The sequence below is a fragment of the Crinia signifera genome, chromosome 2, assembly GCF_055691185.1.
Source record: "Crinia signifera chromosome 2, ASM5569118v1, whole genome shotgun sequence".
NCBI classification, from domain to species: Eukaryota; Metazoa; Chordata; class Amphibia; order Anura; family Myobatrachidae; genus Crinia; species Crinia signifera.
The window spans coordinates 216,023,817-216,167,995 of NC_139218.1; the positions used below are offsets into that span (position 1 = coordinate 216,023,817).

Here is a 144,179-nt window from a genome sequence, read left to right on the forward strand (position 1 = left end):
GGCATCATGGCATGGGCACAGCACTTCAGGTCCCTCCCTGTGGCTGGTGATGGATGCAGGGCAGCGGGGTGGGATCCATTTGGGATCCGGGCAGTCCCTGGGGCTGATGGTAACCAGTAGTTCCCACTATGCGCATGTGTATTGAGCACCGTGCATATAAATGAGCCGCTCATTACAGCCCCAGGGACTGCCCGGATCCCAAATGGACCCCACCCCGCTGCCCTGCATCCATCACCAGCCACATGGAGGGACCTGAAGTGCTGTGTCCATGCCATGATGCCGGACCCCGCTGCCCGGATCCCCCACGTAGGTAAGTGTCAGGGGAGGGGGTGGGTGCAGTGCAGGTACCCTTCCAGGAAAGGTACCAGGGGAGGGGGAATTAGTGTGGGATTTTTAAATATCGTTTAAGAGGCATTCCCACTGCCTTAAAAACGGTATTTAAACGTGTAGGACTCTGCTTTTAAAACGGGTTGAAATACCGGTTAACTTTAACCGGTATTTCAACTCTGGCGCTTTCCCACTGCAGCCTTAAATGGTAAATTGTGGGGAAAAAACAGCAATATACCGTTTAAGAGCTGCAGTGGGAAAGGGGCATGAGTTATATGGCCTGTTTGCTCGGTGGTATCTGGTAGAAAGGGATCAAATGCACATGTTCCATTCCTGGGATTCAAAGCAGGTACAGGAGGTAAAGCCTGAGGCTACAACCCTTTGCTATCTGTGGTAATTACTGCTGCTTCTGATCACCCCCATTACATGACTGTAAAATCATCTATTGGCAGACACAAGAAAAAATAAAAACTACAGTATAATTATAAAAGAAAACATTGTTAAATAATATAGTACATACTATGCTAAAATAACAGGAACACACTTACCTATCTGCACTGAAGAAATGGAATTTCACAATGTAAAATAATATATATATTATTTGGGGGGGGGGGGGGGGGTAGGGGGTGCTTTTAATTGTTTCTCTAAAGCTAACGTAGATCCCTCCAACAGTATCTTGTAGGTAATTGTGTATCCTAACTTCTGCATAACACATTCACCTTTTGTTGGATGTTAATTAGCCCTATTGATTAGTGGCTATAACTACGTACATGACCAATAGACAATAAAGAACCATTTACACATTACAACATAGGTTCCCAAACACGGTCCTCGAGGCACCCCAACGGTCCAGGTATTAAGTATATCCATGCTTCGCCACAGGTGACTTAATTGTTAACTCAGTCAGTCTGATTTAACCATCTGTGCTGAGCCATGGATATACCTAAAACCTGGACCGTTGGGGTGCCTTGAGGACCGCGTTTGGGAACCTCTGCATTACAAGCTACATAAAAGGACTATGGACCGACCTGCCTTGTTGGGATGGTACTTGTGGGGCTCACCAAAAGTGGTTTTAAATCCAGCAGCTGCTATAGACAGGATAGTTAGTCCTGTATTAACAAGGAGTATCAAAAAAGAAGAACTAGCAGAACGAATTGGTATAAAAATACAACTAAACGACTGGATTGTCTTTACATGAAATACTGTTATTTTTAATAAATGGCTTTAAAAATGTAACAATAAAAGCATGTAAAAATAACAGGTAGCAAGTATATGGTATAATACCCATTGAGTGTAATTGCCTGAAGAGTCCGTTCCTATATAGGCCCAATAAATAATAAGTCGTTATAGTTACCAGCCCATTTTTACTGGCAGGCGTTCTGATTTCAACAATTTGCCACTAGTAACTTGAAATCATGGTATCCACTCCTTCTGGTTAAATATTTTTCAAGGACCACAAACGACTCAGGCACCACACCCATCCTACCGTGGCCCCAGTGGACATTCTGTGAATCTTAGGCCGACCACATGAAGTACTAACGGATCAGGACGCCATAAATTCAGACAATTGGGATTTTACAAATACAGGACTGAATGATATGACCAAGTAAAACTAAAATGTAATTTTAGTGTCTCCAGAAAATTATACCTCTGCAAAGCAGCCATATTCCACGCAAGAAGTTTGCTTTGCCTCATTAGGCTATGCCATTTCAATGGTGGGAAACTAGGCTATTTTCTTTTTTAAATTAGAATTACAGTAGGTTCTAATGTTGAAGAAACTCATTCACATAATTTCAATCTGATCTTTTCTTGTGAAATATTTTTATTACATTTTCTAAGCAAAACAAGTATAAAATCTAAAAAACAAACATGAACATTAATTACAGTGACTTTTTTTAACAGTTATCGGGATACAGAAAGGTTTTTGTCTTAAAACATTGCAGAAAAATAAGTGCTTAAAAACAGTTACATGCTCTTTAAGCTAAAAGCTATACTTACAAATCTAAATTCTAAAACTCTTCAAAATAAATGTACAACACAAAAACATAAACAAAGTAAAATATTTGAAGTGTTTTTTGTTATTATGATTTTAGAATGTAGGAGGCCAAAAACTGGGTTGACCATACATGGCTGATGGATCAGGCATGGCTCCTGGAGTATTGTCATAAGGGAGAGGAGGCTGCACACTGGGGGTCATATTATAAACTGGCCACATGGGGCTTGTTGCTGTCAAGGGATTAGGCTGGTTATCAGTTGGCAAATTAATATCGTTGTTGTTATTCTGTGTTGCTATCCCCTGAAGAGTGTTGACCAACATACAGAGACTACCAATCAGATCTGGCATAGACACTTCCTGAGCTACAGAGTCTTGCTCCTTGGGGGGAAGCCAAATAGGTGGCAGCCCCTGTTCCATCATATGAAGGTCTTCTTTCTCCACATCATCTATGATGTATGAAAAGATGTCATCAGGGACATCCATGATCTCCTCTTTATCTATCCTACTTGTTTTTGGATAGGATGTCCAGGATGGGTGAATGGATGGGTGGGTGGGAAGAAGGAGGCCTAGCAACAGCTTGGGATGGTCATCATCAAGACCTGTGGAAAGCATTGTGTATATCAATTAATAATAGCAAGGATCAAAGGAAGTAACAAAAAACAATTATTATTTATTGCCTTTTAATTTACAATTCCAATACATTCCTGTAAAATAAATGTTGGCAAACATTATCAACAATTCAATAGGATCTCCAAGTGGTCCATTAGAAGCTGGGGTTCAGTATGAATTACCAACAATTGAATTACCGACAATCAAATCATCGTAACTGTTATATCCTGACACGTACATAATACCAACAGTTAAAATGACGCCACACAATATAGCAACAAGTTCATAATGCCGAACATATTAAAATGCCGGCATAGTTGTAATGTTGACATGGACACCATATTAGTTTACTGCTGCACTTGCCATGCTTTGAGCACGGTGCCTCTCTGCACTCGGCACACTACAGGTTGAGTATCCCTTATCCAAAATGCTCAGGACCAGGAGAATTTTGGATAACGGATTATTCCGTATTTCGGAATATTTTAATATTTCAATGATGTATTTTGAAGTATCTTGCATTTATGCTGTATAAACACATAATATACACATAGGTTAGACGGGAGTGGTCCACTGCACAAGACTGGGGATTTGCGTAATAATGGCAAATAGGAGATGTGGCCCCCTCTTAGTTAATCAACCACTACTGTATCCAGTAGTTTAATCGGTATTTTAGGGGTGTGCTACCACGGACAAAAGGTAAGGACTGTATTACAGGAGAGAAAGAATAGCTTGTCTTATGGTGGTGCACCATTTATAATAAATGAAACATAAAAATTAGCTTTTATTATTATAGGTTAAAAGTCTGCGAAATATGACGAACAAAACATATAACATAAATACAAGTGAGACACAAGTGTGGTTAAAATGGCTCGTGCGGCTTCTCACTCCACTGTTCTTAATCTATACAATCACTGACACAGTTAAGATTCCCTCTATTGTCCAAATGGATCTACTGGGGACTGCGTTTATATTTAATTCAATTGTGAAACTGTAACAGTAACCATGCACATCTACTGGATTATTGTGTCTTATGTACACGAATAGATACTTAATCACTTCTATCTCTAAATGGTAAGATGTGCTGTCTCTCAGCACTGCGAGTGGCAGGTATAACACAGGTATTATGCAGGGTGGCTCTGTGCCTACAAACTGCAGTTCCTTGCTACTGCGCCTCGCCGGAGTGATGGCAACGGTTACTGTTAAACTAACAGCGTCTCTTGGTGGCGTTACCGCTACCGCTAGTTGCAGACTCTCCCCGTGGGGACGAGTTCTTGCACAGCCGGCTACCCGTGTACCCGATGGCATGCGATGCGACGCGATTTTGACCCCCTATACGATCAAAAATCACAAATAAACGCGTCCCTTCGCGGGCTTCACAGGTATCCGCGTGCGCTCGCCACACTTCGGGCTCGATGGCGCGCTGCGCTCGCCACACTATTCTATTCTCAACTCCACGCCGACGTGGATAGTGGGGGTATGAAAAGGTCGTAGGACGCGTACCGCCGCCCCTCGCGGGCTCGCTGCGCTCGCCACGCTTCGGGTTCATGTTCATAGTGGGGGGGTGGCGTGGGGGTGCATTTAACATTGTAAGCACCCATTAGGGTGCTTAACATTGTATAAGCACCCATTAGGGTGCTTATACAATGTTTAATCGCATCGCATCGTATGGCATTGTATGCCATGTACAATGGCATACAATTTCAAAATTGTATGCCATCGTGCACTATCGTACGATATCGCGTCGCATCGCATACCATCGCATGCGTTATGGTATGCGATGCGATGGGCGCCGCCAAAATACACAAGTACCTGAAAAAGTAATATTTTGCGAAGAAATCATGAAAAACTGTATTCAGAATTATTTGTGTTGATATTTTCACTGTTGGCATTGTGGTTTGTTTGTGTTTTGTACCGTAGTCTCCCAAATCTGAAAACTAGATATTTTGAAATCCATCTTTTTTTTTACCATAACTGAGATAGTGATACCTCTGCTTTCGATGGTTCAATGTACACAAATTTTGTTTCATGCACAAAATTATTAAGAATATAGATATATAGATATATATATATATATTATGACCTTTAAGCTGTGTATATGACACATAAATGCATTTCATGTTTAGACTTGGGTCTAATATATCTCAATATGATATGTAAATATTTAAAAATACCAAAAAAATTCAGTATTCAAAATCAAAAGTATTTCACATATGGGAGACTCATTGTGTGTAAAATAACACCAATAGAACTCTAGTACAACTTTTTATTTCCTAAAGCATGTAGGAAAATTAAAGGGGTCAAGCTGTAAAATAATGAGCATTGTAGAACATTGTGATCCTTTATTCGTTTTGAATTCAGAATTAACTTTTCAAGACAAGACTGCAGAAATGCTGAAATACAAAAAAAACTACTGTCAAGTTTACAAGACAAGAAGCCTTATAATGTATTAAAGAGACAGCAAACACTTTATTCTCTGTCTAATTTTGGCCACACATGGGCCTATGACGCCACTAATCCTGGGAAAAGGATCATTGGCTACATTGGTCACACCTACTGTTCCTGCAAAATCTGCCTGCTTGGATATATCTGGGCTTCAATGAGGAATGCAACCTCATAAAGGGGGAGATTCTCTAAGCTAAAAATGCACTAAGCCGTGGTAACCCGGCGGGGGGCATCGCCGGAAAAATCTGGCGATGCCCCATAGAAGCCTATGGGCTTCTACCGCATCCCACTGCCGCCCCGCAAAGACCCCCCGCCGCCCCGCACGGACCCCCGCCGCCCTGCATCGCCCCCTCCCCCCTCACCTGTGTCCGGGCAGCACAGAGCTGTGCTGCCCGGACCTGTGACCTCCTCCCTGCACTGATCCTCTTTTGGGTGCAGGGAGGAGGAGAGCCCGGTGTGGGAGGGAGGGGGGAGCCGCCAGGACCTGCTGGGACCCGGCAACTCTCACCGCAAAGGACAGCTCTTAACGCAAGAGCTGTCCTTTGCTATAATTATCGCATATGTTAGAACATATGCGATAATTATAATTGCGAAGGGGGCGGAGATTGTTAGAGAATCTCCCCCAAAATACATACAGTATACATACATTTACTGTATACAGCTAATTGTTGTCATATTCCCATTGTATCTGCCAAAATGGGTGACAATAATACAATATAATGTGGTGTGTGTGTGTTAAGCTTAACATTTCCCCTGTAAAACCAATTTAGAGATACTGAAATTAGTATATAAAAAAATAGCATTTCACTAATGGTAATATGCACAGCAGCTGCATTTCTTTATATCAGCAGGATCTCACTCAAAAACGTTCACTACACCAGAGGGTACTGAGCTCTTTTGAGCGAATCAGGGTGCAAATCAGACAGGTGAAGGGTGCAAGAAGAGAGCACCACTGTTCCTGAGATACATCCATGTAACTACTTACTGTGTCAAACAATGGGGCCAATACAATTATGTTTGAGTGCAAATTAATTTTGTAATCCAACTAGAAGCTTGCACTAAACCAGTCAGAGAAAATTATTTCCTTTCACTGAGGGTGAGAGATGCTAGGGAAAATCTTAATTTTACAGTTAAAATGTCGCAACTCTGTGCAGAACCCCTTGGACACCCCCTCTTAATGACTAATTAGGAATTTAGACGTTTTCAATTAGCTTAATGGAGCATATAATTACACATCATTTTTGGGAGCAAATTTAAATAGCCTCAAATTACCCCAATATCAACTTTTTCATTAGATTATGCACCATAAATATAGTCAAAGCATTTATTGAAGCCCAAAATTATTGTTTTTGATCATTTTATTACTTTAAAATGGTCACAAATTACCCCCATAGCAACCTTTTCATAATAAATTATTGAAATTCCTTTTGTTCAACCACTTCAACCCACAGCACTTCAGTTGCATCTTCATTGGTTAATTTTAAATCAATTGCGGTGGTTCATAGATCCCAAATTATGAAAATGGAGTCCATGTCTCAATATATATGGACCTACTGTGAATAAATATATGCCTATATGTATGCCTGGGAGATATACAGTAGTACAATAAAAAGAAATGTAAGGTTAAGTGAAGGTACAAAGCATCCATTAAACACAGAGATCAATGACTGATCAGTTTGTGCTTCAGTCAATACACAGTGAAATAACTTAGCACAGACATGACTGAAATGCCACTTTTAGTAGGAATTCCTCTGCATTAACTAAAGGTGGCCATACACATGCAGATTTATCTTTTGGCTGGTTGGAACAAAAAATGGTTATGGATGAGAGCAAATGACAGTGGAATCGGGACATCTGTCAGAATGAACTTAGGTCTACAGTCATTAGGTCGACCCCACTAGGTCGACTGGCAGGAAGGTCGACCTGACTTAAGGTCGACATGGGCCGAGGTCGACATGACTTAAGGTCGAATTTGCATAAAGGTCGACATGAGGACGGTCGACTGGTCATAAGGTCGACATGGGTTTTTCACTGTTTTTTTATCCGAATGTCGACACATTCGACATGGACACAGTTGGCAATGAGAATTGGACCCTCGCATCGCTCGCTTCGGGCACGGTGCCTCGCTGCGCTCGGCACACTATTTTATTCTCCCACCACGCCCTAGTGGATGGTAGGGCATGAAATACCGCCTGTCGGCACATGTCGGCTCAAAAAACAGTGAAAAACCCATGTCGACCTTATGACCAGTCGACCTTCCTCATGTCGACCTTTATGCAAATTTGACCTTAAGTCATGTCGACCTTGGCCCATGTCGACCTTAAGTCAGGTCAACCTTCCTGCCAGTCGACCTAGTGGGGTCGACCTAATGACTGTAGACCTAAGTTCATTCTAATAGATGACCGCTTCACATGACAGCTGACCATTTGCTTGGAAATGCTGCAAAACTGACAAACTGTCACTCATCCTTAACCATGTTTTTGTTCCAACCAGCGAGATCTGAAGATAAATCTTACTAGTGTATGGGCACCTTTAGGATTACTGCTAGTGAGGGCCAATTCATCTGGTAAAGGACTCTTACCAATCCTTGGGAAAATAGAGCTGTTATGAAAACTAACAGAATATAAAGAGAACCACCCTCCCAACACTCCCAAAAAAGGTGCAAAAATCAATTGACTTTTAGATGACAGAATTCCTAGCAAGTTTTCAGCTGACAAAATATGTAATACCCCTTTCACATCAATTACCGGGTTCATGCTGGTTATACCCGGTAATTGGTGCGATGTGAAAGGGGTTGCTGGTTACAGGTAACTGGTAGCAACATGGCAATACGAAGCGGATAAAATGAAGGGTTCTTAACGGTACGTTGCCGTGCAGTGTGAACGGGTTAATCGGGTCGAGCGACCCTTTCCCGTTGGAGGAGGCAGCACTTGGAGCAGCGCTAGCTCTAAGTGCTGCCTCCCCCCCCCCCCCCCCCCGATGACGTTCCGACGCTCTGCTGCAACTCCACATGATGGCAGCGAACCAGCAATATCTGGACAGACCGCACATGCAGGGTCGCACCGGGACTGAACCGTTTCAAAGTCCCGTGCGACCCTGCATCTGCAGTCTGAAAGAGGTAAAAGAAGACACAAGGATGACGCAGGTTTCATTTTTTGATCGTTCCTACCTGGCCCTCCCAATGGGTGTAGTCTGGGAGGTATTGGCTGGCATGCAGCCAGCGGAATAACAAAGGCTTCCATGTTGTCTGCACTCACTATTCCGTATTTCAGTTTGCGGTTCAGGTAGGAATAAAGCCGGCTACAGAACACGGAATCACTGGAGGTCTGGGGACAGAAGCGGAGCAGGCACATATCCTGTGTGGACACAATCACGCACACACTATATATATTACTACTGCATAAAGTAGAAAATGTGACTTGGCTAAGATGATACTATAAGCATTAAGCACCCATGTATGAAAACAATATACTAGAGAATGGTTATGGTTGACAATCTAAAGGTTGACACAAAATCTTTGAAATAGATCGACATAGACAAAAAATTTGACATGAAAAGATCCACATGGATGGTAAATTATTTAGAAAAAAGTGTGTCTCCCATTGCCAAGTCAACCTTTTGATTGTGTCGATCTTTGTGTATGTCGAACATATGGGGCGAAATGTAATAGGGTGAGATGATTTTAAACATGTGCGATTTTTGGATAAAAACTGACAAATTTGCACATTTTCTGAAAATTGCACATGTAATAGGATGCCAATTGTGGTAAAAATCGCACTTTTTGCTGCGAAATTCGCACATTGTGACCTGTCGGTTGTTTGACACACTTCAATATGCATCCAGATTACCATTATAAAGTATACAGCTCGCAAATGTAATAGGGTGCAATGTTTGGTAAACGATACCAAAAATCGCAAAAACAAAAATACCAAGTTCAGGCTGCCGAGTTTGACAGAACCATGCACAGATCAGTGAGATCTGTGCTTAGTTCTGTCCAAAAAATGTTGTGATTTTCAGACGAAAAGCACAAATGTCACATGTGTGATTTAGGGCCTTATTCTAGTTCACTCTTTCGGACAAAATCCTTCTTAAGGCCCATATATACACACTATTCACCTGAAAATCGGTCAAAACAGCAGTTATGAGCGATTTTCCGCTGTGTGTATGCCTCCCAGATTGCAGACTAGCGATGATGCGCGCTCCTGCATCATCGCTGTCAAAGTCTCTCATCTGCTGGTTTTACCAGCATGCCAGAGATGATGGCTGGTTTATTTAGCCATCATCTCTGTGTGTGTACGGGCTGCCGGGCTGAAAGATTATCCACTTTCAGCCCCGCCGCCTCCCCCTGCTGCGCTCGCCACACTATATAAATTTGCCTCCACGCCGTAGTAGAGGATATGAAGAGGTATTAAATCGCATGCGATATCGCATGCAAAATCGCATTTCTCCGAATATACGCCGCCCAGCGATCAGTTCTGAATCAGGCCCCAAAAACAGAAATGCACTGAAATAAATTAGCCCCTGCTCCCACGCTTGGAATTCAAACCCATCCCATTATGTAAATAGCCTTTTATATGAAAGATTTTCAGCAAAGTCTTTCGCCTCCTGAACATCTCTTGCTCTTTTGGGAAAGTAGCTCAGTGTGTACGCACTATTTTGGTGACAGATATATGTATCAAAGATTTTGGCAAAGTCTTTTTTTTTTAAATGAAAATCTTCAAGTGTGTATGGGCCTTTAGATGGAAAAAAAAACATGTGCACTGCAGGGGGGCAGATGTAACTTGTGCAGAGAGAATTAGATTTGGGTGGGGTTTTACTTCAAAGTGAGATCTATATTGCAGTGTAAAAATAAAGCAGTGCACATGGTTTCATCCAACGGAGAAGGAATTTGCCTGGAGTGAACCAGAATAAGGGCCTAGATGCACTAAGCTTCAAAAGTTATAAAATGGAGATTATAAACAGCCAATCAGCTCCTGACTGACATTTTTCAAACATAGTCTGTGACAGGCCAGGCAGGAGCTGATTGGCTGGCTGTTTATCACTTTCCGCCCTGCAGTGCTCGGTGGCTCGCTACGCTCGCCACGCTATCTAAAATCAACTCCATGCCAACGTGGATAGTGGGGATATGAACTATCCACTATTGGCATGGAGTTAAGTTACTTTATTTTAGATAGTTTGGCGAGCGTACAACCCGGAAGTAGCACAGCGCCATGCTGGCGCCATGAAACTACACAAGAACCCACATGTTTTTTTCCATCTAAGAAGGATTTTGTCAGAAAGAGCGAACTAGAATAAGGCCCTTAGTGCAATTTTTTCAGACGCCTAAAAAATCGCACCTTATTACAATTGGCCCATGGTGTCAATCTATTGATTACTGACCATTACTGACTGACACATTTTAAAAGATCCACAGGTGGAGCTAATTATTTCACTTGATTCTGTGAGGAGACCTGCAAACCATGCACTGTGTGGGGTCCTGCGGACCGACTTTGAGAACCTGTACCCTACAAAATATCGTACTAGCTGAATATTTTAAAAAGTAACCTGAGATGTGAGCAAAGGCAGCGTAAAGAGAAGATTATTGCTGGTTTCTGAAATTACAAGGTTTATATATGGAGCTACTGTACAACACAGTTTTTATGAATTAAGGTTATTTATTAAAAAAAAAATATTAACTGATGCTATAGAATTATAAATGACTAGATACAGCATTGTCTAAATACAACTCCATATGACAAGTTTGGGACAAATTCTGTAATCATATCTCTAAAAATGATTGGCTGTATTCTCTATAAAATGATTTAATACATGTTATTCTAATACTTGAATATGACACACCATCCTAATAGGCCAGTTTTGTAGTGCTTTTAATATAAACCAATAAATTGCCAATTTCATACAATTTATTAGGTCCCATCATGCATCATATTGAGGATTACCAATGTGTGATAGCTGCTGGCAGCTACTGAAGCATGAGCTTTATCTACAATCACAAACTCTCCTAATTGGATCCATAGGCTTTTAAAAAGCTATCAATAGTGTTTCAAGAAAGGCATGACACTAATATTCCTGGCTGACTGCTTTTTATTGACATTTTAACACCTTAGGGCATAGCTGCAACTCCAGTCCTTAATGGCGGATACTAGGATAGATTTAAACCAATGACAGCTCATTTTTAAAAAGTAATGCTGAGAAGCATGCAAAGTGGTTGTAAATGTGGGATGCTGCAGAAGCCAGATATTAATACCTCATGCTAATGCGTATATCTGTATTGCCTTAAACAGGAAGTCACACTGGTCACTGTTTTTCCTTTCACATCCACAGTCATTATCATTGTAAATCCACAAAAAATTCCTAGTGTGCGCAAGCATACATGGCCAATAAAGTTGATTCTGATTCTGATTAAAGACCTGCCTGGAGTGGTCGCATCAGTGCGTGCAAGCTATTAAACTGTAATGTAGACAGGGATAGTATAAGGCAGGCGTGGTCAGACATTTAGAGTCGATGATCGACTTTTGAAGCTGAAATGTCTCGGAAATCTACTAGGGTTACTACCATAGCTGCAATCAGAAATGATGGGGCATACTACAGGGAAGCCACATAAGCAGCTATTTAAGTCTAACCTAAAGTGATACTATTTGGTTTTGGACTGTGGTTTGGATGCAATTTTCTTGGGACTGAAGATCTTGATGGAACGTCTTTTTGACCCTAAGCTATTTAAGATAAATCATAATTTTCACGATGTCGCTACTAGATGATAAAGGTGACCAGATCGCAGACACCCCTACACAGAAGCTGATAGTTCTGGTCTTTAGTAAACATCAAGGGGAGTGGAGTGCTTGTACAAGCAAACTGAGGAGAACCTACTGTAGCTTATCTTAACTTAGATTGCATGGATAGCCACTTAAAAAAAAGAGTTTTAAAACCATTCTTCATTAACCATAGTCACGGCATCTCTATCAAGAATGTCCTAAGAGAATAAATGTAGAAGACGGTGGACCAAACCTTCAATATGCGGCTGTACAATTAAAGCAATAAAAGTGTACAAACGTCACTCTCGTGGCTGTACAATTAGAGCAGCATCAGCAACCTTTCCTAAAAAAATGAGGATAGGAAGCATTGTAGAGTACAAATCAAGATTATTTATAGTGGTATGGACTAATAGAATCCCCATGCCATTTGTCCATTACCAGCAAGAAGATTTTAAATATAATTATAGGTAAACAGTTATGTGGCTTTATGTAGAAATCCTTAATACTATTGATATCAAACAGTCACTAGATGGTGCTGGCACCTTAGAAGACTCTCCCAATCTAAAGTCCTCAGGGGCCAGCTGGACATAGCTTATGTACCTGGACCATTGATTCCAGCCAGAGTGTAGACAGTACAGTCTAGGTCAGGCATGTCCAACGTTGGCCCTCCAGATGTTTTGAAACTACACATCCCAGCATGCTTTGACAGTTTTGCTATTCGAGAATACTAAAACTATTGCAAAGCATGCTGGGATGTGTAGTTTCAAAACATCTGGAGGGCCAACGTTGGACATGCCTGGTCTAGGTCCGTGAGGCTAGCAACTGCAGCTCCAAGTAGCAGACCTCTAGAGATTGCTCATAGGGCATTTTACACCAGCCACTAGTCAAAGTGCAATAAACTGCAGCACAGAGCCAATGTTGGTCGGTATGGAGAGGAACCAACAGAAAGCAGTAGTGAGAAAAAGGGGCCTCCTGACAGAAGACAGTCTGTTAGTAAAGCTAGGCATACAGCTGTCTGACACAGACCTATCTAATGATTGGTAAGACAATACACCCTTAACAAAGGTCCACCTGATGTGTCATGCATGACATCATAACTGGGCTGCACAGCTGATTTAATATAACCGTCAATGACTTCTTTCAGAGATCTGTTCGGTGTGCACACCTGCAGGCGGTCTCACAATATACAGTAGCAGCCATTCATTCAACTGACATTACTTCTGCTGGTATGTACCTAGCTTACCTGAAGTCTATGGGGGAAATTTACTAATAAGGGAGTTCTATTTAGATTGGATGTTGCTATGGGCAACCAATCAGATACTATTATATTCTAGATTAGGTTCTTAATAAATAAGAGAGTAGATTCTGATTGGTTGCCTATAGCAACATCCCATGTGAAATAGAACTCCGGTCTTCCCCCTATGTGTCAGTGGCCAGTCTCCCCAGACTGTAGAACCAGGTAAGGAGACATGTCAGTGCATCAGAAATTGGGAATCAGGCACAGGCCTCTGGGTAACATAAAGGGGAAGCAAAGTAGTAGGCAGCATTTCAGCATGATTCCTGAATTGAAAAAGCCGCCTGTGTGCGGCAAAACCGGTCTTGAGAGGAGCTTTCCCCTAACTATCGGCAGACTGAGGACACAAAGGGTCGATTGGGAGCATATACCCCCGGCAAAAATCCCCCTAGTACACTCTGGTCCAACCCCCGGACATTCACAAGCAGCACAGAGTGTTCCCCCTGCCGACGCTGATACACAGAGGACCGTGATCAGCCAGTCTGCTTCCTACAGCAGCACAAGTCTACACGGAGTTGCGCCCGCCGGAGACTGTGTACTTCAGCCAACAGTCGGCTTGCTGGCCGCTGCAGCAGCTGTAGCTTGCACACCAAGGCAAGGCATACTGGTCAAGTGTGCCCACCCACTCCGCACTACACACTGTACATTTGTGAGACAGTGTCAATCCTCCAGCCAAGCGACCAAGGCACCATCCCCAAACGGTCACCTGCAGCTGTGAGGGATCCACTCCATTTTTTCCAGCATTTGCCCTTGCTGGGAGTATTACAAAAAATATTCGACCAACACAGACTGTATTTGGGATTACCCCCATGGAGTGACTGCTACTACTGTCTCATTTGGTCCAATCCAGGACTTGGTAACTATTTGTTACACATTTATGCTAACGCATTGATATGCCCTTCTTTTAATTGAATAGTGCATGCATGCAATTTATCCAATACCTTTTATCCTTTATTTTATTTTATTCTATGTGTGTTATTTAGTGATTGTTAATTGTGTAATAAATTTATACTGATATACAGGAGGCGCCTACTGGTTCTTGTTTCTGGTATTTCTTGTATTGAGGGCGGCAACCCTCTCCCAGAAGGCAGCCACCTGTGTATAAGCACAATACACCATCCCTAGCGCTCAAGTTTTTCTCTATTTAGCATTTCAGCATGGACCTGTGGGGCAAGAGGAGCTGCATCATTAACATGGATGGGAAGACATTATCACACCCACAGTCTGGTATGCAGGCAGCCTGAGGGTGAGGTAGTCCCAATCAAGCCACACAAACTTTTGAGGGGATAAAGTGCCTCCAAGGCAAACTAACAATGTTGTTTTTGCACTGGTATGAGTGAGGGGATCAACAATACCAGCAGATTAGTGTTTGGGCTAGGCAGAGCCATGGAGAGTAACGTGCGCCATCTTAGGCAGCCAAACCATCATGGTCCTTGATCCATATTCTATTCCGATAGAATTAATTTATACTAAGCGTAGTTTCTATAAATCTTTATTTATACCATCAGATTAATATTACTAGAAGTTTACAAGCTTTTCATCAAAACCCAAAGAGTCCTTTATAGACCAGAAAATATGCAGCACATATTGCTTGCATAATATAATTTTCCTGCTGCACAAATCTAATAATTAGTCAACACAGACATGTGAATGCCCATGTTACATATATGTTTTGTTAAGCTATCTGGGGTGGCAGTCCAGCTCAGACCAGCTAGCAAATGTAATATGATTCATGAACAAAAACAAGCTGGAGAATGCGTGCACATCAGCGTTATATCATGTCGCTAAAGCTTGTTATGGAGCCACCTCAGAATGTCAAGGTTAAGACCTTGAAATGTTGAGACCATCCCTAGCCTTTCTGGGCTTATACAACATTAGGAATATGAAACCCTGGATATGGTTATTCATTGGAAATTCCAGGTGCTACTTGAATACTGTTCAATAAATCATTTTACAAGTGTGCATAAGACATAAAAAAGTATATAAGCAAAAAAAAAGCTGTAATAACATCTTAAGAGATGTATCTAACAAATCTTAGACAGAATAAGTGGTGAAGTTGCCCATAGCAACCAATTTGTTTCTAGCTGTCCTTCATCCAACATAGTGTACAGATAATATAGTTCGATACATCTCCTCTTATATATATGTGAAACAGACCTGGGGCCAGATGCACTAAGCTTCAAAAGTGATAAAATGGAGAGTGATAAACAGCCAGCCAATCAGCTCCTGCCTGGCCTGTCACAGACTATGTTTGAAAAATGTCAGTCAGGAGCTGATTGGCTGGCTGTTTATAATCTCCATTTTATAACTTTTGAAGCTTAGTGCATCTAGGCCCTTATTCTGGTTCACTCCAGGCAAATTCCTTCTCCGTTGGATGAAACCATGTGCACTGCAGGGGGGGGGGGGGTTGGGGGGCAGATGTAATTTGTGCAGAGAGATTTAGATTTGGTTGAGTTATTTTGTTTCTGAGCAGGGAAAATACTGGCTGCTTTATTTTTACACTGCAATATAGATCTCACTTTGAAGTAAAACCCCACCCAAATCTAGTTCTCTCTGCACGTTACATCTGCCCCACCTGCAGTGCACATGGTTTTGGCCATTTAAGAAGGAATTTGCATTTGCGAGTGAACCAGAATAAGGGCCTAAATCCTGATTCATGTTTGTATGCACTTGCCATACACATATGCAAACCATATGCAATAATGAAATTCATTGACTGCTAGAGTAGACCTAAGACTGGATACAGCAATACTGGTGCACATGTGTGCAAATAGTGATGAAGGCAACTTTCTCAAGCGGATGGATAGGATCCCTGTGGCCACCTAGATGCAGCCAACTCTGAATACGAACAAAGATTCCAGCTTATTTGCCAGCACAAAATGCATCTGACCAGCACCTACTGTAGGTGCTGAAAACAAGAAAAATGGGAATGTCAAAATATCTGGACTTTAGGTCAACAGTAATAAGGTCGACAGTTAAAAGGTGCAACATGCATTAGGCCCGACATGGTCAAAAGCTCAAAATGATAATGGTAAACACAGCATATGGTCAACATGAAATCTACAAATCTACAAATCAAGAGGGGCATGCTACACTAATTGGGGGTCCATATGTCACAAGATAAAATTTACACCCAAAAACAAAAAAACAAAAACTCACTTCAACCTTTTCGTGTTGACCTTTTATTTGTGTCGACCTTTTTCCAAGCTGACATTGTGCATGTCAACCTTTCTAGACATTGTCACCCTTTCCTCTGTCGACCCAATGAACCAAACATAAATCTGAACAAGATTTGCATGACAAGACAGTTTCAAATACAGTACAAGGACTTCCTACACGCAAATGTAAATATTGCCAATGTGATCTGTATGGCCTTCTAACATGTTAAACAGTTTTTCTGTTCTGTGTGGAATGGAACCAGAGGACTCTAGAACACTGTTCCCCAACTTGTTTCCTATTACCGTATCTCTTTGCAACTGCAAATGTTAACTAAGTACCTTATAATGATGTGTGTATTTTGTCCCAACTACCCACTATTATACACACATGTATGCAATGTTAACAGTATCTCAAAAGTAAAAAATACAAATTCTAAATGGAGCAAGTTTTCATTTTACTTATGAATTAAAGCTTTCATTGTTATTTGTTTACACCTAATGAAACTCTGAGGTTCCCTTTAATGTACTTATTCCTTAGGTAGAGAAAGCTCTGATCTAGAATATTCTGAAAATGCCAAAAATAAGGCAGTAGGCGACCTATTTCTGTTGATCTGTCACGTAATGCACAACTTTAACTAGCTTTGCCTTTGTAGCAGGAGATGATTTAACTTGTTAGTCATATCTGATTTAATTATGTATGAAGTGCAAAAAATCCCACAACAGAATACAATAAGATATAAAAACATCTGACAGACATGAAGGAATGCAGCCACCATCTAAATCTTGTCATAAAGAAAATGCCCATTTTGCTGGCAATTTAAATGGAGCCAGATCTTATTTAATTCTCCCTTTATTCTTTGGTGAATCTATAATAACAGCATAGCATAGCCGATGAGCATAGAGAAATGGACAAATTATCATGAAAAATTATATGCTTGCTCGGTTTAAATCCTTGGGAACAGGCAAAAGCCGAGTCTGAGACAGATTTACAGCTTCCTATTACAAATGCTATCGGATATTCTCTCCTTGCATTTAGCCACCATGTTTAAGGGCACGTTAGCATTATAAAATGCTCTCTGCTTTATGAGCTTTTCCATTTAAAGAAAGCCCTGCACTAAATGAAATGCCCTCCTTTACAAATATCACTGGACATCTTTCCATGTGATGTCCACAAAGAGTGCAAGGCAACAACTGCAAATCAACTGAAAACAAAAATGGTAACAGAAGCCAGTTTCGGCAAAAAATGGTCCGATAAGAACTTGAAAAAGATTTGTCTGCAATAGTCATCCCACCCCTCTCTGCGCACTACTGAGCTTGGTTTATGCTGCCATGACTATTGCACCTTACAGAACAGTTCCATGTGTTACTTTGGAGAAATGCTTGTTTTATAGAAAGAGTTGTCCAATCAATCTGTGTGCACTAGCCATCTACACCCATGTACGTATGCTTGATCTAGTGCATGCGCAGACCAACTTTTGTTCAACTCCAGGCTCCAGCCAGGCTCAAGCATAAGCTTTAAAACATTCTTATATTAAAGTTGAAGAGTATTACTGCAATTGCCAATTTGGTAATAGTATTATAGAATACATTTACAAATAAATATTCTTTCAGTTACTGATTCAGTGAAGTATGGGGTCATAACATTTACAACCAAGGTTCTACTACTACGATCACACTGTAGACTTTATCACTTTTTGTGTTATGATTTCTACGTGATTAGCTTTTTTAGTGAGTCTTTATACAGACCTTGTTTTTTTGTAACAGAATGGAAATCAGACCTTTCAGATAAAACAATGGGCCTTATTCTAGTTCACTCTTTTTGACAAAATCCTTAGATAGACAAAACCATGTGCACTTTAGGTGAGGCAGATGTTACTTGTGCAGAGAGAATAAGATTTGGGTGGGGTTTTACATAAAAGTGAGATCTACTGTATATTGCAGTGTAAAAATAAAGCAGCCAGTATTTACCCTGCACAGAAACAAAATAACTTACACAAATCTAATTCTCTCTGCACATTTTAAATCTGCCCCCCTGCAGTGCACATGGTTTTGTCCATCTAAGAAGGACTTTGTTAGAAAGAGTGAACTACAATAAGTCCCAATGAGTGGTGGTTTTGTCTGTAATACAGAGTGCGCATTATGGTCCAAATACCAGTTACCAATAGCATTATGGTCCAATACCAGTTAGAATCAGAATATAGGGAGTAGCTCTGTAAGAAAAAAATATAGTAGGATGTGTTTAATTGAGGTTCAGCTAAGGCATAGTGAGATATGCAATGTCTGAACATCTGTACAGCGTTTCTGCACTCTGAATGATCATAAATTCTGAACGTCATGTGCAATGATGGATTTGCTTCAGAAGAATGAAGATATCAAATACATATTTAAGGACTTTCACATATAATTGAGTATTGATTCTTATATTGCTTATCATTTTTTTTATTGCATGCTGTTTTATGTTACCAGGCCTAGCAACAAGGGGGAAAAAGGAGCACTAGTAATGAGCCCCAAAGATCAGGGGGACTCGTGGTCAGAAAATAAAGGGAGCCTATTAAAACCATATCAACTGATGGCCTGCCTCTCTGCCAATTAACTAATAGAACTCCATCAACACCAACGTCCCCCAGCACTTGGTTCGTCCGGTGATGTCAACTTAATGGCACAGGCAACGTGAAGGCTGAGACAGTTCAGTAGGTGTGTGTGCCCAATCTATAGCCAGCACCATTGGATGGCACAAGTAGTGTGTGACAAATATCTGTGTACCAGGCACCAAGATTCCTGTTGCCGGCCCTGTGTGTTTCTATTACCTATATGCACCAGTAAAATGTATATATCTTTTCTGTAATACGAAGTATGAGAGTATATTTCACCGCGTAGATTATAAAATATTAAATGGGCTTATCTTTACCTTCTGTTTGAAGCCACTGTATCTGACTTCTTGTATTGCAGTTCCCTCAATGTGTAGCTCTGCCTATTAAGTCAGTGTTCTAGAAACAAAAGATAATAATGAAAGTTCCATTTTAGGAAGAAATGAAGCCTTTTGGTTTTCAGAAATTATTTGCTTATAGATGATGTTCATATGCTAACAGAGACTTGGCTCTTCGAGAAGAAGCTTTGGATCAATATGTCTTACAAAGCAGAGATCTTTCATGCATCATGAACAGAACCACAAGGGAAATAAAAACCCAACAGAGCTTCTGAAAGCTTGTTGCAATGTCAAGAAGGAAGTAATAGGCAATCATTAGCTAATGGATCTCTGAAGGGCACTGGTTTATTTTATCAGAGTTAGAAAGCGCATGACACAATCCATCTAATTCATCAGGTCTTTAAAGGGAAATAAGAAAAACTTGGTAATGGGCTTTTATTAGGTAATTGTAATAGCTAATGCAATAGCAAACATGAAATAGTGAGCATGCCCCGTAGGTTAAGCGGACACTCAACCTTAAAATAGTGCTACTCTTCACCTTGAAATGAATGGCCTGTCAGCACAAAAGGGCATTATTACTTATTTAGAGAACAAAGAATGCTTTGCATGGCTTGTCTTTCTAAATAAAAAGGATATTTCATTTTCTTTGTCTATAGCATGCTAAGTGATGTACGATTTCTGTGCTTAGTAAGCTACTGTTTATCACTACTGTACTTTGTAAATGGCATTTTACTTATCTACATCAGTGAAAACGGCAATATGTCATCATGTACTGTAGATAACAGCCCATTAGGAACCACAAGTTTATAAATGGTCACAACCATTTGATAGCAATACATGAGCAAAACTGGAGGAAGAAATATCTTAACTTCCACTGTCATTTCACATGTGTGTATATGTATGTATGTGTGTGTGTGTATATATATATATATATATATATATATATATATATATATACACACACACACACACACTACTAGATGCTGGTGGCACTCATGGACATAGAAACCAGTTTGAAAAATGGTGAAACTTTTAATTCTACATCAGGATCAAGGGGTGAAGGGGTCATGAACCCCGAAATGTAGAATTAAAAGTTTGGTACTTATGTAGTACCAGGGCGCCCAATTAACATATACGCTTGTGTAAGGAAATCGCATTGCACGTCCCGTTTTAGTGCGATGCGCGCAATGTGATCTCAGTAGTTAATATGGTATGGACGTTTGTCAGTTACCATAGCTGTGCTTTCAGAATAAGCTTAAGCTACACAAATAGCGTAGTCAGTCTGAAGTTGCGTAAGTGTTCCCGGTCCCTGTCAGATTCAATATTGAATAACTGACAGTGATGGCTGCATCAGTGAGTGCTCAGAATGCACCAGAGGTTACAGCGATGGCAGGTGAACCACTCACCATGTTCACCTTGCCAAATACAGAGGAGGAGGTTGTAATCTTTTTCCAGTGCCACCAGTTGCTGCCGGTCATGCAAAATTGTGTGAACGGCCACCCGATGCAGCTATCCCTGAAGGAAAGCAAGTGGAAAGCAAGGCCTGCCACAAAAAGGTCAGTCTTAGAGCGGCGCACTAGTTCGCAGGGTGCCGGTTACCCTTCCTCACCCTTGTCCGGTTTATCTAATCCTGGGCGGAGGAACTGACAAGTGTGGCGTATTGCGACCAGGAACTGCACATGTCCATCAAATGTACAACGGCTTGATGAGGGAGGCATGTGCTATGGACTTACTTGCCCATCCCCATAGGCAAATTAGTGGTCCTGGCATGGTAGTAGAAGTGGATGAAATCCTCTTTGTGAAGAGAAAGAATCATGTGGGAAGGATGCTGCCTCAGCAATGGGTTTTCGGAGGGATCTGCAGGGAGACAGGTGCCTGCTTTGTCACTGCAGTTCCAAAGAGAGATGCCAGTACATTGATGGCCGTTATCAACGATTACGTTGCTCCTGGATCGATAATCTATTCGGATTGCTGGAGGGCGTATAACACGGAGCAGCCACAGCAGGCAGGTTATGAGCACGCACGTGTGAACCACCGATTTGACTTTGTTGACCCAGACTCAGAGGTTAACACACAAAATATTGAGCAGCTGTGGGGGGCATGCAAATGGAGAAACAAGCGCCATAGAGGCACGTCCCGCCAAAATTTGGAGTCGTACCTCCAAGAGTTCATGTGGAGGAAGACTCTGGGTGCTGCTAATCCCTTTAGCCGCATTCTGCATGCTCTTACGCTCCTGCCCAAGGCAAATTCACTGCCTGCATAGTGACTGTATTCTTTTTTTTTTCTTCATTAATTATCATTATTCTTGTTACTTCTCTTGATTACTGTTTATAAATGTAATTAATTTAATGTGTTTTCTTGATTAATAATTATTAAGTAAATTTACAGTTTATCGTTAACACATGTCCTCATTACTGTGTCCGATGTATGGTATGGCTGGTGTGAATGTGTTCCTAAAACCCCCACTATCCACGCCACCTCGAAGTGTGGCGAGCGCAGCGGAATGCGTCCTCCCGACCTTTTCATACCCCCACTATCCACGTTGGCGAGGGGAAGCGGAATACATTTAAATCGCATGCGATTTTGCATGAGGTGAAATGTCAAGGGAAGTGATGCAATAAGCCCGGGCAAGAAAGCAGTGAATAAATTACTTAGGAAGATTGCATCGCACACATCATATGGCACTAAAACGGGACATGTGATGCGATGCAATGCGTTTTCCTTACGCAGAATAGCCCACTAAGCAAATTGCTTAGTGGGCACCCTGGTACTACATAAGTACCAAAAGTTTCACCATTTTTCAAACTGGTTTCTACGTCCCTGAGTGCCGTCAGCATCTACTAGTGTATATAGAGCGTCTTCTACACCTCACCGGAGGGCACCGGGGCAAGACACCCCTGATTTGGGGGCAACGGAGTGCCGGGGACAGCATCTGTGCATATATATATATTTATATACATATATATATATATATATATATATAGACGAACAAGAAACAGGCAGCGGCACTCCAAGGATTTTTCAAGCAGTGTATTTCAAAAGGTCAGGAACCAACGTTTCGGGGTATCGAATCACCCCTTTGTCACTTGTACCTTGACAAAGGGGTGATTCGATACCCCGAAACGTTGGTTCCTGACCTTTTGAAATACACTGCTTGAAAAATCCTTGGAGTGCCGCTGCCTGTTTCTTGTTCGTCTACAATTTGTTTCCAGAAGGCACCCAGGTATTTGCCCCCCATTGCTGGAGTGCCAGCCCGCCCTCTACAAATATATATATATATATTAAAAAACACTCAAGTTCCGTTGCACTTTACAATTGGAAATAGCTAGGGATACAACAAACTGGAAAGTTACAGACAGTCAAAATGGTAGGAGGGCCTGCTAAAAACTGCAGTCCACTGTGTTTTAACCCTGAATCTGAACCAGCTCTCATCAGTCAGTCTGGTATCCAAGCCAGTTCCAGCCAGCAACAAGCCCAGCTAATGAGCCCATGCCACCCTGGCACCAAGTACACTCATTACCTGCCCAGCACCATGTACACAGTACCAGCCCAGATTAAAGCACAGTCAGTTCCAGTCCAGCATCAAGGTCAGCTGCGTCCTGGCCAACACCAATCACAGTTCATCTCAGCCTTGCACCAAGCATACCCAGTGTCAGTACGGTACTAGGCACAGCTGAGTAGCTTCTTATCATGAAAATCTCAGGTCAGTACTAAGCATAGCCAGTCTCAGTCTGGCATCAAGTACAGCCAGTCCCATAGACTAAAGTGCCACAGTATTAGTATCATTAACCATCGGTCTAAAGCTGGGTGCCCACTAGATAACAGGCAAACAATGCAATGTCATCAATAATTTACCTTGACCTCCCTGACAAACAAGATAGTGTATACACTCTGTCCAATCTTCCAAAAACATCTAAAGATATATCATCAGTGGCCATGCTTAATAAGTAGATGTTACACCAAGCAGCTACTACAATAAGACAGGAAGAGTCACTCCCGTATTGGCATAGGTAAGTGAGGGAGTGTATAAACAGCGCTTAGAATAGACACGAAAAAGGGATTTTTGTAAGAACTTACCGTTCGAATCCCTTTCTCTGATATGGTCCTGGTGACACAGCTCAACACTGGGATGTAGGAGGGTCCGAAGGAGCCAGGCACCTATCCTAAAGTTTTAGAGGGTAGGCTCCTCCCCTACTGCATCCCTGGACTCTTCAGTTCAATCTTTCAAAGCCACTGGAATACATTAACTCAGTACAAACGCCTGCACATATTATATGCACATTTTATAACAGAAAACTGTTAACTTTTAACCATTTTAACATGAACATCATGAAACTTCTGGCATACTTACTGAGCGTAAGGGAGGGATCGCTGTGTCACCAGGACCATATCAGAGAAAGGGATTCGAACGGTAAGTTCTTACAAAAATCCCTTTTTCTCTTTCAATGGTCCTGGTGACACAGCTCAACACTGGGACGTTCCAGAGCCGGTCCTTTGGGAGGGTACGCTCAGGTCTGCAGCTCTCAGCACTGCTCGCCCGAATGATGCGTCCTCCGACGCGAACTCATGGAATCTATAGAATTTGGCAAATGTGTGAACAGATGACCAAGTGGCAGCTCTGCAAACCTGCTCAGCTGTGGCCCCATGTCGAACCGCCCAAGAGGTGGCAACTGACCTGGTGGTATGCGCATTTATCTTGGCCGGTACTGGTCTACCCACTTTGGTGTATGCAAAGGCTATCACAGACCGCAACCACCTAGCAATAGTCTGCTTAGATGCAGGCCAACCAATTTTGTGTACGTCATACAATACCAACAATGTGTCAGTCTTCCTGACACTCTTCACTCTGTCCACATATATGCGTAAGGCACGCACAACATCCAAAGTTCTCAACTTGTCCCTTTTCTTAGAACCCTCTGGGGGTTGAAACACAGGTAGAACTATCTCCTGTTCCCCATGATCCCCACCTAAATGTGGAGCCGGTTTCAGGGTACTCCGGAGCCCAGGCAGCCTTTTAGAAAAGGCTATAAGCGCTGCACAGGGAGACCAGACAGTGTCTCCCCTGTGCACAGTGAGCTGACAGGACGCGCTTCTGTCAGCTCCTGCTGCGCTAGCAGTGTGAGGAATCACTATGAGAATCCTCACACTGTGCCTACCTAGCTAGGGTAAAAGTTAATAAAACAATAAAAATCCCCTAACTACTCTAATTCTTCGGCTGCTCCTGCAGCCCTTTAGAATAGCACCCACTCCAGTGGGCACCTAACACGAACTGAAGAGTCCAGGGATGCAGTAGGGGAGGAGCCTACCCTCTAAAACTTTAGGATAGGTGCCTGGCTCCTTCGGACCCTCCTACATCCCAGTGTTGAGCTGTGTCACCAGGACCATTGAAAGAGAAATTCGATTACACTCACTTTACAGCATATGCAACATTTTAACATAGATCCTTTAAAAAAAGTATACATATAAATATTTATAATGCGGAGGACCTGTCACTCAGGACTTAGCTTACTGTCCAATACTTGCTCCGGTGCCTCCTTAAGAGGGCTAGCAACCCTCCCACTATGCAGGAGACGAAAAGGTACTTGTTTCCTAGAAGGGCGCCCATCGCGGGCATCGCATGTACATCGCATGCCATTATAATGACATGCGATGCGACCGACGCGATTACCGTGATTTTACATAGGGAACAATGTTAAATGTCCCAATTGACCCGATTTCACATAGGGAACAATGTTAAATGTCCCAATTGACCCGATTTCACATAGGGAACAATGTTAAATGCCCCCCCCCCCCAATTGTTAACGCCACCCCACGATCGACGTCAACCCGAAGCGTGGCGAGCAGACGCGGAATACATGTTAAGTAATCCGTGTCCCCTCGCGGGGCTCGCTGCGCTCGCCACGCTTCGGGCTCGGTGGCTCGCTGCGCTCGCCACACTATTCTATTCTCACTCCACGCCCTAGTGGATAGTAGGGGTATGAAAAGGTCGGGGGGGGGGGGCATTTCACACTTCACACTTCAGGGTGAGTATTTGGGGTCTGTGGGCCATTTAACATTGTTCCCTATGTAAAATCGCGGTAATCGCGTCGGTCGCATCGTATGCGATTTTTGTCAGCATGCGATGCTACCGACGCGATTTTTTTCCTTGCGATGCCTAAGATCAAAATCGTGGGCGCCCTTCTAGGAAATAAGTACCGACGAAAAAGTTGCACTCGGAGACTTAGCAGTGAAATGAGTGGACAAACTTTAATCCAGTATTATCGACGTTTTGGGGTGCGGTGGCCCCGTCTTCAGGATATAGTGAATATATATAGTTATATTAATAAACACAATAATGAATTATAATAATAAAATAAATATGATATGGCACCTCAATAAGCTCCTACATCTAATGGAGTATGTATTGTAAGCATTTTTTTCCCTATCATGCCCTAGAGGCTGTCCCTGAAAGAACTTTTAATTTAAAAGTCTAGATTCAAGTAATGTTTTAACCTCAGACAGTCTCAGCGAGTCTTACTGATGTAATCAGACTTTTCTCTAAAATTGCCATTAGAGAATGGGATGGGCCACAGTCTCTTTGTCCTCAATTAATATGGTGGGTTTCACTGGTGACATTTTGTTTGGCTCGTGTTATAAAATATCCACCCAAATGTATTTGGATCCAGGGCTGGTTCCGACACCTAAAAGTCTTTTCTATGGAGCTGAATGGGGCAAAAAGGGGTGGTTTGATGCATTTTACTACATTCCAAATGTAGCTTTATCAAAGGCCTAGCCCATACCTTAGCTAACTACCTTCTATCTTTGTTCCCACTCCTTGTTTCTGATTCTATTCTTGTACCCAAAAACAAAACCTCATAAACAGCTGACTGAACTTGTATGTATGAATCTTGCTCATGCCTCATGGTATTGTTGTTTATTTGATTTTTTTAATAAAAAAAATTTTTTTTAATGTTTTCAAGAACGACCACTCCTGTATTACAAGAATGGATATATCCAAATGTGTAAAAGAAAGCTGCCATCGGCCTTCTAATAGCCTCTATATTTCACAGCAGGGAATACATTATTCGGTATGTTATATATTCAATTTAAAGTTAAATTATCATTTGTAAGGGATGACTTCTTAAAACACAGCCAAATCTTGTCTCCAAAAATATCTTAAGAATTTCACAGGAAGATAAAATTATCCTCTCAAGATCACACGGATGCAAGTGTCTAGAGCATTTAGCTGTTTATAATCTACACAGGCAATGCTGAAAGATCAGATAGCTGTGTGAATTCAACATGAAGGCAGCAAGCATACGCTACACATGAGGTGGAAAGAAGATAAATACAAAATGTATGAGCCAAGAAAGATAACAAAAAATGAGAAATAACAAGGTTATGAATCAGCTTGTTATTAGATCAACAAAACACAATGCACTGTAAGCCTCACAAAGTAATGACATTACAGTAATATGTTTCTAATCAGACTTTATTTGCATTAGTATTTAATAAGGACATTTGTATAAAGAATTTCTAAATATGTGTGTATGGCATTTCTGAATAGAAACACATATGTACTGTTATCTTTGGTATTAATTATGCTTATTGTATACAATGTGAAGACTGTTTGGAATGTTTGACAAGTGTATTTGTAAAATTCATGGTTTGTTTGAAGTTATACTATTACTAATAAAAAAGTGGTAGTTTAGGCGCCTCACCCCCCTCTCTCCACAACCATGCCGGAGGACGATCTAGCTAACTGAGACACCGGGAGCAGAAGGATTTCAGAGAGCCATACTATTGAAGTCTTTCTGCAAGCAGGCAAGTCTGGCAATGAGTAGTGCACTAGAAAGGTTTATACTGTATAGCCCACCTTTGATTGGAGAGGCTTGGTGGTTCATGCTGTGAGATGACCAGTGTCTGCAAAGGCATGCTGGCACTTGGGCTCATTTGGATAATATGGTAGCTAACAAGTAAAGCAGCACCCAAAAGAACTTCCCAGCACTGCCATCCAAGTGGCAAATGGCTCTGCAGACCATGGTAAGTGCACAGAAGGTGTGGCGCTTGAGAACACTTGTGCTATATAAAATAAGTGCATATAATGACATGTGCTTCAGGAATGCATTTTTACACCTAATGGTCTTCAATGGCATAGTAGTAATTGACTATGCTTGGACCTATTTTGTTTTTATAGCCTTCTTCTCTGTATAAACGGATACACTTCTTTGGGGTGGTTGTGGTATGTAGAGGTCTACAATCTTCGTGTCAACGTGGTTAGAATATTGACAATGACCATGTCTCAACAAATGAAATGTCAACATGATAACATCCCTGGAGGCCCTGTAGTCACTTTCCTAGTCCTTGCAGCAGCATACATCTGGCAGGCTTACAATGTGGCAAGTCTATGGCATCTTGCATGTGTATTTCACACCTACACTATAGCAGACCAGTGTACCAGAAGCCATAATTCCTAACTAGTATCAAATACTCCCATTGTTAGAGAGTTGCCCTCTTTTTTAATTTCTTGGTCTAAGGAGATGACTTAGAGAAATTCTAAGGTGGGAATTCAACTGGGCCCAAGGTTTCTCTGCAAAGAAAACCTTGCAAGCGTTGCGTCTTATTAAAGCGATTACAAAAAAGATACTTATCCCTCCGGGGGTCTCTGCGGCTCCCAGTAGTCTCCCTTTAATCTTCCCACTGGGACTGCTAGAAGATTTAGAGGCTACTGAGAAGCTCATGAATTGCTGGGAGTTGTAGTTATCCCAACTGCTGCCGCAGAAATGGTGACACGAGAGAAGACAACAATGCTTCGGAAGGTGAGCAATTACAGACTAATTAAGCTAATTGGAAATATCCAATGGCTTAACTAGTCTCAGAAAGTTACCGTATGCATAGCTGTCTTACTACCAGCCTTTAGGTCTTGGATTCCAGGAGGTGGACAACACCTCTCCAAACGAAAAACAAAAAAAACATACTGTAACCAAGAAGTTCATGGTGATTTAGATGTGTTCAGAAGAGTGATTCTAAATAAGCATTACAGATACACACATATAGGCCCATATTAAATCCCGCACAAAATTTTCTCCAGGCCAGAAAACGCCAAATATTCGCCTTTTCAGTATTCAATCACAGGCATTCTCACTTATTTTTCCAATACAGTTTCGCCCATGCCTTTTCATTTTTTTGGGTGGGTGGAATGGCATGGGTGAAAATAGCCGCAAAAACGGACGCAAATTTGCCAAACCACGTGAAATTGATGCAATTTTGCCAATGCATACAGTTTTCGCCAATGCTGCATTTTTCACCTAGGTAAAAAAATCAGTGCTGGGATTGAGTAGGAGAATCGAATTATCCCCAAAAAACTGGCAAAAACTGTCAATTTTTCGGCTGGTGAATATTTTGGCCGGGATTGAATACATATAAGGTGCTAAGAAAATTTACCCCACAAAAAAATAATTATTAAAGCAAACATTCAATGGTAGTGTACGGTGATAGGACACAAATATTGCACCAGAAGGAGGGGAATAGCAACAAAAGCTGAATGTTTATTGAATGAATTGCTATCAACCATGAAACACTTTGCAATAAATGTACAATATAATTTGTTCCACAAAATGTACAAGCTTTTGTGCGACCTATTTCTAATTCTAACATTGTTATGACTGCGTAAGTTATAATGTCTATTGGAAACAGATAAACTCCCTTGAACAAAAAATGATTATGCTTAATAAGGTGAAACTCAAAGCAATATATTTTAAATTAAACGTATCCTTTAAAATATATTAGTGCATAGTTCTGTACCTTTGTGCATTCAGGCCAGATATGATCCATGAATTCCCAGACAGTTTCTGGACAGATGAATCTTCTGCTTGTGATGATCTTTGGTAATTCCTGAACAAGACACAAAAAAGCTAAAAGGATGACTAAGCGCCAAATTGAAATAGTCATTTACATATAAATCATGAAGGTGAATTACACTTTTTATTGGTAATGTCTGTATTTTAGAGTTTCACCTCACTCCTAACATGGTAAGCAGGTGTAGAGGAATGAAGGCCTGAATTATTTAATATTACTGAGTTTAGTAAAGCACAACCACTTACACATAGTAGTATCAAATAGCGGGTTTACTTTCTGGGGCTGGTTCTTACCATGCACATCTATTCTCCCTCCAAAACTGTTGTGTACCATTCTTTTATGAGACAAAAGACTTCCATTTACCAGTGTATTGTACAATATAAAATAATAAATACTACATTATAAAAAGAGTCAGTTATCCTCTCCCACGATAAACTGCAGCCCTGCACAATTATCACAACAACAGGTGTAAAAACTGGCAGCAGGCTTATTAGCAGAGTTCTGGTGCTTCTGAGGAGGGAATAGTTTTTTTTTTTTTTTTAAACAGTATAATAAAAATCCAATAAATAAAGAAAGCAAACACAACTTGTAAATAAACATAATCATGCAAAAGACTCTTAAGCCCCATACATACAGGGTGATTTCAGCCATAATCGCTGTGTATGGGGGTGACTGTTGCTGGGAGCGTGCTCCTGCGACCAGCGGCTTCCTCCGGCAGAGAGTCTCATTTTTATCAGCGACCATCTCTGGTTGCTGATGAAAACGGGACACTGAGTAATATATTGCTCAGCATTCATATTGCTCCGTGTGTATGGAGCTTTAAAAACACTTTTTACCACTAACAATAAAAAAAACATTGTTTTCTTTGTTGAAGCCCAACTGAAAAATAAAAAAAAAATCTTCATTTTAAGCTGTGTACACACGGTGCAATATATTTCTCAGTTTCTCCTTTTCATCAGCAACCATTAGGCGCTGAACACGGGAGCGCGCACTTGGCGATTTATTGCCCACAGCACATACAAATCACTGGCAATATGGTTGCTCTATATATATATATATATATATATATATATATATATATATATATATATATATATATACTGTATATATATATATATGACAAGATTTATATTTTTATTATATCGGATACATACAGATAAGTGGTGTTCAAAATATCGATGCTTGCATCACGATGGAGGGAATCCCGACAGGGGTCAGGTAAGTATACTTACCCTTAAAAACAACAAAGAGTAGCACTACAAATGTACATTTATGAGCAAAGGATGAATTGGAATGAAAAGAAAGTGTTTATTACAAGATAAAGGGCCTTATTTTGGTTCATTCTTTCTGACAAAATCCTTCTTAGATGGACAAATCCATGTGCACTGCAGGGGGGGCAGATGTAACATGTGCAGAGAGAATTAGATTTGGGTGAGTAATTTTGTTTCTGTGCAGGGAAAATACTGACTGCTTTATTTTTACACTGCAATATAGATCTCACTTTGAAGTAAAACCCCACCGAAATCTAATTCTCTCTGCACATGTTACATCTGCCCCACCTGCAGTGCACATGGTTTTGCCCATCTAAGAAGGATTTTGTCAGAAAGAATGAACCAAAATAAGGCCCAAACTGTATTAAAATTTGATATAGGCCCTCAACATGAGGCATTAGAGGTATAGACAATAAACTTACTAGCTAATGGCATAAGCAACAAGAGTCCTGCTTGTTCCTATTTGACCCGGACCTCCCTAGGGACTTATGGTGGACTATGACTCCGCCCAAAATGTGAAAAAGTTCAATACATAACCACTGTAGGCTGAAATAGAGGAAGGCCATGCTGGGAGGTGATTGGTCACCGCTGAAAGGTTTAGACGATTCTGTGCTGGAAGTAGGCAGCCCTCTTTAGATGGCTGTAGTCTTGATTAATAATGATATTTGTGAGCCAAATGTCCCAGTGTTGGTCAAATGAGAGGGGTTCCGAACTGGTTCAAGCAGATGTCAGGCAAGTTGTAAGGATCCTCTTGCTGGGCCAGTAGAGGGTCACACTTCCATGTCTGTTCATATCCAGTGTAGCAACTTACCTTGCTGTTCCTTTCTACATGTGACCTGAACCTGCTGTACCCACCTGAAAGTGGTGCCATTTTAAGGACCTAAGTCCCCACTCGATTTGATGGTGAAGGGGGCCCCTTGAAAACAATGTTAATGTTAAGGAAGTTGGTGGCATGTGGTATCTCAGGGACTAAAGCCAACTTACCACTCTAACCACATCACTCTCCAGCCCAGAAAAAGAACTATTTCCACTCTGAACATGCAAACCCTCAGCATACCCATCTATGCAATTCCCCTATAGTTACACACTTGTCTTATTTAAATTGCTATAATAAGCCATATCAACTGCAGAAACATTGATAAGCAACACTTAGGACACACTCCCGATCACAACATCTAAGGTTTATCATTATCAGATAAAAAGAATAACACTAATCCAACATATATATTCAAGAAGACATACCAGCCTGATAGAATGAGAGGAGGAGGCAAGGCTTAGACAAATAACCTCCCACATTCCAATCATCAACCAATGGGACCATTGATATTTTAACCAATCATGAATAGGTGGACCTTACAAAGGACAGAACGAAGCAGACAAGCAGTAACCTTGAAAAAGGCTTAAGGAGCCGAACATGTTGATTCACGCACACATCTGAAGTACAGTACACACCACCCATCATTTACTAAGGCCAAGTCTCTTCCGTGAGGAGTAGAGCGCACCGGCACTGAACTCGCGTGACCCCGGGAATCATCGCTGGTCTCACAAGACCTGATACCCGGAAGTCGCATTCCTGACAGTGCTAGTGGAGCCAGGAACACAGACGAACTCACGGAAAGAGGACGCTGCAGCTGCAGTGCTTGCCAGCAACCGATTCAAGGGGGACAACAGCGGCAGCGAGGAGAGTGTCTGACTCCCAGGCCAGGACCAGCGCCCTCTACCCAGTTCGGGCCCCAGGATCAGTGCAAGTGCAGAAGCACTAACAACATCAACACAGCCATTCTCAACGCCGCTGACAGGTTAAAAAGCAAGTTAGTGGGACGCCGATCCTTGCTTAACCCTATCACCATCACACTTCCCCACATTTACCCGTAGAAGGAGACCTGTACACTCAATACTTGCACTGAAGTGCAAAGACATTTCTATCAAAAGCCCCGGGACAGAGACATACGTTTTTTGCTGAGAGACATAAACCCCATATGGGCTTATGGTATAAAGGGGTCCGTTGATGCCCTCATCCCCACAGGGGCTCACAGCAATTTAACGTACACAAAATTATCATTCTACTGTTTTACATATGTACACCGATTTCTTTAGCTCAATAAATACCATTGAATTTACTTTATCAATCTCTAACTCCTTTGTAAATAATCCAAACAGCACCTTTCACGTGACATTATCATTAGGCAGCACTTCAGCCCATCTCATTTTCCTTTCATTTATGACCAACAGGGGGTTCGGAATACCCCTGAGGCTAAGCAGCACCTAAAAACCTTACTGACTAAGGTGAGCGCTTTTCAGGGACTAAAGCTGCCTATGAATAACCGGGAGTCAGTCAGCTCGGCGCTAACAAAGTCTATCTTGTCTTCTTTGGCTAATAACTAATTACAAACAAATAATGAACTTTTGCAGTCATTGACAAAAAAGTATAGGTACTTGTGTATTATAGCGGCGCCCCCGATGTACATCGCGCAATGTTTTTATTGCATAACATGCCATGCACCCGATGGCCTGCGATGCGACGCGATTTTGGCCCCCTATGCGATGAAAGATTGTATAAGTACCCTAAAGGGTGCTTTTAAGCACCGTAATGGGTGCTTACAATGTTAAATGCACCCCCACGCCACCCCCCCACAATAAACGTGAACCCGAAGCGTGGCGAGCGCAGTGAGCCTGCGAGGGGCGGCGGTACGCGTCCTCCGACCTTTTCATATCCCCACTATCCACGTCGGCGTGGAGTTGAGAATAAAAAAGTGTGGCGAGCGCAGCGAGCCACCGAGCCCGAAGCGTGGCGAGCGCAGCGAGCCCCGCGTGGGGACGCGGATACCTGTGAAGCCCGCGAGGGGACGCCGATACCTGTGAAGGTATCCGCGTCCGCTCGCCACGCTTCGGGCTCGGTGGCTTGCTACGCTCGCCACACTTTCTATTCTCAACTCCACACCGACGTGGATAGTGGGGGTATGAAAAGGTCAGAGAACGCGTACCGCCACCCCTCGCGGTCTCGCTGCGCTCGCCATGCTTCGGGTTCACGTTTATAGTGGGGGGGTGGCGTGGGGGTGCATTTAACATTGTAAGTACCCATTAGGGTGCTTATACAATTTTTAATCGCATCGCATTGTATGGCATTGTATGCCATACACAATGTCCTACAATTTTAAAATTGTATGACATTGTACAATATCGCGCGATATCGCGTCGCATCGCATACCATCGCATGCCTTATGGTATGCGATACGATGGGCCGCCGCTATAATACACAAGTACCAAAGTATATTAGGTTACAGCTACCTTCTCTTTGTCGCCAGCATCAGGGTGAATTTCACCATATACAGTACATTATGCAAATGATGCAAGTAGAAATTGAAGGTGCCCACATCCGGTAAGATTTTTGAAACGACCAATCGTTTAAAAAACTTACTGTGTGTGGGCTCGATGACAATCTGATGCGGGTGTCCGCAGGTCTTTCATCGAGCCTGCTGATCTCTTCAGAAGGCAGAAATATGAACTACCCATCATGCAGGATCATGGCCACATCGTTCCATGTGTAGGCATGATGAATGATGTGCCATGTCCCGGCATCGGCATACCCCGCACTGCCGCAACACCTCCGCCACCCCCAGACAGAGAGAGAGTATGTCGGTGGGCAGGGGATTGCAAATGAATAGGGCGGCCTCTGATTGAAATCTCCTGCCCGCCACTGGACTCACTCTGTCTGCCAGCGTTGGGGGTGCAGAGTTTCAGCAGTGGGCAGAGCGGCAGACCCCGAACACCCCTGGTCATGGCCACACTAAACGATTTAGTAAACTCTGATCGTATACTCAATCGTTCTGTGTGTGGATATGATCAGGGGTGTTCTGGATTTCAAAGGGAATTGGAGTTTTCGGATTGTATCTGATATCTATTTGTTTGTGGGCACCTTAACTCTGTATAGCCCGCAGTTCTTATGATGTGTCCTGTCACAGTCAGCAATACATGTTGTGCTACCCAAAAACGGTTTAGGGGTCACTTTAACAAGACATTTTAGTGATACAACTCTCAGGATTCTTAGAACATTGTATGTACAGATGGAGGCACTCTCGGCGTGTCTGCAGGCGCACCATTCTCTGGTATCCGGACGTATGGCGATAAGGTGGACATGGATGCGCATGCGTATCAAATGTTCACGTGTCCATTGCCAAGAATGGGGCGTGCGAGTGTCTCTGATGCGAGCATGCCCCATTCACTAGCCTGTGCTGCCAATTGTCACAGTGGGAGCTGCTCAGGTGAGAGCAGCTCCATCTGTAGGTTGATATGAATACTTACCTCCCGAGTTAAACCAGCTGCAAAGGTGTAATCATCTAACAGTGAGTGGAACCATTCTACCTGTGCTCATAGAGAGGTTTTACCTAGCAAACAGTGCTAGATAATTGTTACACCTCTGCGCTTACCCGGCAAACCCTCTGCAAGGGATTATAGCTTCTGACCTTTTCAAATACATCTGAAAATATTCTTCTGTTTGCGCCTTCTGTGATAATCATGTAAATATCTGCAGTGGCGTCACTACCCAGGTGCGGGGGTGCGGGCCGCACCGGGTGTCACCAGTCTCTAGGGTGACACCCAGTGCTCTGAGTCTCTGTCTCGGGCCCCGGCCCTGGCTTAGTCAGTCACTCTCAGTGACAGACAGCCAGGCCAGGGCAGCGAGCGGTGCATAGACCGGGAGGGGGGAGGGAGCCGGGACTACAAGTCCCAGCATTCTCAGCACCAGCACGTCTATCTAGCAGCAGCACCTGACCCGGGCCGCACGGCGCAGTGCACACACAGCAGGGGGAGAGGGGGGCAGCCCGCCCCCCTCTCCCTCTGTTGTGTGTGCGGTGCGGTGCGCCGGCCCGGGCGAATTGCGAATGGCGAATTGCGAAGGGAGGCTGGCGGCGGCGTAGAGCGGGTGCCTCCCCCCTCCTGTGTGGGGATTGGCCACCCCAGGGGACGGAGGGAGGCACCTTGTTTGGGCGCGCACAGCACAGCAGGACCACTGTGACACTCAAGGGGGGAGAGGGTGGGCGCGGCCTCATCGAATCCGCGGTCAGCACCATTTTAGGTTGCGGCCGTTGCGCAGCGCACTGGCACACACTGAGTCTGCTGGATTACTGGCTGAAATTGAATACCTGAAAAATCAACTTCGAACGAACCCAACCCATTTCCAATGGTTGCAGTGCAGCAGGTGAGGCTTCTGGCACTGTGGGGGCGTATATAGGGGCAGTATATATATATATATATATATATATATATATATATTGTATATATATATATATATATATATATATATATATATATACACATATATGTTACTGGAATGCTGTGTACTCTATATCTGTAACTGGATGGAATACTCATTGTACTTACTACATCTGTCACTGTAATGCTGTCTATTGTTTATCTGTAAATTACAGATAATTGCTATGCTCTTTGCATTGTATTTGTATTATATCTCATTTGAATGCTCTATGTATTGTGTGTTTGCCATTGGAAGGCTCTGGCTTCTGGCACTGTGGGGGCATACAGTATGATATCAGAGTCTGTCTGGCACTATGGGGCATATGTGAGTGAAATGGCCCAATGGGCATCATGGTGTCGGGTATATGTCTGGCACTGTGGGGGCATATCTGGCACTGTGGGGCCGGGGCATACAATATCAGTGTCTGGCACTATGGGGGCATATGTGAGTGTAATGGGCATCATGGTGTGGGGTGTAATGGGCAGCATTATGGTATGGGGAGTATTGTGTATTAAATAATTACCATCACAGTGTGGGGTGTAATGGGCATCATGGTGTGCAGTGTAATGGGCATCACGGTGTGGGGAGCATTGGGTAATTGCCATCACAGTGTGGGGTGTAATGGGTATCAAGGTGTGCAGCATAATGTGTAATTAGCATCACAGAGTGCGGTGTATCGTGTAATTAGCATTGCGGTGTGGGGCTTAATGTGTAACTGGCATCACGTGTGCAGCATTATGTGTAATTGGCATTACGTCATGTGTAATGGGTATAGTTCGCTAAAATGTGCAATCTGCAGGTACACAATACAATCATGGTACAGATCACGCCCCTTCTGATAGGCCACACCCCCAATTTTCACAAGCATCCCCTCTCCGTCTTCCAGAAAGTTGGTGGGGGGGGGGGGGGGGAAGGGGTGACACCATGAGTTCCTACACCGGGTGACACCAACCCTAGTGACGCCACTGAATATCTGACTTGTCATCTGACCCTGCTCTGCGAAGCCATTTTTGTCTACCTCATTGTAAACCATTCTATATCAAATACAGCAAATGAAATACACTTCTGTCTGTCCCCTGCTTGTTATTTTTTAACTTCTAAACATGTATCTGTTTTCTAGATTTATGCTTGCTATTAACCAATCTGTTCTCTCTGCTAAGTGGTCTTCTGTGCATGGACAATTACTACTACCCATGATAATCTGGGACTGAAAGATATGTAGGCAACTCTGTATTGGCTGCATTTGTGTACACTCAGTTCTGGTTCATGTGCAGTGAGCAAACATGCAAGGTATGCTCCACAAATAAGCACGTCCTCTCTGTATGAAGTCCTATAACTCCTGGTATCCCTACGATGATAGAGAAAAGTGTCTTTATCTTAAATTATTTTATGCTATCCCATAATACAATATACCGCGTACTAGTAACACTACTGACCTGGCATAGGTGGGTGTTATAGCCAGACACTTTATATGCTGTAACTTTGAACTGCTTTATAGAAAACATGTGAATAAATCCTTTCCACACAGCGGACAATGAAGAAGGTGTCCCTTGAAGTTCAGTACTCAGAGCATCTCTGGAAGAGGAAGCAAACACAAACTGATGGGAATGTTACACATATAGAACATCATTTAGTTGGATGCATTTGCACAACAAAGGCAGGTTTAAGAAAATGGTATTGGCAATAACAATAAATATGTGTGCACTGTATGTCCAACTTAAAAACAGTAATAATAGTGTCAAGTATACATAAAGGATATAAACATGTATACTTATGTTTAACGTTTAATAGCAGAGATTTGGCAAGACAATTTTCGTACTGAACAGTATATATACAAGATAATAATGCAAGCAAGAGTTATATGTACTAGAGCAGTGGTTCCCAAACTGGGTGCCTCAGGACACTTGCAGGGGCGCCTTGGGTTGGTGGTCCAGGACCAACGCAAATTATTTATCGGAAATGTGATAGGCAAAACCAGTGGTTGTCGCTTCCAATCATAATTTATGCGGACACACAGAAGCAAATCCTGTCTCTTACCACATAATTAAATCTAAGAATGACATATAAACACAAATTACTTAATTTAATATTTTTTAATAAAAATGTCTTATTAGGAAGCTTTTGGCCTGAGGTAACCGTGGAAATTCTTTTTTATAACTTAGGGTGGCGTAACTCAAGAAAAGTGTGGGAACCACTGCGATAGAAAGAAGAGCAATTTGACACTAATTATTAACTGCGACATATGGATTTACCATATAAAGTGTGTGAAATACAAACATCTTCACATACAATGTTTAGGAAAAATTGCACAGCGCCACCACAATGCACAACCATTTTAACTAATGGTAACGGCAGTAACGGTGGGTTCATTACACAGTATACCATGTACTGTCTGGACACCTCCATGTAAGCGAGACTGGACAGTGAATCAATGGTGGCAAGTGTTATGGAGTGTATCAGATGGACGTATTTGGATTTGGTGATTGCCAGGAGAATGTCTGATGTCAGAGTGTACAGTATCTACAGCTGTTATGTTTTCTGGGTATACAGAAAATTCGGTACTTGTGTAGTTTCACGTGCGTCTGAGTCCCCTTGCGGGGCTCACTTCGCTCGCCCACGCTGCGGGCTCGGTGGCTCGCTACGCACGCCACGCTATCTGAAATCAACTCCATACCAACATGGATAGTGGAGATATGAACTATCCATGTTGGCATGGAGTTAAGTTACTTTATTTTACATAGTTTGTGGCGAGCGTACAACCCGGAAGTAGCCCCATGCTGGCGCCGTGAAACTACACAAGTACCGAAAATTCTGGTTACCTGGATTGGCTGGCCAGCTCAGAGTCCAGATCTTGACCCAAATGAGAACCTCTGGGATGAATTGGAGTAACTGGTACATTCTAGACCAACTAGACATTCTTAAGTGTCACAGTTTGTCACTGTACTTAAGACAGAATGGAAATATATACAGCCTGCTGTTGTCCATAAGGCTGCAGACAAATGGCCTAATTCAGACCAGATAGCAGTGCTGTGTGCTGAGCGATCTGTGCTCAACGATCTGAACGAAGCTAGATTGCTCAGCACAAAGCACCCGTCGCCCCGTTTGTACGGGACTTAACTCTCTCTTACATTTGCCCCACCTGCAGTGCACATAGGTTTGCCCATTTGCTAACAAAATGTGCCCTGCGATCAGGTCTGAATTAGGCCCGGTTTGCCAAGACAACTGTCTGCAGAAATCACTGCATATGGTGGACCTACAACTGTACTGGTGTCAATAAAATCTTGTTAATGTATTTGCTGTCACTGCCCAATCACCTTTGTCTACATGGTGTAAAAAGAAATCTTCCTGCAATCAAAATAGTGAAACTTTATATAAGATAGCTTGATTGCTAATAAATGTACTGGCAGCTGCAGATATCAATTCGAATTCAGACAATCAGAGGTGGATAATGATTCTTATCATCATGATCTTATGATTTCTCACCTCTGTTTTGCCACTCCAGGCTTAAAGCAACACAACTGTCTGATACACACAAATATAGATATGGATGTAACCCAAAATAAATCCCATACATGTTAGTGTACTGCTTACATTAGTCTACAGGTCTTAGCAATTAAACATTCAACAATTTACATGAATACCCTACTTTTTCCCGATCTCTGTGGTCTCTCCTGATTGTGAAGAAAGATTCTCCACACTGTTGTTTTCTGTCGTGATGTTTACTGGTGATTTAAACTGTATCAACTGGCTAGTATCCATCTCGTCTAAAGGATGGATTTTCCCTATAAAAAAGATTAACAGTGTGTTAAGAACATCTTGGAATCTTGTCTTTCATTTATATTTTCATAACCTTCATTATAGCAAAATATCCCACGAGTTTGTCCCATGGAATCTATTTTGTTAATCTTCCTGGCGCCGCAAAGAAACACGCTTTCTTCCAAGCAGAGTTGCATATCCTTGTATAGCTGCATACTTCCTGTATAATAGCAATGCTCATACAATCTGTTTAGGGTGTTGGGACAGTAGTCACTCTGTTCAGTGGGCCCCATAAATTATAAGGGGTTTTTTGTAAGAACTTACCATACGAATCCCTTTCTCTGAGTCGATCCTGGTGACACAGCTAACCATGGGATGTAGGAGGGTCTGCAGGAGCAAGGCACCTATGTTAACTTCTTTGAGAGGCAGGCTCCTCCCTTCTGCATCCCAGCATTCCTCAGTTCAACTTCTAAAGCACACTAGGATACATTACTTAGCACAAAGCCTGAACATATTAATACGCACAATCAAATATAACCAAATAACAAGACAATACATGAACAGGTATAAACTTACTGAGCGTAAGCGAGGGATCGCTGTGTCACCAGGATGGACTCAGAGAAAGGGATTTGAATGGTAAGTTCTTACAAAAATCCCCTTTTCTCTGTCGTCCATCCTGGTGACACAGCTAACCATGGGACGTTCAAGAGCCAGTCCTTTGGGAGGGTATGCTCAGGCTTGCAGTTCTCATCACTGCTCACCCAAATGAAGCGTCCTCTGACACAAACTCATGGAACCTGTAGAATTTGGTAAAGGTGTGAACAAAGGACCAGGTGGCAGCCCTGCATAACTGCTCCGCTGTAGTCCCATGATGCACGGCCCAAAAGGAATCAACTGACCTGGTGGTATGGGCATTAATCCTGGAGGGAATAGGTCTGCCTACCTTAGTGTATGCAAAGGCAATCACCGATCTTAACCATCTTAGAAGCAGGCCATCATCTCTTATGCATGTCATACAGTACCAATAGCAAATCAGTTTTGTGAAAATCCTTTGTCCACATAAATGCGCAGAGCGCGAACCAAGTCAAATTTCTTCAGTTTTTCCCTATTTCTTGCCTCCTCTGGAGGACAAAACACCGGGAGCACAATCTCCTGGTTTATATGGAAATTTGATACTACCTTAGGTAAAAACTTCAGCACTGTTCTAAGAACAGCCCTGTCATCATGAAAAACCAGAAACAGGGACTTGCAAGACAAGGCCCCTCAGTGGCAAACGCAGGATTTTCAGAAGGGGGTTTCCAGAGGGGCGGAGCAAAGCATGGAGATGGACACTTAGGTGACCCAGTATATGCCGGGTCAGTTAAAGTATTATAGATAGACCAAATGTATATAAATAATAACAATAATAATAATAATAATAAAAAAAAAAATATATATATATATATATATATATATATATATACACACATATACACCTGGATCAGTAATTTCCACTAATTGCCCCTTTACTGCACAGATGGTGGGAGATGAGGTGAGAGAAGGGTGCGTTGGGCTGAATGAAGGGGCCTGATACATAACTTCCAGGGTGGTAGAGGATGTTTAATATGCAGAGGAGGGGTGTATAGTGGAGTGGGCTTATTATCCATAATTCTCTGGTGGGTGGACCGCTTGCTTGACTGCAGATATCTCCAGTTCCCAGAAATAGATGTCTTAGATTTTAATGGAATTAAAAACTAGAGAATCCCACCTACCAAATGGTATTGGGGTCTAGGGGATCAGAGTTCAGGAGGCAGAGCAATCCGCCAATGAGTATATAAAACTACATACCAGGTGTGTGGAGCTGGAGCAGTAACCAGCTGCTGGAAGGCTGATATCTCTGGTTCTGGGAATAGTAGAGACAAGCTACTAGTGTCCACCAATGGGGGAGAGTCCCAGCTTTAGGAATATATATAAGTCAGACAGAACCTGAAATATCTGACTGGGAAGAGCAATTAACAGGCTTGGATGGAGACCACTCATTTGAGGTCAGATATCTCCAGTTCCTAAGGGCCGATTTTTAAAATTCTTGTACCCATGGAAAGAGGGGACCCTCAGCTTTCAGCCTAGGGCCCTTAGACTCCTGGGGGCGTTTCTGGGTACTCAAAAAAAAACCCTGCGTGCGCTACTGCCCCTAATTCCGAAACCCGCCTAGCCGAGGCTATAGCTAACAGAAATGTAAGTTTCCAAGAAAGATATTTAAGATCAGCTGACCTTAAAGGCTCAAATGGAGGTTTCTGTAAAACCGACAATACCAGAGACAGATCCCAAGACGCTGCCTATATGGAGGTTTAAGTCTCATAACTCCCTGTAAGAAGGTCTGTACTTCTGGCAACAGAGCCACTCTTTTTTGAAAGAATATAGATAAAGCGGACAACTTTACCTATAAAGACTTCAGGCTCAGCCCCACTGAAAAACCGTCCTGGAGAAACTCCAAAAGTCTAGTGACCTTGAACCATGAGGTGTGCACCTTCTGACGTTCACACCACCTGATATAGATTTTCCAAACCCTATGATAATTTGAAGCCGACACAGGCTTCCAAGCCCTGAGCATGGTTTGGATAACAGCATCTGAGAAACCCTTCTTCCTCAATAAGGAGGCTTCAAAAGCCAGGCCGTCAAATTGAGACGAACTAGGTCTTGGTGTAGAAAGGGTCCTTGCCTGAGTAGGTCTGGCCGAAGAGGAAGTCGCCATGATTCCGTCGACAACCTCAGTATATCTGAATACCAGGCCCTCCTGGGTCAATCCGGAGCAATCAAGACGATTTGCACCCTCTGTGTCCTCACTCTCTTGATGACCCGAGCAATCATGGGAAACATAGGGAATACATACGTGAGGCTGAAACACCATGGAACTGTCATGGCATCCACTGCCCACGCCAAGGGATCCCTGGTCCGTGAGCAGAACCTGGGAACCTGACAATTGTGTCTGGATGCCATCAAGTCCACCTCTGGGAGCCCCCAAAGTGCTACTATGTCCTGAAAAACTTCCTGATGCAATGCCCATTCTCCTTCCAGCAGTTCCGTTCTGCTGAGGAAGTCCGCCTCCATATTCCAGATTCCCAGAATGAACACAGCTGACAAAGCTGGAATGTTCACTTCTGCCCACTGAAAAATCTGAGAGACTTCCTGCATGGCCATCCTGCGGCGAGTACCCTCTTGATGGTTGAGATAAGCCACAGCCATGGCATTGTCCGATTGTATGCGGATGGGCGACCCCTTCAGGAGGTCTTCTGCCAGTAGAAATGTCTTCCACACTGCCCGGAGTTCCAGAATGTGTATCGGCAGTTTTGATTCCAAACTGGACCACATACCTTGCAATCTGGGGTGTAGGACCACTGCCCCCCCAGCCCCTGAGACTAGCATTGGTTATGACGACCAACCAGTCCCTTGTCTCCTGAGACAGTAACAAAGTTTCCTGTTTCATGGATTTCGGATTTCCGGACCAACTGGACAGAATGTTCCATTGAAAGGGCCTTGAGTGAAACCTTGCATACTGCAGGGTCTTGAATGTTGCCACCATTTTGCCCAACAGCTTCAACGGCGAATGTCCACAGCTTTGGACTCTGGGAGGAAAACACGATGTAGATGTGTATCCAAGATCACACCCAAAAACTGAAGTTTCTGAGTGGGCGTTAAATGAGACTTTGGAAGATTTAACATCCACCCGTGGTCTCGAAGAAACTGTTTTGCAATTGTCAGATGTTCCTGCAAATCTGCCTATTCCGCCTAAAACAAGAGGTCGTCCAAGTATGGAATAATCACAATCCCCTTTAACCTGAGAGCCGCTGCCATGACAGCCATCAGTTTTGTGAAAACTCTCTGCGCTGTGGCCAGCCCGAAAGGTAGAGCCTGAAATTGCAGATGGGTTTCTCCTTTTGCGAAACGCAGTAAAGATTGATGTTCCCTGCATATAGGCACGTGTAGGTAAGCATCTAGGTTCCAGGCTCTATGCTTAAAAGCACTGACCGAAGAGATTCCATCCTGAAGTGATACCACAGATGTAGGGTTAAAGACTTCAGGTTTAGAATGGGTCTGAAGGAACCGTCCGGTTTGGGGACCAAAAAAAGAATGGAATAAAATCCCTTCTTTCTTTCCTCCTGAGGTACTGGGCTCACATGTCCCTTCACAAGAAGCGACGTTGCCGCCCCCAAGAGGGCTTTTCACAAGCGAGCTTCTCGCGGCAGGGGTGTTGGGAGAAATCTCTTTGGAGGGACACCCCTGAGATTGATCCTGTAACCCTGAGAAATTATGGAGAACCCAAGGGTCCAGGGTGGAGAGAGTCCACACATTCTGAAAGTGCAGGTGGCGACCCCCCACTCTGATCCCAGAACAGGGAGGCTCCGCCCCGTCATGCTGAGGACTTATCCTCACTTTTGGAAGGGTGTTTCTTTGCTAAGGCCCCAATACAGGATCTAAGTGCCCTTCCTTTGCCAGAGGGAAACTTTCCTCTACCCTCTACCTGTTTGTCCTCTACTGGACGCACCCCCTCGAAAGGAGGAACGAAAGGACCGCCTATATGCCCCAAACCTAGACACAGAGTGCTTAGATGTGGTGGGAAGGAAAGTGTTCTTCCCCCCCCCCCCCCCCCCGTGGCTTGCTTAATAAGGGAATGCAGTTCTGCCCCAAAAAGAAGTTCTCCATTAAAAGCCAATGCCTCTACAGACTTCTTGGACTCACTATCAGCTTCCCAAGCCTTAAGCCAGAGAGTTCTCCTAGCTGTCACAGAAGTGGCTGACACTATTGATGCCATCTTGCCGCCTTATTCACCACACAACCATACTCCGCTGAACACTTCAGCTTTTCTGCCAAAGCAAAGGCTTCTGTGTCAGGTTGAAGCTGATTACACAAGGCATCAGCCCACTTCATCATGGCGTTGGATACCCAAGCAGATGCAATCTGCCCATACACACTGGGCGACTTTGAGCTGAAAGTCGCTCAAAACAGCAGGTTTGAGCGGCTTTCAGCTCAAAGCCGCCCAGTGTGTATGGCCCAGTGATGAGCGGTGAGCGCTGCTGCGCGCTTCCGCAACATCGCCGGGAAAGCCGTTCATCTGCTGGTTATACCAGCAGATGAGCGATTTTCAGGACGGCATTGCATAGCGCTCTGCTATGCAACGCTGTCCTCCCCCCTCCGTCGGCGCCGGGCAGGGGGAGAGCCGCTCTGTGCGTATGCACTGAGCGGCTTTCGCTGTCCATACATGCTGGGCATAGTCGCCCAGTGTGTATGGACCTTAAGACAGCCTTCAATCATTTAATCCCAGGGGATAAGAAGCACCCCCCTGTACAGGCAAAGCAGCGGTCTTAGACAACCTAGCAACAGGTGCATCCACCAGAGGGATCTTTTTCCACAATTTCACATGCTCCTCTGGCATGGGATACATGTTTGAAAATCTCTTAGGCATGAGAAGCCTTTTATCAGGCGTCTTCCATGCTTTCCCAAGTACTACTATCATCCCCTCATCCGAGGGAAAAGTAACTTTGTCCTCATCTGAGAGATTCAATGTTTGTTTAACTGCTAATATCAAATCCTCAATTCCAGGGACAGAAGACTGAAATTCTTCCCTCTGGTCCCAAAACATATCTTCAGTAAATTCCCTGTCATCTTGCAAGTGGAGAAACAAGAGACAGTGGGCAGTGCAAGCCAATATCTTGACTCGTTCCTGCAGTAGTTTATTTGGCGCAAAACTCTTGGCGCAGAGAATGCTTTCCTGCGGATTTTACATGCCCTAACACTGCTCCCAACGGCCGACAAACCAGCCGACACAAATGCAGACACAGCTGCATCAACTACAGCTGCATTTGAAGTGAATGCAGAAAGTGAAGAATGACTGTTTTAATATTTTCTTTGACTTGTTATTTCATATTATTGTATTGATATATTAAGTTCAGTGTTTTTTTTTTTCTTTTTTATTATTCACTAAAATCCAGTTATCAGTTAACACATGTCGTCATTACTGTTTCATATGTATGATATGGCAGGTGTGAATGTTTTCTTTAAACACACCCACTATCCATGCCAGCCTGAAGCCTGGCAAGCGCAGCGACCCTCATTAGGGGCCACGTTACGCGTCCTCCTGACCTGTTCATACCCCCACTCTACACGTCGGTGTGGAGTTAATTTTATAAAGTGTGGCGAGCAGCTGAGCCTGAAGCATGGTGAGGGGACGCAGAATACATGTAAAGTAATCCGTGTGCGCTCGCCACACTTTATAAATTCAACTCCACACCGACGTGTAGAGTGGGGGTATGAACAGGTCGGGAGGACGTGTAATGCATCCCCACGCGGGGCATGCTGCGCTCGCCACGCTACAGGCTCGCGTGGATAGTGGGGGTTTGGAAAGGAGGCATTTGCCAGTATGTAACATGGAGCACTGGCAAATGCCTCCTTTATTGTGCATGAGACGCACTTGCGCACTGTACCCCCCCCCCCTTTGTGCACGAGATGCACCTGCTACCGAACCCCTAACCCCGTCTCCCTGAAGCGGACATGGGCAGGGTTGCCGTACCCTGCCGCAAGAATTACTGAGAAGCACAAGCGTCTGAGAAGCAAATACGTCTCAGGCAGATGGAGCTCCTTTCATGGAGGCCAAAGCGCTGTGCAGAGAGGGCAGACAGCGTCTCTCTGCACACAGAGTGCTGACAGGATGCGTTTCTGTCAGCCTCTGCTGCACTTTCAGTGTAAAGAAACTTCCTCTGGAAGTTTTACACTGTAGCCTGTAACTAACTAAGAGAATATTTATAAAAAAAAAAAAAAAACCCTAGCTACTCTAAAGAACGGCTGCAGTCCGCAGCCAGTCAGCATAGCACCCACTCCAGTGGACACCTAAGAGGAACTGGGGAATGCTGGGATGCAGAAGGGAGGAGCCTGCCTCTCATAGAAGTTAGCATAGGTGCCTTGCTCCTACGGACCCTCCTACAGCCCATGGTTAGCTGTGTCACCAGGATGGACGACAGAGAAATATGGATCAACATAAGCTTGGTAAAAGCTCACCTGCATTAAACCTGATGCAGCTGCCTACAAAACTCATGGACCTGAGTCAGACGCAGTTGGACGATATTCTGCGCATGTATTAATAATAACTTATTCTGCACTTGCTACCAGACTGCATGTGCAGAGAGCTGGAGTTGTGATTGAGGCACATAGTAGATCTATGGTCTCCGAAACGTACTGAAAATGAATGGCTTAATGGACATACAGAGATGTTCTTTTTCATGGGCAGATTATGGGAGTGTTGCGGGTGTGTCTCTGAGTGGATGCATACAAAGAGGGGGGTATTCAATTTCGCCATGCAATTTTCAGCCATTTTAGGGCGAATTGGATTCACTCTATTTAAATGCCCATGTCGATTCGTCAACAGGTTTCAGACCACACCCCCCAATGGTACACTACTAGGATTGCAATCGGACCCTAAAACACAGAACCAGCACTCACAAGCCAGTGGGACCTTGCACCGGCAATAGCCAGCACGACCGCTCCGGAGACATCAAGCAGCAACAGCACAGGATGGCTGTGCTAACAGCAGCACTGTGGGACTCCTGGCCAGTGGGAACAAACAGCCCTTTCACTGCCACACAGTAATCTGGGTAAATATATTGCCAGCTTATATATGCTGTTCAACTAACTGTGCAATAACATCCGACCCATCAGAACTCTAATCATATGCTATGACTAAGGATCAATGAGGTGTTCCAACAGAATAATATGTAGCACAAAGGAAATGATGCATTATTAACTGTACCAAAAGGATCAAATAACAAGAAGGATTGAATGCTTTGTTCATATATCCAATAATTATATCCACTCCATCCCTGAGGTTACTAACAGGAATGACTACAAAGTGACAATTCTAACAAGTTATAGACATTATGGCATTTAAATGGGTTGGGATCATTTGGTCTATTGCATTATGGTCGAAAGTCATTAAGTCGAATCCATTAGGTCGACATGCTAAAAGGTCGACATGACTCTAGGTCGACATGGGAAAAGGTCGACATGATTCTAGGTCGAAAGGTCATTAGTTTGACAGGTCATTAGTTCGACAAGGTCATTAGTTCGACATTGTCTATGTCGACGTTCACAAGGTCGACATGGGGTTTTTCACTGTTTTTTTACCTGAATGTCAACACAGTCGACATGGACACAGTTTAAAGTGCACTGCATCCCCTCGCATCGCTCGCTGCGCTCGCTATGCGTCGGGCACGGTGCCTCGCTACGCTCGGCACACTATTTTATTCTCCCACCACACCCTAGTGGATGGTAGGGCATGAAATACCGCCTGTCGGCACATGTTGGCTCAAAAAACAGTGAAAAACTCCATGTCGACCTTGTGAATGTCGACATAGACAATGTCGAACTAATGACCTGTCGAACTAATGACCTTTCGAACTAGAATCATGTCGACCTTTTCCCATGTCGACCTAGAGTCATGTCGACCTTTTAGCATGTCGACCTAATGGATTCGACCTAATGACTGTCGACCATAATGCAGTAGACCAAATGACCGCATCCCATTTAAATTTATTTAAAGTTTTACCAATTACAACTAACTCACTGCCAAGGAATGCCTTTTAATTTAATTGTTTGTTGTATTCTGCCTTAATTAGACTAAATACATTTTTACAATCATTTTATATAATAAATGACCCTTTATGAGGACAGTGCACGTTGATTTCTTTTTTACTCAAAATCAGGTCCACTTTAAGGAGGCAATGATTATGGCATTTTGAGAGATGGCGAGTTATTGTTAAATGTTTCCATATTTCTGGGATTTAGTCATCAGTCAGAGACAATAATTAGATCATCCTAATGTACTACAATATACATAAAATATTGCATAATAAGTCACACGTTTCTCGCATCATTGAATATTACAGTAGCCATAATGTTGCTCAGAATGCCCATCACAATATGGCCACTGCTGACTGAGAATTGCCTGAGATTGGCTAGCTACCACAATGTTATGACAACAAGAAATGCCCACTGGCATACCCGTTCTCTGCGTACCCCAGGGGTCATTGTGCAGACCCATGCTCTGACAACCAAGCAAACATCGGCTGAGTGTCCATCTCTGAATATGGCCTTAGGGTCATGCAATTAGTTTGGAAAAGCTGTGACCCCTATTGATTTAAGGCATACTTCCATGAAGCTTCCCCAAGAAAGGGTGGGTCTAGGTGCTCACAATGTTGCCAACATGATACGCCCAATTTCAAAGATCCGAAAAAATCTGTATCGATGGAGATGTGCAAAAATGTGAAAATCTGCCTTTGCGCAAGTGTTGTATATGTCCATGCACAGAGATCTGCCCAATTCCCTAAATACAGTACTGTATGTGCCAATATTGCTGCAACGCTCATCTTACCCATGCAAATGAGACAATTCACATCCAAAAGGTGACTTCTATGTGTAGCTGTGGTGTCAGTCTCTCTTTTGTCAGAATCTGCACAACCAGGGCGACACCAAGATGAATCCTAAGAAGAAATTCAGGAGATTATTACTTTTTAAATACACACGCTTTAGGCAGTGAAAAAACCCATGTCGACCTCACGACCTGTCAACCTAACCCACGTCGAGCTAACGCATTTGTCCACCTAAACCCATGTCGACCGTGTCCCATGTAGACCTAGACACCTGTTGACCTTCACCCATTTCGACCTACAACCCTATCGACCTTGCTGCCTGTCGACCCAACGGTGTTGACCTAATGGCTGTCGACCTAAGTTGGGTCAACAATACGATCCACATCCCTTACCATCCCCCCGCCCCTTTTTTTTCATTTCTTTCACCCTCCCATTTTCCATTATTTTCTAAACTCTTTTGTTTATATGAATACTACATAAGTCTCTGATAAAAATGTAATATGCTTTTTTAATTTTTCTCTCTATTATATTTTGGAAAAAATGTGAAAACTAATAGCCATATTTGTACGGATATTATATGTTGGCCAGTTACTTGTCTATATGTCTTGGTGTTTTCTTAACATTACTATAATGTACTGGCCTTTTTGTTGTAATTGCCTTTGGCTATTCAAATAAAATATACGTAAAAACAAATGTGTACAAACAGAAGCAAATACTGCATTTTACCACGTAACTGAACCTAAGAATCGCATATAAACCCAATCTTCTTAATGTTATATGTATTCTGTTTTTGTTTTTTGGGGCCTAGGTGTACCATGAAAAAATTCTGATACTGCAGGGTGGCCGTGATTCAAAAAAGATTGGGAACCCCTGGCTTAAGGAAAAGATGCCGCTGTTCAAAAGTGTGCATGTTTCTTCCATTTCATTAAACTTTTCACAATTTAGCTATGGGGCCCACGATAATCTAGTGGCCCTCTCCTTTCCTTAATTTTAATAATCTTACTTATGAGCTACTCCATAAAAATAGTAAATGGTTACGCTCCTTGCTTCTTAGATAATAATGCTCAGCTTTAACCTTAACCGGGAGGAGTTTGCGATCCTGTAAGCAGTGGTCTTGTAAAAATATACTAATGACTTAGCTGATGGCGTACAAAAAAAGCAGGAGTCTGAGTAACCCTATGCGGTCTTAAGGTCCGACTTGTACGAGGGACAAGTTGGACATGATTTCCCTTCAACCTCTCTCCCTGGCTGCTAGTGGCGGGAGGAGGAAAGGGGGAAAGCACCTCCCCAGCTCGGCATTTTCACGTTCTACCGACTGTTGCGATGCATGGGCCTGATCCAATAGATCATACATGCTGCCTGTATGATCTACAGCAGGCATGTCCAAACAAGGCATGCTGGGATGTGTAGTTTCACAGGGCCACAGTTTGGATGTGCCTGATCCACAGGTTCCGCTGCGCATGGAAATGCACAAAAGTTTGGATTGGATGTCAAACAGGTCAGATTTGGCCAGTTTTCATTCTATATATCGGTTGTTCCGTCCAAATCGGATTAAAACAGGCCAAATTGGACCTGTGTGTGGTCACCTTTAGACTGTTCAGCTCTCTTGAGACACCAGGGCCTCCACAGCTGAAATTTTCAGTGGCTGACTATGGGAGATATGCAATGTGCCACCGCTATTTCCGACGTGGAAAATAGCGGCAGCTCCCTATTCAATGCAGGATGATGGCAGAACGGGCCCGACTTCAGAAGCTGTCTGGCCTTTTCTATCGATAACGGCCGTGGATTGTCGTTATCCGGGCCGCAGATCAACAATCCACGGCCTTTTTCACGGCCACGCCCCCTTTGCACCCATCGGCAGGCGGGACATTGAATCCCGTCTGTCGTTATGCGGTCGATCTGACCGCAAATGGGCCTGGATCACGGCTGCCGGCGGGGATCGACAGCCGTGATCTAAGATTGCATACCCCCTATGGCTTGCTCAAAATTCAGTTGCAAAATTCAGTGTTTTTCTAGCCACCTCCATAACCTCAAACAAACCCTGGAAACCTGTCACTCATGTTGCAAATAAATTGGGGATTTGGTATATGTGCAAGGGACAAAAACATTGACATTGTGTCCATCTCTGAATCAGAACTGTGCTTATATTCTTGGTGCATGAAGGTCTGAATTACCATCCAACACAATTAAGCATAATAATATCAATTTATTTATGTCATGTATTTAATATTAATCCTGTATGACTTCACATCTGAATCAATTAACATAAAATACTTATGCTAGTATTTTATATTAATTGGTTCAGATGTGAAGTCATACAGGATTAATATTAAATACATGACATCAGCTTTTGATTATTTGTACATGTTGTTTAATACATATTGGCCCTTATTCTGGTTCACTCGCAAAGGCCAATTCTTTCTCAAATGGACAAAACCATGTGCAGTGCAGGTGGGGCAGATGTAACATGTGCAGAGAGAATTAGATTTGGGTGGGGTTTTACTTCAAAGTGAGAACTATATTGCAGTGTAAAAATAAAGCAGTCAGTATTTTTCCTGCACAGAAACAATATAACTCACCCAAATCTAACTCTCTCTGCACATTACATCTGCCCCCCTTCAGTGCACATGGTTTTGTCCATTTGAGAAAGAATTTGCATTTGCGAGTGAACCACAATAAAGGCCATTGTATCATTGTTTTTTCTAAGGTAGGTGGCCACCTGCAATTTATGTCATAACATTTTCCTCTTTTAATAAATTGATATTATTATGCTTAATTGTGTTGGATGGTAATTCAGACCTTCATATGTAAGTGCAGTTTTTAATTGTTGTTTAGGTTCTTTGGAATTGGTGACCTGCTATATGCTGATTCTATCAATTAACTTTGTGTGATTGCACAGTCACACCGTAATTCTGTTGCTAAATATTTAATTGATTATTAATAAGAATCCTAATAAAAATAATTGTTCATTTTAAGCATCGTTCTGCTTATCTATATATTCAGCGCCTCATTATTGAGGGTAACCTCAAGGTTGGTTTCATCTCTGAATCAGGCCCAATGTAAATTGGGCATTGCTGATATATACAGTCACTATAAAATGAGCCAGTGGCATAACAATAGCTCCGCAGACCCCACGGTGGCTTGGAGGCGCTAGGTAAGTTTGGGCGCCACGGGGTTCTGCGGAAGCTATTGCTGGGGGTTAATCGGTCCGCCACCACCGCCGAATCTGTCACGCTCCCCCTCCTCACCGCTGCCACCCAGTCTACTGCTACACGCCGGGACCAGCAGATCCTCCTGTCTGCAGTCCTGGTGCTCCTCCTGTTAGATTGTCACTTGTAAAATGGGCGCCACCTCACAGCAGATGGTTATTAAGGATGTGGCGACCTCCTCTTGCATCCTAAATAATGGTCTGCTTTAAGGCAGAGGCCATTTGAAAGTGACATTCTAACAGGGGGAGCGCCGGGACCGCAGACAGGAGGATCTGCTGGTCTCAGCGGGCAGCGATGGACTGGGAGAGAGAGGTGAGAAGGGATAGTCATAGTTACGCCACTGAAATGAGCTTTCCACTTTCACATTGCGCTTCTCAAATATTGGATGTATCTCACAGTATATTTCAAGTGTATACTTACAGACAGATCCTCCAGGGTGAACATCTGATCTGGTGTTGTATCTATTTCAATCAAACCTTTGTGTGTGAGTTTAGTCATCTGCTGCTTGTGGTTGAGCTCTTTTTCTGTTCTCTCAATGATCTCCAGAGTCTAGATAAAAACAGAGAGCTAATAATGTGGATATAGGGTTTAGCCAGGGCTGGATTTGTGCCTAGGCCCGTGAGGCACCGGTCTCAGGGCGGCACCAATTAAGGGCGGCAGGCAGGCTGACATTCAGTTATATAGCAGCATGGCACAGCAGGAGGGCAGCGGCAAGTGACGAGCGCCGCCGCCACAGACATGAATTATCATATGTCGGCGGCAGCGCCGCTCGTCACTCGCCACTGCCCACCCACTCTGCCATGCACATTACATCACCGCTTAGTGGCTGGGTCCGACGGTCCCCCTGCACTTCCAGAAATGGCTCAGGCTCACTGCTGCCGGCTCCTGCCCATTGGCTACTCTACACACACACACAGTCTATTGGCTGCTGTGTATCCAGCAGCTGAGCTGAGCGGCGCGCAGATCCCCCCTGCGCTCAGTTGTTAGTCACAGTGTGTGAACCGGAGAGAGACTGACGGAGACACTGTGCAAATCACTGTACTAATAAGTGCCTCCCTCCCTCCGGGTCCCCCATACAGTGAGGAGCCCAGAGTGCTTAAAAAAATATTAAGGTGGGATATTGTTAAATTTTAATGAAATATATAAATAACAATGTATATACATATGATTACATTAAAAATGGGGGGGGGGGCGGCACAAAAATGTTGTGCCTAGGGGCGGTCTGACCCCTAAATTCGCCCCTGGGCTTAGCGCACACTCAAACGCTGCACCACGCAACATCCGTCACCCCCCTCCGCAAGCGTGTGTCGCTGCATCCCCTCAGTACTATGTGAGGGGATGTATGCAAACACATCCCCTCACATGTGGCCAAAGGGAGAGAAATCATTTGATGGTCGGCGAATTTGGATCACACTGAGTGATCCTGAATCTGCCCCATAGTACCATGCCAAACAAACAAAACAAAATAAAAGCTAAGGAGTGGAATGGTGAGAGAGTGAACTCCCACTGTATCTTTTAGAGAACATGGACCCATCTACTACCCCGTTAGTGAGGAAGTAACTTACATGGTAACTTACAATGAGCTCTGCAGGCAACATGCAACTGTACAGATAATGAAGCGACCCTAATACGCAGATTTTGCAATTAAAAAATTAACCTTACAAACATCAGCAACTTTAACTGGAAATAAATGCTGAATCAGGCTGTTTTTTATCCATTGGTCACATTGATAAATTAAGATACTTCACTCACATGCTGTCTCTCTTGGTTTCTCCAATTTTTAAGCTCCAGTCCAGCCATTTCTGTTGGGTTCATTTGAACAAGGCATTGTGGGGTAATCTCCCCAAGTACCACACGGTGAAAGAAGATCTGAAAGAGAAAAGAGTACTTGGCATGTTAATGGAAGGTGGCTACAAAAAGGTTTCTGAAACTATATAGGAGCAACAATTATTTTGTGGATTCAGGGGCTAATTCATATCTGATGGTATGGTCTGGAATTCACACGGTGGCTGATTATCGATACACTGTGCATGAGTGCGGCCTGTAGTATGCATGCGCGAGGCCATCCTGCATTGACGTCCTACTACTTTTTCTGTTTGCAAGCTAATTGCCGATTGACAGGAATTATGCGTCTTGGGGTGGAAAACCGATGTTTTTCACCCCCAGGCATGTCTATGAAAATGCTGACATTGTTCGGGGGAATGCTAGGTGTTCCTGAGCATTTTAGGGGAGGGTGTGTGACGTCAGCTCCAGGCCGGATATGCCTTTTTCCATCGCACCGCCGAGTAAGTCTCCGGCTACTCTGAGGGCAGTATTCAATGAGAAAAATTCGCCCTGTTTCGAATTTGTACTTTTTTCGCCTTGGACGGAGCATTTTGCTCTCCAAAAGCGAGCAACCCTATTCAATGTGAAATATTCGCCGTCTTTCTAAGTGATTTTCGCCGTCTCTCGCCGTGTAGCAATTCTCCATCTTTTCATGGAGAGCTGGAATGTGAACTTTTAAACTAAAAGGTTTTTTTTTTTTATTTTGGTGTAAAAAAATCAGGATTTTTTTTCTGTGAAGGGGCATGTTATTTTTATTCATGTGCTTATAGCACATGAATATATATTTAATTTAAAAAAATATATATTTTTGTAATTTTTTTTTTACACAGAGCAGCCAGCAGGGGGCCGGAGCGCTCGAGACGCTCATTAGATATTCATATATTCACTGCATCCGATCATTACATATGCACGATCGGGTGCAGTGAATACTGGGTCCCCCGCTGGCTATAGGGGGGGGGCAGCTTGTGCTGACTGGGTCCCGGGGAGCCCCCTCCCCTCCACATATGTTCTGGGGCATCCAATGAGACTTTAATCTCCCTGGCTACCACCGTCCCACGGCTCCCTGCCAGCTCCCTGCCGCGGACACTCGTCCGCTGCAGGGGTTAAGACTCGCCGCGAGTGGCAGCGAGTCTTAACCACTTTGAATAGAGCGAGCAGGAGTGGCAGCGAGCCCTCCGGAACACGGCGAGTGCATGGCGAGAGAAAAAATCTCTCGCCATGCACGGCAAATTTTTCACATTGAATACTGCCCTGAGTCTGCGATGACTTGTGCCCAGTGCAAACATCAGTTAATGGTAAGCCCCATACGATGGGACATATTTGCTCGGCTGCGAATAGACTTGTAGCTGTAGACGCCCATTCACACAGCGAGTACATTTATTTGCAAGGTGGGATTTTACTGTAGCGGGGCAGCGTCTTAACTGAACAGTAAACACATATTAGCAGGAGCTTGTACAGGCAATCAGTGATGACACTCGTACATGATGGGAGAGGTGCCAACTAACTTCCATTTGTTTAATTCAAAGATTTTTGTCTGTTTTTGCCATAATCTTTAATGCTATAGTTTTTTTTTAAAGGAGAAAACAGGCTGTTTTATGTTGTGCTGCAAAAAGCCACAAAATTGTCGATTGGACAGATATCAGTTAAACAGATTTTCCTCATAACGGTCATGACAAATTCACTGTTCTATTACTGGATAGCAGTATGAATATGACCAGGTGACACACAGAAGTCCTGAAATAATAATCTCCCCAAAGTACAGTAGAACGCTCACTATTCCTATTCACTGGTCCCGTTAATAGGAAGATCAAGCAGCCCACAAACTATATGATCATATAATAAAATGTATAAAGTAATTTGTGTACCTTCAAAAATATACCTTCACTTTGCTCTATTAAGAACAAAATGGATAATCTGATCCCTGCCTTGATGTGGCCCATCATGGCTGGATAAAATAACAGTACAGTACAGAATTACCCAGCTTCCATAGCATCACTGAGTTATTCAGACCTGATAGCTCCTCTGCTAATTTGCAGAGCCCTGTGATTAGATAGCCGATACTCTGTCAGAGTGGAAATCCCACCCTGTGCAAGGTTGCGAAAGGCCTGAGAAAAATCACATAGATCAGCAAATATCTGAAAATCCAATCACAACTCAATCACCATCAAGTGTGTCATTAACAGGCTGATCAAAACCGGAGCTGACGCCATACACACCCTCCCTGAGAACACATGGGCACGTCTGCTTTTCCCCAAAACACAAAACTGGTTACCACCAACAAGTGGTACAAAATGGGTGTTCAGTAAACTATAAAGTATCTTGGTTATTAAAGTCATTAAGATACACATGCATACACAGTATAAGCATTCATTACAAATCACTTCTGCACAGTATATACTATCACCTGTATACATGGCATTGTACTCTAGACAGTTTCTTTATATCTGCACAGCAAATGCTGTAGGTCTTATACCTAAAACAATTCAGGCTGCACTTATTATATGTAAAGTACAATACCGTACCTTATTTTTGGGGTCTTTCAGATTGTAGAGGAGACTTCTGTACTTATTTTTGTACCTTACTCCGGTATCATTATACAAGTTGTAAATTTCGCTCTCTATATTCTTTGCTAATCTTTCCAAAGATTTCAGGGGCACGTCAACATTGTGTGTCTCCTGAACTCTGAAGCAAAAAAAAAAAAGGATACTCCTGTTAAAAAATGTTAAACTACAGATATGTTAACAGATCTAATGGGGCTCATTTAAAGTAGGACATATATGCCCTCAGATAAACATGTGATATGCACAGATATTTGGGGGTTTATTCTGCTTGGTACGGTGGGACCGTATACGGGCGGATCAGGCTTTTTTTTCATCTGCGCATGCGTAGCTTTCGCTATGCGCATGTGCGGCGACCTCACACTGCTCACGGACGGGTCTTTCCGTGCAAAAAAACCTGTCCGTAAGAGTACGGTCATTGTGGGCGGCATGGGGGCGTTTTTAGGGGAGCGGCCGGAATAATGCGGAAAACTGGGCCTAAACATGGGCGTACACCAAAAATGTACAGTGCTACAACCGCCTCGATCGGCGAATGCGCCGTGCATTTTGGCACAAAAACATGCGGACGCCAAAGATAGCTCCAGACCACCCCTAGAGATAGCGTATGAGAGCGGACGCCTGGGTCTGCTAATTAACGCTGATTACTACACCTGAATGTAATAAGCAATGCTGCAGCCTATTAAGTGAAAACCATGATTTCACTACCTGCAAGCCACACACAGCCCTCAAACACATTGGAAGCATATCTTTCTACACTTCTCTACATGTAAAGGTTGTTTTAATTTTAGATAAGATTCATTCTAAGACCTGCTTATATATGTCAAGGTAGTTGTTTTATAACCATCTACACCCATTCAGAAAGTGTTTTTGTATACTTTAAAAAGCAGGACACTCAATTCACAGAGGTCGACATGTGTCAACTTTTTCACTGTAACACCAACATAACTTTATTTAAAAGTAAAACCAATGTGGGGACACATAGATAGTGATTAAAATGCCACATTAGAACATAATAAATATACATGTAATGAGGGTTAAAATTTTGTTTTATTAGGGTGTTTATTAAGGTAGACAATTGAGTTAATAGAAAACACTTATTGAATAACAGTTAGAATAATTAATGAATGTCTTAATTATAGTTGAAAGGCAAGATTTGCAGTGCCATATATGTGAAGGGTATGCCACCGTGCACGGACGTACGCTCACTCTCACGATCGGTGACACATGCTGAGTTTTCCATTGAAAAAAGGCGAGACCCGTCCATGCACTGTGGCGTACGCTCAGATATACGGAAGATGTCGGTGTGAAAACGGACGAGACCCTTCTGTATACGGTGGCGTACGCTCTGTTGTACGCCAGTTGATGGTGTCTAAGAGGAGACCCGTCCGTATACGGTGGCGTACGTTCAAGTGTACGCCACTCCCCATTGACGGTGTTTGTGACCATCCGTATGCGGCTGTTCTGTGGGCGGACTTACGCTCACCGTCCGCGTACGGGAAACGTACGGTGAAACGGACCGTACGTCCGTTTCACCGACCTAACCAGAATAAGGCCCTTGGTTAGGGCTGTATGCCTACATATTTTTGGTACACATTGCCAGTACAGAGTGCATGTGACACAAATAAAAAAACAGAAATGAAACAACTCTGGGGTGTATTCAATGCCGTGGGTGAGCGGTGACAGCGAGCAGGGCTTCCTGCTCGCTGTCACCGCTCACCCTGTCAGTATTCAACGCAGCCCCCCTCATTTGCCAATTCCCCCTCTGTTTTTTGAGCGAGGGGGAATCGGCGTATGCGGCTGCAGAAGCAGCGAGACTCGCGGCTAAATACAGTACAGCGGGTTCGCTGCATTAGCCGCGGGTCTCGCTGTTCCCCCGGAACATTGAATAGAACGAGCGGCTGGCGAGGGGGTAAAACAGTGAGGATCGTTGGTTTTCTGTGATCCTCGCTGTTTAACCCCCTCGCCGGCCACGGCGAACGGCATTGAATACTACCCTCTGTCTTTGCCTAGCTACATTTTGCTGTTTGTTTCCATCACTACTGTTCATTTTGTGTCTGCCAATGTCAGTCACTTTTAATGCACTACACTGCAATACTTATTTATTCAATTTTTATTTATACATTTCATTAAAAACAACGTACATTAAAAAAAATTATATTTTACAGTGCTGAGTTTTTGACATACATATGACTCGTGTGTTTATTTTGTTTATTTTTCGTGATTCGGCGCTGCAGCACCCCCTCCCGTCCGCATACTGCTATATTATCTTTTATATATTCTATATGTGTACAATATTTGCTAATAAAATTAGGATTCACTTCTACTATTAGTGTTAGTGGGTTTTTTTTTTTTGTTTTTTTTTTTTTTCCCCTCTTTTTTGTGTCCCCCCGACTCTCCTCTCGTGTTTTATGGTGTCTTACTTCTTTATGAATAACTAACGTAAATTGTGTAGGTGTATTCAGAGGTTTCTTGTTCCTCTTTATATTTCCCTATCATGGGAATGTTGAAAATCAAAATTAAGTGTGTAAGAGTTGTTTAGTGATTATATTTTATAAGTAAATTTCTATTTCCCTAACCCCTTTCTATCTTAATACGTGCGGGGGCCGTGATGCAGCGCCGAGCCTAATGCATATCTATCCCCCAGCAATTGCACATTTCCACTTATTATTTTATTCCTTTATCCTCCCCCCACCCTCCAACCCTCCCGCCTACCCTTAGGTTGACGACCAACAGTACAATCTCATTTTAAACTATCTCCAGCCCTTTCTCTTCCCCTGGACTAATTGCCCCATTTGCTCCAGATTGAGTGAAATTTATTCACTGTTCCTCTGGTGAAATGTACATATCTTTCATGAGCAATAGTTTCCTGGACTAATACCAGCCACATGGCCACTTCTGGTCCCTCTTTTGCCATCCATTTTCTGGAGATACAGACTTTCGCCAGGGTACATGTATTAATAAAGAACTGTCTCTCGTGTTTGTCCATCATTCCGTCCTCTACTATCGCAAGAATGCAGGCTTTAGGCGTACAGATACTGATGGATATGCCCTTTGATACTAATATGTCTATGACACCTGTCCAGAATCCCATTACCCGTGGACACGTCCAGATCAAATGCCAGAACGTTCCATTAGGGTCCTGGCATTTAGGGCATCTTGTGTCCGCTTTGCCTCCAAACTTGTTCATACGCTCTGGTGTCATGTAGGTTCTATGTAGCAGGTACAGTTGGATCTGTTGAAATCTTACTTGGTTAGTGGCTAATTTTACGTTTGCCAGAGCTTTACTCCACCCTTCTTCCGATATAGTACCCAGGTCCCTTTCCCATTTTACTTTTATATTTGTTAGGTTATCCTGCTGTTTACTTTGCATTAGAGCTTTGTAGCAGAATGAGATTTCATGCCTCATGGGGATCTTTTTTATTAGTTTTTTAGTCATTGAGTCCTGTAAGTCTGGTTTCCCTCCCTTAAACTGTTTTTCCAGGCCATGTCGTAGTTGGAAATACCTGAACAAGTGTTTATTGGGGAGTGAGTATTCTATTTTTAATAACTGGAATGAGCAAAGCCCATTATCATTATACAGTTGTCCTATTTCTTTAATACCATTTTCTCCCCATATTTTCCCCATTTGTAGTTCTTTTAACTCTTTCAGGGAGTGGGAATTCTGCAGTGGCGTTTCTGGGTCTAGGCCTTGACTGTCCAGTAGTCCTTCCACCTGTCTCCATACCATGATTCCTTGTTTAATTATTGGTGGCCATATCTGCTTCAGGTTTCTGCTTAATAGCAGTTGCAGGGGCGTATGACCCGGGGATATTGAACCCACCAGTTCATATATTAAGTCATACTCCCCCCCTTTCTGGACCCAATTTTTTAAGTGGGCCAGGTGGGTTGAAAGGTAATATATCCAAAGGTCTGGTAAGGCCAGCCCGCCCTCCCCTTTACGTTTAGTGAGGATGTCTCTTCTGAGTCGGGCTCTCTTGTTGCCCCATAATAAGGAGGATATTAGACCGTCTATCAGCTGGAAAATCTTGCGAGGGAGATAAATGGGGAGTGCCTAAGTATATATACTATTTTGGGTTGAATAATCATTTTTACTAAGTTGACCCGCCCAGTCAGTGTCAGGGGTAATTTACCCCATGATCCTATCTTGGATTTTACATATTCAATTTGAGGTGTTAAATTGAGCAACTCAAACCTACCTATCTCCCTCGAGACCCGAATTCCCAGATATTGGAACTCGTCTACCCTTTTTAAAGGGCTATTTGTTATATGCCCTGCTGACAGAGAGTCAGTTAAGGGCATTATACATGATTTAGCCCAGTTTATCTTAAGGCCCGAGTGTCCTCCATATTTGTTTATTATCTCAAGGATTTCTGGTATTACCTTATGGTTGTCAATGAATAGCAATATATCGTCCGCATATAGTGCGATACGGTCTTCCCTTGCTCCTATTTTTAAGCCCTGGATTACTGAGCTATCCCTGATCAAACAAGCCAGGGGTTCTATTGCTATTGCAAACAGCCCCGGTGACAAAGGACATCCCTGCCTTGTGCCCCTCTCCACCCTAAAACTGGGAGAGATGTAGCCATTGACGGAGACCCTTGCCACCGGGGCTGCGTACAACATCTTGATCCAGTTAATGAATATCGGGCCTATGCCCACCCATTCCAAAACCTCCCATAGGTAGGCCCATTCAATGCAGTCAAAGGCCTTGGCTGCGTCCAAGGAAATGACCGCTGAGTCTGCAATGTCATCCTGTGGCGTCTGGAGGTGGCAGTACAGTCTTCTCAAATTAGTCGTGGTCGATCTCCCCGGCATAAAGCCGTTTTGATCCGGATGAATTATCTTGCTTATAAACTGATTGAGTCTGTTTGCCAGGATCTTGGCCAGGATCTTAAGATCGTTTGTTAACAACGAGATTGGTCGATAAGATTCGACCATCCCAAGATCTTTGTCCTTTTTTGGTAACACGATGATTAAGGCTTCCGACATGGAGGCAGGTATCGTCTTTCTGGCATATAGGTCCCTATAAAGGTCCAGGAATTTTTGTGAAAAAAAGTTCCTGTGCCTTTTATACAGCTCTTGCGGTATACCGTCCATTCCTGGGGCTTTGCCTCCAGGGATGTCCGTTATTGCTGCTTCTATTTCTGTTAATGTAATAGGGCTATCCAGCAAATCCCTGGCTTCAGTTGACAAGGTAGAATGTTCTATTTCCCTGAGGTATGCACGGGTGTTATCGGGAGTATGGCATTGTTGGGTTGTATAAAGCTCTCTATAATATTGCCTGAATCTTTCGGCTATTTCGGGGGTCTGCCTGATTATTCCTCCTCCCTCCTCCCTGATCTCCGTTACCGTGTTCGAGGGACGATCTACTTTCGCCAATCCAGCTAAGAAGCTCCCGGGCCTGTCCCCTTCTGTGTATCTGATGTGTCCCGCAAATAATTCCCTATACATTATTTTATCCGTGAGGCACTTACGCCAATCATCTTGGGCTTTTACCCAGGCTTCCTTGTCTGCTTGTGTTTTCCCCTGTAGATATTGTTGTTCTAGGGTACAACAGGTTAACTCTAGTTGATGTTCTTTTTTTTTGTGGTTGGCTTTTAATCTTGCTACCTCCTTTATGAGTAGCCCTCTAAGATTTGCTTTAAATGTGTCCCAGATAATCTCTGCTGGTGCAGACCCTTGGTTAACTTCGAAAAACTCCTGCCAGTGTGGTTCTGAGTTATCCCCCACCTTAAAGTGTGTCAGCCAGTAAGCATTTAGTTTCCATAGAGGGAACCCCCTTACCTCCCCCAGGTCCACACTAACTTCCAGTGGGGAGTGATCGGATATGCCTCTTGTGTGATATTTCACGCTTTGGATCCGGGGTATCCAATCTCCTGATACAAGTGCCATGTCAATTCTTGAGAATGAGGAGTGTGTGCTGGAGAAACAGGAGAATTTCTGCTCTGTCGGGTGTCTTATTCTCCAGGCATCCACTAACCCCATCTCTTTAACCAGATTTGCAAACCCTTTACCCCGAGCATTGCTACTTCTGTTTATAATACTTTTTTTATCTAGAACTGGGTCGATTATATTGTTAAAATCCCCCAATATCAATACTGGGGTACTGGGAGATGTAGCCATAAATTCGGCCGCTTTTTTCAGCACCTCATAATTGAAGGGTGGTGGTATGTACACTGACATAATTAGAACTTCCAGTGGGCCCAACTTACATTTAATAAAGATATACCTCCCTCCGGGGTCAATTTGACTCACGATCGGTGAGAAAGGGATACCCCTGCGTATTAACATTGAGACACCTCTAGAAGCACTTGTAAAAGGAGCGTGGCATGCCCAGCCCACCCAAGTTTTTTTTAGAGCCAGTAATTTATTTCCAACAAGATGTGTTTCTTGCAGACATATAATGTCTGCCGCGTATTGTCTGACCTGGCGCATGACCAGTGATCTTTTGATTTTGTCGTTGATCCCCCTCACATTCCATGTGAGGAGGCTATATTTTGCCGTTACCATGGATCAAAGATCTCCACGAACCTGTACATTTCCCACATAATGGGGCATTCTGGAGTGAATTGTGTACTGGATTTTAATTTTGTCAACCTAATTCCCCTCCCATACCCTCTCCCCCCACCCCTCCACCCTGCATGCCCTCCCTCTCTTTTACCTTTGACATGCCTCTCTACCTGCCCTCCCTCCCACAACCTATTCCCCTTAACAAAAAAAAATACAAACATCGCTTGAGGCAATTGATATAATGGCCAAGAGCTAGGAGCTCTCTCCCACTCCTCCAAACTTCATATCTTTAACCCTTCCCCCCCCAGTGAGTGTCCTGTCTTATCTTTCTTACCCTCATAAGGGGACTGCCAATAAAGCCTCTATGGTGAACATGAAACCTTTGTTCAATTCTTAGCCCTGCGCTCTTCATGGCCTGTTGCTCCCTCCTCCCCTATACCTTCATTCAGTCCCTCTCCCCGCACCAGACACATATCAGCACATTCCCTTCCTCCCACCCCCCACCCCCCCCCCCCCCCACCCCGCCCAGTGATATAGCTATCCCGGCCTAACATTTTATGGCCTTTTATCGTGTCTCTTGCATGTAACAAAACAGCAGAATAAATACATAAATAAATATAAATAAATAATAATAAAGAAGTGAGTTATTTAAAAAGGACAGGGGGGAAGAGAAAAAAAAAATAAAAATTTTTAGGGGGGGGGGGGGGAGGAGAGAGAAAAAATAAAAAGAAGGGGGGAGTCACACATGTTTATATTTCTATAATTTCAAGCATGTATCTTTGTTGGCTTCATGTCTCCATATTCTGGACTGTCCATTTTATGACATCAGTATGACACCAGTAACATCCTCTACGTACTATCTGACTGGCCTAGCTAGAGTCTGTAGCACGTTTGCCTGGGAATTTTGAGTCCAACCAGGCCGCTGCTTCTTTCGGCGTCAGAAAAAATTTAGTACTGCCCTCGTGGATCACCCGAAGCTTGGCTGGGAAGAGCACAGCATACTGAATTTCCAGCTCTCTAAGACGTTTCTTAACATCATAATATTGTGCTCTTTCCCGTTGTACCCCTGCTGCGTAGTCTGGAAACACTGGGATCCTCTTATTTTCCCACATCAGTGGGCCTTTAACTCTGGTTAGCTTCAAAATTGTGTCCCGGTCTGAATGGTGTAACATTTTTGCAATGAGGGTGCGAGCCGGTGCTCCCGGGGGTGGTGCCCTCATTGGGACTCGATGGGCTCTCTCAACCGAGAAATATCTGGTGAAGGCCTCTTGGCCATACTCTTTAACTAGCCAGTTTTCCAGGAACTGCTCTGGGTTTGCCCCCTCTACTTTCTCAGGCAGTCCCACGAATCTTAAATTACTTCTCCGGCAGCGCCCCTCTATGTCTATCATTTTGGTATTAATTAATTTTAATTGAGTAGCCATGTTCTCCATTTTTTCTGTCAGGGGGGTCACCGTATCTTCTAGTAGTGAGGTACGGTTCTCTACTTCCTTGACTCTTTCTTTCACCCTTTGAACCGACTGCCGAATCACATCCAGGTCCTCCTGGACCTTTTCTATTTTGTTGGCTAATCGGCCCTCACTTGCTGCCAGGGCATCGAGTACTTTTTGGATGGAGGAGTCACTTGGTTCTAACTGAGGGGGGGTGACTGGAGGAGAGGTCTCTGCTCTGGTAGGGGGTGTTGGGGTGACGGGTTGTCTAGCGAATTTCGCGAGTTTATTGGCTGCAGCTGCTTTTTCAGTCTTCCCCATTTTTGACGCTTTTTAATGAGGTTTATATTTTACAGTAAAAATAAAGTAGCTGGAGGGCACCTGCTGGGTATTAACACTTCCTGTCAGCAAATGCTACTGCTCCTATAGCTTTCAACAGTGTTTTTATATAATCAGTATTCCATGCAGTTTTGCTTCACAATCTGTGCGGCGGAGGTGGGGGTGCTTGCTTCCTAAAGGCAGATGCTGCAGTTCTTATGTTTTTTTTTTTTTTAAAAAAGACTGGTGTGCGTACGGGTATCCAAAAAAAAATAAAGTAGCTAGAGGGCACCTGCTAGGTATTAACACTTCCTGTCAGTAAATGCTACTGTTCCTTTAGCTTTCAGCAGTGTTTTTATATAATCAGTATTCCACGCAGTTTTGCTTCACAATCTGTGCGGCAGAGGTGGGGGTGCTTGCTTCCTAAAGGCAGATGCTGCAGTTCTTATATTTTTTTTTTCTTTTAAAAAGACTGGTGTGCGTACGGGTGTCAAAAAACAAAAAACAAAAAAGTAGCTGGAGGGCACCTGCTGGGTATTAACACTTCCTGTCAGCAAGTGCTACTATTCCTTTAGCTTTCAGCAGTGTTTTTATATAATCAGTATTCCACGCAGTTTTGCTTCACAATCTGTGCGGCAGAGGTGGGGGTGCTTGCTTCCTAAAGGCATATGCTGCAGTTCTTATGTTTTTTTTTTTTTAAAAGACTGGTGTGCGTACGGGTATCAAAAAAAAAAAAAAAAAAAAATCAGTCTTTACTCACAGTCTGATGCAGCACCCAGTAACTTGGAGATAGGGGGGGGGAGGATATGCTGCCACTTCCAAGCCTTCCTTTACAGGCTCCACGCAGTCTTGTCCCCCTCCACGTGCCGTCCCCCACTGGCTGCTCCTGTGTCTCCGCAAACAGAGCGTTTGCCCGTAGTGTGCCCCCTGCTGATGCCGCTCCTTCTCCTTACACCTCTGTGAAGGCGCTTGTTCCCTGCCACCGGATCAGCGCTTCTCCTCCACAGCTCTCTGCTGCGGCAGCTTTCCGGCTCTCACCCGGCGTCGCTGCCTCGCTGACCTCACGCTTCCTGTAGGTGCTGCACGCCGGGTAGCTTCGTCACCTCCAGCCCCCGTCCTGGACTCCTCTGCCTGAGACACCGTGCCCGGGCTTACGTGCGTCCGGCAGCGCCAGGTAATGGGACCGTTTTCCCTTCTCCTCCCCTGCCCGCAATAGTCACTCAATCCTGGGGGGGTTCAGCAAGGATGTCTGGTTACACCATGGAGCGGGAGAGACCAACGGCACACGTCTCACTCCCTGCTCTCCGTGGCCACGCCTCCCTCCCTGATAAGGTTCTCTACACTGCAATACTTACACACCATGGAGGGGGAGGGGATACTACAACACACCATCAAGTATATCCATGCAGTAGGCATGCAAATGAAACTTTTTCCACAAGGAAAAATAAGAGGATGTAGAACTCACACATACTAGACACATAAAACATGAATGAGTACACTGAACAGTTATGGATTTACAATGAGGAATAGAATATAAACAATGCTATTTAAGCAATGATATTGTAACAATGTACACATGCATTGGTTGTTTTTAGCACTGCTTTAAAAACACCTTATGCTGCAGCCTCCATCCACTAGCGTGATACCCTGCCAACTCATCCGGCAACTCCTGGGCTGGACCGCATACGATACATATGATACCTTTTGTATACAATGGGGCAGATGTATGAAGTAGCATTAAATGCATTTCTGCACTTTACGCTAGTTAACTGGGGGGGGGGGGGGGGGGGATTACGTTTTTTCTAATGTATTTCTAGCGCACCTAACATGCACTGGGGTCAGCCCACCAAGTAACGCTTGGCGGGGCTGTCCCCTGCAATCACCCCCCCCAGTTGTTAGCGGCCGTGGTGATGTATTAACAGCCTCCTAGGCGTTAAACCGCCCTGGCCGCTTTGCCAGCTCAGGACTAGCGTTGTCCTATCCCCACAGCAGGCACAATGCTAGCCCTGCTGCTGGCTCCGGGCTGCACTGGAGATCTCGCGGTTGTAGCGAGATCTCGCGGTAATAGCGAGATCTCGCACATGCCCATTTCAGTCGGCCGGGGTGAAAAGGAGATTGTGCATGAGCAGGGGGCGCCGATAAGGAGAGCCATTAACACTGGGAATAACGGCTCTCCTTATCAGTGCTGGGGGGATTAATACATTTGGCTATAACAGATGCCCGCTTCTCCATGTTATGCAGGAAGGAGAAGCGGGACCCGTTATTTTAAAAACGTTAGGGGAGTCTAGAAATCTTCTCGATGGCCCCTTGACTATTTTAGAAGTGGAGCAGGCCATAGCATCGATTCCCGGCGGTAAAGCACCGGGTCTCGATGGTATCCCACACGAGTTGTATAGGAAATATAATAAATTCTTTACTCAGGAATTTTTTAGGCTCTATAATACAATGTTTGAGGAGGAGGCCCTCCCCGATAGCATGGCAGAGGCCTTAATCATTGTCATACCAAAAAAAGATAAAAACCCGAGTTGTATGGATTCATATCGTCCAATATCACTGCTCCCGAACGATGTAAAGGTTTTGGCCAAAATCCTTTCAGCTAGGCTCAATAAAGTAATACATGAAATAATAGATAAAGATCAAACAGGGTTTATCCCTGGCCGCTCTACTTTTACTAACCTGAGAAGATTATATGGTCAATTACAGACCCAGAGCGTTGAAGTGAGCGCCTCGGTGGTGGTAACACTTGACGCCGCTAAGGCGTTCGACAACGTCGAGTGGGAATACTTATGGGCAGCCATGGAATGGGCGGGAATTGGGCCTGCTTTCATTAAATGGACAAAATTATTATATACTTCCCCCTCCGCTAGGATTTCGGTCAACAACTATATCTCATCTAGTTTTACGATTAGTCGGGGAACTAGGCAAGGGTGCCCCATGTCTCCAGCCTTGTTTGCGATAGCAATGGAGCCCCTGGCATGTAGTATAAGAGAGGATCCACTTTTGCAGGGTTTGAAAATCGGCTCTAGAGAGGACCGGATAGCATTATATGCTGATGATGTATTGCTATTTTTACAGGATTCCCGGGTTGCGCTACCCAGGGCTGTGGAAGTGATTGATACCTTTGGGAACTATTCAGGACTAAGGATAAACTGGGGCAAGTCACACTTTTTGCCGTTGTCCGTTAATTGTCCTCAGGAGATTGATGCACTTACACCCCTGAAAAGAGTTACTCAATTCAGCTACCTGGGTATAGTGATATCGAGAGATACAGCTAATTACGTCCCTCTTAATGTAGATCCAATATTGGAATACATTGGGAATAAAGGTAAACTGTGGACTAAGCTGCCCTTGTCACTAACAAGTAGAGTGAACCTTGTTAAGATGGTTATACAGCCCAAATTATTATATGTTTTGCAGCACTCTCCCCACTATCTCCCCAGACGGATTTTTAGAAGAATTGAAAGTTTAATATCATCTATACTCTGGGGAAATAAAAGGGCAAGGCTTAAGCAGAATATCTTGACTAGAATTAAAGGCAGTGGAGGACTAGCTCTGCCAGACTTCTGGCTATACTATCTCGCTTCACAACTGTCACACTTGAAGGCATGGGTCGACAAGGGAGGAGATAGTGATCTAATTGGGGCACTTATTGAAACTGTCTCCCCTGGCCACACCCCACTTCAAGTTTTATTATCCGGACACCTGAGGAAAAAATGGCCACTGCTAGTTAGACAAGCAATCAAGATATGGCGGGTCACGGAGACGATAATGCGGAGTGAAGGTCTAGACCCGGACACTCCCCTCTATAATGCCCGCCATTTGAACCAATTAAGGGAATTGCAAGTGAAGGAATTCTGGGTTAATAGAGGTATAATCAATATTGGCCAGTTATATGTGGGGGGGGGGGTTTTGAGAACTTTTCAATCCCTGCAAAATGACTATGATATCCCAAATACACAGTTTTACAGATATTTGCAGATTAGACATGCTTTAACAGCTCAGTTTGCAAATATAAATGTGATCATTGTCGAATCTTCAACAAAAAAGTTGATTAGCAGATCCCCTCAAAGGCATGGAATATCCTTCTTTTATAAGATCTTACTTAAAGAGCATGATAGGAGCCTGCTGCCATTAAAAATTAAATGGGAAGCAGATCTGGGGGAGATTGGGCCACACGAATGGGAGGAAGCAATGAGAAATATCAACAAAGCGACGAATCAACTGAAATTCCAACAAGTTCAACTCTTTATTTTTCATCGGACATATCTTACACCAGAACGGCTTTGTAAATTTGGGGGGACGAGTAGCTCTCGATGCCCTAGATGCTCGCACGAGAAAGGCTCATTTTGGCACCTCCTATGGGAATGCCAAGCAGTGGCGGAATTCTGGGCCAAAGTGATTGAAACCCTAGTTAACCTGGGTTTTTCAAGATTTCTATTCTCCCCCCGGACATGCATCTTATCTACCTTTAGTGGTGTTTTAATTAGCGCAACTGAGAAACTTTTACTAATAAATGTATGCACTTTAGCAAAAATATGTATTGCGAGACACTGGCTAGCTAAGGAAGGCCCTAACCTAAGGGCTTGGCAGGCCCTGGTAAACACTACAAGGGAGCACGAGCGGTTTACTTACACGGCACGAGGAAACATTCAGCAGTTTAATAGAATCTGGGCAAAATGGAAACCCTAGATGGGGTTGTAGACGATAAGAATTTTTTTGGTCTTACAAAGGGAATAGTGTGTGAGTAATTCGTGATATTATTACTTTTTTTTTTTTTTTTCATTTGCCAATGAAGTGTATCGATGCTGTAGCTTCTCAACGCAAGGGGGAAGGGAGGGGGGATATTTGGTAATTGGGTGTACTTGTTGAGATTGTGCGGGGGATTTCCCTCAGGTGTATACACGGGGTACGTGATTAAACAAGAGGTTCAGGGACGCGGGGTGGGTCCGACTGGATTCCTTTGTGTGTAGAGCCGGGCACAATTAAGATATTGTAAGGAGGGCTAGATGTAATCTCCTTTTGGATTGTGCTGGTAAGACCAATAGATCAACCGTTGGTAAGCAAGCAGGGTTGGCCCTGCCCTCAGGGGGGTCCAGCGGGACGACTACGCGAACTTAATAAGAACGTTCTTAGCAACTTTGTGTATTAGGAACACTTGGGTTATTCTTTGTATTTTTTCTATAAATAAATCATTAACTCTATATAGTGTATTTATAAAATGTCTGTAACAAGTTACCTTCTTTTTTTATAAGCAATAAAAATGTTGAAATTAAAAAAAAAAAACGTTAGGGGCAGATACATATAAATAATATAATGAAAACATGAAGGAGCAACAATGGTTCCACTCAAAGCAATCTCAACTCATAAACTTTAACTTACAGAAGATAATGGTATGGGATGCCTATAAATATAATATTTTAATTGGGGTTTAAGATAACAAATTTTTGTGTTAACAAATGTCTTGAAATATACAAGAAACAAAACTGATACTACCTCTTGCGCAGAACTTCATACAGTGTCTGCACTGTGGTGGTCCGAATGAATTTAGGTGACTTTCCAGAAGCCAGCATCACAGAGGAGCGTGTCTTCAGTCTTATATGCCTTTTATTCTTTGCCTTTTTTTTGAGCCTTGTTACTTTTAGAGCTACAAAAATCGCAAATAAAGCAATACGTCATTGAAACCTTTTGTGTATGGCGCTGTGAACCACTAGTAGCACCTTGTAAATAAAATGTAATAATAATAATAATAATAATGGAGGAAATGTAAACATTGACCAATTGTTTTTTAAAATGGCGGAAATGTAAACATCAACAAATTAAAATTGCTTTTATGGTGTGTACAGACGGTAAGATATGGCTGCCGATGTTGCCGATTTAGTGAACATCGGAAGCCATATCGCATGCTGATCGCATGCTTTTTTAGGGCTTGCGGGCCCGATGCGCTGCCGATGCGCGCTCCCGTGTGAGCGCAAATCGGCAGTAAATTAGAGAGGGCAGGCAAGACTTTATAGTGCAGATCTGCACTATATAGTGTAAATTGTGCCACTCTAGCATGCCGTGCTATGCGAGTCCCGATGCGATCTGATCGCATCGGGACTCGCATAGCACGGCATATCGCCTCCGTGTGTACACACCATTAGAGACATATAAATGCATTATTACTTATCTTTACTTTAATTAAATTGTATTGCTTTTATGGGGCCTATACACTAGTACAGTGTTTTTTCCACTGATTTAAAGAATTTCCAATATGTACCCATACATTGCTGATATTTTACATTAATTCATAGATTATTTACATAGCAGCCCTGATAGGTCGCCAGACATCCTGATTCACCGATTCTGATCACTTTTTCAGCAACATTCTTCTGTTGATGTATAGTATATTCCTTTGTGTTTTGCTGCCACACAGCGCAGACATAGTGTGTAGAAAAGAGGTCCTCCAGAGTGAAATAGGGGCAATGCACTGTAATAAATGCTATTCCGTGAAGCATCACATCCAATATAGCCCATAAAGCAGTTTTTTTGTTTTGTCTTCTGAAAACGGATCGCACAGGACCACGCATCGGGATGGACAGCATGTCTACACATGTGTTTTGAGCAGATTTCACAGCCTGCTCCATCTGAATCGGATTAAATTGGGCCCAAATCGCATAGTGTATCAAGCAAAAACTTCAGTGTCAAGCAAAAACTTTTCACCAAAACTTCTACGCCAGGGGTTACCTGTTTACCAGGTTACCTAGCTGCTGCACAGCTGTAGTCATTACTAACTGTCACATTTTAAAACCTGCTGCATTCATTCCTACTATCGATCCACAGGTTGCCTGAAAAACATGCACCGTTGGTAGATCTTGAGGACAGGTTTGGCCAGCCCTGTTCTATGCCAAAAGATAAACCTTTCTGCAAAGCACCAGGAAGTTATGCTAAGAAGGCTAAAACTTATTAGCAAAGCTGCCAACAATGTATCAAAATACAGTCCCTTTCAGGTGGAATAAAAGAACATAGAGGTCACCATTTTACCACATCAGACTAAGGGCAGTATTCAATGAAAAAAATTTGCCCTGTTTTATGGCGAATTTGTGCTATTTTCGACTTGGACGGAGCATTTTGCTCTCCAAAAGCGAGCAACCCTATTCAATTGAAATATTCGCCGTCTTTCTAAGTGATTTTCGCCATCTCTCTCCGTGTAGCAATTCTCCATCTTTTCATGGAGAGCTGGAATGTAAACTTTTAAACTAAAAGGTTTTTTTTTTTAAATTTTGGTGTAAAAAAATCAGGATTTTTTTTCTGTGAAGGGGCATGTTATTTTTATTCATGTGTTTATAGCACATGAATATATATTTAATTTTTAAAAAAATATTTTTTTAATTTATTTTTATTTTTTTACACAGAGCAGCCAGCAGGGGGCCGGAGCGCTCGAGCTGCTCATTAGATATTCATATATTCACTGCATCCGATCATTACATATGCACGATCGGGTGCAGTGGATACTGGGTCCCCCGCTGGTTATAGGGGGGGTGGGCAGCTTGTGCTGCCTGGGTCCCGGGGAGCCCACCTCCCCTCCACATATGTTCTGGGGCAGCCAGGGAAACTTTAATCTCCCTGGCTGCCACCGTCCCACGGCTCCCTGCCGCGGACGCTCGTCCGCTGCAGGGGTTAAGACTCGCCGCGAGTGGCGGCGAGTCATAACCACATTGAATAGAGGGAGCAGGAGTGGCAGCGAGCCCTCCCGAACAGGGCGAGTGCATGGCGAGAGAAAAAATCTCTCGCCATGCACGGCAAATTTTTTTCATCGAATACTGCCCTAAATGGGGGGAATTTTTTTTTTTAGGGCTGTAGTATAAAAAGAAAACTTCAAAGATCCAAAAAAATAACATAAACAACAGAAAAACACTGGGCCAGATGCACAAAGCTCCAAAAAGTGGTAAAGTGGAGAGTGATGAACAACCAATCAGATACTGTCATTTTTCAAACCCAGCTTGTAGCATGGCAGTTAAGAACTGATTGGCTGGTCATTTTTCACTTTCCACTTTATCACTTCATTGAATAAATACATCTTTCTCATAAATCAACTCTAGCATTACCATATGGCTAATCCTATATTTACAGTAATGCTTTTGCAATTTACAAAATCAAAACATATGTAAACACCTATTTCAAGAAAAGTAAAAGGCTTGCTTGATGTAAGCAGTTTTCATAAAAAGATGATTCCTGTTTATAATCTTATTATTAGACCTTCAGCAGTGAAATGGGTCAATATGTTATTTGATGTTATCTCTACTTCTGTTTTTTATTTTACTGTTCCTAGTTATATTGCTCATAGCGTCTTGTCATTTATCTGTGCTGTACTTGTTTACATTCTTCAGAACAAGAAATTAAAAGATAAAAAAAGAAATGTTATGAGATCCAGGCACTAGAATCAATGTAAGTTTATCTAAGGACAACGAGAAAATGTTAGCAAGTGTTATATATAAGCCAGAAAGTCCCACTGTAAACCATAAAACCATAATAAATCATGGGAAATATGAATCTAAGGAGGGTTTGCAATGTGCCGCCGCTATTTCTGACATGGCAACTAGCGGCGGCTCCCTATTTTATGCTGTCTTTAGCGACAACATTGATGCAGGATCACGGCAGAACGGGCCCGACGTTAGAGGCTGTTGGGCCCATTCTACCGATAACAGCCGTGGATTGTCACGATCCCGGCCGCAGATCGACAATCCACGGCCGTTTTCGCGGCCACTCCCCCTTTCCACCGAGCGGCAGGCAGGACATGAAATCCTGCCTGTCGTTCTGCTGTCGATCAAACCGCAAACGGGTAAGGATCACAGCTGCCGACGGGGATCGACAGCCGTGATCCCAGATTGCATACCCCCCTAAGGCTCACCATGCACTAAACCAACTTTCATCCAACTTCAGTAGTTGGCTGGACAGACTGAAAATATGATAATGTACGAGAGAAAATGGCACACATACATACAGAAGCGATATGTAAAGTAGATGTGTCCGCTCAGTATAATGACTAATACATCAGTAAAATTATGTTATAAACCTTACCCACAAATATTGTCATTTAATTTTATGATGTCACAAATGATGTCATAAATTCACATTTATGTCAAACAAGTTCACTAACATTAGTTACGTTTTATTTTCTAACTCTAATTCAAGTAACCATATAGGAAAATTCTTACATACAGTTAATGCTTTTGATATTGGTACTCTCCTTGTATTGAGTGTAGTAAACATGTTAGGAGGATACTGTATTTGAATTTGCATGGTGGTTAGCCAGGCAGCAAGTACACACAGTCTGATGCACCAATATAGCTACAGATATATCAGCCAATGCTGGCTGCCCATATTCTTAAAGAGCACCGGATCACATCTGATCCTCCCAAGGTATGGTGATATTGGGCCTTCTCCCACTCGCCTCCATCTTGTCACAGGCATTTTTCCAAAGATGTCTGAAGGTTGAGTTGGAGCAGAGATGTTGTGCCCTTAAGAAACTATACCTTGTTATTAGGCTTCCGGATGAAAGAGTTGAATGGCAGGTAGTTCATAAGGAAAGGACTGATTTTTTTTTACTTGATAAACCTAAGTGCCATCTTCTTTTCTCATCCCGTAATTGCTATATACAAGTTGGCTTGGCTGGTAGATGTATGGCTCATATGGCTAGGGCTGATGTTGCTTCTCTTCTACCACTGTGCAAAGATTGCGGGATTCGGCTGGGATAACTCATGTTGGTGCCCTGTAAATCGCAGCAGTGTTTTATGACCAGTGTTTTATAACAATAGGGTCCAGCACACTGTGTTGGAGCTCACCCCTTATATTGATCATATTGTGCCTCCGACACTGTCAGATTCTTGCCACTCATTACTACACTCTCCAATCTCCTGAGGAAATTAAAGATGCTACTAAGGGCAGTATTCAATGAGGCTGATTCGCCATGTTCTACGGCGAATGTGTGTATTTTCGTGCTCTAAGGTGAATCTTTTTACTGAAAAACTGATTCGCCCTATTCAACATGCACTATTTGCCGACGGCGAACAGTGAATGACGGATAATAGTCGCCGTAATTCACTGTGGTTTTTCAATGGGTTTTTCAATGTGATTCGCCGTGAGTGTAGTCAATGATCAGATAGCGAAGTGATTTTTTGCCGTGTGTCACCGCGTAGCAATCGCCATCTTTTTATGGTGAACTGAACTGTGATCTTTTGAAATAAAGTTTTTTTTTTATTATTTGGTGTCAAAAAATCTGTATTTTTTTTCTGTGAAGGGGCATGCTATTTTTTTTCATGTCCTTACTGCACATGAATATATTTTTAATATATTTTTTTTTTTACACATAACAGCCAGCAGGAGGCCGAGAGCCGCTCATTAGATATTCATATATTCACTTCTCCCGCTCATTACATATGCCGAGCGGGAGCAGTGCAGCGGCTCCCTAGTGTCCGGCGCAGGCAGGGAGGCTTCCATCTCCCTGCCTGCCACCGTCCCCCGGCGGCGTTTGCCGCAGGGGTTAAAAATTGCCGTCAGGGGCAGCGAATGCTCCAGCCCTCCGGAACATGATGACTGTGCAGCGAATCCTAAACAGGATTCGCTGCACATAGCAATAATTCACATTGAATACTGCCCTGTATTTCTCTGTCCTTAAGATATAGGCTTTTGCTGAATTCCCCAAATATTATAATCTTGCTTTCTTCGTTCCTAAATTATTACCCTTTTTGAAATTGGTTCCCTTTGCTCTTCTGTGGAAGAGGTGCTTATTGTGGTAATCCTCAAGCCTGGTTAGGATCCAGCTTTCCTGGACACTTACTGCCCTACTGCACTTGATTGCAATGATGTTGAAATGTTTGCAAAGCCTTTAGGCTTACTAAATTGATTCTTGAAATCATTCATACAGTACTGACCAAACTAGCTTTATGTCTGGGCACAAGATCTCTATTAACCTTCGGCACCGATATATATCTATTTGCTTGCAGATTGCTGGTGAGGGATTGGTGGATGCCTTGATTGTCGTCATGGATGCAGCTAAGGTAGTTGACTTTTACTGGGGTTGCTCAATATTTGATTTTAACTAGGGTCCAGCTTCCTTAATATTGTCTTCCGGTCATTGTAATTGTTTTGTTAAGGATTTATTTAATCTCTGTAGGGACACTAGACAAGGTTGTCCTTTACTCCCTTCATTATTCGCCGTTGCCAAAGAGCCGCTTGCTTGTGCTTTTAGAGCTTGTCCTGGCTTTTCTGGACTCTTGGGCTTGGGAGCAGACTCCCTGTCTGCTCTCTTGGCAATGGTGAATCTGTTTTCTGGTGATCGCATTAACTGGGATAAATCTGCAATTTTCACCGTGTATAACAATTTTTCATAGGATTTTCCACTTACTTCATGGCTGAATTTGTGACTATGAATCTGCCTCCTACAATCTATGGACCTTATTCAGGTCTGTTCGCAAGGCCGTGTGGAGTCACACGGGGCCAATGTTGTTAGTAGGGTGCATGCAGCCACGGCAAACAAACAAACTGGATGCCAACACCCATCCTTGCGAACGGAGGGTGAGGGGGGAGGGGCGGCCATTAGCATATGGGCATGTCCAGCGTTTCATGCTGGGCGTTCTCATGCTAATGGCCCGATGACTCTGGTGCGGAGCGTGGGCAGCTGACATCACTGGATGTCAGCTTCCCGCCCATTTCCCGCAGAATGTGCACCGAGATCTGGGTGCAACCTTAGATCTGTGTGCACGCTCCACATCATTCAATGGTCGGTGATATTTTCAGAATTTCTGTCACTATTTCAGTTTGCATACACGCACTACAATCCCTACGCATGAGCGTCATTTGGTAATTTACACATCAGCAATCAACTCTGAATTGGGCCCTACATGTGGCCTTTTTCCTATGTGCTTCAATCTTGATGGAATATGGAATGATCACCTGTTCCATTGGTGTTTGCCGTGTGGAGTGTAGTCATGCTTTTAATATAGTCATTAATTTGGAAAGTGAATTGTGTTATTAAAATCTTTACATTTTTTTAAGATTTCTGCATTATTATTTGTTCTCTGCTCTAGTACTAATTCTGTCCTGTATTGGGGAGGAGGATACTGTTTTTACAGAATACAAGGAGACATAATTATCCAGTGTCCCTTTAAATGCAGTGTGAGGAAATATACAGAAAAAAATAATATAAACAAATTTGAACATTTGGATTATTCCTAAATCAACGGTGATTATAATTGGTGTGGAATTAGGCACCTTGATTTTTACTCTAAGTGCATTATGCTGCATGTCTTTGTCATGTTTTCTTCTCTTGCTGATATACAGTATCTTGTAATTGTTCTTCAACCCATGTTCTCATTTTCATCTGTGGCAAGTTTGTGCTTTTGATTCTGTAACTATGGCAGAGATGTACTAAGCTTTAAAAAGTTATCAAATGGAGAGTGATAAACCACCAACCAATCAACTCTTTTCATTTTTCAAACCCAGCCTGTAACATGACAGGTAGGAGCTGATTGGCTGTTGGTTTATCCATTTTATCAATTTTCAAGGTTAGTACATCTGGCCCCAAATATGTTTTTAAATCTATAACCTGTTTGTTTGTTTCTTTGTTTATTTCTATAAAATGTTTTTGAAAAATACTCCAAAAAGAAATCATATTGAGATGAAGCTTTTGACAGCATAGCAGTTCTTCATCCTTGCTTTGAGGTTAAGAAGTGATTTCATACAAATAAAATTGTCTAATATGCCTGTATCTATTGTTATTACTGTAGTAAAACAAAATCAACAACGGTAAAACAAATTTACAATGTGAGCTATCAAAAGCAGGGAATAAAGGTGTTAGAATCACAAGCTTGTAATAAAAAAAAAAAATTGGGATCCCCTAGGGATTTGAAGCCAGTGCTCCAGATATGTAAGCCACAGTAGAAGCAGTTTTATTAATCCTTGCCTCTTTGATTTTCCTGAACAGTAACTGCTCTGTGTCCACTTCCTGGACATAGCCAATCTCCTCCAGGCTGTGGGTACGGGAAGGAGGAAGTTAACATATCTGAACCTGCAACCTGAGTATCTCTCTTAGTGGGCCAGATATGTTATAGTGCCGCTTATCACGCCACTATAGCACTTCCTGCTTCGCTTAATTAATGAGGCGAAGCAGGTAGGGACATCGACAAAACGTATTAACATCTTTTCTGCCGAAGCAGAGCACAATTTCCCCCCTCCAGCCATGTCCCCTTGAGGAGGGACAGCACTGTCCCTGTTGTGGGGATATGGCTTCACCACCCTGCAGCTGTCGAAGCGGTTAGCGACAGGGAGCAGACCATTCATGCATTTGCCCCGCATATTCGGCCTGCTATCATTTAAATAGCAGGCCGATATAAGAAATTAGGGTATTTTTTATGTTAGTTGGGCGCCCACTAAGCTATTTGCTTAGTTTTCTGCGTCCCCTCGCCATGCTTCGGGCTCGGTGGCTCTCCACACTATATAGAATCAACTCCATACCGACATGGATAGTGGGAGTATGAGCGTACTAACTATAGTGGGCGCCCAACTAACATATAAGTACTGAAATTAGACTTCTGAAATCTTCTTTGTATGGTGATAAGCTATTCCGAACCAGAAGGGTAAGTAAGCCCATTAGTACCTGCCAAACTCTGTCAGAAGGCCAGCAGTGTGTAAAGCTACGTAGTATGTAAAGCTTTAGGCTGATATCCAATTGATATCACTGATCACAGGTAATTGGCTCGCCGAGTCCAGCGGCCAAAAAACATATAGGTTTCACAGAACCTTTGTACATTTTATTGGCTAGCCTGGTAAAAAAAAAATAAGGGAACCATTGTGAAAAAGCTCCCAATGTTTTATTCAGGGTAATTGGATAACTATTTTGTAAAACTAGATAGTATACTACCCTACAGCCTAGGAATGACTAGAGCAAACAACAGGCTTTTTTGTTATTTTTATCAGTTTTAAAAACCCAAACTCTACACACTACGTTACAGCAACACTGGAGGAGTTAGATTAGAGAAGTGTGTGTGTGCGTGTGCGTGTGTGTGTATGAGGGATTTATACAGTAGTTGAGTGTGGGAAGTTTGAAATGTATTATGCCGAATTAGGAGAGCCAGTGTATTGTAGAGGACATTCCATGGTCTTCGAACAAAACACAAAGTCCACATCCAATGACCAAAGAGATCCCTCATTTAACTGTAGACCTAAGAGGTTCCTCTCTGAACACTCTGAGTGCAGAGACCAACTGGAGGGCTGATGATGAATCCCCTTTAAGAACCGCTCTGCGGCACTCTGCTTGAGGGGAGATAAGGGAAGGGGGAAATGGCACACATCTATTACAATGGAGGTGGGGGTGCTATGATGAACAGTGGAAGAATAATATAAAGGGACATAAAGACCACAGTATGGGGGAAACTCTGCAGAGAGGAGTAAATTACTACAGTAAAATCTATGCCTGTAGATGATGGGATGATGCTACAGTGATGGGGAATAATGCTAAAACACTCGGACAGACATTCCGACAGTGTGTGACATTTACTAGGTGTATTTTTTGGGCGGTTTTTGTGTATTTTTTCAATAAAATAGTTCAAGAAGTTTTAAAATACGGTACTCTTTACCTAGAAGGGCGCCAGCGATTGGAATCGCGGGCGTCGGGGGTAAAATCGCGGTCATCGCGGTCATCGCGGGTAAATCGCGGGTACATAAAAATCTGCTGCCCGCGATGACCGCGATTTTCCCATAGGGAACAATGTTAAAAAGGCTGATTGACCGCGATTTTCATGTAAAATGCCTCAATGCCCGCGATTTTGGCCATAGGAATCAATGTTAAATGGGCTACAGAGCCCAAATAGGCACAATTAACCCTTAAATGTCCCCCCAAATTTTTAACGCCACCCCACGATCCACGCCAACCCGAAGCGTGGCGAGCGCAGCGAGCCCGCGAGGGGCGGCGGTACGCGTCCTCCGACCTTTTCATGCCCTACTATCCACGTCGGCGTGGAGTTAAAAATAGAATAGTGTGGCGAGCGCAGCGAGCCACCGAGCCCGAAGCGTGGCGAGCGCAGCGAGCCCCGCGAGGGGACGCGGATACCTTCACAGGTGTCCGCGTGGCCACGCTATTCTATTCTCAACTCCACGCCGACGTGGATAGTAGGGCATGAAAAGGTCGGAGGACGCGCACCGCCGCCCCTCGCGGGCTCGCTGCGCTCGCCACGCTTCGGGTTGGCGTGGATCGTGGGGTGGCGTTAAAAATTTGGGGGGACATTTAAGGGTTAATTGTGCCTATTTGGGCTCTGTAGCCCATTTAACATTGATTCCTATGGCCACATCGGGTCCATTGAGGCATTTAACAGTAAAATCGCGTCGGTCGGGCCATTTAACATTGATTCCTATGGGAAATCGGGTGCATCGCGTCGCGGGCATCGCGGGTACATTTATGGCCGGCCGCGACGCGACCGACGCGATTTCCATGTTTAACATGGGTTTCAATGGGAAATCGCGGGCATCGCGTCGGTCGCGTCGCGGCCAGACATAAATGTACCCGCGATCACCACGACGGGCGCCCTTCTAGGTAAAGAGTACATAAAATACTTCTTGAATTAATAAATAATGAATTTCTGAGGACATTAAATCATAATCCACAGGTGTGTGGTAAACAGACAAAATATACTTTGAAAACAAGCATAAGAAACGTGTAAAATATATAGTTGAGTAAAGGTAATTTGCTGTCTAACGAAAGGTTTTTCTTCTATTACATGCACTAGAAATACATTTATCAAACATCACTGGCCCCATAGTGAGAAATAGAGAAAATACATATAAGCTTCCGAGCTTAAAAGCTGATGCATATTAAATATTCAGTTTTTGTTAATGAAGTTGGTAAAGAAAATTCTATGGTGCTTGTTAGGAACATACAGGGTTAGCAAAAGGGGGGGGGGGGGCTCTAGAACACATTCTATCATATTATCCACAGAGTAATCTAATGATGCCCTAGTAATTTGTTAAAAAAAAAAATTGTCCAAGAATTGCTCACTGGGCAGCATCATAATGCCATGCATACACTGCTGGCATTCACCTATATAGTGGCCACTTACCCTCAAGACTGCTTTCCTAACATCAAATCTCTTCCAGCAGCCGGTGAGCTCCAGACGGGCAGCTAGCCTGAAATCTCTGTTGTTGCTGGGTATCTTGCAGAGGGATGCGGTCATCTATTAGAATGAACTTAGGTCTACAGTCATTAGGTCGACCCCACTAGGTCGACTGGCAGGAAGGTCGACCTGACTTAAAGTCGACATGGGCCAAGGTCGACATGACTTAAGGTCGAATTTGCATAAAGGTCGACATGAGGAAGGTTGACTGGTCATAAGGTCAACATGGGGTTTTTCACTGTTTTTTGAGCCGACATGTGCCGACAGGCGGTATTTCATGCCCTACCATCCACTAGGGCGTGGAGGAGGTTATTAAAGCTGTGGCGAGCGAAGCGAGCGATGCGAGGGTCCGATTCTCATTGCCAACTGTGTCCATGTCGACTGTGTCGACATTCGGATAAAAAAAGTGAACCCATGTCGACCTTATGACCAGTCGACCTTCCTCATGTCGACCTTTATGCACATTCAACCTTAAGTCATGTCGACCTTGGCCCATGTCGACCTTAAGTCAGGTCGACCTTCCTGCCAGTCGACCTAGTGGGGTCGACCTAATGACTGTAGACCTAAGTTCATTCTGACAGATGTACCGATTCCCTTGCAGAAGGACCATGACAAAGGGCAATGCCAGTATGGCAAAAGGCGTCAGTGCCAGCGGCAGACTAAGAGAGCCCTGAAGAGTGGTGCTGATGTCTTCTTACCTGTGCATGGCTGCTACTGTACTAATAGCCTGTGCCCCGGGCAGCTCGTTCAACAGCTCACTGTCATTGTACCGGGTAGATATACCCTCCTCCTGCTCCCTTAGGTGGACATAGGTTATTGGACATTACAGTGTATAAGCCTACTAAATATTTATTTTTTTGCTATTGCCCCACCTAACGGTGAATTTATGAAATTTATGATAAATATAGTCACTAGAACGATCTGTGGTTAAACTGTTGTTGCATTGGGAGCTACAGAATGCGTTCAAGAGCCCTCTGGAGTGGGTAACTTATTTTTCGATAACCCTGGATAAAAATTGTAAGGAAATATGACAGACATACATGAATATTGCAACTATCGTATGTATTTGCCTAGTTTGCCAAAGGGAAGACTGAGGAAAAGTAACTCACATGCTTTGCTAGCCGACACCTTTAGATGGACTCTGGTCTGTCTTGTATCCAGCACAGTAGTCGTGTGTGCCTGAGATTGTTCTCTGTCCTCTTCTAGACTTGTTTGACCATCACCATCTTCATTCTGACAGAAAAAAAACATAAACTTACACCTATATGCAACTGTACACAACCAAATGAAATCTATACTTCACACCTTGCGAAGAAGCAGAAAGAGAGATAGCCTGTGGCAAGACTCCATGTGAACCATTAAAGGTGCCCACACATGTGACGATTATCGCATGTGATTTGAACATTTTAGTTCTCATCACATCGTGACTAGTTCAATCACACACGTCTATTTAGCCATGCAATGCGATGCGCACTCCTGCATAGTCCATATCGCAAGGCAAAAAAGTATATGCAGGCAGGTATTTGTGTACTACATTGCATGTACCCTGTAATTGACTATTGTACTGTAGTCAAAATCATGTGTACTTTAAATATCATATATCTCAAATCGCACCCATTGCATAGTCCAAATTGTATAGAACAAATTGTATGGCTCAAATTGCACCGAGCACACCATCTCTCCGTGGGTGGGCACCATAAAAAAGTGTACACATGGGGGGATTTGAACAGGTGATTTTTACTAGAAAGTTAGCCAGAATCGTCCTTTGTGTACACTGCGGGCGATAGCGATGCATGGCTCCTCTAGGTTAGCCAAAATCTCCCAGTTTTTCTCCTACGCCAGGTCAGTATTGCCTAGCGTAGATTTTGACTTAATCATAGACTATCATTAGTTAGTCGAAATATCCAGTACATCTAGTCAAAATCACTTGGTCAAAATTGGCCATTAGCCAATATCTCGCCGTGAGATATTGGCTAATGGTCAATTTTGACTAAAGGTGCCCATACACGTACCAATTACCCGGTACTTTTTGTGCTAAAATAGCATCGTTGTGCATATGTTGTGCATGGGATGCGATGCTATTTTAGCACAAAAAGTACCGGGTAATTGGTACGTGTATGGGCAGCTTAAGCACTTTTTACTAGATGCACTGGAGATTTTGACTAAGCGATTTTGTCTAAGGGTAGTCTGTGATCTAGTCAAAATTGTCTATCTATGCTAGGAGATACTGACTTAGCAGGGCCGTACATTGGTATTTAAGCAGGAGAAATACTGTGAGATTTTTGCTAACCTTCTAGGCTATTTTAACTATCTAGTAAAAATCTCCTGCCAAAATCTTACCATGTGCAATTCTTTTATTACTTGAATCAAATGCTTAGCTTCAAATTACTGTTATTATCTTTCAAAGCACCAAAATATTATGCATTGTTCTTGTATTTTATTATTATGTTATAGCAGCGAACACAGCAAATTCATCAGTATGTGAGTCCCAGGGACCCATCACTTTTCGGTCCAACCTTATTGTTCCAAAAATGCTCACCATCGGACCTTCCGCATGCCTCTTAATTTTTTCCCAGAACTCCTGACATGCCTTTTAACTGTCCAGCAATTACCCCCGCATGCTTTTTAGGTGACTGTCAGACCTTACCAATGCCTGTTAAATGCCCATCATTCCTCTTTTCACAAATAATCAGATTTCCACACATAGATCTGCAGCTTTATGTCCTGGCCAAAGTGGCACCCACCATCTCCCAGCATGCCATCAGCAGTCTGTTGCTTCTGAGAATTGTATTGTCCCTTTCCCCACCTTCCCTCTCCTGTTTTTATTTGACAGTCTCCCTGCAGCTATGATTTCACGCAATTCACTGAAGCGCTCTTCCCAGTTTCATGTACACTTTGGACACCATGGGTGAGATTTAATAGGATGAGAGATTCAGAAAGTGAGATTTGGTGAGAAATCTCCAGTTTTTTTAAAGCAGCAATCATTTATACTGCTAAACCAGTTTGATTTTGAAGTGTAAATGATTGCCGCTTTAAAAAATCTGGAGATTTCTCACCAAATCTCTCACTTTCTGAAACTCTCATCCTATTAAATCTCACCCCATCTGTTTACAAATATCTCTTAAAATATCTCTTTCTATTACATTGTTTTTTTTATTGTGTTTGTATGTATCCTGCAAATTCCTGCTTTGCCTCATTTATTAAATTGATAGGAGCACTGATGTATAAAATGTAGCTCTATTGTATCTATAATATGTGCTATAACTCATTAGTTCCTGACTTGTCATAACATTATTTCCATTATCAAGTGTTAAACAATTTATGAGCTTCTCTGAGGAGCAGAACTCTTGTGGGTGGACCCCTGATGTGGAGGTAGCAGAGAAACCTTAACCTCATTAACCCCCTAAACTGAACAGTGGACCTTATTCTGGTTCACTTGCAAAGGTAAATTCCTTCTCAAATGGATAAAACAGTGTACTGCAGTTGGGGCAGATGTAACTTGTGCAGAAAGAATTAGATTTGGGTGAGTTATTGTGTTTCTTTACAGAGAAAATACTGACTGCTATATTTTTACATTGCAATATAGATCTTACTTTGAAGTAAAACTCCACCCAAATCTAATTCTCTCTGCACATGTTACATCTGCCCCACCTGCAGTGCACATGGTTTTGTCCATTTGAGAAGGAATTTGCCTTTGCGAGTGAACCAAAATAAGGGCCAGTGTGTAAACTACAATAGGTCCTGGGTGAGATGAAACCTTCAGAACACCACACCCATCTTTTCCACTCCAGCCAATTGCATCTTGATTGTGTATGACGAGTGAACCTCTCAGCGAGGAGTTACCATAATTTAACTGGAACAGAAGGAAGGGCACCTGGTACTTGAGTTTCAGTCTCCTATGTGCTTCATGCTTGCAGTGACTGGATAAGGACGAGACAGCCATGATACAGACATAAGGAAATAGGGAGTTATTGCAGAAGCCATTGGTGGAGGAAGCGGGGTAGCCAGTGATAAAGGAGAATAATATTTAAATAATATGAATACAGAAATATATGTCTTTGAATATGTTGTTTTTCATGAAGACTTTAATCATTCAAGACTTAAAGTTGACTTGTCACTTACATATGACATATAACAGTGACTATTAGTAATAGTAATAGTGACTACAAAATGACTATATAACACTTTCACTCTTTGTATTGTGAAGTTTGTGAAGGCTCTTGTCATTTGTATAAATTAGGATAACTTAAGGGCAATTATATAGTAAAAGTGACACTTGGACAAAATTCTGAGATTGCTAAAAGTACAAGGTGTAGAGTGACTATCCAATCATCCAGCTGTACCAACAGTAACAGGCAATGAGACAGAGAATGGACTCAAAAGTTACAGTTCATTAGTTTTGGTGTAGATTTATTGAAATCTTGAATCAGATGTTGTTATCCTTAGCCTAGACTGAAAAAAATATAAATCAAGTATCTCATACACATTTACCTGGGTGAGAATGGGATTTCCCTGACCCGTCTGGTCGGAACAGCTCTCCAGCTCATCCAGTACCTGTACTTCTTTAGAATCTGCATTCCAGTATCCCAGCAGCTGGCAAGTTCGGTCATTTCTCTTCTTCAGAGTGGACCAAAGAAAGAAAAACATATAAATTGTATGTCTATACCCATATAACTAAATTGGGTACTTGTTTCCTAGCAGGGCGCCCAGATTTCCTACGTTTGCTCAGTAGTTAATTTAGTTGAGTGAATCTGCATCGCATGGCCCTTTTTTGTGGCGTGAGATGTGAGATGAGATCTCAGTAGTTCATATGGTAAAACACCTAAAACAGCACCACTCTCCACGTCACCCCGAAGCATGGTGAGCCCCGCGAGGGGCAGTGGAACGCATCCTCCGACCTTTTCATACCCACACTATCCACACCGGCGTGGTGTTGATTTTATATAGTGTGGCGAGCGGACGCAGAATACATGTAAAGTAAACCGCGTACGCTCACCACACTATATAAATGCAACTCCACGCCGACGTGGATAGTGGGGGTATGAAAAGGTCGGAGGATGCATTCCGCTGCGCTCGCCACGCTTCGGGGTGACGTGGAGAGTGGTGCTGTTTTAGGTGTTATACCATATGAACTACTGAGATCTCATCTCATCTGCAATTCGATTTCACTCAGGGTGCAGTGAATAAATTAACAAAATTAACTATTGAGATCGCATCGCCCACATCGCAAGGCACAAAAAGCCAAGTAATGCGATGTGCGATGCGATTCCACTAAGCAGAATAGGCCACTAAGCAAATAGCTTAGTGGGTGCCCTGGTAGGAAACAAGTACCCTAAATTGAAAGAAGTAACTGTAACAACGATAGTAAAAACAAAAATATGCATTTCAGATTTGCTCATCCTTATCCTTGCTGCGGTTTTCGCTATTTGTGGCTATACGGGCTCAATAGTTCCCCTACAATGGGCCAATGTCTCAGTCATTCATTAATTTCAAATATCAGCGCCACTCTAGATGAACAGGATGGGACAGGGGTAGTTGAATAATTAAATTCCCCAGAAAGGGTGAAGTAAAATGACCATTTATTGAATGCAAAAATAAGATCACATCCATTAGATGAACAGACATACAGTAAAAGCTCAATAGGAAAGCATCCTTGTAAGTGGCATTCAAGTTTTATAAATGTAAGAGCCAAACTGAGCAAAACAACAATACTAAGGTATATATTCAATTGATGCCGGATCCATTCTGAATTTTTTTTTGATGGAATGGATCCAGCATCCATTATTCAATGAAGGGGCCAAATCAGGATGTCCGATTTGGCCACTGACTGATGCTCACTCGGCCAGCATGGGGACCGGGTGAGCAAAGTGAGGGGAGGGCAGTGGGATGGGTGAGCTGTTCTCACCCGTTCCGGCAGCGGAACAGGTGGGTGCGGTGGGTAATTATGGGAGACGGCAGGAAGTGGCAGACAGGAGGACAACGTCATGTCAAGCTGCTACTGCTCACCCGATGCTGTCCTCCCTGCCTTAATCCGACATCTTTTTATGTCGGATTGAGATTGCCAGAAACATGGCCAAAGCCTTTCGTTTTGGCTGTGTTTCTGACAAAAGCTGGTGGAATAGTGGCTACTTCTTCAATCCACCTGGTTTTCGGCAGGTCGGAACATTTCGACCTCCAGAAAAGAAAAACAGCTAGCATTGATTAGATCAGAACCCCTTCTGATTAATTCATGTCGAAAACTGACGTCTTTTCGGCAAGGTGAAAGTTTCGACATCAATTGAATATACCCCTAACTGTTCAATGACTAACATAGATTAGATTTTTCTCCTATTTTTTCATCACCTACTGTATGTTTATAAGTAAATTATGAAAACTAATTTGTGCATCATAATGTGGTAAAGGTTATTACTGAACTCCTACATTACAGAGATTGCATTCATGTTTTCATAACATGCTGCTAAATGCCAATGACAACCTGTGGTTCACAGATATAAATGTGGGTCAAAGAATAGCAAATATTTCTTGTCTATTACTGCAACTGCCAAAATGACCTTGATATTGTTCTGTGCAGATGAGCAGAAAAGCAAAGTTAGACAAGAATGTAAATAAAATACATACATAAAATACAACTTTGACACCATTTGGCTGGACAAAGTCTTCCTCCTGAATTACAAACAGAATATGTATATTGTAATTTGACAAACTTCCCAAAGGTCACTCCCTGCTCATGGATAAAAAAAACAGTGCAATGCAGAGATTATGGACTGGTAGTGACGTTTTATTTCTTCACAACATACGTTACAGTTACATTACTATGACAGAGAAAGCTGATATTTTGACTCGGAAACATATAGTGGGGAATTCAATTATTGCTCCAATTGTGCGTGAATGCAGTGGGCACCCTCATTTTTACAGCCTCCGGAGGTACCGAACAGAAATGTGTAAAAAGTCTATGGTTTGGGTGCCCAATAATGGGTGCCCAAAACAATTGACTAGCTCCATCAGACACCCATTGATTATCCTTGTGCTTAAAACAATTGAATTCCCCAGTGAAGTTAAATATATTTAATTATATATTGAATTGCTATCTAGTAGCCACCGTCATGCAACAAAACACATGAATTACACGCCATAGAGGTTAGGAGCAGTGTTAGCCTTTTATTATATAGGAGATTATATATATATATATATATATATATATATATATATATATATATATATATATATATACAGTTATGCTCATAAGTTTACATACCATTACATACCCTCGCCATTTGTCAGAGAATATGAATGATAAATCACAAACTTTTCTTTCACTCATGGTTAGTGGTTGGGTGAAGCCATTTATTGTCAAACAACTGTGTTTACTCTTTTTAAATCATAATGACAACAGAAACTACCCAAATGACCCTGATCAAAAGTTTACATACTAAAGTTCTTAATACTGTGTATTGCCCCCTTTACATCAATGACAACTTGAAGTCTTTTGTGGTAGTTGTGGATGAGGCTCTTTATTTTCTCAGAGACTGAGATGGCCACTCCAGAACCTTCACTTTATTCTGCTGTAGCCAATTACAGGTCAACTTGGCCTTGTGTTTTGGATCATTGTAATGTTGGGACGTCCAAGTATGTCCCATGTGCAGCTTCCGGGCATATGAGTGCAAATTTTCCTCCAGTATTTTCTGATAACATGCTGCATTCATCTTGTCATCAATTTTGACCAAGTTTTCAGTGCCTTTGTAGCTCACACATCCCCAAAACATCAGTGATCCACCTCCATGTTTCACAGTAGGAATGGTGTACCTTTCATCATAGGCCTTGTTGATTCCTCTCCAAATGTAACGTTTATGGTTGTGGCCAAAAAGTTAAATTTTGGTCCCATCACTCCAAATGACTTTGTTCCAGAAGTTTTGAGGCTTGTCTCTGTCAGGGGCGGATCTAGACTGTACATCTAGGGGGGGGGGGGCGGTTTGAAAATACCCTCTACGCATTACCCCTCCCACTTTTTGGCTCCTCCCATTTCCACCACATTGTCTCCCATGCACCGTCCCCAACCTGCTGTGCATAGCAGGGAGCCCACGCCTTCCCCTGGAATAACCCACATGGCTATCTGCCCCCTGCCCAAATCCACTACTTACCCACAAATACCCAGATTGTGCTTCCTGTGTCCCTGGGAGCCCCCCCCCCCCCCCCCCCCCCCATCCCCGGCCCACCCTAGGGTTTAAAAATTGCCTTCAGGGGGTGCTTTTTAGACCTGATGAAAGTGCCACTGATTGGGCACTGTTTGGGCACTGAAACATTGCCTTTCCTAAAATCACTGGTTGCTGATTGTTTGTCAAGTCCTCCGGAGTCCTGCTATATTCGAAATATAAATAACACTATTTATTAATATCAGTTAATTTAGTGAGTGCAGAGCCCCTGCAATTTTTATTTAAACAATGTGGTCACAAGTCATAGGGCACCCCAAAACTAGGAAAGGTGAGTGCTGATGTTTATTGTTTATTATTTATTAGATTCATTTTTTAATTAGTCTTATTGCGGTCACATTCTCTCATGCACCCTGTTTTAACCTATTTTTCATAGTTATTTATCTTAACCATTTCCCTAGATGCTTAGTAACAGGTGTGTTGGTAATTGCTCACCTTTAAAAGCATGGTCTGCTTTGAGCATTAAACCAGTTGGCAAGTCTGAAATCAAACACTAATGTGAACGCAATGTTTATTGTAATAATTTTTTAAATATTGTCAGGACCTGCAGAAGAGTGGGGTCCCATGAAAGGGGCTTCAGGCTTAAATGTATTGATCAATACATGAACTAAATATCCACTATTTATTAATATTAATTAATTTAGTGAGTGCAGGGCCCCTGAAATGTGTATGCGTTTGCAAACGTTTACATGTTTGACGTTTAACGGGATTTCTTTTCTGATTGCACTGTTGCCTCAAAAAAAAATTCCTGATGAGATACATAGACCCCCCAGTGACACAGAGACGCCTTGACGTACGGCCTGGAGGCTTAGCCCTATATCTGCAGATATATGCAACCAAGAGCTCTGTATTATCTGATTATTATGTCGATATTTCTCACTCAGGGTGCAATTGGGATACAAAATGTTTTTTTCCTAGCCAGAGATACATAGATGACCTGCTTTGGATTTGGATTGGTCAATTACAGGAATTTAAAGATTTGATGGCGTACATTCATTTATTTGAGAGTACCATCAAGTTCACCTATGAATCAGTCCCATTTCTGTCCATTATTTAGATGTCGTCATCCGTTTGGATAATGGCCACATTAAAACCAGTCTATACAAAAAAACAACAGACAGGAACACAATGTTACATTCTGCTGCCACCATTAGGGATCTCCCTTTCTCACATTTACTATGGGTGCGCCGCATCTGCGATAACAGCCAGGAACTGGAGAGGGAGATAGACCTCATGATAACATATCTGGTCCGTGGTTACAACAAAACTAACGGTACTTGTGTACTATCACGGCTCCCATCTCATCCCATCTCATTGCATACCATAAGGCTTAAGATGGTATGCAATGAGATGAGATGTGCTGCGATGGGACCCGATCTTATACCATTTAAAATTGTATACCATTGTATATGGCATACGATGAGATGAGATGAGATGAGATTTTAAATTGTATAAGCACACTAATGGGTGCTTTCAAGGTCAATTGGCCCCCCTATAAGATTTTTAATTGTATAAGCACCTTAATGGGTGCTTACAATGTTAAATGCACCCCCACGCCACCCCCACTATCAACGCCAACCCGAAGCGTGGCGAGCGCAGCGAGCCTGCAAGGGGAGGCGGTACGCGTCCTCCGACCTTTTCATACCCCCACTATCCATGTCGGCGTAGAGTTGATTTTATATAGTGTGGCGAGCGCAGCGAGCCACCGAGCCCGAAGCGTGGCGAGCGGACGCGTAATACATGTAAAGTATTACGTGTCCCCTAGCGGGGCTCGCTGCGCTCGCCACGCTTCGGGCTCGCCACACTATATAAAGTCAACTCCACGCTGACATGGATAGTGGGGGTATGAAAAGGTAGGAGGACGCGTACCGCCGCCCCTCGCGGGCTCGCTGCGCTCGCCACGCTTTGGGTTGGCGTTGATAGTGGGGGTGGCGTAGGGGTGCATTTAACATTGTAAGCACCCATTAGGGTGCTTATACAATTAAAAATCTTATAGGGGGCCAATTGACCTTCAAAGCACCCATTAGTGTGCTTATACAATTTGAAAACTCATCTCATCTCATCGTATGCCATATACAATGGTATACAATTTTAAATTGTATAAGATCCCATAAGATGGAAATCGTGGGAGCCGTGATAATACACAAGTACCAAACTAACTAATTAGCAGCAAAGGCTGAAGTGATGACTGCACCTAAAGCCAAAACATTAGCTCCTAAGCAGATTGACAAAAACTACTCATTTTTTAAAATCCATTTAAACAGAAATATAACAGTGTCAGTAGAGAAATTGTTTAAAATCGCTAGGGACTTGTGGTCAATAGTCTAAAGAGATCCAGGCCTCAAGTCCTTTCCACAATCCATCCCGTGGCATCAGAGCTCACAAGGCCTAACCCACCCACCACCCCTGCTGGTTAGGCAGGACAGAAGCATGATGCGTAGCACTAGGCCTCATCCACCATCTACCGCCACTGTTTAAGCAGGACAGAGGCCTGAGGCATTAGAGAGCACTAGGCCCCATCCACCATCCAAACCTGGTGGTTAGGCAGGCCAGAGGCATTGTAGGGAAGAAGTCTCTACCCATCATCCACCCCTAATGATTGGGCAGGCCGAGGCCTGAGGCACCGGAGGTCATTAGGCTCCATCTACGTCTCATGCAGCTGTAGGCAGGACTGAGGCATCAGATGGCCTGAGGCATCAGAGGGCAGTATACCCCATCTAGCCTTAGCCTCCATGGTAAGCAGGTGGGAAATAGAACGTGGCATTGTGTAAATTGGTACTAGGCCATAGGTACTGTGTATAGGTTGGCCCTAGGCTACAGGTATTTCTATTTTGGGGTACCAGGCCCATAGGATTGTGGCCAGCACCCAGTACCAAATTAAAGCTAGTGCAGTAGACACATTAAAGGTAAACTGTTGTAGGGTACCATCCTGTCTAACTTAAATTGTGTAACTAAAGTGTGTTAGGGAGTGTAGTACACCCAGTCAGTTGTGTTATTGTTCACCAGGTGAGCGTGAGGTAGGATACCAGGTATTGTAACAGGAGTCAGTTTATTGCAGGTTGCACACATTAGGAACTAGCAGGTTGGTACAGGACCCTTGTGCCGATGGACCATTGTTTGTATTTAAAACACAGGTGTTTTCCGCAAAGGGGACATATGGGGAGCTTATTCTGTGTATGTTGTACGTTATAACTATTTCCTCTACCCCTTTGTGCATTTCCATTTGGGTACTAACAAGGCAAGCAATCTGAGGCCAAGAGTGCCATACATTGACACTATTGAAGGCCATCTACACTCACAGGGTTTGATCCCCCTTTTCACAGAGGCTCAGCGTGTCCGCTTTTTTGGCAGGATTGTTCCAGCGCATACCACCCAAAGACCATCAAGTGAAGCAACATGAGCGACCTTAAGGTGAGAGCCATTAGTGGGTCGGGTAAGTACCAGATACACATCAAAAAATAAATACTCCCGCTAGTGATGTCGCAAAACAAGGGATTAATATGTGGTTGAAACTTAGGATCAGGCTTCAAAGTGTAACCAAAAAAAACTCACCTCACAACAGTGGGTGATGTGCATTGTTGTGAGGTGAGTATTTTGGTTCCATTTTGAAGCCTGATCCAAAGGTGCCACCATATATTAATGAAGAATTTATTTTAGCTTTTGGTGGTACAAGTAAAAGAATCTCTGGGAGGAACCACTTAAGCCTGAGAACCCTGTGTTTTGTGATACTGTTAGTGGCAACATTTATTTCTTGTTGTGTTTGTGAAGTCTATGGGAGTGGTACCCCTAAGTGATTATCTGATAATCCCGATTGGTCCCTCCTGGCTTCTTCTTGCTGCTTGGCTCGTGTGTCACAGCGCTTGGGTGTATGGGCGGCTATTTTGGAGACTCTTCAATCAGTTCCCTGCACAGAGGACGTGGTGTGCCCGGAGCTGTGGTTTCGACGGCTCCTTTCCACTCTTCTGTGGTTTACAGCCTAGTAGCTTGTGGTCTAAGTTCCTGTTCTGTTTGTATTCTTTGTGCATTTGGCTTTGAGTTGTTTACTGCCTTAATATTGCTGGACACTCTCCCATTAATTGGGTTTGAACTTTCTACTGTGTTTTACTATGCTGCATGGTTTGTATCTTCACCATGGATGTCTTACAAATCCTCAAGGTTATTCAGGCCTCGACTCAGAAACTCCTTTGAAGTCTTGAAGTAATTCATCTGGATACACTTTCCCCTCCCTGGTCCACTGGGAAAGGTGATGGAGAAGTTAATACTTAAAAACCTATCTATTATTAACATGACATTCCTAAACCCACAGTAATTCATCTGAATGCACTCCCCCTTCCTTCTCCCATTGCAAAAGGTGATGGAGAGGTTAATACTGCTATGTCTACCTGTTATACACAAGTCGCTCCTATAGATCCTGAAGATATACAGTTTAATACACCTTCCTACACCTTTGCGGAAGGTGGTGACAGAGATGATGATGTTCTGTTTGCTCATTGTGCTCCTATGGTTCCTACAAATCCTGCAGAAATGTTTGTGGATACTCTTTTCCATACATGCAACTACAGTATATGATATCCAAAGTTGAGGTCACTGTATCTCCTGGTGGTAACCTTAATATTCCTACAAATGCTGTCCGGACTGCAGGCTTATTGTTACTACACGCCTGAACACTGTGTTGCTGACACATGGTTTCCAACATACATAACCCTTCCTTGTGCTGGATAATCTGGAACTTCTCGACTCTGAATACGCAGGGCGTTTTGCTGTACTTTGGGATGGGACTTGGGCTATACTTGTAGTCAGTCAAATTGTTTAAAGTTGGCCGGACTGACATTCTAATTCAATTTATTGCTGTAGAAGCTTTTTAAAATGCTCTTATTCAATTTTGTTTGTCTGCTGTTGAAATTAAAATAGCCTGCTTGCCCTTATATGACCCTTAACATTATATATGTAAAAGTCCTGCTACACATGCTTCTGGTGGGAGAGCCAGTTTCACACTAGTAAGGGGTCACTATTAATCTTTTGTCCCCGTAGGTGGGTGGGCTTCAGTTATTTACTGTAGTGAGGAGGGTTAAGATGTTTTGGTATGCCTAGGTTGGGGGAAGGTAATACAGGGTGGGGGGTTATAGGGAGGTTTGCTTTGGGTAGTCTAGTTTTGTTTTATTTTTTTATATATCCGTTTTCTTCTGATAGGAGGGTTGTTATTATTACTTTATTTTGCTAGTGAATCTTGATTGGGTATGTAGTTTTACATTTTTTGGTGTTTTACACCTTACTGCATGGGTTTTCTCAATATTTACGCCTTCTCATTTCTGTTCGGTTACACCCAAATGGCGCCTTTGAGTAGTTGTTAAGTTTTAATATTAAGCTGGGGTAGTATATATACTCTGTTACTAAGTACGCCCTTTTTTCTTTCGTATTTTAAGAACATACTGGGTTGAGCATATCTTTATACAACCTGTCCACTGTAAACTGATTTCTTTTGTATGTTTTTTCTTTTTTTTGTTTCTTTTTTCATTTCATTCATTTATTTATGTTATGTTATTGTTTTTGCAAAAATCAATAAAAAAATCAATAAAATGATTGCATCAAAAAGTGTTCCACAAGCTGCAGTCACTGTGGCACAAGTGGCAAAGTGCTATTTTCTGTTTGTTAAGTACCAGACACTCCTGCATCGCAGCAGAACCAAGCACCGCCCCTCCTGCCTTCTAATGCAGGGCCACTATGTAGTCAGATTATTTCTAGATGTAATGCATTATCAAAGTCATCTGTATTTATAGGTGTAGCCATCTTTATATGGTTGATTTCCTTTCATTTGTTCTCATTGCTTTGGTACCAATTTTAAATAATAACAATAATTTGATTTTTACTGAGTTTTTTGCAACCCCAGAAATAAATCCTAAAATGTAATCAGCAATTAGTCATAGTTATTTGCAAACCAAGGGTCAAATGTAATAGCCTCCGAGGTCAGTGGCCGTGCGGGATGCCGGGGGCAATCATTTACAAGAAAAAAACAGGTCTTGTAAATGTTTGCCCCTTTAAAAAAAATGGCCACCAAACTCGGAGGCAAATAAATTTGGCTACAAAGGTCTGTTTCATGCTGAGTGCAAAGCAAAAAAAAAAAAAGAAGCACCTGAGCATTTTACGTTTTTTTATACTGCACTTCTGCACTTCACTTTTCCCTCTCAGATCTCTGTACAGATTTTATCTGCCCCACCTGCAGTTAACATGGTTTTACTAGGGTGCAGAAACTTGCTAGTTTTTGTTTAGCTCCAACCTCAGATTCAGCCCCAAAATGTTTAGTTTACTAAAAGTGATTTATATGAGCAGCAAAAGCAATTTTGATTGTGTGGTCAGGAAACTGTGACTTTGGCGTCCTGGGTGATAAAAGGGGCCAAGCTATTTTTGTGCATTTATACCCGCGTTTAGCTCTACTATTCATTATTACAGCATTCCCATTTTGGCATTGACATAAATGATCCCTGTGTCTGCAAAAATGTGCAAACATTTCCCTCTTGTCAGCGCTCCAGTCAGAACGCAGCAGGAGCAAAAGCTGTAAAAGGTTTCCAACATGTCCATATGAATGATCCCTAAAGGATCACGCAGGTAACCTGTCATTTCAACTAGAACTCATGGACTATTTCTTATCCATTTTGTGTATTTTAGATACTCCATGCACATCTCTGACTCAACACATTGCTATTCCACGTAATTATTTGCCCAGCATTGTGCAAAGGCTTCTGGACCAAGGACAATACGCTTAATCAGAAGGATAGGAAAGTAGATTACAGTAAATTACCTGGTATCCAGTGCAATGAATAAAAAGCTGTTTAGAGAATCTAAAACAGGATGATTAAATCTATTTTAGGGGACCAATTACCTTGAAAAATCAACATTTTCTTTTGCAAGTGGTGCTGCCACAATTTGATGCACAAAGAAGCTTTGTATCAAGTAACAAGAATCCAGAGATTGAATAAATGGCAGTTTGGAGAGATTACACACTGAAGCTATGTAATTGGTTGTTAAGGAGAATATCACGCTACTAAATAGAAGAAATGTGGATTGGTAATGGTAATGCCTCATATAAGAGGTGATAGTGACTGGGTCATTGCAAAACAGCTTGGATTACAGATTTGTGGAATATTCTGGGCATTCTGGGACACTGGGCAGATATAAAAGGTATGTAGAAAAATATTTTCTAGCTAATTTGGTGGTAATATACCCAGATATTATTTGCTTTAAACTTTATACACCGTAACTGAAATTGTGAATAAAATGTAAAAAAAACACTATACTACTATCCTGGGGTTACATACCCCTAAAGTAATATTTAGCTTCTTTTTTTTTTTGTGATCTAAAAGGAAAGGGGGTTGATTCAATTGCCTTTAATCATGGTGACCACTAGATTGCGCAAAACTGAGCAATTCAATTGTTGCTCAGTCTATACAGAAGTGACATTTCTTCTCACAGCCTCCTATGGGGGAAGACAAAAATGTGTGCAGAGTCAGCACTTTGGACGCCCAAAGCAGGACAGGTTTATTCAGAAGCCACTGCCTGGTTGACTTCGATGTACAGTATACCTTTGGATCGTTTGCTAAAATATCCTTATATTTGGTTCTAATCAATATACCCTCTATCTAGACTAGCACTCCTGTCATAGCTGAAGAGAAGTAGTCCCAAAGCATGATGTTGCTTCCATCCAATTTAGTAGAAATAGGGTTCTCTGGGTAATGAACTACTGTTTAGAGGGAATTTCTTAGGGGCAATTAATTTGTATAGATGCCTTGCCCAGTGGCAGCTATTCACTTGTTACTGAACTTGCTGGCAGATGACTGAAGTTGCATGCAGAAATTTGCAAAAGGTGTCCCGTTTTGGTGCCGAAACTGCATCTTTTGTATCGCATTATCTATTTAAGTCGGTATAGCATGGCTACATACAGTCTATACCAGTGACCAGTGCAACCAGTGCTAAACGTAATGGCCGTCTATGACCGGAACAAACACTTGTATATCACCCTATCTAAAGTGAAGGAAACTATTGAATTCCCCCTTAGATGTTAAGACATTTAACAAAATGTTTTGGTTATGACTGAATGCATTTTGTTTTCAAAATTATGAATTTAGGACCTAATTAGAGAATTTACAAATGGAACGATTATCGAATGTCTGCGCATGTGTATTGTACATATAACACATGCATGAGGGGAAATAGCCTCTCGTCCACGGATTTACATATAGGTCTGTGAGTGGATGGCAGTTAGCACTCCATTTGCAATTAATTTGCAAATTTGCACTGGTGGTTACTCTTTCTGTGTGGGCGGTGGCTATCTACTCGCAGACAACTGCAACTTCGCTGATTAGCAATTCATGCTGAGTAAGTCATAGTTTATTTCAATGAGAAATAGTTTCCACAAGGCTCAGTCACGCTGAAAACAGGTGATTGTTGTCACATGGAGGGAATGACTAGTTCCTGGTAAAATTTCTGCAGCTCATTTAATGTTACTGTAGCCCTCTGGGTGGTTTCCATGCAGCATGAGATGCCTGGCATGAGTGGATTGCCAGGACTCGTCAAACTCTAATGTTGGGTGTCTTTTTTTTAACCAAAAAGCATCTTAAGCGAAACACAATGCAACTAGGGCTCACAGGGGGACCTGTGCTAATTGCATTAGTATATGGCACTTGTACAGTATACTGTGGATGAGCAGGGTATTCTTGGTCATCCTAGTCATATTGCGTTGTATAAAAAGACATACTCATACAATTTTGTTTGCAGACCTGTGGGGTAAATTTACTAAGATGAGAGTTCTATAGAAGATGCGATGTTGCCCATAGCAACCAATCAGATTTAACTTCTTATTTATTTAGCAGCTTCTAGTAGATAATAGAGTGTGGTATTCAATCTGTGCCGACACAGGGGGAAATATCCTCACTTGCCTATTCAATGCTGCTGTTTCCGACAGCATTGAAGGCTGACAGTTATTTTACAGACTAAACTGTTTTGTAGGAAACGGACATGGATTGTAGAACAATTGGATTCCAACAATCTGTGTCCATTTTCACAGATCCACAGAGTTTCCGACATTCGACAGTCAGAACATTGAATTCCCACTGTCAATTTAGTGTTGAGACCATCAAAAAAGTCCATGGGTCCTGCCTCCTATATTAGTAATTGTACCCCTGTGTGTCCCAGCCAACCCAATGACTGATGGAATGATTTATTGGGTAACTGTATAAACAGCACTATCCGATATACAATCACACAATCATCGATACCTGCCACATTCAACTGCCAACATCAATGATGCCAGCCCATTTGACACCCAGCAAGCCAAGATGGGACTGCTTCGCTGGCAAAAGTTGGGAGGACACAATCACAGGTACACACTGAACGATATGGGCAATATAAATAGTCTAATGAATAACCTACCTAAGACACACATAGTTACTTTTCTAGTGACCTAGAACTTTTTTTTTTTTTTACATATAAAGACATATCTTTCAGCAATTCTTTCATATAAACTTTGCATTAAAAAAAAATAGAATTTGAAGTAGGGCTTACAGTTTTAACTCTGCTCATCATCAATCGTATCTTCTCAGTCAACGAGGTATTGCTCAGAATAAGTCCATTCCCATTTCTAGAAATATGGCTTTCCACAGGTTGTTCAGTCTGCCATTTGAGATTTGGATCTTTCAGCACAGAGACAAACTGCACATCAGGGTCAGGATCAGACAAGGTGTTAAATGGGGTTTTTACCATGAATTTTTCAAATAATCCCATTGGGCTGCAACAATCACGTTTCTCTGGTGAAACGGCAGCGTTATTGGGATCCCCGTGGTATTCCATCTCCTGACTTTCATTCATGACCTGAAATTTTAAATTATATAATAAATGTGATCGATGCTGGCTTTCTTAGCAGATATTTTAGCATCTCTAACATAGATGTTTGCACTGAGAGGGTTAAACAGCTATTTTGGAGACAATTTTTACAGTTAGAAAAACATATCCTTACGTGTGTGTGTGTTCTTGCAGAACTTCAGAGTCCTGAACAAGCAGTCAGAAGGAGGTATTGGGTATTCCACAAGGTGGGTGCTTTTTGCCCGGCGTGAATGCACAGCGATGATGGAGAAAATCGCTGGGCTGAAAATCGGTCAGTGCATACACGCGATTTTCACCAGTCTAAGCAATTTTTCTGCGGGTGGACGACTTTCCATAGCAGGATGCCAGAGCTCATCTGCTTGTGTTACCAGCAGATGAGTGACAGCGTGGACGGCTTTCCATAGAAAGCCTTCCACACAGTCGTTCATCTGCTGGTAATACAAGCAGATGAGCGCCGGAAGCCGGCAATGATGTGGGAGCGCGCATCAGCACTCGCTGCTCATCGCCGGGCCTAACACACTGGGCAGCTGAAAGCAGATCAAATGGCAAAACTGAGCTACAGTACTTTCAGCTGCTGTGACATTGCCTAGGAGAGGGCATGTGTGTAGCTGCAACAGACTGCTGGCGGGATGTCCAAATAACAAAATGTGGCCAAAATTCTTAAAAAAAAAACATTTTGGCATTTTGGATATATTTTTCATTAATACCAAGCTTCAGAATGTGATGCTTTCCCGAGCTTGGACCTGGTAGGTTTAATTTTGCAGTCTTTCCTGAGAGGGATCCAATTGGATACCTTCCAGTGTCCCTTGCAACACATGATAAGAATAACTCCCTAGTCAACAGCCCAGAAGTCTTATCATTGCAAAAGACAGCATTTTGCAGAAGAGTTGTCCATTGCACTTCTAGGTGCTAGGTGTGCAACCGACAAGTGGTGGCATGTATTGCATCCAAAATGCAATATGTAGTACTGTACATCTTGCACTATGAATGATACTGTTCAATCACAGTATGGGTGGCCATGCAGAGCTGTCTGTGTCTAGTAGATGGGAAGGTTGCAGTAGTAACTGAGATGAGATCACTATCCAGCAGATGTTTCCTTAATGGATGTGCCATATGTGACAGTGCCAGGGTATACCTAGCATGTCAAGTGGTTATGGACCCAAATATGGTGCAGATGTATCAAGCTTTCTGAACAGTGGACAAGTAAAGGCGTTGCCAATAACAACAATCTATCTCCACTCTTAAGGAGGATTAATAGATCTCACTATGGCGTCGATCCTATCAATTGCGATAAATTCTCTGATACAAATCATCGCAGCAGCAGCTGCGCTTTACCAGAATTTGTACAGAAGTACTCGCTGCTCAATAGGGTAGCAAGAAATTTTGAGTGTATTTGAGCTTAAACCAGACTGCGAAGGATGCAAAATTGGGTGCTGTGGGAATTAGTAGGATCATCCCTTATAAGTTCCTTAAATCCAAAGTTTTATGTAACTTTGCATCCAAGGATTTCCTATAGCTTAACCAACTGTCTAAATAATCATAACAGTACTGCACACTGCACATATTTCTACACTACAGGTATACTAATGCTAGTGAGAATGTTCCTAGGATGGGTTAACCCTTCATGGTGTCTGCCCTTTTCCAGGAATACAGCATCAGACCTCATATATACAGCATTCATTAGAAGTAATTGACATGCATCGCTAAAGCCTTTTACATTCATTTTAATGGAAACTGATGAAGTTATGCCCACACATTTCTGTCCAAGTGGCACTTTGTGTTATTTACTGTAGATGTCTGTAGCATTCAGCAGTGCAGTATTAACATTTGGTGAAAGAAAAACAATAATTACTATGGAAACACTGACTCTGCACAGGAACAATAAGCTGCAGGGAAGCTGGGAGACACATTAATAATCATGCTTCTAAACCTGTAAAAGTAAAGGCAAAGTACAAGTTGTAGCTGTGCTGTACATTTGCATTCTTGTTGTATCATCCCCATGTGGTGAGCACATACGAGCCTGCCTGGCAGCGCGGCTTTCAGCAATCACCCCAGTCCCCAGCAGATTGATAGTACATCTTGGTTCAGCAGACATAGATCACCCTCCTTCCCCGCGAGGTGCCATTTTCATAGACAAGCCGTGATGCAGCGAGCTGAGAAGCTGCGGGAGTGCAGCTATAGGGAGCAGCAGCATTCTGTGGCCATGCCCAATGCTCACACTCACTGGAAAATATGCGTCATTCCAATAGAAATCTTACACAAAATTGATGTCTCCAGCACTTACTCCACACAGGCCCCTTAAACCCGCAGAGTCACTCTACTCAGAGCCGGATTAAGGCTCCAGGGGGCCCGGGGTACTTAAGACAAGGGGGGCCCCTAAGGACTAAATAAACACACAAGCACAGTAAACATACACCCAAACACATGAACAAAGCTAATGTAAACCAAATGCTTACACCCAACCAACACACATGTACATACACATCATACATAAAAAAACACATAGCTTACAGACACACAAATGCATGCATACATACACACACAAACAAATGCACACAGCATACATACACAACACACATAGCTTAAATACACACACAGCATACAAACATACTTACATACATACATATAACATACATATACAGCATGTATATAGATATATAGATATATTTACACACAAGGAGGGGGAGAGCAAGTAATAGCATACACTAGCGGGCAGGTAATAGCATATACTGGGCAGGTAATATCATACACGGGGTGGGGGGCAGGTAAAAGCATACACTGGGGAGGGAGCAGGTAACAGCATACACAGGGTGGGGGCAGGTGATAGCATACACTGAGGGGGTAGGTGATAGCATACACGGGGGGGGGGCAGGTGATAGCATACACGGGGGCAGGGGGGGCAGGTGATAGCATACACGGGGGGCGGGGGGGGCAGGTGATAGCACACACTGGGCGAGATTCTCCAAACTAAAAATGTCGTAAAAACTCAGTTTTCTGGATTTTTACCCCATTTTCATATGCAGCAAATCCCCACAGCCAGTTCTATATGGCGTAACCCCATGGAAGCCTATGGGCTTCCTTTCATGTTCCCTGCCGCCCCCCATTCCCCCCACCGATCCGCGATGCCCTCCCTCACCTGTGTCCGGGCAGCCTCCTGCTGTGCTGCCCGGACCAGTGTTCTCCTCCCTGCACAGCTTCCGGGTGCAGGGAGGAGAACACTGGTCCCTCACACAGCCGGGTAAGGGAGGGAGTGGGGACCCGCAGCACATCGACGGCCATCGCTTTTGCGTTAATAATCGCATATGTTATTGCATATGCGATTATTAACATTGCAAATGTGCTGCGGGGGTTATTAGAGAATTCCGCCCACTGAGGGGGAAGGTGATAGCATACACTGGGGGGGGGGGGCAGGTGATAGCATACACAGGCGGTGGAGGTAATATCATAGACTGAGGTGCAGGTAATAGCATACAGTATACTGGGTAGGGCCAGGTGATAGCATACACTGTAGCAGGTAATAGCATATGCTGGGGGACAGGAAATAGCATATACTGCATACACAATTCATAGACACATACAATACACATACAGCATACATACATATATACATACATACATACAAACACACACAAAGCATACATACAAAAACACACAGAGAGCAGAGCATACATACAAACACACACGCAATAAAAAAAAGCACTAACCAAGTAACCATGAGAGAAGTGGACAGGAAGAGATTCGGAGTCTGCTTCTGCCGGGGACCCACCTGCTCTTTAGCTCCCTCTCCTGCTGCCAGAGAGCTCTACTGGCCCTGGAGCTCTGTATGAGCAATAACAGCCATGCTCCCGTTGTGCCGCGCAGGAGGCTCTGGACGGACCCTGCAGAGACATCCGCATATGTCTCCGTCTGCAGGGACGTAGGCCTTTAAACGACAGTGAGCTCGGGGTTACATAACCCCTGGAACCCCTCCTTAATCCGGCCTTTACGCTACTCACTCCTGATCTGCACTTACCTAGACAGCGTGAGCAATATGTACACCTATGCCGCAGAACACATTTCCTTGCTCCTACCTCCGCACCGCTGTCTCCGGGGCTGTCACTTGAGTCCACGGGGTCTTCCTACTTCCGATGGCTCGTTTGAGTGAGGTCTGCGCAGTGTCCGCACCCTTTTCTTGTGGGTGTGGCCTAATACCCACCCTACCACGCCCTCTCAGAACCGTCACTCTCCTCAGTAACGCACTATCGCAGCACAGTGCAAACTGCGAAGGAGGAGAAGACTAGGGATGGGCGTGGTCGCCATCGATAACATTTATAGATTGTATGGCAAATCAGATCCACTCTATCTTTCATAAACATCTACAGTATAGCTTTAAGAGGTTCATATAACAAGTTATTCAAATCAATTATTCTGCTGTTCTGGTGGGATCACCACCAGCACCAACATTTCTGTATGCAACCTCCTGAGGTGGCGAAAATATGCAGTTTCCGGAATGCCCAAACAGGACTTTTCACATTGCGGGCACTGTTTTAGTTAGGTTTAGCTGCTTTGCGTGGAAAAACACAGTGCTTTTGTGCGCTTAAAAAGTAATAGGCACTCGATAGGAACAACAATTGATTTGCTCTCATGGGTACCAAAAATACATTTGAATCGCCCCCAATCAGCTATCTCCCATTTTATAAACTGTGCTAGAGGAATGGAAATTTGTGTGGTATACTCAGAATCTGGGCGCTCTCCTCACGGACATAATCGATGGTGTATGCCAATTCGAAAAATATATAAAGGTAATGGTATATGGAAAATATGAAATTGAAGAATACTTTCCATATACCATTACCTTTATATATTTTTCGAATTGACATACATCATCAATTATGTCCGTGAGGAGAGCGCCCAAATTCTGAGTATACCACACAAATTTCCATTATCTATCTAGGGATAGGGAGGATCTATCCCATTACTCAGAAGAGGGGAATTCCAAATCACATTGGCGCCAAGAAATTTCTCTAAAACATCACAAATTTGTCTGTGCTAGAGGAATGTTAGATATAATATATCCCCATCTCATTTACTAATTTTGGTTTGTTCCCAATTGTGGAGTGCAACAAAATATGCTGGCTCTATTTAACTGTGACCCCCTACTGCACACGCATTGGAGGGGTTAACTTTAAGGCCGATATCCTATTACCCAGTAATAGAATCCCCCGAGGTTATATAATTTGCTTATAGGGGATTTATTTTGGCTGCCTTATGCAGGCAAACAAAATCCCAAAAGCAGGGCTGCGACTGGGCAAAAACGAAAAGGTTTCAACCTGTGTGTTTCTGGTGAAAATGTGTTTTTATTGTGTGGACCAATAGGCTAGCCCAGTGGTTCCCAAACTGTGTGCCATGACACCCAATTATTTATGAACAATGTAACACACAAAACCAGTTCTTGTGGCTGCCAATCATAACATTTGTGGGCAAAAGAAGCAAATCCTGTCTCTCCCCATATAGGTCAGTGGCGCATGCAGGGGGGGTTCTGAGTACCCGCAGGAGTCTAAGGGACCTAGGCTGAAAGCTGAGGGTCCCCTATTTCCATGGGTACAAAAAATTTGGTACTTATGTAGTATCTGGGCTGCCGATTTTTTGATTGTATGCCTTAAGTTAAGGCATACAATCAGATGCGATGCGATGCGATATCGCATCGCATCGCATACGACCATGCGATGCGATGCGATGCGATGACCCGATTTTTCCATAGGATTCAATGTTAAAATGGACTGAGTCCGTTTTAACATGGAATTCAATGGGAAAAAGGGGTCCTTTTCATACCCCTACTATCCAAGTGGGCATGGAGTTGGATATAAACCTGTGGCGAGCGTAGCGAGCCACCGAGCCCGAAGCGTGGCGAGCGAAGCGAGCCCCGCGAGGGGACGGTATTCTGTGTCCCCTCGCGGGGCTCGCTACGCTCGCCACGCTTCGGGCTCGGTGGCTCGCTACGCTCGCCACAGGTTTATATCCAACTCCATGTCCACTTGGATAGTAGGGGTATGAAAAGGACCCCTTTTCCCATTGAATTCTATGTTAAAATGGACAGAGTCCATTTTAACATTGAATCCTATGGAAAAATCGGGTCCATCGCATCGCATCGCATCGCATGCGATATGGTCGGGTGCGATGCGATGCGATGGACCCGATTTCAAAATCGGCAGCCCAGTTACTACATAAGTACCAAAAATTTTAAAATCAGCCCTTGGGAACCAGAGATATCTGACTTCAAAGCAGTGGTCCCCATCCAAGCCTGTTAATTGCTCTTCCCAGTCAGATATTTCAGGTTCCGTCTGACTTAGAGTTTTACTGAGGGTAAAGCTGGGATTCTCCCCCTTTGATGGACACTTGGGGCGAAATGTAATAACATGTAAAAATGTAATCGCACCTTTAAAAATCAAGTTTTTTGCAGCGAATTCGCATATGTAATGAGATGCGAATTTGCAGCAAAAAAGTGCGATATGGTGAGATTTCGGGCGCTCTTTAAGTCCTGAAAATGTGCGATTTTCAGTCATGAAAATGGGCACATATTCAGTACTGTGCGGTGTGTGGAAGGTAGGTAAGTATCAGTATGTGTGTGTTATGTATGTATTAAACTTTTATTTTCCAGGGTGTCAGTGTGTCTTATTTAACTATTTTTTGTACTGTGGAACTACAAGTGCCAGCGGGCCCTTTAATGCCCCGCATGCTGGGACTTGTGGTTCTCCAAGTCCCAGCATGCGGGATATGCTTGCTGGGACTCATAGTTCTACAGTAGAAGACAATAGTTTTTATTCTTTTTTTTACACTTTTCATCAGCCCGATGCCCACCGCCCAGGGGCATCGGGGACAGCCCCGTACTTTCAGCATGGGCTGGTAAGTCCTGGAGGGGGGGGACCTCTTCATTGGGGGGGTCCCCACATCCCCAGGACCCCTGCCCATGCTGACCAGCCACGGGGATAATGCTTTGGCCGCGGGACCTTATATAATAAGTGTCCCCCGGCTGTGTCATTACCCTGCTGGCTGGTTGGGTCTGGTGCTGGTTCTTAAAATACGGGGGACCCCTAGTCATTTTGTTCCCCGTATTTTGGGAACCAGCGCTGGACCTTGAGCCTGGTGCTGGTTTCATTAAATCAAGGGAACCCCTATTTGTTTGTCCCTCTGATTTTATGATACCAGCACCGGCTTTTTGAGCCCGGAGCTGGTTATGCTTAGGAGGGGGACCGCACGCCGTTTTTTTTGTTTTAACTATTTTTTTTTACAACAGAACCATGCACAGATCTCAATGATCTGTGCATGTTTCTGATAAAATCGCCAGGCAGAACCTGGTCTATTTTTTTTGCGATTTTTAGTAACCTTTACTAAAAATCGCAACCCATTAAAATATGTTTTTAATGGGAAAACATCTGGATGCGATTTTTAGTCTAACTAAAAATCGCACCTTTAAAAAATGCGATTTTTGCTGCAAATCGCACCCTATAAAATATGCGATTTTCGGGAAATGCCCGAAAACGGCATATTTTGCGGAAAAAATCGCAAAAAAAACCGCCTCCCATTACATTTCGCCCTAGGAGCTTGTGACTACTCTTCCCAGAACCAGAGATATCAGCCTTCCAGCAGCTGGTTACTTCTCCAGTTCCACACACCTGGTATGTAGTTTTATATACTCGTTGGCAGATTGCTCTGCCTCCTGAACTCTGATCCCCTAGTCCCTAATATCATTTGGTAGGTGGGATTCTCTAGTTTTTAATTACATTAACATCTAAGAAATCTATTCCCGGGAACTGGAGATATCTGCAGTCAAGCAAGCTGTCCTCCCACCAGAAAATTTTGAATAATAAGCCCACTCCACTATACACCCCTCCTCTGCATATTAAACATCCCCTACCACCCTGTAAGTTATGTATCAGGGCCCCTTCATTCAGCCCAATGCCCCCTTCTCCTACCCCATCTCCCACCATCTGTGCAGTAAAGGGGTAATTAGTGGAAATGACTGATCCAGGTCCTACATGCTGAGCAGCTGATATAATACCCCCTACCACCCGCGGGACATCAAACCTTCCCCCACCCCTACCACTGGAGGATCGGTAGGGGCCCCAATATATTGCTATGCCCAGGGGTCTACACTGCTGTTGACCCCCCCTGTATATATATATATATATACACAGTATGTGTGTGTGTGTGTATACAGGTGAAATGGTGCGGCACTTCGTTGACTTCAATCCTTATGATAAATGGACAGCAAACATGGCTGTGTGGACAACATTTCAGTTTTTATATATACTGCATATACTGGGTCACCTAATGTGTCCATCTCTGTGCTTTGCTCCGCCCCTCTGGAAACCCCCTTCTGAAAATCCTGTGTTTGCCCCTGTAGGTGACCCAAGGATGACATAATACACCCTCTTAATTTGAAATTTTAAATAAAAACATGTAAAACATCTGGAAAAATAGCAAAATACAGATGTTTTTCACTCCTGATGTTTTACAGGGGGAAATTGAAAACCACTTTCACAATCCGCTATCCTGTCGTACATGAACATGCAATTCACTCAACATTGAATGATTTTCCCAGTATGTGCAAATATGAGTAAGTCTGACCCTTCCACAAGTGCGACAGAAACAGGCTGATCGAGGCAGAGCTGAGTTCACACACCCTCCCTTAAAACGCCTGGGCATGCCTGTGCTTTTCCTGAGATTCACCCAAAACGTCCCGTTACCACCACAAACATCGGCCTAGCTGCATTGCGTTTATGATCCATACGCTATTTCTGTTGCTATTTTGGCTTGTGCGTGCTATGATCTGTATGCTTGTGCAGTCATTCGATAACTGACAGGATTGCGAATTCGCACAGCAGCGATTAACCCTGTCTCTTGAAGCAATGATTGTCACACAATTGGTAGAGTTTTGAGTGACAGAATGAGTACCGTATATACTCGAGTATAAGCCGAGTTTTTCAGCACATTTTTTGTGCTGAAAAAACCCAACTCGGCTTATACTCGAGTGAGGGTTACCTTGCAGGGACACAGGGAGAAGGGAGGACGCAGCTGCCACTGCCGGAAGTGCCGGGCCGGGATGTGCGACAGCCGGGACGCGTAAAACAGCACGCCCACTATTAAGAACAGGCCGCACACAGCCCAGACCAGCAGCAACCTCCGTGGGAGCCCGCCTCCCTTCCGCCCACCTCCCGCAGCACGTCGGTCGGGGTGACAAAGATGCTGGAGCATCTTCTCACTGGCCTGCTCTTCCTGGGGCTCAGACTGCCTGCGCTTCACACCGTCTTGACATGGACGTCGGCGGTTGTCTCCTGTGCCAGGTGGGTGCTGCCGGAATCTGTTCTATTAGTGCTGCTGATCCCTATGTCAGGGAGATGGAGGGGACTGACCCACCTACTGTCCCCAGCTGGGCTCTGCTCCCTGCCCTGTGCCCCAGGGGTCTACTGTGGTGCTGCTCCCTCACTGTCTGCCTCTAGTCCTGGTGCTGGGTACCCCCTCTAGTCCCTCAAGGTGTAAGGTACCCTCTACTCTGTCCCTGATACTGGACCCTCAGTGGGTACTGGTCCTCTGTCCCTAGTGCTGGACGTGCTATCACACCTGCCTGGACGCTTTCTTCCTCCATGTGGTCCCTCACTGTGCAGTTACTGGGTACTGTGGCCCCTTGGGTCCCCCTCACACAGCTGCAGCCTGAGCTTCCCACCCTTCCAGGGGTCACCAGAGCCTCCCCTAGGCTTATACTCGGGTCAATGATTTTCCCCAGGTTTTTGGGGTAAAATTAGGGGCCTCGGCTTATATTCGGGTCGGCTTATATTCGAGTATATACGGTATATTTCCTGCTCTGTAATTCCTCTTATCTTGCTGATGTGAGTCTCTGCATTGCCTTAACCCCCTCCACACACACACACATACACACATACGTACGTACGTACGTACGTACATACATACATACATACATACATAAATAAATATACACACAAGCACACTACACCAGGCATGTCCAAACTGCGGCCCTCCAACTACACATACCAGTATGCTTTGCCATAGTATTAGCATTCCCTAATAGCAAAAATGTGGCAAGGCATGATGGGACTTGTAGTTTCACAACAGCTGGAGGGCCATAGTTTGGACATGCCTGCACTACACTGATGCAATTTTTTTCTGATCCATTCAAACAAGGTTGTTGGCAAAGCTACTATTGGGGGAATGCACCACTAATGCCAGCACTACATGAGGAGGAGCAGGTAATTGGGGTGTGGTATGGTGGGCTAACAGTCGGGACTCTGTCAGTCAGTATGCCGACATTGGAATCCCAACTGAAAAATTAGGGCAATGGAGCCCCTTGCTGGCTCGATGGCTCTCTTTGCTTGCAGGTTCTATTCTCCCTCTATAGGGGTTGTGGACCCCCACAAGGGAGCATAACCTCTGTCAGTCGGGATCCTGATTGTCGGGCATTAAACAGTCGGGATTCCAATGTCAGAGTACTGGCAGTCGGAATCCTGGTTGTCGGGCCATCATCTGTTACCCAGTGATTGGTGTCACACAGTGCTTTTTCCTGCAATCAGCTACTGAGCAATGTGTGGAAGGTGGTGCAAAAAAAGTCTCATAGTGCAACTAATGGCGGTATCCTATTAGGCCTGATAAAACATCGGGAGTGAAAAAGTTTCATTTTTTGCATTTTTTCCTGATGTTTTACTGTTGATTTTTTATTGGGCTATCCAAATTCACTACATAAAAAGCACAAGTTCACCCAAAAACACACAGATTCAATCAAACCTGTGTGTTTTCAGCCACTGTAGCCCCGTTTTTACTGAAAAATGGGGCTGCTTTCAGGGATTTTTATTCACAAAAAAAAAATCCCCAATAAGCCCCAATAATCTGCAGCACACTCTAACTAATTAGCTGTTATCAGGGCTAATTAGATATCCCTCATCAATTGTGGGTAATAGGATACCGCTGTTAATGTTCATATATAGGCATAGGGACCAGTGGCGTAAGTTCGACTACGTTGCCCAGAGGCAAGACAAATGTTGGTGCCCCCTCTGTAGATAGAGGGCGGGATGTACTATTTTTCGCATCGTTTTTTTTTTTTTGCGCATTATTTTCGGCGAAACTGCGCCGTGATATTTTTTTTTTTTTTTTTTCCGTCTTATGCTCTATGCTGCGGTTGGCCCTGGTGTTGTGGCGGTGTTTGACTGCGCCGCGGTTTTTTTTTTTTGGTGTGCACTGCGCATGTGCAGGGACTTTTCCCCTTGGCGTCATGCGCAGTATGCATTTCCGGACGCCACAGCTTCAGCGCGGGAAGGACACAGCGGCTGGGACTCGTCAGGAGGGAAAATAGTGAGTTGGATTTCCTAAATTTAGTACTGCCCCATCAGACTCCTCCGCAAGTGTCCCCTCAATTAGGCAATCCCAATCTGCCCACTCAACCTCTGCTCATGCAGGGGCCTCGTTTCATAAGTTTCCCTCCCCTCTCAATAATCATGCACCGTGTTGAACCCTGGCCTCATCTATGAGGTGAATATTTTAACTGTGTCTGCCCTGAAGTTATTTTTTTTTTTGTACTGATCCACAAATTAATTCTGAATGGATTCCTCCTTGGTGTTTGCCTATTCCAATATAATAATTATGATTTCCAGCTTTGCCAAATATACTGTACATGGTTTAATGATTGCTTCTACCAAAGGATATGTCGACCTGATCCATGTCGACCTTCAGTCATATCAACAGTCCTGAATGTTGACCTTCAGTCATGTTGACCTAGTTGTGTCGACCTACTTGCCGTCTAGCCAATGTAGTACATGGCAATTAAACTGTAAAGATGCATGCTTCTATTCAAACATCCATATTCCTTTGGTCCTCCTTGCCACCGATGTTGTGGTCTGCGCATGTGCAGACGTAGGGTGCGTGCACCCACGGCAAACTTTCGGTTCGCCGGGTGCACGCACCCTACACGGCATGTGGGGGGCGGAGAAGAGCTGGGGGCCATTACCATATGGGAACATGCTTTGTGTTTTTTTCAATGCAATAACTATGATTTTTGTCTTTTCTAATATACTTTACATGGTTTTCTGCTTTTTCATTTCTATTGGTATGATTTTCGGCTTTTCTAATGCCCCTTTCAGACCGCACTTTTAAAACGGTAATTTGCCATTTTTTTACCGTTTTAAAACGGTAATGTGTGCGGTCTGAAAGGTCCAGTCCCACTTAACCGGTTAGAAAATGCCGTTTTTTCTTACCGGTTAAAATGCTGGGTCCTACCCGTTTCTGAACCGGTATTTTAGCGCAAAAATCGGCTCAGAAACGGTATTTAGGACCTAGCCAATGAGCTGGGTCCTAAATTCAGCACAGTGTATACTTAATGAGCGCTCATTAAGTATTCACAGCACTGGAGCACCCCAGCGCGTGTCGACACCCCCCAGCGCGTGTCGACGCCCCCAGCGCGTGTCGACGCCCCCTGCGCGTGTCGACGCCCCCTGCGTGTGTCGACGCCCCCTGCGCGTGTCGCACCCCCCCCCCCGTCCCCCCCCGTCGACTTACCCCGTGCCGTTATCTCCGTTGTGGTTCCCGGCACTGCAGCTCAGTATGCTCGGAAAGCACTTATGAAAAAAGTGTCTTTCAGAAAATGGCTGCCGCCATACGGAAGACAGTTTTTTTAAACAGGGTTTTCCATTTTGGGCAGCCATTTTCTGGTAGACACTTTTTTCATAAGTGCTTTCCGAGCATACTGAGCTGCAGTCCACAACGGAGGTACCGGCACGGGGTAAGTCGACACGGGGGGGCGCCGACACACGGGGTGGGGGGCGTCGACACGCGCGGGGGGCATCGACATGCGCGGAGGGCGTCGACACGCGAGGGGGGGGGGCTGCACGGAGGGGAGGGCTGAAGGCTGCACTGGCTTTGACCCTGTATTTGGAAAGTTTCCAAAAACGGGTCTGCCAGTGTCAAAAAATCGGCACTTTAACGGTAATATACCGTTTAAGTGCTGCGGTGTGAGAGGGGTTTTATCGGGCAGACCCGTTTCTGGAAACGTTTCCAAATACAGGGTCAAAGCCAGTTATGCGGTCTGAAAGCAGCATAATTGACTTTACATAGTTTTCAGCATTTTAAATGCCTTTGCTATGTTTTCCGGCTTTTCTAATACACCTCACAGGGTTTCCGGCTTTTTCAATGCATTTACTAATTTTCCGCCTTTAACCCACCCCCCATATACGTTGCTGCCACAGGGCAGCAAATTATATGTTACGGCCATCACCCGGGCAGCTTGGTTTTTTTTGATTGTCAGTAAAATATGCCATGCGGGCACATGCCAACAATGTATATATTACTGGGCACCACTGTTTAAGAATGCTTATTTAAGTACTAGTAATATATGCCATGCTGGCATATGCCACCAATGTATATATTATTGGCCAGCACTGACCACCAATGTCTATTTTAATTCCAGTAACATATACAGTGCTGGCACAATCCAGTGATGTATATATTATGGGCACTACTGAGCACCTACGCTTATTTAAGTGCAAGTAATATATACCATGCTGGCACAGGCCGGCACTGTACATATAACTAGTCACCATTGAGCCTCAATGTCTATTTTTTTGGGCTGTCTTATATACATTGCTAACACCGGAAAGGTAAATATTTATTACGAGCATCAACTAAGCACCACTAATTATTTAATATTATTTGCGCAGGCAGCACAGAGTAACCATGATTAATGACGGCAGTAGTTTATAGTTTTTTGGTCTATGTCAGCCATCTTTATATTGCAGATGTCAATGGGCAGCAATGTAGTTTTTCATCTTGTAATGTGTAGAATACTGGCACTGGGCATTAATGTGTATAATATTTTTACCCCTGTGCATCAATGTCATTAATCATCACCCAGTAATATATATACTTCTGACACATGTACGCAATGTATAAATCTCTGGAATCACTACCCGCCAAAGCCTATTTGTAAAGGTATAATATACTCAGTAGATAGCACTGGCAACACTGCCCACTAATGTATATGTAGAATTTTTGAATTTATTTGGCTCCACTGTTGAGGAATGTTTATGGTAAGAGTGTACATTTTTCAAATTTTGTCATCACTGTGCTGTGGGGGTTATTGTGGTTGATTGTTAAGGCTTGTTTTTTCCGAACCCTTCGTGGTGTTTAAATGGCTGTGAAATCATATTTTCATGGTGTCTAAATAGTCCATTTCACCTTTCACCACTATAATCCTTGTTACACTTGGCTTAATACAATCAGGCTGAATCCAAGTTTACCCCTGCGGTTATCATCTTTTAAACCGTCACCTCCCTTTGTGCTGGCGCTGGGAGATGACTAGGGGCGAGATGTACTAAAGGGAAAATGCTGGAAAACCCCTGTTTTCCTGCATTTTCCTATGTACTATTACCCGACCGCACCGTCACCGCAGGGCAGGGTATCGCCACCTTTGGGTGGCGATACTCTATAGAAGCTTATGGGATTCTTTTCGCCGCCCGCTGTGTTGCGGCAACACCGCAGCCCCGACGACCCCCCCTTTCCCCCCTCACTTGGGCTTACCTTCTTGCAGGTCCTCCTGGACCCCGGAAGGTAAGCCCTTCCTCCCCCTAGCAACGCAGCCGGACGTCCTTTCCGGCTGCAGGGGGAGGAGGAAGCGCCGGGGACAGCTTGCTTAGTTGTCCCCAGCGTGAGGTATGAAGGAGCCGGCTGGGAGGTGACGGAGACCCCCCCGCACATCACATTCCAGGTATCGCGGTGGGCATCCGTCAACGCATCGCGATGTCAGCCGCATATGTTAGTACATATGCGGCGGCATCGTGGCGGGGGGGCGCGAAGGGCGGCGATGTATTTTAATACATCCCGACCATGATCTCCAAACTCCGTTTGCTGATCCCAGGACCCAGATTTATGTGCTGGAGCCAAGCCTTGTGATTATTGAATTTAGTGGGCTGGCCACAATCCCTGTGGACCCCCCAGTAGTGGCCAATGGGTAGAAGTCTTGTATAAAGGAAATGGCACGTAGCATTTACACCATCTTTGTGTTGACGAAGAACCAGTGTCTTGCGGTGGTGGCTAAGGCATATGTGTGCAGGTTGTCCTGGGATAAGGCCTTGCAGCTGGTATCTGTTGCTGTCAGCTGACAATACCTGTCCCATGGTATTTTAAACATGTGAACACTCATGGTTCTAGCTGTTCTCATTTAGGTAATGAGGCAGCCTCCAATAGGCTGTCATGGAAGTGTGGACCTGGGGGACGGGAGGTGGGGCACACGCGGATGGCGGACGTTGCGCAGCCATAGAAGCCCATATGCTTCAATAGGGTATCGCCACCATTTGGGTGGTGTTAACCTGCCATGCGAAAATGGGTCAGACGGGTGATGGTAAATTTGAAATTTAGTTAAAGACTTGATTTACCTCTTTTTCCTTTTATGTCATCCCTCCCATAATGTGCATTACATATCTATGAGTGTGATGTAATTTGCATTATGATGTGTTGCAAAGAGTTTTTTTTGCATGAAGCCTTGCATATTTTTAGGGAGTTTTTTTTTAAAAACAATTTTTAAAAACAAAGCATAAGGAAGATGTGGTCTATAATTAGGCACCGAAGGGTATTTGTGAAATAATATAATGATAAAAACCTACGTTTGTATTGGCTGTGGAGTATACACAGTTTTTTGGGGTGAACGCAATTATCCGTCCAAACCTTAATGCAAGAACAATCATGGCCCTGGCTATGGTTGGGATTTCTTGGTGTGGTGTGGCAGGTACAGATTTCTTGGCTCTGAATCTGTTAAACAGTGTCCAGTTTTCAATCATGTACCAAATATACAAAATTACAGAATGAAATGGATGCTGCAAACAAATTTGAAAGCATCCTATTATGTAAAAAGAAGTTGAACCAAACTTTATAGATCAGAGTGTATCTCATCCTGAAAATCTTTAGCCTTCGGTGTAAATATCTCAGTGGGTATGATCAGCATCTCTCTAAAGAGGTATCAGTCCGATATCTATTTCTTTTGTCTACTGTAAGCAAAAACTTGTATGGTAGCATAAATTGTACTTATACAGATTCTGGACTGTTTGAATGTCTTACCTTTGACGGTGTGTACACCTTGGTGCGTTAAGGCACCCGATGCTGCCGATATTGTGCACATGATAAGCCATATTACATACTGATTGTGTACTATTGAGGGCTTGAGTGCCGGATGCACTATAGACGTTTGCTCCTGAGTGAACGCAAATCAGCAGTGATATATTGAGGGCAGGTTTGTAGTCTAAGCAGATACAATATAACGTTGTAAGCTCTACTTCAGGCTCCCACACAAAGAAGACATGCTGCCATTCAATGAAAGTCCCGATTTCCTCAGATTGCAATGGGGCTTGCATCGCACGGCAGCAAATTTGTTAATCTACTATAGAATATTATTGTTTCTAAACTGGGACAGAACAAAATGATTTACGTTCCAATATCAAATTTTTCCAGTATATTGCATGTTTTTTTTTTTTTAAATGCAATATTTGTTTTTGTTTTTTATAGGTACTATTCAAATCTTCAGAGTTTCCACAGTGTAATATCTGTCAAATTTCTTTCGTGAAAGTGACGGGTTCCCGTGGTGAGGAGCATAAAAGGTAGTATTATGGCCTAAAAGATTAATGATTGTGAAACTAACCTTATTGTCTTTTTGGTACTTGTGAGTTATCTGTGCGCCCGATTTTTTGATTGTATGCCTTAAGTTAAGGCATACAATCCGATGCGATGAGATATCTCATCGCATCGCATCACATCCGACCATTGGATGCGATGACCCGATTTTTCAATAGGAATCAATGTTAAAATGATTCCAATGGAAAAAGGGGTCCTTTTCATACCCCTACTATCCAAGTGGGCATGGAGTTGGATATAAACCTGTTGCGAGCGTAGTGAGCCTCCGAGCCCGAAGCGTGGCGAGTGATGCGAGGCCCGCGAGGGGACGGTATTCCGTGTCCCCTCGCGGGGCTCGCTACGCTCACCACGCTTCGGGCTCGGGGGATCGCTACGCTCGCCACAGGTTTATATCCAACTCCATGCCCACTTGGATAGTAGGGGTATGAAAAGGACCCCTTTTTCCCATCGAATTCCATGTTACAATGGTCTCATTCCATTTTAACATTGAATCCTATTGAAAAATTGGGTCATCGAATACGATATGGTCGCATGCAATGCAATGGACCCGATTTCGAAATCGGCAGCCCAGTTACTACATAGGTTCTAAAATTTGTTAATCTACTATAGAATATTATTGTTTCTAAACTGGGACAGAACAAAATGATTTACGTTCCAATATCAAATTTTTCCAGTATATTGTATGTTTTTTTTTTTTTAAATGCAATATTTGTTTTTGTTTTTTATAGGTACTATTCAAATCTTCAGAGTTTCCACAGTGTAATATCTGTCAAATTTCTTTCGTGAAAGTGACGGGTTCCCGTGGTGAGGAGCATAAAAGGTAGTATTATGGCCTAAAAGATTAATGATTGTGAAACTAACCTTATTGTCTTTTTGGTACTTGTGAGTTATCTGTGCGCCCGATTTTTTGATTGTATGCCTTAAGTTAAGGCATACAATCCGATGCGATGAGATATCTCATCGCATCGCATCACATCCGACCATCGGATGCGATGACCCGATTTTTCAATAGGAATCAATGTTAAAATGATTCCAATGGAAAAAGGTGTCCTTTTCATACCCCTACTATCCAAGTGGGCATGGAGTTGGATATAAACCTGTTGCGAGCGTAGTGAGCCTCCGAGCCCGAAGCGTGGCGAGTGATGCGAGGCCCGCGAGGGGACGGTATTCCGTGTCCCCTCGCGGGGCTCGCTACGCTCACCACGCTTCGGGCTCGGGGGATCGCTACGCTCGCAACAGGTTTATATCCAACTCCATGCCCACTTGGATAGTAGGGGTATGAAAAGGACACCTTTTTCCCATCGAATTCCATGTTAAAATGGTCTCATTCCATTTTAACATTGAATCCTATTGAAAAATTGGGTCATCGAATACGATATGGTCGCATGCAATGCAATGGACCCGATTTCGAAATCGGCAGCCCAGTTACTACATAGGTTCTAAAATTTGTTAATCTACTATAGAATATTATTGTTTCTAAACTGGGACAGAACAAAATGATTTACGTTCCAATATCAAATTTTTCCAGTATATTGTATGTTTTTTTTTTTTTAAATGGAATATTTGTTTTTGTTTTTTATAGGTACTATTCAAATCTTCAGAGTTTCCACAGTGTAATATCTGTCAAATTTCTTTCGTGAAAGTGACGGGTTCCCGTGGTGAGGAGCATAAAAGGTAGTATTATGGCCTAAAAGATTAATGATTGTGAAACTAACCTTATTGTCTTTTTGGTACTTGTGAGTTATCTGTGCGCCCGATTTTTTGATTGTATGCCTTAAGTTAAGGCATACAATCCGATGCGATGAGATATCTCATCGCATCGCATCACATCCGACCATCGGATGCGATGACCCGATTTTTCAATAGGAATCAATGTTAAAATGATTCCAATGGAAAAAGGGGTCCTTTTCATACCCCTACTATCCAAGTGGGCATGGAGTTGGATATAAACCTGTTGCGAGCGTAGTGAGCCTCCGAGCCCGAAGCGTGGCGAGTGATGCGAGGCCCGCGAGGGGACGGTATTCCGTGTCCCCTCGCGGGGCTCGCTACGCTCACCACGCTTCGGGCTCGGGGGATCGCTACGCTCGCAACAGGTTTATATTCAACTCCATGCCCACTTGGATAGTAGGGGTATGAAAAGGACACCTTTTTCCCATCGAATTCCATGTTAAAATGGTCTCATTCCATTTTAACATTGAATCCTATTGAAAAATTGGGTCATCGAATACGATATGGTCGCATGCAATGCAATGGACCCGATTTCGAAATCGGCAGCCCAGTTACTACATAGGTTCTAAAATTTGTTAATCTACTATAGAATATTATTGTTTCTAAACTGGGACAGAACAAAATGATTTACGTTCCAATATCAAATTTTTCCAGTATATTGTATGTTTTTTTTTTTTTAAATGGAATATTTGTTTTTGTTTTTTATAGGTACTATTCAAATCTTCAGAGTTTCCACAGTGTAATATCTGTCAAATTTCTTTCGTGAAAGTGACGGGTTCCCGTGGTGAGGAGCATAAAAGGTAGTATTATGGCCTAAAAGATTAATGATTGTGAAACTAACCTTATTGTCTTTTTGGTACTTGTGAGTTATCTGTGCGCCCGATTTTTTGATTGTATGCCTTAAGTTAAGGCATACAATCCGATGCGATGAGATATCTCATCGCATCGCATCACATCCGACCATCGGATGCGATGACCCGATTTTTCAATAGGAATCAATGTTAAAATGATTCCAATGGAAAAAGGGGTCCTTTTCATACCCCTACTATCCAAGTGGGCATGGAGTTGGATATAAACCTGTTGCGAGCGTAGTGAGCCTCCGAGCCCGAAGCGTGGCGAGTGATGCGAGGCCCGCGAGGGGACGGTATTCCGTGTCCCCTCGCGGGGCTCGCTACGCTCACCACGCTTCGGGCTCGGGGGATCGCTACGCTCGCCACAGGTTTATATCCAACTCCATGCCCACTTGGATAGTAGGGGTATGAAAAGGACCCCTTTTTCCCATCGAATTCCATGTTAAAATGGTCTCATTCCATTTTAACATTGAATCCTATTGAAAAATTGGGTCATCGAATCGCATCGCATCCGATGGTCGCATGCGATGCGATGCGATGTCCCGATCTGACCCGATTTTAAAATCGGGCGCCCGGATAACTCATAAGTAACGTCTTTTTTGATTGGTTGGCTAAAGTGAAAGTTCACGGTTGAGCTGTTGATGCAGTGTGGCCTGTAGAAGTAGAGGGAGCCTGTAGACCTAGCTTATGTAGTCGTTAGTAATGCTTTTGACAATGTCCCACATTGCAAACTGTAAAATAAATGTGTAAGTTTGAGATTGAATTCTAATATAGTAGAATGGGAACGAGCGTGGTTGAAAGTCAGAAAACTTAAGGCCCCCATACATTATGCGTTTTTCGGCCGATTTCACCCGATTTCGGCACTTTGGGCCGATAAATCGGGTGAAATCGGACCAAAATCGCATGTTTGTGACATGTGATCCAATCTGATGCGCGTTCCCGTGCTCATCAGATTGGATCAGGTGGTCGTACCTGCAGAACATAAGATATATCGGAATCTGAGCCATCGTGGGTGCTTTTTAGCACCCACGATGTTTCAGATGCGATATATCTATATGTAGAACTCTAGGTACCTCCTTTAGGTGCGCGGCCATCCCCCAACAGTGTCAGTGACAGTAGCAGCAGCCGGCGTCACAGGAAGGGGCAGGCGCGATTGGAGGGAAGAGGGCTGAGGGGGCGGTAGTGACACACTCTTCCCTGCTTCAAGCTGGAATGACAGAGCCCGGACTCTCTCTCTCCCCTGCTGCTGAATATAAGAACGGGGTTTCGAGCCACCCCCCCCCCCTCTCCTTTCTCCTGATTGTCTGCACGGCTTTAGAGCCCGGACCTCTCCCCTGCTGCTGGACGAATGATACCACGGGCAGCAGAGCAGAGCCGAGACCCCCGTCTCCCCTGCTGAATGAATGACACCACAGGCAGCAGAGCAGAGCCCGGACCCCCCTCCTCCTTTCCCCTGCTCGTGTAAAAGTAAATAAACCTTAGCTTGTGAGAAGTGTCAGACAGTGGTGTCTGTTATCTAGTACCTGTTTGGGGGGTGACACTGTCACTTTCTCCACACTGCCGCTGCCCATGTGTCCGTGTGTATAATGCCCACATGTATGTGCCACTGCCCATGTGTCTGTATGTATAATGCCCACATGTATGTGCCGCTGCCCATGTGTATAATGCCCACATGTATGTGCCACTGACCATGTGTATGTATGTATAATGCCCACATGTTTGTGCCGCTGCCCATGTGTCCGTATGTATAATGCCCACATGTATATGCCGCTGCCCGTGTGTACAATGCCCACATGTCTGTGCCGCTGCCCATGTGTATAATGCCCACATGTATGTGCCACTGCCCATGTGTATAATGCCCACATGTATATATCGCTGCCTGTGTGTATAATGCCCACATGCATATACTGCTGCCCGTGTGTCCATATGTATAATGCCCACATGTATATTCCGCTGCCCGTGTGTACAATGCCCACATGTATATACCGCTTCTCCTTGAGTATAATGCCCAAGTTTATATGCTGCTGCCGATGTGTATTATGCCCGCATGTATATATCGCTGCCTATGTGTATAATGCCCACATGTATATGCCGCTGCCTGTGTGTATAATGCCCACATGTGTATATACCGCTGCCCGTGTGTATAATACCCGCATGAATATATTGATAATTTTTATATGGCCCCCGATGGATTTTATAAATATCGAAATGGCCCTTGGTAGAAAAAAGGTTCCCCACCCCTGCTCTATGCTCTTTTTGTACGAGTGACGACACCCCCGAACTACATATAAATATACCGCCATTCTCCTTTCCTCAGGACAGTAATACCTGCAAGGTATAGCACTGTTCAGGCCACTCCCTAAGGCCACCCCATCAGATAAATCTCATGGCACATCCAATTTGCGTCAGATAAATCACGTGATTAATCACATGTGATAAATCATATGTGATTTATCTGACACAAATTTGATGTAAAAAATGGCACATCAAGTGTCAAATTGTATGTAGGCCTACTGGGAAGCTGCCAGGGAAATTCAAGGGAAATCAGATGCAATTTTACAGGTCAGATAAATCTCATAGTGTATGGGGACCTTTAGAGTTGTATTAAACGTAGTACAGACAAAGACGTGAAAGGTGACAGGTGGAGAACCCCAAGGATTCGTACTTTGACCGGAATTGAGGGTAAAATGTGCCTGTGATAAATGGGGTATCTGCTGAAGACGAACACAGGCACAAATCAAACCATCCTCTAGGGGTACCCGGTCCACCCCTCTTTTCTCTCCGTCTTTATTTAATACATGTATCCAAGATGAACACCCTGAAACGGATGTACCACTAGCTTTATTAATCTTATTTTTTGCTGCATGATAAATGACAAATATGTTTTTTTTATATAAATTTGGAGATTATTTTTGAAATGGAACTTGTTGTGTACTTTGACATTTTCAACAGTTTATATCTGAGGCTGTTTTCGTTAATTATATTTATTCTTTTAAATTTTTTAGATGTCGGATTCAGATGATTTATCAATCAGGGTATCTTCAAAATCGTCGAATGCATCTTCTGAAGATGATATGTCAAACTTACAATTCAAAAAGGATAAAACCAAAAGAGCAAAAAAGTTCAGTGCTAATGAAAACGAAGCACTAATTGATGGGGTCATCACCAATTACAAAATTCTTTTTGGAAAGCAGTCAGGCCTCAATATTCCGTTTGAAAAACGAGAAAATATATGGCGAAAAATTGCAAAAACAGTATCTGCAGTCTCTAAAGTTCGTCGGGACGCTTCCGTTTGTAAAAAAAGATATTCGGATTGCAAAATAACTGTAAAAAGGAAATTATCACTGATGAATAATCATCATAAAAAAACAGGTGGTGGAAGTCCCCTGCTACTTGAATTTTCCAATTGGGAGAAAAAATTGCGACGAAAACTTACGCCATCGGCAGTATTAGGAATTCCACAAGCTATAGACAGCGAACCAATGACATACCGGAAATGCTATGATGGTATGTATAGTTGAATTTAATATTTTTCTTTTTAAACAATTTAAATAGTATTCACACTTAAAAATCTTATTGTTAAAACAGATGGCCCATGTACCAGTCAAAAGCATGACATTGATTACAATAAAGGCAAGCAGCGAAATTCAACTAATATGAAACAGAAAACTAGCAATCCAGTCAGTCAGGGACATTCGGATGAGCCCCGGAAATTTTATTCGAAGAAAGGTTTGTTTCAAAACTTCACCACTTTAACAATCCAAATTCCAAATGATTATAATAATTATTTGGTAGACCCCTGTGTCTTTTTATTGTTTTGGTAATGTCTATTGGTTGTTTCTTTGTGTATTCAGGTGTTGGCTCCAAAATTTCGACAACCAAACGAGGGAGACCATTGTGTGCAGATGATGACTGTCAAGAATCGGATGTACGCTCAACTCAATCTGCAAATGTGATCGCTCTTACAAATCGTAAGTAGTTGTGAATTAATTATTTGACAAATTTGGCCATTTTTAAAATGATGTTTGTATTAAAAACCTGAAGTTCTCTGATTGATGGCCAAGACTTGAAAGTGTGTCACTTCCTTCTCAGCTTGGGGACGCCAATAACTTTTTTTGAGCAGCAGGTTAATGTATTTTTTAAACTTTTACTGTTGTTAACAGAATAATTACAGTTGTGTTACATTCTAAACATTTTCGAATATTCCCTTCACTCTATGTCTCCACATTGTTAGCATGGATGTGCTATCTGCTAACTACATGTGTCATTTTTTGACCTTTTGTTGTAACTTTCAGGGGTCCTGAAATTATTTGTCTAGGTATGATGAGGTACCACAGTTAAAAAGTTTGAGGACCATTTAGCTATTCTTTTATTTTGAAATCGCCTAAATTTAAAAAACACAAAACCCACTTCAATTGCAGTCCAATTATAAATATTTTTAAGACAAGGAACATATTACATGTTTAATTTTCAGTTACCGGTCCATGTAATTTTTGTGAACGTGTCTTAATCTTGTTGACAGTTAAGCTTTCCACAGACCGTTCACAATCCGCATTATGCTCACAAGACATCCCAGTCTGTTTAACTAATTTTTTACCGCTAGAATGATTAAACACAGGCTTCTATGACCTCAACTGCGGCTCTACCTCCAGCATTTTTGCAAAGACGCATGAGTTCATTAATTTGTATATTTCATTAAGGAGTAGTGTTAGCATGCCTGTGTCTAGTTTATGTAAACGTTTTGTATTGATTGCTTTTGAGTATTTTTTAAGTCTAGAGGTGATGTAAATAATAGTGTTATTTGCAGCACCATACATCTGTACATTGGAATAGGTTGATAATATAAATTGAAATTATTTAAACATTTTAAAATCCTTCGATACATGTTAGGCTGATGTTTCTTCTGCTTGAGCTGTTCTCCAACTCCCATCACGGTCCAATTACCAACCCTTGAACTGTTGTTCCAGAGTTTATGTATGGTCTTTTGCATTGAGATTTCTACCAGTGCCGTAGCTTGCACAATTTACCTTTTTTTGGGGGGGGGGTTTAAATCTATGTTCAAAAAATTGTGAACCTCTGCTCTAGATGTTCGGCACACGTTTTTAGGCTTAACTTGCCCAAATTGCATAAAAATTTAAATTGATTAATATTGTAGGTGGGGTTATGTTTCGGTCTAATGTAAATGTACAATAGAAGCAAGTTTCATTTTTGCTCCTTTGGGTGTGGCTAGCCATGGCTATTCTATTGTTCACTGCTGCAATACGTATAGTATTGTAGAGAAGAACAATACAATAGCCATGGCTAGCCATGGCCAAAGGAGCAAAGATGAAACTTACACCTACTGTAACACGAGCAGCTGTGATGGTTTAGCTTAAAATGTATATATCTTAATTTTTCATGTTCATAATCTGTGCTAAAGGGTGTTTTTTCCTAACAAGATACTAAATTTTGGATAAACAAAATTGGAATATTTTTGGGTAATTGCCTGCCAGTATACGTTTTGCAAAGTTGATTGTATTGCTTGCGAATTACTGCTGCTTTGTAAATCTATGTAACATTTTTATTTGTCATATTTTGTCATGAGTGATGTAAACACTGAGTATATAATGAAATTTTGTTCATCGATGTTGCTAATTTTTTATAAAGTAGTGTAATAACATCTTAATTGACTAAATTTATAGATTATGTAAATTTGTTTTACCATCATTAACAATATGTTTTGCATTAATCTATCTAGAATGTTCAAAAGACCGTTCATGGAAAAGAATCCTACATGATGATTCCGCGGATTCAGAAGTAGAGAATGATGTCTCCTCAAATTTGCATAACTTAGAATTACACAGTGAAAATGCACAACCCATCTCGATACCAGGATCACCTCTAATTCAAGCAAAAAAAAATCCAAGACCATCTGATTTTGAAATAATAAATTTAACTGAGGAGCCATGTAAAACAGCATCCGAAAAATGCACCATGGAAATAAGGGACATAATCAATTCGGCAATCGATCTAAACAATAGTCAGATTAACCAGGAAAATGAAAAAATCATCCAGGAATTTAAAAATTTTAAAGAAATCTTTCAAGAATTCCAGAAAAGTTTTGAAGATGGTCAAAAAAGGGTAATTGATATATTCAACCACATATCTATAAATATTTGTGCATTGAAGGATATCCACCAGAAGAATTTGGAAATCAAAATTGAAAAAATTAGAATTCTTTCTGCTGATCAACAAATGATAGCGGAACATGAAGATGTCAATTCAGATAGAATTGGAGATTTTGGCAAGGAAGGTTCACTCGACAGACCTAAAAGAGAAATCAAGCGTCCTAAGAGATTGGAAGAAGCCGAGATTTAGTAAGTAATTTTTTAAATTTGTATTTAGAAAATATAACTGTATAGGCTGTTACTACATTATAATATTAAATCTACAAATACAGATCATGATGCTTTTCCAACCCTATCATGATTGAGGTATAAAAAAACTCTAATTTTAATGGAGCACTGTCAAATCCACACCTCCAATCCTAATGTCTAGTACCCTCTCCTCTCATCATCCCACTCTCCTCTACTTCTTCAATTCCAAATGTTATAAATATGTACAAAAATGTGCAAATGTAAAAACGGTACTTGTGAGTTATCCGGGCTGCAGATTTTGTGTATTTGCAATTAGCATGCGTTTTGCATCCGATATTGCATGCGATATCGCATGCGCTTTGCATACGATTTACTATCCATTTTATTACCCCACTATCCAAGTGGACATAGAGGTGATTTTATATAGAGCGAAGAGCGTAGCGAGCCAGCGACCCCGAAGCATGGCGAGCGGACCCGGTTGTTATTTCAAAGCAACTGACGATTTTGCATGCAATTCCATCAACTGAATTTCGTGTGCGCTTGCAACGATTCGGGCTTGGTGGCTCAATACGCTCGCCGCACTATATAAAATCACCTCTATGTCCACTTGGATAGTGGAGTAATGAAATGGATAGTAAATCTTATGCAAATCGCATACAAATCATAAATGGCATGCGATATCGCATGCGATATCACATGTGATCTCGTCCAAAAATCGGGCGCCCAGATAACTCATAAGTACCGTGAAAATTATACGAAATATACCGTGGAAATATATTGAATCAAACATGTTGTGAGTAGTCTCTCACACGATTCATGCAACATTGCAGTCTGCTATTAGGCCTTGCTAAAATTTTCAATAATTTTTCAGTACATTTCTGAGTCTACGCACCCATTTTTCATAAAATGTGGAAATTACACCGTAAATGATTATTAGATTATTTACGTGCCTGTATTTTGAAATTTTTCACACTTATATTATGATAGATTTTTTTTTTGTTTTGTGAAATTTTTGTCAACTTTAATTTGGCATATTTGTAACATATCCAATAACATCATATGTCTATCAATTTTGAGTGACACATCCTTTTGTTTGAAAGCAAGCATTAAATGTATTTTATTTTTGATGATCAGCTTCTATGTAGTTCACTGTACACATGCAAAATTTTAATTTGTTTAAGAAATTAAATAAATGTAGTAAAAGGTGTTTTGAGTACATCGAAGTGGCGTAACAAATCAATGCATGCTCTTAGATGTTTTTGCAAACATGAACCAATAGGGTGGAAACAGAATTAAAACTTAATTTTTCTGTACAAACACCATTTTTCCCTCTTATAATTATTTTAAAGGTTTCATCAGGGTTAAAAATCCAAAGCTATTTAACCTCAACACAAAATTAAATTTTGATTTCTTAGTACTTGATTTTTTAAATAAAACCATTAGGGACACATATAAGACAATAAATAAAAATATGCGTCAGGAAAAAATCTTCACCATAACTTGATTACTATAAATTTACTGTGCAATTACTACAACACATCGCTAGGCAAAAATATTGCTTGTGTTGCAAACCCAATTCCCGTTTATGCATTTATAAAATGCCTCTCTATACACGAATTTATTTAGGCAACCCTTCCAGACTGGTATATAATAATTGTAATTCAAAACCATTGTTAAACTTACACCACTATCAATGCTTAACCGTTTCCTGTCCAGCGTTGTGAGATGGCCAAAGTTTTATAAACGCTTCCTCTGAACTTTTCACAATCCGTCTGTCATTAATGGTGTTTATCAATTTTTCTATAGTGTGACTAGCCCATGTGGAATACATGTTAAGTTATTTGCATATAATAGGGTTGTATACATAAATTGCTTTGCTTTTGACTTGGCGTCTTGATGATTCATCAAAATGAATCAACTCGGAACAACGTGGACAGTGGGGGTTATGTAATGGTCATAGAGGGCGTGAATCGCTATTACAGAAATGCGTTTGAAACACCATTATCTGGGTTTTAACTGCATTTATGTATTCTCTAAACCGCCTCCGTAGTGTCACCGATGTGGATGGAATCGCCAAAAAAAGCTGGCGGGTACCTGTAGTAGCATATGGGCTTCTTACCACAGCGGTGTTTCAGGCATCCATCATGGATCCCGTCCAGCATGGCCTGCGGTCTGCGCTTCTGTTCGCAAATGCGCAGACGGACTCCGGGGTCATGGACCCGGGCGTCCTGCAACGGCGCCGTATAGCAAGCGTCAGCTCTTAATGCGAAAGCTATACCTTGCATTAATGACCGCATGTTTTAGAGAATATGCGGTCACTACAAATGCGGTGGTCACCAAAGTGGCCGGTGGTTTTTAGTGAATTCCGCCCAAAATGTGGACTCTTCCACATTTGTTTCTCACTGTGCGAATCAGTACGCAGGTCGTCTTTGATTGTATCATGTCATTAATATTTTGGGCATTACACATATTAATTTAGCCTCATGGCGAGCATCAAGGTATCGGTTTTGGTGAAGCATTTCGATAGTAAATTTCAAAGTGGGTGGCACGACCGTTGTAATAAATTCGGTGAAATAGAAGTTTAATAATTGTTATGTAATGCAACACAATTTATACACTCAATGCCATACAGTGAACAGTGATTGGGCTTTTTTTTTAAATTTTTGGTTGGTTGTTGATCTTGAAAACTCATTTAAAGATATGTATGTTAATAAATTGGTTTGAGCTTTCTAAAATTGGATCGTCTTTAGTTTGGGGAAAAAGAATATTTGACCATTTATTTGTTTGTTCTTATTTTCTTTAGGTTGAAGGATTTGGATTTCAATAACGTATGGATAAAACACTAAGACTGTATTCATAATGGGAATCCAAGGTTATGCCCGATGTGGAAAGCAAGTTTTATTAACGTTGCCTTACTGTTAAATGTTGTACATTTTTCATTAATATTTAGAAATGGCAATTTAACTTTGAAATATTGTATCGCAGTAACTTAATTTTTTAATTGGAGAATAATGCAATACTTGTGCAGAATCTTAGCACCTGCATTTAAGGACAATTGCATCAAATCGCATTTAAAGTGCATGCGAAGATTGTAAAATTGGTGGCCTATGAATCCACCGTTGCAAGGCTCCTGATCATTTCTCCACTAATCTGCTGACAATAGAGCTGATTATCTAAACGTTGATGACTGCAACAAACAAAAGAGCCGGAAGCATGTTGAATTCTACGAGCCCCACAAGGGGACACCAATTTCAGATATTTAAGTATATTTTGGGTTGCCTAATTTTTGATGGCATGCCTTAAGTTAAGGCATGCAATGTGAATTTCAATTGGAATCAATGGTAAAATGGTCCTATTCATTTCCCCACTATCCAAGTGGTCATGGAGTTGGATATAAACCTGTGGCGAGCGTAGAGAACATCCTAGCCCGCATCGTGGTGAGCGGTCGCAGATTTGTTAAATACTATTTTGCTTTCCCTCGTTGTGCACGCTATACTCGCCCAGATTCAGGCTTGGTGGCTCTCTACGCTCAACACAGGTTTTAAACCACCCCCATCACCAAATGGCTAGTGTTGAAAGGAAAAGGGCAAATTTTTATAAAATGGAACAATATTAAACTTTGGAATTTATGTTAAAATGGACTCATGACATTTTGACATTGTATTCCATTGAAAAGGGCATCACAGTGCATGCTTCAAGTTAAGGCATTCAATCCAAAGATTGGCAGACCAGAAATTAAATAAGTTTACATAAATCATTTTCAATAATCCAAGGGTAATCTGCTTCATGCTCTGTTGCTCTATGTGCTCGTCAACGATTATAAAATATACTCGAAGCACAGTTTGAGAGTCTGGAAAGGACCTGGACCCTTTGCAACATTATATCCAATGTTAATTAATGTTATTGCCATCCATTTTTGGTTGCTAAAAGATGAGATGTTTCCTTAAATTGTGTTACACTGGAATGTATGATTTAAGGTAAAACATACATTGTCAAAAACTGTTGGCCACATATTACAGTTACCTATGATACAAAATTTCGAATAGTAAATTGTAACTTAGATTTTGTTACTTTAATGATGTTAGTCTTTATGTCTTTATAATATTAAGACCTTCCAAATGTGTATTTTTCACGATGGACAATTTGTAGTGCTATTTTTGAATTCAATTTAACATTGTATTAACAAGTTTAATAATATCATCTATACGTTAGTTTTAAAATTGATGTATAATGTGTGGATCGTAAATCACATTGTTATATTTTGAATACAGGGACTGTTGAGTATTTACACTGCACCATTAGTGCAACGTGCGTCTGTGTGACCTTGCAGCACTTGCATGCGTTGTTTCTCACTGCTTTCTTAGTGACAACATTTTAATTCTACTTTATTTACTGTAAGCTCCATGCACATATCTGTTTGCACATATAATTCTGCTAGCATGAAGTCCAGTATCTATTTGAATTTAAATTAATATAGGAACTTCTATGTATCTATCTAATTTTTTTGTCAACTGGACGATTATTAGGTTAAGCCTTTATAGTACACTTGCATACTGGGAGAAGTTCTAGACAATTAAAAATAAACAGTTCTCCAACCAACGTTGACTCCTGTGCTCTAAATTTCCTTTTATGTAGCGCCTTATATTTTTCCCAGTCTGGTTCTTTTGAAACAAGAGTTTAGCTATGTTTAGACATTACTTCATATTGTACTTCATTTTCTCTATAGTTAAAATACCTGTCTACTTCAGAGATGTATATTTGTCCAAAAAACTATTTCTGAAAAATGTCCGTATGTTTCAATCTTTCCAACTTTTATTTTGTTGGGCACAGATAATGTGAAATTTTTTTTTTTGGACTATGCTAAGGTCACTGAGTAGTCTACGTAAATTTTTGAATGAATATTACCTTCCAAGCAGGGCAAAATATCGACCAAAAATTCCATTATAACTTGCTGTTCAGCCAACATATTGCATTGAATATATTTCGTTGTGTGTGCAATAAATATTTCATGTTACAAATTTTCATTGAGTCTTTATTCCATTTCCTATAGAAATAAGTTTTTAAATTAGTTTGTTTATTTTTTTGAAATAAATGGACATTAACTATGTAAGTATATGTGTTTTTTTGTGTGTATATGTATATAGATATATAGATATATAGATATTTAGATATAAATATATATTTATATCTTTGAGTCCAGGGTTACGGTACTCTGGAAATGTAACAGCAGCTAGACTGGTGTGTAAACAAAAATGTAGAAGAGTAGACACTTGAAGAAATAGTAGGATTAGACTCAGTCAGAAATGTACTTACGTATGTACATAGTACAGTCATCGTTGATAGTTGGGTAATTATTGGGATATTATTTAAAATGCGTGTCACTTGAGTGTGATCGTTTGTAAATGCGCTTTCTCAGGCTGGCAAACATTCATGTCGATATCCTAATCTCCCTTGCTGATCGCTAGTAAATAATTGGAAAGGCATTTTACTAGTTTTATAATCCCTGACGCTTTTGCTTAAGTTCGCTTGAAAACTCTCGTTTTGATTAACCAATGTCAATATTGATTTGTGTGCATGTGTACTCCAGAGATGTTTCAAAAGCGGCATAACCAAGAATTTCTTACTTAGGAAAATGACGATGAATCGATGCCAGTGGCGACATACGGCATCAGAGGAAACATTACTGCTGTAATTTTAATGGTCAGAAGTATCTGTGAATCATATCTAATGAGCACATATACTTCTCAAATTTAATTGTATGTATGTTTAATACCCCTTTCACATCGCAGACACGGTTTAAAAACCGGTATTTTAAAACGGTAATTAAAACGGGTCAGAGCCTTAACAGTGACCCAGATTACCGTTTCAAATACCGGTTAAGTGTCATTCACATAGCACTTGAAACGTTTCATCCAGAACACGTTTCAAGTGCTATGTGAGAGCCACTGTGGGTTGTGTGGGGGGGGGGGGGGGCACACATCACTCTTCTTCTCTAGTTCAGACACCCGTCCCGGGGAGTTTCTTGGCCAGTATCCGGGGACACAGGGGGGACGGTCCCCTGTAAGATCCGCCCGGGTTTAGGGCCTCGCTGTAGTTGGAAGCCGGCAGAGCTCGGGCACCGTATGCTCTCTTCCCCCGGCACCGAGGCAGCTGCTAGTGACAGGGGGCAGCACACACTGGGCAGCGCTGATCAATGAGGTGGAGACGGCACGCTATAGGCTGCATTACTTTGGGGGTCAGGTAAGGGGGCTCAGCCAGGGCAGCAGCACTGGGTGGACACTGCCGGGGTGAGCACTGAGGAGGAGCTGCGGATTTAGGGGAGGTGAGAGTCGGAGGCTGCGTGCGTGATTGCAGGGAGTGCGGGGGGTGCTGCAGCGGGATAGTGCGGGCTCGGGAGGCTGAGAAGTTTGCGAGACACAAAGGTGCGGGCAGCATCGGGATAAGTTATAGAGGAGTGTGAGCACTGGAGTGTGACACCCGCACTACACACAGGAGTGTGACACCCGCACTAGTACACAAAGGAGAGGGAGGAGGGGTGAGGGGGGAGCCGGCGGCCACTATACGGGGGAAGCAGCAGTAGCAGAGGGGTGGGCGGGCACTCTCCTTGGCACTCACCATGACCCCGGGAGGGCGATGGAGGTGCACATCGGGCTCGGGGGGGTATACAAGCAGCCGCCCGGTAAGATGATACGGGGAGCCTTTGAGAACCTCTTTCTGAGCGTGCGGGAGGCGCTGCAAGGTGAGCGCAGAGCAGCAGCCGCACAACGACTGGGGGGAGAGAAGCAGGTCACGGGGGTGTCCCGTAGAGGTGCTGCGCCAGTGGTGCACACCTGGACACCACTGGCGCACACCTATTGTATAGCAGTGGGATTGTGTGTCCTGTGTGACATATAGGAGGGGAGGGGGCGCCGCAAATTGTGCTTGTGCTTGTGAAGTTTGCCTGAAATACCGTTTCAGACAAACTGTACACATTCACATAGCAGAAAAAACGGCAAGGAACCGTGTAAGACTCTGCTTTTTACACGGTTCGAAATGCCAGTTAAATTGAAACGGTAAATCGGCTGTGGTGCATTCACAGTGCAGCCTTAAACGTTTTAAAAAGGGAAAAAAACGGCAATATACCGTTTTAAAAGTGCGATGTGAAAGGGGTATTACTGTAAAATTTAAAAAAGTTAAATCAAATTTTATAAATAGCCCACATTTATGTTAAAAAATGTATCAAATATGAACATTCAATTGTAGTCAATATAACAATAAGTCTCCAACAATGTTGCAAATAAACACTGCAATGGTTGGTTACGTTAAGATGACTTAAATGGGAGCTATTTAACTCATAGCTCTTTTACTTTACAAGAACCACGTATTGAAAAATAAACAATTGGTACACACGATTGACAACGCACACATATCCAACATGTTTTTTATTTTTTTTGAACATATACAACCGGAATTATGTAGTCATATTTGTAACATAAAGATACAATGTCTATTATCTTGTTTAAAGATACTCAAACACCAGCAATGTGAAAATGTTGGCACTCAAGCTGTGATTGGACTTTAATTGGCATCATAGCTTGCCTCTGGACTGCAATGATGGAAATTAGACCCTTGACCATGGTATTGGGGGGATGTGTAGTTTTGCATTAACTTGAGAGAGGGGGTTATTGTATCCAAAAATTAGGACATGTCAGACATGTAACACACATGGGGCGGCTCAATGAGCTTGACAAGTTGGTCTTAATTTGATAAAAGAATTAAGCCAGTACTAGTCTTTAACATTGATAAGAAGAACATGCAGCCAGAATTAACTATTCTGCATTCATTACAATCACAAGGAGTACATAAGCACAAGATGCAACCCAAAATCTGCTGAAGTATTGAGAAGTCTTCATCCAATTTCATTGACAGTACATTGGTAAAAATATTTTGTCAAAAATAATATCACTTTGTATGACATTTGAAGGGGAATTAATACCAATAAAGAATTTAGAAATATCTATTTTGTTAAACCCAGACAAAATTAGGCTTTAGAAAGATGGATTTATAAGCCAAGTTCAACCATATTGCGATCCCAAACAATAAAATATATTGCAATGTACATTTCAGTCAGATTTGCAGAATACAGAATATACAACATGAATAAGTGTTGAAGCATTTACGCAAAAACCTCTGTTACCAGTTGATTGCGTACATCTTTGCCCTTTTTCGTTTTCAGTTCATTCTCCTTACTTTTAAAAGAACAATTTTGTTCAATGATCAGTGGATTCTCTTTAAATGGTACATTGTATTGAAGGCATATATTATGGAGGATGCAGCAAACAACGAATATTTTACATATTTTTTCCGCAGAATATAACAACGATCCCCCAGATTTCGATAGACATCGAAATCTACTTTTAAGCATTCCAAAGGAACGTTCAACAACTCCTCTCGTGGAAATATGAGCGTTGTTATATCTTTTTTCTCCTCTATTTTTCGGTTTAGAAAATGGTGTTAATAGCCAGGATCGACATCCATAGCCTGAGTCACCTGAATTTGTTATTGGAATAAACATAAAACACTGTTTCAATTTTGTAAAATCTGAATTAATTAAATTAATAACTCAACTTAATATCTTTTTCTTTATGAAGTTTATAATTGGAGAACTATAATATCCTTTAAAAACACAAATCTATTTTTTTAAAGAATAACAAACATTGATAAAATGTAAATGTACAAAACTACTCGAGTCAATAATATCATATACCACAAGGCTAAACAACAGACCGCCTTTTAGTGATATACAGGCAGCCGCACCGATAGTTTAATCTGAATCCCTCAGATATTATTCCAGAAAACCGGTGTGCAAGTCTTGGTCAACATAAAGTCGGCACTGTTGCTGTGCCTAGTAGACTGTGGTTTGCAATGCCTGCAATAGCCCATAATCTCTTTATAACTATCCTCTCAATGGGCCTTATTCTGATTTGAGCGGATAGTTCCGCTTGCGTACGGGCCGCCGATGTTTAATCTCTGCGCATGTTCAGAGGTTAGTCTGTGCATGTGGAGGAGATATCACCGCAAAAAATCGATCTACGCTGCAGAGGGGCGTGAGGGGCTACTTAGCCTCAGTACCCTATGCATACGCCCCGCGTTTCATGGGCTTTCCCATGTAAACGCGGAACGTATGCATGGTAATGAGGCCGTGAAGCGTGTGTAGGGGGCGGGCAGCTGACATCGCCGGATGTCAGCTGCCCGCCCCAATACAAGATTTCACACGGACAAGTGTCCATGTGGTCTTGTGTTGCGGGCCCTGGTGGAGCGTGCGGCCCTGCATTCGATGGTCTGCGACCATCGAATGCAGGGGCTGTTCCCAAGGAGGTGGAGGCGTATCCCCGTCCACTTTCATACGGATCGCCACATATCCGCGTACAGACGGAGGTGGCGAACGGTATGCAAGGTGGGGATTCTTCTGTGCGGTCGGAGCCGCATATGCGGCTTCGGCAGCATCAATCAGAATAAGGGCCAATGAGAACTATAGTTCCATGATAAACCATATGTCATTATAAGTCAATGTCGATATTTCAGTAAACATTCACTGCCATATACTGGATGTTACGTTTCTTCATCATTGCTTCAAGATCCCCTGATTTAACTTGTAACATCTCTAGAAGATTTTATTTTTTTGAAAAAAATTTAATTAAAAAACTATACAAATAAATTCACTTACCGAGAAGCCACCCCTCTGGAAATTCGCAATTTTCAAATTTATGAAAAATGTTGGAATTTCAAAGTATATAAGAGTCATGGGTAGATCCGGGAAATGCGGCATAAATATTCATGAACCTTGTATTGTGATCACAAATTGCTTGAAAGTTCATGGAATAAAAGTTTTTGCGATTCCGCGAAACCTCCTCCAATTCCTGAGATGGTGAATACTGAATATGGGTGCAATCTATAGCTCCAACCACATTGGGAAATTTGGCTATTTCATAGAAGCCTTTTTTTAAATTTTTCCAATTATTGCTTGTATTTGGAAAATGAATGTAATCTGCGGTATGTTTCAAAATGGCATCTAGAACCTTCACAAAGAAACGACTGAAAGCTGACTGACTCACTCCACTATTTTCAGAAACATTAGACTGAAATGAGCCAGTTGCTAGAAAATTGAGGGTAGACAGTAATTTAGTTATCGCTGAAATTGCATGACTCCTTTTGGTAACTGGAGATATGTCATGCTTGATTTTGTTGAATAACTCAAGAATGGCGATAGATGGCAATCTATATTTTTTGATAACTTTAGATTCGCGGATACCTTTTAGAGTTTGCCTTTTTTTAAAGTTTTTCCGGCGACGACCAACTGACCTACTCTGTGTCATTCGAAAAATCCTGCTGTATGGAGTATTTCGTTGAGATCGTGTTATTATAATAGCCATTAGCAACCGCAGTATTCTTAAGGTGAACTGCATCTGAAATATTAGATTTATTTGGGTAAAATTTAGATCAGTAAACCAAACTAATTTCAAATAAAATGTAATAGGTTCATTGTTATTTTTAAAAATTTGCTAAAACATACCTTGGTATTTTAACATTTGGAAACTATAATGTCATATAACAAACACATATAAAAGACTAAGCACACTGCCTACAAGGGTCTGGAATTCAATAGAGTGACCATGACAAGGGGATCAGTATATAATGTCCATGTAAATCATAATGACTCCCTTTGTTTTTGGTATGTCCGAACCAATTTGAACATTTAAGAAACCAGGGTCATTTGCATTGGTATAAATTGTTGTAAGCTGTGCCCATTTGCATGGGCACTTACCCAATTTCTAGACCAGTGAAGATGTTGATTATAACCTGTGTTGCGCCCAGAGTTAGAGGTACCGTGGAAGGATAAAAATCCCTCAGTGGGTGAATTCTCGGCATTCAGCAAAATTATTACTGCCCCCAGATGCTTCAGGAGGAGATGGTTGTCTGCGGCAGCTGTGGGGTGGTAAGACATTGTAGTCTATGTCAGGCTGCAGAGAGGAGAACGCAGAGATTGACCACCATGAATAGTACTGATGAATTGTCCACCATGATGAATACATGCAACATGGGGCACAAAAATCCTTCTGCTGAACACATGAATACAAACCAGGGTTGAAATCTGAGTTGTCTGGCTTATTGAACTCCTGAGTGCTGTACATTAAACAGGATTCATTTGGAATGGTGGACATTAATATCTGAGGTGGAATTCTAATTACAATATTTTTAAAATGGCCCTATTGCTTTTAATTTAAATAAAAATAAAGGTACTTGTTTCCTAGCGCGGCCACACCGATTCATATCGGGATGGTCGTGTCGGAAAAATCGGGTCGATCGCATCGCATGCGATTTGGTCGCATGCGATGCGATCGACGTCACCGACCGATTTTTGACCCGATTTTTTTCATTGAATCCAATGTAAATTGGGTCCCTGGGACCCAATTTTACATTGGATTCAATGAAAAAAATTCCCAATCCTCCAAAATTTAAGCGCGTTAACCCCAGCCCACGATACTCGCGAACCCGAAGCGTGGTTTGCGCAGCGAGCCCGCGAGGTGCGACGCAACGCGTCCTCCGACCTTTTCATGCCCTACTATCCACTAGGGCGTGGAGTGAGAATAGAAAAGTGTGGTGCGCGCAGCGAGCCACCTAGCACGAAGCGTGGCGAGCGCTGCGAGTCCCGCAAGGGGATGCGGATACCTTCACAGGTAAACGCGTCCCTTCGCGGGCTTCAGCAGGTGTCCGCGTCACCATGGACACCTGTGAAGCCCGCAAGGGAACGCGTATTACTGTGAAGGTATCCGCATCCCCTTGCGGGACTCGCAGCGCTCGCCACGCTTCGTGCTAGGTGGCTCGCTGCGCGCACCACACTTTTCTATTCTCACTCCACGCCCTAGTGGATAGTAGGGCATGAAAAGGTCGGAGGACGCGTACCGCCGCACCTCGCGGGCTCGCTGCGCAAGCCACGCTTCGGGTTGACGTCTAACGTGGGGTGACGACGGGGACATTTATAATGTGAAATGGGTCATATTGACCCATTTCACATTTTTTTACATTTTTACACTATTTTAATGTTAAATTTTTTTTTAACATTAAATACAATGTAAAAATCGGGTGCATCGCATCGCGTCGGGACCAATGTTAATGGTCCCCACCGACGCGATGCCCCTGATATTTTAACGTTCCCGACAAGCTTTCAATGTTAAAAAAATTATTAACATTGAAGTCTATTGAAATATCGGGGGCATCGCGTCGGTCGCGTCGGGACCAATGTTAATGGTCCCGACCGACGCGATGGCCCCGATTTTTGATCCTAGCCGGCTAAATGAACCTGTTTTTAAAAGAAATCGGGTCCGTCGTGGGTAATCGTGTCCCTTACTTAAGAGACACGATTACTCACAATTGTGGCCGTGCTAGGAAACAAGTACCAAAATAAATGTATATATAAATATATATATATATATATGTAACAAAATTTGGCAAAACCCCGCCAACGGCAAGATCATGGCGCAGGCCTTCCTCAAGAGACTGAATATAGTTTGAAATGTAAATGAGCATATCACCAATGTTACTCTACCTCTTACGTGATCACAGAGTTGCACTATCTATGCCTCTCTGGGTCTCCGACAACCCAGCTGGTGTCAGTCATTTGTGGGTAGATGGTGTTCACGACTCACACCGACGTCCTCATCTGCCAGTATGTAAGCCATGATCTCCATCTATCCATAGTTTATTGACACAAGTTGTGAGAGGCGGAAACAGCGCAACTATGTGATCACGAAAGAGGTACTGTAACATGACAACTTTTTAATAAGATTAATTAACACCTCGCTTACAAACATTAACATAAGAGAATTAAAAAAAAAGGATATATTTACTGTACAACCCCATAACACAGTATTTCGTCACATAATAAAATACAGCAAACCTGTCTTTGACATCCAAGCCGCTTGATTCATTTGATTGTGTAAATCTAGATTATTGTATGGCCTTGTAATAGTGCCCAAAGCCATCACCCACCTAGCCCCGACCACCGTTCATCTTTTACTCCGCCAGAAGCATTTCACTGCTGGAATTGTTATTCTGACTGTAGCTGAAGAATGAGCTGATGAAGACCTTACTGTGGCCAGAAGGTAATGTTGTACCAGCAGCATATGCCAGTACATTTCTGCTGGCATCAACGCATATACGTGCCCAGGCGAATAAGAATATGTTATTTTACCTTCAAAATTTCAAACTTACTACATAGTATAGAACTGCTCTTGATACAAATAAAGGAAATGGTGACACTAAAGGGAAAATTTACTAAAGGAAATTTGTTCAAAATAGGTGAATTTTTATTTTGAAATAGACTTAATTTTGACATTTGAAGAGATTATAAGTAAACCTACATCACAAAATAATTAACGTCTGCATATATGTATTAAATATTTAGAAAAAAATTATTTTGACAAAGATTTTGGCAAAGGAATATAAGGAACTAGTAGATGAGCAAAATAATGATACAAAAAACAAAAAGGTCTGTGGCCGCTAATCATGCTGCATGTTATCTATATTTTTTAGAAGTAGAAAACCCAGTTTTAGATTTGAAAATGTCTATTACGAAAACAAATGCTTCGACCAGGCACAGGCTTAAACTGATCTATGCAATTGTCTCCAATATATATATATTAAAATTACCACCTGAGCAACTAGATTGTATACTAGGCATACAAATGCTTCTACTAGGCACCCGGTAATGCAGACCTATGTATTGGTCTAAAATGTTCGAAAGACCCAATCTATCTGTGAATACCGTATTAGCCGGCTTAAAAGACGACTGACCGTATAAAGGTGGCCACACATGCGCCGATGCTGACGGCGCAAAGATATATGATGGGGTCCGCACCCCCACGGCACCTCATTGAATAGATCAAAAAGTATGTGCTGCACATAATATTTGTCATTACTTTGGATTGTATCACATCTCAGGCACATCACATACACAAGGCATGCGATGTGCTGCTATCTGTGTGCCCGGTCAACACAGAACGCACACCGGAATCGGTGCGTCTGTGGGGCCCTTGAGACAACCCCCCCAACATATTCACTGAAAAGTTTGAGTTTAATAGATACTCGACACATAAAACTAGCCCCTCTTCCAGACACCTCCCTGTCACAAGCACCTGTCTGGTCCCTTGTGTGGTGGGTTTTGCAGGGTCAGGACTAACCAATCAGGGCAGGTGTGTCCTGCACCAGCAAAAGCCTCCACATACACTTTTATTACCCCCTCTTCTGTATCTTCCCTGCTGTGATGGCGCTGTTCACCGCCCGAGGAAAAAATAATGAACATATACCGAAATTCATTAACGGACACTGCTCCTTGCTCTCCCCCCCCCCCCTTCGCATGCATACCGTACCTTCCCTCACTAATAGAAGAGAGTAGAGCAGAATTTGCAAACAGCAATTTATTGAGCCTAACGGCCAGTCAGGGAGCCCATTGATGTTGGTGGCAGAATTTTGTTAATCCCCCCCCCCCCCTCCCCCACCCACCCCCGTGGCCTGGCCGAAAACACACAACTCTGCCGCCAACATTAATGGGCTCCATGGCTGGCCGTTAGGCTTAATAAATTGCGGTTTGCAAATTCTGCTCTACTCTCTTCTATTAGTGAGTCACAAAACTGGATGCATAAGAGGGGGAGGGGGTTGAGGAGTGGTACCCGTTCATGAATATATCCTGCTCCTGGAATATATGGCGACGCACGCCGTGCACCCGGCGTATAAGACAACCCTAACTTGAAAACAAAAATTTGAACACGCTGGACAATACAATATATATATATATACACACATAATTGGGCAGTACGTATGGTGTAATGGTTAGCTTTACTGACTTACAGCACTAAGGCCATGGTTTCGATTCCCACCATGGCAATAAATGTGTGGAGTTTGTATATACTCACCTGCCTTGTGTGTGTTTACTCCGGTTTCCGAGAACAATCCAACAATATACCGGTATATGCTACTACCAAATTTACGCTAGGATGTATGTCTGTGTGTGCGTGTACATGTTGTAGGGAATATAGATTTTAAGCTCCACTGGAGCAAGGAATGATGTGAATGTTGAACTATATTCTGCAAAGCCATGTGGAATCTGTGTGCGATATATCAGACACTGTTAATAAATAAATACACAATAATGATATATATTTAAATATATACATAAACATAGATAAATATATATATATATATATATATATATATATATAGATTTATATAGGGGCGCTGGAGCGTTTTTAGGTTAGGGGGGGGGGGGCAAGATATAATCTCATTTTGACACCCCCTAAATTGATCTATGTTACACCCGGGCACTATACACACTGACATCGGCATATACACGTGGACATTATACACAGGGCAGCGGCATAAATGCATGGGCATTATACACAGGGCAGCGGCATATATGCGTAGGCATTATACACAAGGCAGCGGCATATATGCGTGGGCATTATACACAAGGCAGCGGCATTTACGCATGGGCATTATACACAGGGCAACGGCATATATACATGGACATTACACACCGGACAGAGACATATACATGTGGCCAGAGACACCAGGACAGACTGGCAATACGGGCAATACAGGCACAATGCTGACAAAACGGGCACAATGCTGGCAATACGGGGACAATGCTGCCAATTCAGGGTCAATGCTCACAATACAGGCCAGCATTGTCCCTGTACTGCCAGCATTGTCCCTGAGTTGGTATCATTGTCCCTGGAATGAATACAGGGACAATGCTGATAATACAGGGCCAAAGAAGGCTGCATAGATCCTTAATTTAGCTCACCTCTTTGGTGGGTGATTGGGCGACTCCTTGATTCTGTGGGAGGGAGGGCGGCCGGGCAGCGCCGGACGGGAAGGAGGGCAGCGCCGGGCGAGAGGGAGGGCAGCCGGGCAACAGGGAGGACAGCCGGGCTGGGCCGGCCGAGAGGGCAGACGGGCTGGGCGCGCGCTGGCCGCATCGTCAGCCCCCGCCCACGTGAGCCACAATAGGACACTCACTAGTCAGGGGAAGGAGACGTCACGTCTCCTTCCCCTGGCTTCACCGACTCGAGGTCCGGAGCGCCTCTGGAATTTTTGGGGGGGGGGCAAGCTGCCCACTGGCCCCCCCCCCCCCTGTTCCGGTGCCACTAGATATATATATATATATATTTATATATTTAAAAACAGTCTGGTCTGGCAGTCATGGGACTTTGAAATTAGATAATGGAAAACAAAGCAATGATGCAGTTTTAACAATCATTTCAAAACACTTGAAAATGGTTGGACAATACAAAACATCACTGTGTAGACCACCCTGTCTATCATTATCAAATTGCAAAGTCCCATGGTTGCCGGACCAGACTACTGCTGTACATTGCTGAAATGTGGATGACAGGGCACCTAGCCATTACATTTCAATTACTTACTTCGAGTTCTGAATGGACATATTTTGTTTGTAAATATTTATATATATATATATATATATATATATTTATATATATATATATATACATACATATATATATATATATATATACATACATATATATATTTATACAGGCACCCCATATTCACTAGATATATATATATATATATATATATATATCTATATATATATATATGTATATATATATATATATAGATATATATATATATATATATATATATATATATTTAGAGATAGTAAGAAAAAAAAATAATATATATATATATATATATATATATATATATAACAATATATATATATAGATAGATATAAACACATATTTTTTAAAATGCATTACAACAAAAAATTGCCATTAATTAACAAAAATATACTTAGCAAATAAATTTATTCCAAGCATTAAAAAAACCAACACAAATATATACAATATAGAACATAAGAAACAATGGCCAATAAACTTTGCCTAGTACATTATATTTACCTTTAAAAATAAGAAGACACAAGAATACAGTAATAAAGAATTACATAATACACTTATTCGCCAGGTATCAGCAGCGGCAATAAACACTACTGAAAATACTTTGAGAAAGCGGCGAGGCTGTTAGAACATGTCAGCCGCGCTAATTCTCCTCAGCACTCAATGGCCAGGAAGTCTCGTCGCGGGAGTCCCGCGAGACTTCCCGACGGGCTAGTGTCGGAAGAAAAAAAAAAAACCGCTACTTCTGAGCATCAGAGAAGACAGAAGCGCCGAGGTAACCGACATCAGCCGCGGCGAATTAACTTAGTACATCCCGCCCAGAGAGAGAAATAAGAGGGGAAGCGAGGAAGAGAGAAAGAGAGAGGAGAAAGGGGAGAATGAGAGAAAAGGTATCGAAGAGAGAGAAAGTGTGTCAGAGAGACAAAGAATATTAGGGAGAGAGGAGCGATACTGCCTTCATCGCAGGAATCCAGAGGGGTAATACAATGGGCAGTGTTGTCAAGAGGTCATTCATGCCTGGTAAAATATTTCCTTTAGGGGCAAATTGAGTAAAAAAAATAACGTTTTAATGGAGCCTCTTAGCCATCGTCAGTTCGGGCTCAGCAGCAGCAGACTCTCCAGTATGTGCTGTGCAGATGCTGCTGTCAACTATGAGGGATGGGAAGCAGGTTCAGCAGAACAGGTCCCCCAACCGGGCCTCTCCATCAGACCCAGGCCAGGGTAATTAATACCCACTCTCGGCGTCTATGACAATGGGTGCAGTGTCTGCAGTGTGGGCCCCCCTGGGACTCAGGGGCCTAGTGCACTGCGCACACTGCACCCATTATAAATACGCCACTAAGTATATTTCTCTATGTGAATGCTGTTGTATTAATGCAGATGTTAGAGACACAGTTATTAATAGGACTAACTATGCAGTCATAGTCCAGTAACCATGGCCCCACTGTAATATGTTTATTTATAATGTCACTCCTGTCCGGATAAGCCATGTGTTACTGGAACATTCATGTATGATCAAGCTCTTACACTGTACATCAATGCCGCCAGCCAATACTCTACTGGACTTTTGCCAGCATTTATGAATTCTAGAGAAGATTTTCTACTTAGCATTATTACAAGTAATACACATTGGGCCTGATTCTGAGGTGTTTGGAGTGGCTATCGCCGCTGGTTACATGGAAGCACCAGTGATAACATTATTAGGTACTTGTGTAGTTTCACGGCGCCAGCTTACGGTACGCAGGGCGCCAGCTTACGTTACGTTTGAAGCTACTCTAACAGCGTAGCCCAACGGCTGCCTGCGGCAGGCTAAGCTACGTTATCAGCGTAACCCAACGGCTGTCTTACTTGTGTAATTTCTCGGCGGCAGCATAAGCCGCGTTATCAGCTCAGGCTGGCGGCGTGAAACTACACAAGTAACTACTGTGTTGTTGCCAGGAACAGCATCTCTGTCCCCAGCGTCCCTTGGAAGCCTAGTCAGCGCCTCTCTCTCACAGGCAGTGCCAGCATGATCCCCTCCTTGGCGTAGAGGGGATCATGCTGGCGCAGGCGGAGAGGTGCTCCATCTTTTTGACATGCAGGAGTGTGATATGGCAGGTGTGAATGTGTTCCTGAAACACCCCCACTATCCACAGCAGCCCGATGTGTGGCAAGTGCAGCGAGCCCCGCGAGGGGACATGTTACGCGTCCTCCCAGCCTTTTTATACCTTTTAATACCTTTTACACCTTTTTATACCTTGCTGCGCTCGCCACGCTTCGGGCCACACTATATAAAATCAACTCCACGCCAACGTGGATAGTGGGGGTATGAAAAGGTCGGGAGGACGTGTAACGCATCCCCTCGCGGGACTCACTGCGCTCGCCACACTACGCGAGCCACCTATTCTATTCTCCCTCTATGGGGGTCGTGGACCCCCACAAGGGAAAATAGCAGGTGGCCATCGGGAACCCAGCTGTCGGTGTTTTGACAGTCGGGATCCCGACGTCGGGTAAATGCCTGTCAGGATCACGACTGTCGGGACCCCAACCGGCACCCGTAATAAACATCTGTACTTTGCGGAAAACACTGCACCTTCAACCACATCTGAATTAGGCCCATCGTGCAGGCATGAATGGCACTAAACCCCAAAGCATGGCATAATAAGTGGACAAAATCATAATATATGTGCAAATGAAATTATTTAATAAACTGCCCTATTCGCCAGTCCAGTAACTGATGAAGTCCTGCTAGACCAGCTGGTCAATGCTCCCAAACTGTCATAAAATTGTCCCTAAATTATACAGTGGTCTCTTTCAGTGGTGACAGCAATGTAAATAAACTGTGAGCCACCAAATGTACGATGTGCTGAATAGTGATATTAGGCTGAGCACAAACCAAGATGCTGGCATGAGTGGCATACAAGAAGTGGATTTGATATAGTTCCAGCTTTGGTAAATTACAAATTAATTTATTTCTAAACAATAACAATAATTGTTCTAAACAATAGCAAAGGCTCTTGTTCCTTTTTTTTTTAATAAGCTTTTTATTGCGTTTTGAGTATAA

The 144,179-nt window shown here is 42.8% G+C and overlaps 2 protein-coding genes and 1 long non-coding RNA gene across 6 annotated transcripts; 2 read left to right on the plus strand and 1 right to left on the minus strand.

Moving 5' to 3' along the window:
• Positions 1 to 2,220: 2,220 nt before the first annotated feature.
• Positions 2,221 to 103,292, minus strand: SPOCD1 (SPOC domain containing 1). 3 transcript variants are annotated; one of them, XM_083173702.1, is made up of 15 exons: positions 103,156 to 103,292; positions 98,768 to 99,073; positions 87,624 to 87,668; positions 85,497 to 85,622; positions 82,115 to 82,238; positions 70,357 to 70,507; positions 56,570 to 56,729; positions 53,976 to 54,092; positions 52,644 to 52,772; positions 49,017 to 49,125; positions 39,510 to 39,645; positions 37,300 to 37,438; positions 29,288 to 29,377; positions 8,544 to 8,730; positions 2,221 to 2,922 (listed from the first exon to the last, which is right to left on the minus strand). In XM_083173702.1, the coding sequence occupies exons 2-15, from the start codon at positions 99,068 to 99,070 to the stop codon at positions 2,417 to 2,419; spliced, it is 2,322 nt and encodes a 773-aa protein (XP_083029828.1). In that variant the 5' UTR covers positions 99,071 to 99,073; positions 103,156 to 103,292; the 3' UTR covers positions 2,221 to 2,416. The 3 variants fall into 3 exon arrangements, with proteins under 3 accessions (XP_083029828.1, XP_083029829.1, XP_083029830.1); XM_083173703.1 differs by having other exon boundaries at positions 103,098 to 103,254; XM_083173704.1 differs by lacking the exon at positions 87,624 to 87,668.
• Positions 103,293 to 110,324: 7,032 nt separating this feature from the next.
• LOC146058973 (uncharacterized) lies at positions 110,325 to 116,614 on the plus strand. The gene is made up of 3 exons (XR_014470074.1): positions 110,325 to 110,425; positions 115,619 to 115,710; positions 116,473 to 116,614. It is a non-coding gene; the product is annotated as an uncharacterized LOC146058973 (long non-coding RNA).
• A 710-nt stretch (positions 116,615 to 117,324) lies between these two features.
• Positions 117,325 to 129,701, plus strand: LOC146060471 (uncharacterized). Of its 2 annotated transcripts, XM_083173706.1 has the most exons (7): positions 117,325 to 117,418; positions 118,181 to 118,272; positions 121,329 to 121,830; positions 121,912 to 122,052; positions 122,178 to 122,294; positions 124,061 to 124,679; positions 127,483 to 129,701. In XM_083173706.1, coding segments are annotated over exons 3-7 (1,380 nt in total). In that variant the 5' UTR covers positions 117,325 to 117,418; positions 118,181 to 118,272; the 3' UTR covers positions 127,484 to 129,701. The 2 variants fall into 2 exon arrangements, with proteins under 2 accessions (XP_083029832.1, XP_083029833.1); XM_083173707.1 differs by lacking the exons at positions 117,325 to 117,418; positions 118,181 to 118,272 and adding an exon at positions 119,507 to 119,790.
• The last annotated feature ends 14,478 nt before the right edge of the window (positions 129,702 to 144,179 follow it).

Bases quoted from the DNA above. Each gene is read 5' to 3' on its own strand.
- SPOCD1 (XM_083173702.1), bottom strand. From the start codon at position 99,070: ATGAATGAAAGTCAGGAGATGGAATACCACGGGGATCCCAATAACGCT. The intron at 85,623-87,623 runs GTATGTATTTTA...TCCACTCTGAAG, and splicing joins GTGTCAAAGTTGTATTTTAT to AAGAGAAATGACCGAACTTG. The intron at 70,508-82,114 runs GTGAGTTACTTT...CGATTTTTGTAG, and splicing joins GGTGTCGGCTAGCAAAGCAT to CTCTAAAAGTAACAAGGCTC.
- LOC146060471 (XM_083173706.1), top strand. From the start codon at position 121,329: ATGTCGGATTCAGATGATTTATCAATCAGGGTATCTTCAAAATCGTCG. The intron at 122,053-122,177 runs GTTTGTTTCAAA...TTGTGTATTCAG, and splicing joins GAAATTTTATTCGAAGAAAG to GTGTTGGCTCCAAAATTTCG. The intron at 122,295-124,060 runs GTAAGTAGTTGT...TAATCTATCTAG, and splicing joins TGTGATCGCTCTTACAAATC to AATGTTCAAAAGACCGTTCA.